The sequence below is a fragment of the Garra rufa genome, chromosome 22, assembly GCF_049309525.1.
Source record: "Garra rufa chromosome 22, GarRuf1.0, whole genome shotgun sequence".
NCBI classification, from domain to species: Eukaryota; Metazoa; Chordata; class Actinopteri; order Cypriniformes; family Cyprinidae; genus Garra; species Garra rufa.
The window spans coordinates 27,321,604-27,452,465 of record NC_133382.1 but is presented as its reverse complement, the minus strand read 5'-3'; the positions used below and the strand labels follow the sequence as shown (position 1 = coordinate 27,452,465).

At 35.5% G+C, this 130,862-nt stretch overlaps 1 protein-coding gene across 1 annotated transcript; it reads right to left on the bottom strand.

The window, feature by feature from the left end:
• Nucleotides 1-9,766: 9,766 nt before the first annotated feature.
• ablim1b (actin binding LIM protein 1b) lies at nucleotides 9,767-102,289 on the bottom strand. Its single transcript, XM_073828757.1, is given in 24 exon segments — nucleotides 9,767-12,603; nucleotides 12,605-12,637; nucleotides 14,005-14,085; nucleotides 16,424-16,498; nucleotides 16,870-16,877; nucleotides 16,984-17,045; nucleotides 19,089-19,146; nucleotides 19,236-19,359; nucleotides 20,078-20,163; nucleotides 20,624-20,764; nucleotides 22,146-22,193; nucleotides 25,245-25,374; nucleotides 25,728-25,763; nucleotides 27,331-27,369; nucleotides 30,845-31,003; nucleotides 31,437-31,514; nucleotides 34,582-34,640; nucleotides 37,766-37,853; nucleotides 47,649-47,742; nucleotides 47,944-48,070; nucleotides 53,230-53,339; nucleotides 54,346-54,529; nucleotides 78,989-79,123; nucleotides 101,971-102,289. Coding segments are annotated over 24 exon segments (2,283 nt in total). The 5' UTR covers nucleotides 102,218-102,289; the 3' UTR covers nucleotides 9,767-12,522.
• Between the last annotated feature and the right edge of the window lie 28,573 nt (nucleotides 102,290-130,862).

The following is a 130,862-nucleotide window of genomic DNA, read 5'->3' as shown; positions in this document are numbered from 1 at the left end:
ACCCCCTCGCATTACATGCAGATGCATGGGAAAAACTCCCAGGGGTCTCAAAATGGGTGCTGGACATTATAAAGAGAGGCTATTCGCTCCAGTTTCGACGACGCCCTCGCCGTTACACGGCGCGCATCGAGACCACGATAAAGGCAGATGCAGCACACCTGCTACGAGCCGAAGTGACCACATTATTGAGCAAAGGTGTCATAGAACCCCTGTCTCAAGGTCAGAGCGAAGGAGGGCTGTACAGCAAATACTTTCTGATACCGAAAAAAGGTGGAGGAGTCAGGCCCATACTAGATCTAAGGCAACTGAACAAAGCGCTAGTGAAGCGAAAGTTCAGAATGCTCACAACCAGGAAAATCCTCGCACAAGTGTGCCAAGGAGACTGGTTTGTGTCAGTGGATCTGAAAGACGCGTATTTTCAAATACAGATAGCGTCGCGTCACAGGCGATTTTTGAGATTCGCCTTCGAGGGCCAAGCTTATCAGTACACAGTCCTGCCATTCGGTTTGTCCCTAGCACCCCGTACATTTACGAAGTGCATGGATGCAGCGCTCGCCCCGCTCAGACAGAAAGGCGTGCGAATACTGAATTATTTGGACGATTGGCTGATTTTAGCGCAATCTCACTCAATGCTCAGGGAACACACGACCATGTTACTCGATCACCTCGAGAACTTGGGTTTGAAAGTCAATTGGGAGAAAAGCTCGCTGAACCCCAGCCAGAATATCTCCTTCCTGGGCATAGAATTGGACTCGCTGTCAATGACAGCGAAGCTTTCGTCAGTGCGCGCGCTGAACATTCAGAGCGCAGTGAGCGCGCTCTGCCGCAGCAAGTCTGCCCCGCTCAAGACCTTTCAAAGAGTATTAGGTCTTATGGCTTCAGCATCATCAGTTCTACAGTTAGGGGTGCTTCGCATGCGCCCACTGCAGTTCTGGCAGTCTCACGATCAATCAGACTCCGTCTCACGATCAATCAGAGTTGCGTTACAGCCCTGATGCCGTGGAGAGCAGCCGACTGGTACCGAAAAGGTGTCACTCTAGAGAGACCCTCGAGGGTGAAAGTAGTGTCCACGGACGCGTCCACCTCGGGATGGGGGGCGCTGCTAGAGGGCAGACCGTCGTTCGGCCTATGGTCAGAACGAGAGAAGTCACTGCACATCAACTGCCTCGAAATGATAGCAGTGGAGAATGCGCTGACATATTTTCTTCCCCTATTGAAGGGAAGTCATGTATTAGTCCGCTCCGACAACACATCGGTAGTGGCTTACATAAATCGCCAGGGCGGGCTCAGGTCCAGAAACCTACATGCACTTGCAGAACGCCTTCTGGTATGGGCTCATCGCAGCCTGTGCTCGCTGAGGGCAGCGCATGTGCGGGGGACCCTAAATGTAGGACCAGACAGACTGTCCAGAAACAATATTCCGGCGGGCGAATGGTCGCTGCACCCTCAGACGGTGCAGCTATTATGGAAAACATTCGGCAGAGCGGAGATAGATCTATTTGCATCTCAGGACAACGCTCATTGCCCAGAATTCTTTTCCAAAGCCAAGGACGCGCTAGCCCATACGTGGCCCCGCCGTCCTCTTTATGCTTTTCCCCCAGTCTCTCTCCTACCTCAGGTGATAGAGAGGGTGAAAGAGGAAAGGTGTGCAATACTGCTGATAGCACCGTTTTGGGGAAACCAGACTTGGTTCCCAGCGCTGATGCAGATGACGAGCATCGCACCGTGGCCAATACCTGTGAGGAGAGACCTCCTCTCGCAGGCGGGCGGAGCGATCTGGCACCCCCATCCCGAGCTGTGGTCCCTTCATGTATGGGTCACCAGGGAATATATGATGAACTCCCCACAGGAGTGATATCAACGATCACACAGGCTAGAGCTCCATCTACTAGACGGCTCTATGCCTCGAAGTGGTCGATATTTGCGGATTGGTGCACAGCCCGCGGATCCACACCCACAGACTGTGGTGTGACGGATGTACTTTCCTTTCTACAAGAGCTGCTGGACAAGGGCAGGTCCCCGTCCACGCTCAAAGTTTATGTGGCGGCCATAGCAGCGTTCTCGAGGACAACGCTAGGTCAGTCAATAGGGAGGAATGATTTAATCATACGCTTCCTTAAAGGAGCTAAGAGGTTAAATCCACCCAGACCGCCTTCAGTCCCAACATGGGACCTTTCTGTGGTGTTGGACGCTATGAAGAGCGAACCATTTGAACCACTACAGGCGGCTGAATTAAAATATCTGTCTCTTAAGTAGTGGTGGGCCGTTATCGGCGTTAACGTGCTGCGTTAACGTGAGACTTTTATCGGGCGATAAAAAAAATATCGCCGTTAATCTATTCTCAAAATTGGGTTGGGAGCTGGGTCTAAACTACGCAAGCTATGATGACTTTCACCTTGATAGTTTAACGCGGATGTATACCAAAGACTGTAGAATATGGTCGCGCGTTTTTGTCTCCTCCGCCAAAACACAGACGGGATCTCCTCGTCCTCCATTCATAAAAACCGAATCTACTATAGCGCGAAATACCACGTAAATTCGTCGTTTTTTGGATTCATAAATCGTATATGGTCTGTCACTTAATTCAAATCGCGATATGGACTAGTGTCTGTGAAAACTGAAATGCAAAAAGACCGTTTTAATATGAATCCGGTATGTTCCGTTTGCCTAGCTGTATGTATGAAATTCATACTATGAATGGTGGAGACGCGCTTTTACTACACGCATACTGAAACACACGTGACGCTCCCGGTAATTTTTGGCATTTGCATCTCACATGAACAGATAAACTCAATCTCCAAAACTGCTGTGAGTGTCACTTATACCGTTTCATTTGAGAAAACTCGCATCATGTCATACTGTATACACAGAAACTTCACGGCAACCTGTCAAAATAAAAGTACGGCGTAACATGTTTAGTCATTATTTGGGTAGCACACATATTCTGAATGCCTTCAGCAGAATTCAAATTAGCCATTTTAATCTAGATTAATCTAGATTAATTCCAAGATTTAATCTAGATTAATCTAGATTAAAAAAATTAATCTATGCCCACCCCTACTCTTAAGGCTATATTCCTCCTAGCGCTTGCTTCAGTGAAGCGCGTAGGAGACTTGCACGCGCTTTCCGTGGGCGCGACATGCATGGAGTTTGGACCTAACGACTCAAAAGTTATACTCAAACCCAAGCACGGATATGTGCCAAAGTCTATTAACACACCGTTTCGAGCACAGGTCATCGCACTGTCTGCTCTACCGGCTGTGGATGAAGAGGCTGACGCGAGACTCTTATGTCCAGTTAGAGCGCTAAGAGTCTATGTGTTGCGCACGTCTGCTTTTAGACAGACAGAACAGCTGTTTGTTTCGTTTTACGGGCATTCTAAGGGAATGGCTGCGTCAAAACAGACTTTATCCAGATGGATAGTGGACGCTATTGCACTGGCGTACGAGTCCAAGGGCAGGCAATGCCCGCTGGGTGTCAGAGCACATTCCACGAGGGGCGTGGCCTCGTCGTGGGCTTGGTCGAGTGGGATCGACTTGCAAGATATTTGTACGGCGGCAGGCTGGGCCTCCCCGTCTACATTTATAAGATTCTACAACCTGGAGGTTCCCGCCCTACAGGCCAAATTGCTGTCGGTCTAGATATTAACAGATATCTAGACCCATGTTCCAAGTTTATCCAGGCCGTTTACCTGCCCGGATACACCAGGAGCCAGTGTTTTTAGGGTCCTAATCCCCTTATACGTTTAAGCACTATATGAACCCCGGGCTATTGCCCTAGGGTCTATGGTATCAGATCTTGGCATGCACGGCGTTTTACAGGGGGTCCCCTAGCGTAAGCTACGCAGTAGGAGAGACCTCTCGTAAGAGAACGTACTCGGTTACTAACGTAACCTCGGTTCTCTCAGAGAGGGAACGAGTACTGCGTACCTTGCCGTGCAAGCGTGTGCTCTGGGCGCTTTTATGATGAAAAAACCAGAGTGTAGCTACCTGCGAGCGATATTTATAGGCTGGGATCACGCCACTTTCGGCGGGAGATGACGTATCAGGCGCGAAATGCACTCATTGGAGCTGGCATCGCGCCAAGCCTCGCTCGATAGGTGCTGCAGTTGCTGCGGAGCAGCCAATAGGCACGCAATACGCCTCGCCTATGTCTGCTCACCGCAGCAACGCGTTTTACATTAATACAAAATTAAGGATAATTTTTTGGCTTCAATATCTCTCGCGGAAAGGATTTTCCCCTAGCGTAAGCTACGCAGTACTCGTTCCCTCTCTGAGAGAACCGAGGTTACGTTAGTAACAGAGTACGTTTTTCCTCCTTACTATGAAACTTAATGCAGCAATCGTTTAGTTTCTACATTCTTCAAAACATCTTATTTTATGTTAGTTTATTCACATTTGGCGCACCTTAAGGGTGAGTAAATAATGACATTATTTTCATTTTTTCAATCTCTTTAACTTAAGTACACCTGTCTGTGAGGCGTGAAGAGTACATAGAACATAACTAAACAGGTTAGGGAGACAGGTTAGTCTGGACAGGTTAGGGTTCCACCACAGTATCTGCACAGTGTGTTACAAATAAACCTGACAGGAATATTTACAGCCCAGCCAGACTTGTTTGCTGTAGATAAGGACGATAACATCAGGAACATCATTTCTTTGTGTCAATTGGTCAGCGAGTGTGAGAACCTCTTCCTGTCTGTGAACTGGGTGAATGGGAGTCACATGCTCTGAGAAGCTGACCCCTCCACTAAACCCCAAGGGGTTGCAAGAACTTTCCATCTCTACACTTCCCTGTCAAGGCCTTTTTCTGTGAACTAAGGGATTAGATGCATATAAATCATCAGTTGTAATATGCTGTGTTTGTTTTCTCAGCATGCAAGTAGGTCAGTGTTAGAACTGAATTCCCTTTTAACGTAATATGGCGATGTATATGCGACCCTGGACCACAAAACCAATCGTAAGTGGCACGGGTATAGCAATAGCTAAAAATACATTGTATCAGTCAAAATGATTGATTTTTCTTTTATGCCAAAAATCATTAGGATATTAAGTAAAGATCATGTTCCATGAAAATATTTTGTACATTTCCTACCATAAATATATCAAAACCTATTTTTTGATTAGTAATATGCATTGCTAAAAACTTCATTTGGACAACTTTAAAGGCGATTTTCTCAATATTTAGATTTTTTTCACCCTCAGATTCCAGATTTCCCTATCCTAACAAACCATACATCAATTGAAAGCTTTATTCAGCTTTTAGACGATGTATAAATCTCAATTTAAAGAAAGTTACCCTTATGACTCGTTTTACCAGTCAAATGTTTTGAACAGTAAGATTTTTAAAGAAGTCTCTTCTGCTCAGCAAGCCTGCATTTATTTGATCCAAAGTACAGCAAAAACAGTACAATTTTGAAATTTTACTATTAAAATAACTATTTTCTATTTGAATATATATTAAATGTAATTTATTCATGTGATCAAAGCTGACTTTTTAGCATCATTACTCCAGTCACATGATCCTTCAGAAATTATTTTAATATTCTGAGGGTGCTCAAAAACATTTATTATTATTATTATTATTATGTTAAAACAGCTGAGCAATTTTTTTTTCAGGATTCTTTGATGAACAGAAAGTTCAGAAGAACAGCATTTATCTGAAGTAGAAATCGTTTATAACATTATAAATGTCTTTATCATTACTTTTGATCAATTTAAAGCTAATTGCTGATCTTTGAAACTTTCTATTCATGAATGAATCATGAAAAAATATTGATTGTTTTAAATATTGATAATAATAATAACAATTTAAAAAATGTTTCTCGAACAGCAAATCAGCATATTAGAATGATTTCCGAAGGATCACGTGACACTGAATACTGGAGTAATGATGCCGAAAATGTAGCTTTGGATCACAGGAATAAATTACATTTTAAAATATATTCAAATAGAAAGGAGGTATTTTAAATAGTAAAATTATTTCACAATCATACTGCTTTTGCTGTACTTTGGATCAAATGAATGCCGGCTTGGTGAGCAGAAAATAATTCATTAAAAATCTTACTGTTCAAAAACTTTTGACTGGGATCTTTTTTTTCCTAAATAATTTTCCCTACAGTTTCATTTTGTGACACTATTGGGACTAAAAATACACTTCAAGGCAGCAGTCATTGTTTTGAATCTTGAGCTTTCATTTTTCATGACATGTCATTGCAATTGATAGAGAACCCCACCATGTTGTTCATTAAGGCAGCATTTTTCAATATCAAGGCCGGATGCAAGAATGTTTTTGAGCGACAGCGGTTACTCATGTCTGAGCGACAGGGTAATCCCCTCTAACTGAGTCAGTATGGCAAGCCCTATACAAACTGGCTTATTTAATCTACCAGGTTTCCAGTCAGCATTCAGACTCAGCTGATCCTGTGGCTTTAGGGGTGGATGTGTGAATGAAAAACTGTCTGTGAGACGTGTGTGGGAAGGGGGCCTGACGGAGGGTGGTCTGCCTCCCAAAGGTTTGTTTGTGGAGGGAAAAAAAATGAGGGGAGTCATATTGTTCATGCCCATGGAGCATAAAAGGAACAATGGGAATTGGCTTTTGAACAGACTTCAAGATTCAAGTTCAAAGGCTAGCAGGTATCACATTTATGAAGAATCTGGAATGCAGGCTCAGATGCTTGAAAGGCTTGCATTGTTGGAACATTGTTTGGATGCTGTGTATCAGCTGGACGGTGTGGGTTCAGACATTGGCAGATCATCCTGGCCGCTACTGGTTGAAACACAAAGAACATTCCACAGCTGTGAGTCACAGAGCAGGGGTCACTGATTCAGACTCATCCCATCACTGGGGCCTTTTGATTCAAGGACCTTTCCCATGTTACACACATAGACATACACTCACAAACCACCATTACGGTCTTTGCACACAAAGAGGTGCTCAGGATGTGCCAAGTACATCAGTCGGACCAACGGGGCGATGAGATGCAATCCATCACTGAGCACAATAACTGACCGCCAGGCGGATAAAAGGATAGAAGATGGAATACCTGGTCTGAACGCTTCATATCCATGTTCTTCTGAAGTTCTGACCTACTGTGATGTCTTGCTGACTGTTGATGGTAACCCACCTTGGCAAGCCGGTGTAGCTTTTCACACAGTCAGGGAAAGCGAGGCACCTGATCAAACTCGGTTCTGCACTCCCATGGATCCTCCAGAGGAGAGCGTTATGTCATGAAATAATATTATTCTGCCACTCCCACACTGAGCGATCAGGTTCGGTCTAGTTTATACAAGAGAAAACAGGTTTTCGGTGTGGGAATGATCTGTTGAGAACATTCAGGGTGGCACGTATTGAGGCAAAGCCCGTCATTACTGTCAGATTGAGCTCTGAGAGGGGCTTGTGGGGTCTGAAATTCAAGACTGGTGTATAACCGTCCTAAATGTTCAATGGATACGGCAGCGAGACGGCGTGGATGAGGATGATGTCAAAACACTAACCAGCCGTGAGTTCCCAGAAGCAAAAAACATCTGAAATCATGAAGGTAATGAATAGGCGTCCTAAAAAGCGAATCAAACCAAGCATGGTAATGAGCTCCACAGGATGGGAACCTTGTGCATATGTGTGTATCTTTTGGTACGGGTGGGTCCGTGTCACAGTCTGTTGAACATGAAAAAAAGCGTCTTTTCTGTTCAAGTTGTTCAGGACGATGGCAGTCGCACGGGTGACCAGAAACACCAATAAACACTTATTTTCTTGCTTAAAGACCTCTATTCTTACAATTGAGAACAGGCTAAATGGGCAACCCTTTAACTTCTAACAGCCCTCTTTTTGCAGAGGGACTTGTATTTCCATAATTAAATATAATATTAATAATAATAATATGTTATTTTATATTGTTATTATTATTATTATTTGCTGTATTATTGTGTATTAATTCTACAATTTTAGAAATCAATAAAAAATACATTATTACGCCAACAATACAATTGTATCGTAAAATTTAGTATTTAAAGCAATTATTAAAAAGTTATATTTTGATTACTATTTACATTATTATTATATTATTATTGTTTTTATTTTATTACTATAAAAATGAAGAAAAAAATTATATATTACGGCAATATTATTATAGTGTAAAAATTAATATTTAATAATATATTAATAATTATTATAATTAATATATTATTTATTTCTATTAATTAGACATTAAATATATAGAAATCATTATAAGATAGATATAGAAATAAATAGCAATAAAAGCACTGTACAGTAAAAATTTTAAAAATGTTCAAAAACCATGTATTTTATTATAATTTAAATAGTACAAAAAATCTAACAATTAAAAAAAATATATTAATATTGTAATACTTTTGTACTGTAAAAAGCTATTCAAAAATATTTTTTGTTTATTTACATTATTATATTTATGTTATTACTATAAAAATTAAACAAATCAATATATTACTACTGCAATATTATTATAGTGTAAAAATTTATTTAATAATATATTAATAATAATTATTATAATAAATATATTATTTATTATTACTAAATTATAGACATTAAACAAATCATCAAAATAATTCCAATTAAAGAATTCTACTCAAAAATAATGTTTTAAAATTGATTATTGTTAAAAAAACATTTATTATAATTTAAATGGTAAAAAAAAAATCTAACGAATACAAATATATTAATATTGTAATAGTATTGTACTGTAATCATTATATTACTACTGCAATACTGGCATAGTGTAAAAAACTGTGTATTAAAAACAATTAAACTATTATCAAAATAAAAAAATAAATCTATATATTACTACTACACTATTATTATAGTGTAAAAATTATTATGATAAATATATTATTCATTATTACTAAATTATAGACATTAAACAAATCATAAAAAATAAATAGCAATAGAAGTTCTGTACTTAAAAAAATACTTGTATAATATTATATTTTTAAAATAATTATTGTTAAAAAAACATTTATTATAATTTAAATAGATTATAATATATATATATATATATATATATATATATATATATATATATATATAATTGAGTATTTTTATATTTACATTATATTTTTTATTATATAATATTTTTATTGTATTATTATAAAACTAAAACAAATCAATATATTACTACTGCAGTACTATTATAGTGTAACATTTTATAAAATAATATATTAATAATAATTATTATATTTTTCCAATTATATTATTATTACTAAATTAGAGATTAAACAAAATTTGAATTTTTTAATTATTATATTCATACATCCAATACTTTTTAGGGCAGAAAACCCAGAAAAATCAAATTCCCTAAGTAATATACTTTCATACATATCTTTTGGGACTGATGAGTCTGTGTCACAGTCTGTCAAACATGGAAAATGTGTCTTTCTATCCCTACTGTGCAGGAGGATGACAGCAGTACGGTTGACCAGAAACACCAATAAACACTCATTCTCTTGCTCAAATACCCTTTTTCCACAACTCAGAGTGGAACCACCGAAGAGTAACACAGTGCCAAGGCTTGTTTTGAATCCGACCGACTGTGGAGCCTGGGAGGAGAGCGTTTTGGAAAAGAGGTCATACCACCGGGTACATTTATCAGGGAGAAGAGAACATGAAGGAAAGCACCCAGGGATTTCCAAGTGACTCAACAGGCGGACCTCCCACTTCTAAGGGCCCCCTTATGGCACAGGGGCTTGTATTTCATGTAAACTGCACCAAACAGTAATAACTACGAATGACAGTATGATTTGAAGCAGAGTTTTATTACTCAGCAGAGCTTAAACACCATTTTCATCAAATCTTTCCCTCAAAAAAGACAGAAAAAGGTGAGGTACACAGTAGGGGTATCAAAACCAACTGGTTTAAAGTGACATACAGGTCTGGTTCTAGTAATCACACTCGTTATAGTCGTATGTTTTGTGATACTATAAAAGCACAATGCTGTATATGTCCTAGTTCTCTGTCATTAACCCTGCTAGTAACACAGGACACTGCTGGGAATAATAGCCGACGGCGGCCCATAATACATTAGTGTCTATGGGAACAGCATTATTCGACAGCAATATAAACGAACGACAGAGACACGGCCCTGATATCGAGTCTACGCCTGGCACAAATGCTATGGCTACAGCTCCGACAATCCCAAGTCAACACAGTGGCAGTATTGAAACACCTCTGAGGCAGTCATTTCAAAGGCTTTTCTTGCTTTATTCAAAATAAACGCTGTTTAATATTGCAGAAAAATAAACGGATTCAGAGGAAGCGGTTTCAGAGCGGGCTGATGTCTGATATCGTCACATGCCTGACCTCTAGTGGCGACTTTTAATAACCAAGGAGAAGTTTACTGCCAGAACAAAAATGTCCAGATAATTACTCACCCCCTTGTCATCCGAGATGTTCGTCTTTCTTTCTTCAGTCGTAAAGAAATTACGTTTTTTAAGGAAAACATTTCAGAATTTCTGTCCATAAAGGTGGACTTCTATGGTGCCCCCGAGTTTGAACTTGCAAAATGCAGTTTAAATGCAGCTTATCTCGCGAAACGCTATTGGGCTACTTTTGAATATCAATTGGGCGGGTTTTGTTGTGAAAACCTGGCAACCCTGCTTTTATGGTCATTGCACACATTTTCATCCGAAATTTTTGCATGTTAAAAAATAAATATGACCTCACGCTGTGTCAATGACGTTTACACACTGCTGCCGAAACTTTCGGGTTCAATTTTCTGCGTTTTCACATCCGTAGCAAGCATTTTTATAGAAAATTGATGATGAATACAGTACGAAAAAACGCATACGAAAATTTCGGACGCAGTGTGCAATAACCTCGAGTCAAAAGTTTCATACAAAATTTGCGCACATTAAAAAATAAATAGGACCTCGCATTGTGTCACACACGTTTAGTCACTGCCTCCGAAACTTTCGTCCATCATAAAAAACTTCGGATCAGGTTAAATTTTCTGTTTTCGCATCCGTAGTAAGCATTTTGATAGGAAAGGATTACGAATAAGAAAAAAACGCATGCAAAAATTGCGGACTCAAGATCATTGCATACTGAGTCCAAAATTTCCATAGGACCTCACCTTGTGTCATGCGCGTTTACACACTGCTTCCGAAACTTTCATCCGTCATAAAAAAAGTTCGGATCAGGTTAGACTTTCTGCATTTTCACATCCATAGCAAACATGTGATTGCAGCAACTGATTACGAAAAAAACTAAAACGCATACAAAAATCAAACTCGGTATGCAATGACTTTCAGTGTGCAATGGCCTTGAGTCTGAAATTTTAATATGCGTTGTTTTGGTTTTTCGTACTGTATTCGTCATCATTTCCTATCAAAATGCTTGCTACAGATGTGAAAACGCAGAAAATCAAACCTGATTCGACTAGAATTTGGACTCAGTGTGCAAAGACCTAAACTGTCTTGAACTGGAATACACAGAGTTCATGCAGAGCTAGACAAAACGAGCGTTTGAGGTTAAAAAGTATATAAATTGTTAGAAAATAATAATTGTTTCGCTAGATAAGAACCTTCTTCCTCAGCTGGGATCGTTTAGAGTACTTTGAAGCTGCATTTAAACTGCATTTTGGAAGTTCAAACTCGTGGGCACCATTGAAGTCCACTATATGGAGAAAAATCCTGAAATGTTTTCCTCAAAAAACATATTTTTTTTACGACTGAAGAAAGAAAGACATGAATATCTTGGATGACAAATGGGTGAGTAAATTATCTGTAAATGTTCATTCTGAAAGGGAACTTATCTTTAATTTTCAAAATAACAGTAATAACAATAATAATCAGCATCGCCTCTTCTGATTATCAGACTAGTGGGTTTTGGATAGAGAACTTAACGTTATCGATTTCGGTTGCTGTTTTGGGCTTTGGTTATGGAGAACATGCTTGCTACTTTACATGTAGGATGTTTTTTTTAGGATTGTGACGAGGCGGCAGAGTGCTGGTGGGACAGGACGCCGATTTCAGTTTCTAATGCCTTCCAGAAGCTTGGCTCCGCAGGTGGAGGATCTTCAGTAGCTCTCACTTCCCGCTTTTAACGCACTTCAAAGGTCTCGTTAGGTCCGCAGCAGCAGGGGGGCTCCAGGGATCCCTACAACTCCAGCACCTTAACGGCCTGTTTGGAGGGAGATCCCTGCTGACAGCCCCCGGTTCCCCATCTAAAAAAATTACAGTCCTGTTTTACAAGAGGGCCAGGAGGGAGGAGGATAAATCTCTCTGGTCCTGGAGGCAGCTTTAATGAGCGCAGTGCAGGCACACAGTCAGCTCCTCTCGCTCGTATTCCGCATTTTGTTCATATTCAAACACTCACTCGTTTAAAGATAAAGATATCTAGATTTGGGAAAATAAAAGTGGTCTTTTTGAAGCAAAATAAAACTTTTCTTGTGCATGTAATTGGATGCAAAAAAAAAAAAAAGGAAAAAGTTAGACTATCGCTCTAATACATCATATGAGTGACTGATAAATTAAAACATGCACAATCAGCTAGTTAGAAGAGCTTGGCTTTCTTCTTCATGTCGTTGCGCTTCCAAAGAGGAAGTCTGTCAAACTCGTGGATCTCCATCATAAAAAATATCAAAGAAAGTCTCGGGAGCCAAATGGCGCTGGATAAATAAGAAGAAAGAAGAATTATAATTCATCAGACATGTATTATAATTCATATCATAGTCATGATGCATGTGATCAGCTAAGAACAAAAATCAACTTTTCCCCCGTTCAATATGATTACAAAACTGCAACAAAACAATTATTATTATTAATATTATTATTATTATATCAAATACAATTTTTACTGTACAATAGTATACTGCAATAGTAATATATTTATTAGTTTATTTTTATCAATGAAATAATATTATTATTTCTTTGATTTTATATTCTTATAACCAAAATTTATATTATTTAATAAGTGTTTAAGTATTTCACAAAACTAATACTATTATTATTGTATCAGCAATAATTTTATTACTGTAAATGCTTTTTATTTTTGTAATTTAAATATAATAATAGTAATAATTATATAAACAATATTTGTTATTTTTTAAACAATATTTTTAAGTAAGTGAATATTAATAGTAGTGTTACAACCAATATTGGTATTATTTAATAAGTAAGAGTATTTAACAAAACTAATACTATTATTATTAAATGCTATTTTTTCGGTACAGTAGTATTATTGCAACAGTAATCATTTTTTTGTAAATTAAATATAATAATATTATATAAACATTTCTAACAATATTTTTTTTAAGTATGTGAGTATTATTAGACGTATTAATATTTGTTTTATTTAATAAGTGTTAAAGTATTTAACAAAACTAAAACTATTAACAAAACTTTACTATTATTATTAAATGCTAATTTTATTGCAACAGTAATATTTTTATTACTGTAAATTATTTTGTAATTGAAATATTAATTGAATAATAATTATTATAAAACAATATTTTTATTATTTAATAAGAGTATTTAATAATAACAGCATTATTATTACTATTAAAATATTTCAATTACAAAATAAATCATTTACAGTAATAAAATTATTATAGTTGCAATACTACTGTACAGTAAATATTAGCATTTATTAATATTAGTATTAGTTTTGTTAAATACTCAAACACTCAAAAATACAAATATTGCTTATAATACTAAAATAATTTTGAAGAAATAATATTATTTAAATGATAAAAATAAACTAATATCTTACTATTGCAATATACTAGTGTACAGTGAAAATATATATTTAATAAAATAATAATGGTTGTTGTACAGTCATATCGAATGGGAGATTATTATTATTATCATTATTATTATGACACAGAACAATAAATGCATTTGAATGCATTTTAAAATGCAGCAATTTTCTTTCCTTAAGATTTACGCAATTAACAAGGGTCATACTTCTTAGGTCACAAAATACAGAAAATACATGCACTATTTGCCTTCAGTGAGGCTATGGCGTGCTATTTACCTCCAGTCTCGTCCTGTCCACATCCTTCGGGAGCTTAGTACGCCCTCTGTTGGTGACAGTGAGCATTTCATATGGGTACACCTTTACAAAAGGAGGGATTGTGTTGTTATGGAGAATGCTATGCGAGGCATTTGCCAAACACAATGAATTGCTGAAAGCAAATGGACGAAGGAATAATGCACGCTCATTACATTCTAAAACACGCCACACAAACACCAACTCTTGCCAAAATACAACACTACAGCACACAGTGTAAGTGAGAGAGTGAGTATGCAGGAAGAGGGCAGAGCATGCAGAGGAACAAACAGTAGGTGAGCCTTGTGTGTGAGAGAGTGTGAGCATGTACTGGATTTCCAAAGCAGAAAATCTGTGATTCTTAAAGGAGTTTATGCAAAAATTACAATTCTGTCAGTAATTATTCACCCTCACGTTATTTCAAACCTGCAAGACCTTCATTAATCTTAAGAACACAAATTAAGATATTTTTGAAATCCGAGAGCTTGAATAACAGTCTTACAGGTTTGGACTGCCATGACGGTGAGTAATTAATGACAGAAGTTTCATTTTTTAAAACTATCCCTTTAATATTGGAAAGAAGTGCTGGATAGAAGTAATATAATGCTTCAAGTGTTAGTTAATATAGTTAGTAACACATAAACTGGGGGTGTGGTTTAACATGAAGAAGAACAAATCCTACTGTGCCATATTCATTTCTATGGGGAATTTTTTTTTTTTTTTCAAAAAAAAAACCCTTTTTTCTTAGCTTTTACTAGTTTTCTTTATGCATTTGCCTTTCTTATAACTATTTATGTTGAAAACAGCTGTGCTTATCTTTGATACGTTCAAAAGAACAGCATTTATTTAAAAAAGTCTTTACCATTACCTTTTAATCAATTTAATGGTTACTAAATAGTTAATAAAAATAAATAAATCAATCTAATTTCACTGTTGGATAAGCTAAAATCACTAATTAATGACTGATAATTCCATTAATTCAGTGTAAATCCAATAAATGCATCTTGAATGTTTTTTTCAAAACAAAACAAAACAAAAAAAATTTAAATTTAATTTTAAATTATTTACTAATCATAATTAGTAGTAGAAGAAGTAGCAGTATATAAACAATATGTTTTGTGCTTTCAAAAAATGTTTTCAATTATTTAATAATAATAATTAGTAATAGTATATAAACAATTTTTATAATTGAATAAATATGTGAATATTTAATAATAACAATACTGTTTTTTTATTTTTATTCTTATATTGTACAGAACAATAAATGCATTTTGAATGCATGTTTCCACTGAAGTAATTCAGTGTAGATTCATACAGTCACTTAGTGTCCTATATTAGCATAATTTACTTAATATTAATTTTATTTGTAATACAATATGCAAAGTAATCTTTGGTGCAGATATTATATGAAATTCCTTAGAGGTCTCTTATAGTCTAGCCTCCTTGTAGCTTCTGATATTCAATTAGCTAGCAAATATTCAGGAGTTCAGAATGTGCTTTCATAGTAAAAAAATTAAAAAAAATTATTATTATTTAATAATAATAATAAGTAGCAGCAGTATTATTTAAACAATATTTTTTGTGATTTAAAAAAAATAAATGGTAATAATTATTTAATAATAATAATTAGTAGTAGTAGTAGTTTATAAACAATATTTTTATTATTTAATAAATAAATGAATATTTAATAATAACAATACTGCTCTTTTTCTTCTTGTTATATTGTACAGAACAATACATTTTTGAATGTATTTTTTTTATTTGTACATATACTTTCTAAATAAATAAATCTATAAATTTCCCCACTGAAATGAATGGTTAACTTTGGTCACAGGGATTTGTTTTTCCCTACAGCTGGCCAGGTGTTTTTGCAAACTGTATCTACAGGAAGGAATTATAGAGTTGTTAATGCTAGTACTTCCACGAACAGTTACCAGTTTACAATCATGCCAGTTACTGTTTCTTACATTGCTGGGAAAGCCTATTAAATTCTAATCTATTTAATCTAGCCAATAACTATTAGCCAGGGTCACCGCATAACTTTAAATTCAGCCCTAGAGATTCAGGCTTATGGGTAACTAAAGCAACCACTTTCACAAAATATTACCATATGTAACCATGAAGTCTCTTTAACGAGAACCAGGAGTTCAAAATGATTGAATGATCTCGAAACTATGCACTGCTAAAACAGAGTATGTCATGTGATGACATCATTTATAGCACAGGAAGGTATACAAGTTATGCTTGTCTTGTTCTTCCCATTGAAGAGATGAGCCAAAATTACAGCCCTGACTGAAAAATCATGGTTTTGGGAGCGGGGTGATTATTTATTGAACACAGAGGAGCATTTAAAGATGGAAGAGAGAAGAGAAACATCATTTTTAAGAATATTTAGGATACTTGCTTTATATTCCAACATATTAGGCATAGACATTCCCCTGTCCATTCTCGTAATGGAATCTTGGGCATCATGGGTGGGCTATAGAACAGAACACATACACGTGATGCAAACGATAAGAAAAGAAAGCAGAAACTGTTTTCAAGAATTCAGAACCTTGGGAAATAGTCTAATGGGATCTAATTCCTAACAGCTATTGCTCTGTATCGAGTTCTCGCAAAGGGAAGTGGATCCAGCCACTATCCATGTGATGTGTTCTCAGGAGTGGAGGAGTTTTTCAACGTATCAAACCCTTGACTGTGCTCTTGTCTTTCCCCATGGCTCAAACTCAGACACAAGCATAGCAATGAGGGCATGAGTGCCATTCCGGTTACATGTAGCATGATTTGACTTCCATATGTGCATGAACGCTGATGCACATGCTCAGTAAATACTGCGGGTCAGTCACATACCTTGAAATCTGCGTAAATCAGAAAGAAAGAAATTCCCAAATATTACTTTTTTATTAAAATGGTGTTTTTTTAGTTATTAGATGTGTTTTTAGTATTAGAAGTATTGCATTTTACCTCTTTGTCCTCCACAAACGTCCCCATAACTGTTATACTGAGAGAGTTCTGTAGACTGGGGTTAGAAGCACAAAAAAAGAAGAAGAAGATGAAGAAAAAACAGTAATATAGTGAAATACTATTAAAATTTAAAATAATTTGTTTCTATTTGAATATATTTATTAATAAATGTAATTGCAGTTATTATTGATGCTTACTTACAGTACCTTGCGAAAGTATTCACAGCTTCTTTTTTCACATTTTGTTATGTTGCTGACTTATGTTAATACTGCTTTAAATTACTTTTTTCCCCCACATCAATCTACACTCCATACACCATATTGACAAAGCAAAAAAAACAAGTTTTTAACATCTTTGCAAATTTATTAAATGATTCCATTGCATAAGTATTCATATATCTGGGACAGTTGGAATTTAGCTGAGGAGAATTCATATTGCTTTTAGATGTTACTACACTTTGAGTGAAGTTAACCTGTAGCAAAATCAATTAAATGGGTATGATTTAGAAACGCACACGTCTTAATAAAAGGTGTAACAGCTGAAAATACACATCAGAGCAAAAACCAAGCCCTGAGGTAAAAAAATACCTGCCTGTGGAGCTCAGAGACAGGATTGCATCTAGCCACACATCTGGGGAAGAGTTCAGAAAAAATTCTGCTGCATTGAAGGTTCACAGAAGCATGTAGTCTCAGTTACCCTTAATTAAAGAAGTTTGAAAAAACCAGGGCTCTGGTCTCCCGGCCAAACTGAGTAATCGATGGAGAAGGGCCTTGGCTAGAGTGGTGACCAACAACCTGATGGTTCCTCTAGTTGAGCTCCATGATCATATATTCAGATGGAAGTAACTTACAGAAGGACAAACATCACTGCAACACAACACCAATCCGGGCTTTATGGTGGTGGCAAGACTCTTCTCAGTGAAGAGACATGAAAACGCACTAGGAATTTGCAAAAAAAAAGCACCTAAAGGACCATCCGACTGTAAAAAAGAAGATTCTGTGGTCTGATGAACCTCAATTCTAAGCACCATGTTTGAAGGAAACCAGCCACTGCTCATCACCTGCAGAGTGCCATCCCAAAAGTAAAGTGTGGTGTATCAGCCTCATGTTGTCGGGATGTTTTTCTGTGGCAGGGACTCGTCACAGTAGAAGAAAAGCTCAATGCACCAAAATACTGGAAACCCAGTCCAGAACATTCAGAATCTTAGATTGGGCAGAAGGTTCACCTTCCAACAGGACAATGACCCTTGTCACACAGCAAGACTCTGTGAATGGGCTTGAACCTGAAAACCTGAAAATGTCTGCCCGACCCCATCCAAGCTGACACAGCTTGAGAGGTGAAGAGGTGAGGCTAAGAATGGCAGATATTTCCCAAATGTTGGTGTGCAAATCTTGTTGCATCATACCCAAAAAGTCTCAAGGCTGTAAAAGAGCTTCAACTAAGTACTGATTTAAGAGTATGAATACTTATGAAATGTACTTATTTCATTTTTTTGTATTTAATACAATTATGAAGTTGTGACAATTCTGTTTTTGCTTTGTCATTACATTGCATGGAGTGTAGACTGATGTGGAAAAAAAGTAATTTAAAACAGTTCAACATAAGGCAGCAACATAACAAAACGAGGACAAAATGAAGGGGTATGAATACTTTCGCAAGGCACTGTAATAATAACGGCTCTTATAATTATCAATGTTGAAAACAGATTTTGGTGCTTATTATTTTCAGGTTTCTTTAATGAATAGAAAGTTAAGTTAACAGCATTTTTTTAAATAGATATTTTTTGCATATTATTTATGTCTTTACTGTCACTTCTGTTCAGTTTATTATTTATTCATGGGTCTTTGCTGAATAACAGTATTAATTTCTTTCTTGTTTTTTTTTATTATTGTGCTTACCCCAAACTTATGAATATTAATTTATTATTTTATAATACAAAAATAATGCAAAGGAGTGGAAACTGTTTTCAACATTGATAATAATAATCTTGAGCACCAAATCAGCATATTAGAATGATTTCTGAAGGATTGTGTGACCCTGAAGACTGGAGTATTGGCTGCTAAAAATTCAGCCAAGAATATATCTTACATTTTAAATGACTTACCCGATGGAGGCCATTCCGTCCATATCCAGGCAGAGATGATGTTTTAACGGTTTGAGAGTCTGTAGCAGAGGACAGAATACTTTTGTATACTAATGCCAGAATAAAGCTATATTTCCTGTGGTTGCTGTGAAAGTATGTGGCATAATACCTGTGGTACAGTTAGCATATTGGGAGTCAAAGCGCTGGGCGGCCACACTTCGTATGTATCTGTCTCTGTTCATATCCTTTTCCATCTCCTCCTTCAGAATGAGCTTCCCAAGCCCAGACTGGATCTGCAGTTAAACACAATCATATGAGTATTGAAAGTACGAACACATTAATTTCAATTTAGCTTATTAGTCTGCATTTATTAGCCTTACTCCCTAAACACCCCTAGTCACTGTTATTCTTTTCAGTGCAAATATGCAAAAAAGGTGTGTTTGCATAATTTTGACCGTGGACCACAAAACCAGTCATAAGCGTCAATGTTTTTGTAATTTATATAATCTGAAAGCTGAATACATAAGAGCTGAAAGCATAAGCTTTCCATTGATATACGGTTTGTTAGGATAGGATAATATTTGGCTGAGATACAACTATTTGAAAATCTTGAGTCTGAGAATGCAAAAAAATCTAAATACTGAGAAAATCGCCTTTAAAGTTGTCTAAATGAAGTTCTTAGCAATGCATATTACTAATCAAAAATTAAGTTTTGATATATTTATGGTAGAAAATTTGCAAAATACCTTAATGGAACATGATCTTTACTTAATATCCTAATGATTTTTGGCATAAAAGAAAAATCAATAATGTTGACCCATATATTGTATTTTTGGCTATTGCTACAAATATACCCGTGCTACTTAAGACTGATTTTGCGGTCCAGGGTCACAATTATTTTAGTGATTTGGGTAATGAATGTGTAAATAAGCATAATTCAGCACATATATGAATTTAAATGACTGCTTTGACAAAAAAAATGACAAGCAATATATAAGCAATAATACTGACCTTGCTAAGATGCTCTTCCTGAAGATGTCTGCGTTTCACTTGCTCTTCCTCTTCTTCATCCCGTGACCGACTTCTCCCATCTGAGCCTGTCCGCGCCAGGAAAAATTTTTCAAATAAAATAAGAAAAGAAGAAGAAATGTTCTTGAGATGACTGCAACATTGTCATGTAATTGTACCCATAGGACCTGCAACCTGCAACCCCAAAGTTCAGTTGTACAAATGGAAAACAAAAATGACACTGAATTAAATCATATAAAAATCATAAATCAACTCATAAATAAAAACATGATCAGATTGAGTGGTGAAATGATTCTTGATTTAAATTGAATTTGATTTATTAGCACTGGCAAATCTATGTGCCTATAAAGCCCCCTACAGCATCCCAAAGTTTTTCTCAGATTTACTGCCGGCTCTTGGACCAGTCAGATGGGAACATCAGGCCAAATTTACCAGCAGCAATCCAAGAGTTTTCAATCCACAGAGCATTGTTTAAATTCACGAATGGCTTCCATTCGGTTTTGGTTACTGCCAGCAGCAGGAGCGTACCTAAAGCAGCAAGTGACGGAGGACACGGCCAGTAGTCGGTCTCGATCTTTGCGGTTTCGTCTGGTTGAGGGGCATGGGCAGCGGGGAACTTGGATGATTTGATGATGTCATCAGCGGACTTGCTTTGGGCTGCCAGGGCAGCTGAATCTGAATTGGTATTTCGGGGGAACTGGACTATCAGTGACGGACTTTCATAAACGGGCAATAAGTGTAGTGCTGGCCATTCAGTTCAAAGCATTTCAGGATTTTTATGTGTAAAAAAAGAGTTAAATATGCAAAATGCAATTAATAAATTTAATTTATCATTTTATTTTATTTATTTTTTCAGAGACAGTATCAAAAGCTTTGAATGTCAATGGCCAATACTGCATTTAGTACAGGACGGTATAAAGTGGATAGAGCACGCATGCTACTGCAAATGTATAGATTTTTGTAATATTAAGCAAGCAGAAAATTTAGATATACAAACCGTATTTTGAAACCAATTAACACAATTGTCCAAAAGGTGCCGTTCAGTTTATTGAAACTAGCCTGATGTGTAGATTTTCAGAGTATGCAAGATAGAGACCAAAGCAGAGTCGTCTGAGGTGTCAGTGAATTCGTTATGTCTGGCAGGCTTTAACTCCATGCAATTAGAAGGCAGAATCAAAGATTTACAGTGATTAGTAAAGAAGAAAAGATTTTAGTTTCTTGTTATGAGTGAGTCGGTTGTAAGGAAGCGATTGAAGAAAAGGAGTCTCAGAGATGAGAAAAGTTTATGATGTCAAATGGTACTTACATGTGAACACAGGTTGTGATCATTGCATCATAATCACAAATTAATGGATGGATGGAGTCAACACACATAAACAAACAAATACATATAAATTATAAAAACTATAGTCAGAAATCATGCTTGCGCACACGCCATAATGACAGTCACCAAAAAAGTTTTTTGGCATGTAAAATAATTGTTTTATGGTATAGAACAACAGAATGATTGATAGAATGATGGATAGATAGACAGATAGATAGAATGATAGAATGATAGAATGAAAGACAAACAGAACAATAGAAAGATAGATACAGTAGATTGACAGATAGATAGAACAATAGATAAAAGATAGACAACGAAAAACAGACAGACAGATAGATAGACAGATGATAGAACGATAGACAGAAGATAGAACGATTTTTGTTTGTTGTTGATAGGACGATAGAATAAAAGAACGATAGAATGATAGTCGATAGGATGATAGAATGAAAGAACGATAAAATGAAAGAAGGATAGATAGATAGATAGATAGATAGATAGATAGATAGACAGAAATATAGAATGATAGATAGATAATGAAGAGACAGAATGATAGATAGAATGATAGAATGATAGAATTAAAGAGATAGAAAGATTGTAGATTGACAGGACGATAGAACCAAAGAATACAGATTAGATAGATAGATAGATAGATAGATAGATAGATAGATAGATAGATAGATAGAGCTTAAAATTATCTAATTAATAGATAAGCTTAAGCAACCATACCATGCTGTTTGTAGATTGGTGGTTTTCTATACATGTTAATGCCTTGGTCTGTGAATTAGAAAATAAAGATCTAGCTTCAGCAACATATTTTAATACAACCTCAGTCACTAATATGACACTCCAATCAATCATGATCATGATTTGGGAAAATGTGTTGCCTATAAAGTATGACCAAAATTTCTGAATTATTAGTGGCAGTACATGTACTCAGCATAAGAGGTAAACAAAATCTACCATCAAAACAATAAATAAGAAAAAGCACAGATGCATTATGGAGGGGATTGAAATGAAAGAATAGAGGAAGACAGAGAGAGAGAGAAAGCAGAAAAACGCTCTAGAGAAGAAAAACAGGGAGATGATGCTCCGGCTCCTACCTGGGATGTGGAAATGTTTAGGGGTCAGAGAGAGGGTCGGGGTGGCCGGCCGAGAGGAAAGGGGAGAACTCCGGCCACTGGATGGCTCAGTGCCTCCAAACAAGAAGAGCAGAATAAGCGGGAGAAAGAAAAGAACATAAAAAGAAAGAAAGAATAAAAGAAGGAAAGAAAGAGAGAATAATGCCGGAATAAATCTTCACTGACGGAAAGATGGACGAACAGAAAAGGGCTTCAACAGAGAGGTGACAGAGAGACGGACTGGACCGTGTGGGTTGGCCCCACAAAGAGAACGTGTTGAAGGACATACAGATTGGAAAAGGAAAAATGCCTCAGGAAAGCAGCATGCAAACACGGTAACATTCACGACCACCACATTCAGAATTATCAAATTTGTGTCTGATGATAAAACGACTGAATATCCTTTTAATAGTTACTGTTAGTGAGAAAACTAATGTAAGCATGCAACATGGACATGTTTCAAAAATAGTGGGCTGCCTACAAAGAGCATGTCAGGGCATCACATTCACCCTGATGTTACAAAAGGTGCAACAGTAAACATCTATGTAAAAGATCTCTATTCATTCAAAAAGGTGGAAAAACTGAGAACTAAGACTGATTTTTTTTTATTTTCTTTTACTTCTTTAAATGCTAATATCAGATAAAATGAGTAATTAAAATTATACTATTTTATGCAATATTGTATGTTTATAATAATAGAAATAATAATAATAATCATAATAATTATATTATTTTTGTTCTTATAATATTGACACTTTTTAGTTTTATGATATTCACATATTTTCATGACAATCACCCAAATTATTTCTTTTTTTATTAGTATAATAATAATTATTATAATTATATTAATGTAGTTCTTTTAATTTGTAATTTTAATTTTGATATTTTAATTTTGAGATTTTATTGATATTCACTTATTTTCATGACAATCCCCCATATCTCCCAAATTATTACTATTATTATTAGTATAATAATAGTAATTATTATTATTGTTATTATTAGTATTTATTTATGCAATTTATGTATTTTTTTGTTTTTATTTTGAGAACATTTCATGACAATTAATAATAATAATAATAACACTATTAATAATAATAACAATAGCAATAATAATAATAGTAATGATTATTATTATTAAAATAGTATTAAATATTATCATTGCTATTATTATTTATTTTGTTCTTTTAATTTTAAGTCAATAATAATAATAATAGTTTTAATTTTGAAAACATTTCATGGCAATCAAGTATATCCTCTAAATTATTATTAGTAGTAGAATAATTACAATAATATTATTAATTATTATTATTATTACTACTAATATTTTTTTGTTCTTTTAATTTTGAGTAAATAAAAACAATTGGTAGTAGAAGTATTTATTTTATGAAATTGTTTTATTTTTTATTTTGTTGTTTTAATCTTGAGAACATTTCTTTACAGCTTTATGAAATTCACTCAACTTTTTTCATAACAATAGCTAATGATAATAATTAGTAGTAGCAGTAGTATTCATTTATTTATTTTATGCAGTTGATCTATTTTTTATTTTATTGCTTTAATTTTGAGGAGAACATTTCTTTACAGTTTTATGATATTCACTGATTTCATGACAATAAAGTATATCCCCCAAATTATTATTATTATTTGTAACATAATAATAATAATGAAAAATATTATCATAATTATTTGTCAGATATACTTGATTGTCACCAAAAAAATACATAAAAGACAGACACACAAATGTATGACACCCAGAATTACTGGTTTTACTGTTTTTTTTGTTTTGTTTTTTATTTTAGATAGGATGCCACCTTAAGTAGGCAGCTGCCTACATAAGCAGTAAACAACAGGGCAGCTCACTATGTTTTGGAACACAGATATTAGTATAATAGTATTAGTGATGTCACAGTAACTTGGTTAAATGAATTATCACATAACTGTTGGTTAATTCAATGTCGAACTGAATTCTTAATGGTCAAAACACATGACAGGCATGCTTTTAAACTGCCACAGGTATCAAATTGCTCAAAAAAGTATGCTCTACACAGCCATGAAGCCAAGACATACCTATGCAGAAAGAATCTGTGGAGAGGACAGAGGGATATTACACACATGAGCATGTGATTAGTAAACTGTGCATTAGCAACTTGCATTAGATGTGCTTCAGTTGGATATACAGATCAAACGCAGCCCTTGACCTCATAAGAGTGCCATTCAAAGCATTTCAACTGCAGGACTTGTGAATTTCAGAGCCGCCGAAAGCACAGCTTTACAAGCTAAAAAATCACAGTCAAGACATTTCAGCGGGAAGGGGGTGGATTTGTGTCTACAGAACGATATTTGACAATGAGGCGAAGAGGTTGGGCAATGGGCAGTGGGAGAGGCCTTACCTTTGTTATGGGGGAGGAAGTGATGTCGGAAAGGGGATGTAGGGCGAGTGTCGCTGGAGCGCAAAGAGGAGCAGAGCTTCAGCATTCCTGCCGGCCGCTCAGAGAAGAGGAAGAGGAACAGAGGAGGAGCACGAAGGGAAAAAAGGATGGAAGGAGTACATGTGAGCAGAGAAGGGAGGCAGGTTACAAGCTCAGGAGAAAACGAAAAGCAAGAAAAGGCAACGCGAGGCCAAAATTGTCGCAAGGACATCTCGCTCGTCCATACACTCCATCGGAATCCTATGGAGAGGGGATCTGGATCTTTTTATTTGACTCACCTGGTCTGTGGAAGTGCTGAGGCGACTTGGACAGAGGTGGTATATAGTTATGCCGGTGGTAGACCGGAGAGCCGATGGAGCCCTGACTGGTGGATCTCTGAATGATGCGTTCCCTCATGTCATAACAACCCTACCGTAAACAAGCACACACAACATAACATATAGGAAGGTTCAAAACACATTTATATTACTAAATGCATTAAAGGGACAGTTCACTCGAAAATGAAAATTCTGTCATTATTTACTCACCTTTTAGACATTTTGAAGAATGTTGGTGACCAAATTATATTTTTAGACCTTTTGTTACCAACATTTTTCAAAATATCTTCTTTTGTGTTTCACAATAATGGTGTCTAAATGATGACAGAATTAAAATCTTTGCATGGATGATCATTTCAGGACATGGTTTAATGGACAAATACTATTGGCTTTATAGTAAGAAAGTAAGAAAAGTAAGAAAACTAAGCATTAACAGCCTCTAACCTCAGCAGATGGGGTGGGAGACAATGTCCTTGGAGACTGAAACAGAACAGGAACAAAAGCACTATGTAAGTATGCATCAGAATCAGTTCTAAAAGGTGGATAGGAGACTGTATATTAGATAGAGCAGGTACGAAAAGCAAATAATACGATTAGGAATAGAAAGTTAAATCATGTGGTATATGCTTTTAAGGACCAAGGATGTGTGGCTTTGTATATTAGGAAAGTTGTTTGACGAGTGAATATCACAAAACTGGTCACCTCAAAGTTAAAAGAACAACATAAAAAATTAGATGAAAAAAATATCCGAAGCTGCGTTAACTTGATCAAAAGTAATAAAAACATCATCATAAACCCATCTTTTTAGGCAGGTGCTAGATGTCATATAGGCTAATAACATTTTTAATAGGACTGAATTTGTATTTAACGTGATCACAATTTAATAAAAACGTTGTAAAGCTGCTAACTTAATTATCACATTTTCATTTTCGCGGTTATTCAAACGGCGAATGATTTATATAAAAAAAGCCATGAAGAACATTATCACTAATTTCGATCTATTGCGAGTATAAGCACTCTCAAAAAAGACAAAACTATCGTTATAATCACTGAAGCTGTCTACACTGTGAAATGAATCTCTTACTTACATTGTACATACATCTTCGCTTTGTTGTTTATGATGAGAGAACTGGCTAGAGTCCGAAATTCAGTCAACTGAGTTTCAGCGATGACTCACCTGAACGCCTCTGATTGGCCATTACATTCCTAAGCTCAACAGAATCGTGTGTGATTGGTTATCATGTGCAACGCTGTAAAAATGATGTTAATTTAATGCCCCAGTCAACACTTTCCATTCATTTTCACTTTGCTAGCAGCAAACCTAATAGATTTCATTTAATTGTGTAGGAGCATTTTCGTGGACAGGGAAGGTTTACATGCTATTTTAATATATATAAGCTGTTAAATCATACAGAGAAGGACTTCGTAAAAAATGAATAGGTGGTAAAGATACGTACAAGCAGTATTAATTAAGACATTAGCCTAAACCGGAAATTGTAAGAACAAACACAAACTCTTGCCCAACGCCAAACGCCTTTCGTTCCTCAGGCAGTTTTTGCACTTTTCATCTCCTTGATTTGTTATAACTTTTGGCAGTCTATAGTACTCCAAATGTATTTCCCTGTCCAACCGATTAGTACAGCCCAATAATTTACCACTTTCAGCAGCAATGCCAATAATTAGCAAATTATACAAGTTTTTGATCAAGTAACTGCATCCTTGCTGAATAAAAGTAGGATATAAAAACATCTTACTGACGCCAAACATTTGAATCCAAAAAAAAAAACTTAATAAGCTTAATTTTGTGAGAATGTTTGTGAGATTCACCCTGCTGTAGCTGGGACAACGACAGACAGACATTACAAACATATACACATGCTCCAACAGGACACTTTTGAGTGCTTGCCATTAATTAAACAGAGGACTTCTTCCAGTGTTTAAGAGTCAGCTGAAGTTCAGTGCCATCTTCAAGATGAGTGCATTTAAGAGAGAGAAAACTGTGGCCACAGCTGTGGCAGAGTTCAGAGGGAGGTCACTGACAACTTACTGTTTCTGCGGACAGTGAGGAGGGGTCTTGTGGCAGGGTCTGGGAATGTGGACACAGAATTAAAATCACTAAAAATAACATTATGTTATGCGTCATGGAAACAGCTGTGGTTTTTGCGACCCAACATGCATTGGATGATGTTTTAAATTAAACAAATGTAATGAAGGTGAAAGAAGAATCGCAAAGAAGCGCTTACAGTGTTTGCTTTGAAGGTTAGATGCTAATGTTATGCTAAAGCCTAGATTGAGACGTGACACAGATCAGATGTAAGCCTGTGTTTTCTGGAAAAATCATATCAGTTCATTAAGAGTGAGCATGAATCTACACAGTTGCCATGGCTGACGTAGAAGCTTGAAAGATTCTTCAGTTTTCCAGTGGGTTCTGTGACTGTCACTAGCAAACTAATACAAAGTACTTACACAGCTATTCAGTTAAGAGTTCAGACAGCGGCCAATGAGATGAGAGAAACTAGCTTTAAGAGGCATCAGATGTTCATGCTTATTTGATTAGGTAATGAATATGTTAGTTGTGTTCTTATTAGTTTGGGTTGGAGATCCACAAACTAATGCGTTATGTCAGCAGCCTTATCCTCTATCCTGCTTACACTTACTGTGGCTCTACCTCTGGGAGGGCTGCCACCTGAGGCTTTGATAGGCTGTAGAGAAGGAAAGGGGTTGAGTTTGGTTACTCTATGAACTTGTTGCTGACTCGGGTATAAAGGAATAGTCAAGGAAACAGTCAAGGAAAAGTCTAAATAATTGTATCTATTAATCAACCACAGATGCAGATAAAAAAAATGGAAATATCAATTAAACATGCATCTTTATCATCGCCGACTGTGTGAGATTTAGATTTTAGTCACCAGGTGGCACTGTGACACTGCTGTCTCTACACAGAGAAGGCGCACAGGCGTTTTTGGGTACAGCAGAACAACGTTTAATAGACACAGGGAACCCAAGAGCAGTCACAGAGAATAAAAAACACATCTCTCATACATTCTCTTCATGCATAGACATACAGCTAACATGTTGACAGGAATACATGCAATGTACATGATCACATACAGAGAAATGAGCAAATTTGCTCACATCTGTTCTGTCTGCGGCCTGAGAGCCTCAATCAGTAGTGTTTTTTGGAACACTAATGGGATCAAGGGGTCAGAGAGCATTTATGGTTATTGTGACAGAGTGGGGATTTGGGGATGGGACGGTTTTATCAGAAAGATGGGGCATTAGCTGGGTTGGGTCTGTTATATAGGTGTAGTCTGGTAGCGGCTGGGCCAAAGTGCCCAAAACCTACTTTCAGGTTTGGTAATGGTGACTAGACCAGCGGTTCTCAACCAGGGGGCCGGGGCCCACCTTTAGGCCTCAGCTAATATCCAAGGCGGCTGCACGAAGACTCTAATGTGTTTCAATTAATAAATTAACATTAATATATTCAAATAATTCAATTTAAAGTGAAATTGTAAATCTGCTTTACAGCTAAATCTATTTTCACTCAATAACTGTTGTTTTTATTAAAGAACATAACTTTTGGAATAACAAAATGAATTATGGTTAATTTGATATATTTATTTAACCTTGTTAATTTAATTTAATTAATTTTACTGATTAATTAGTTAATCAGTGAAAATAAACATTTTTACATTGTTAACATTTTAACCTTGTAAATTTAATATTCAGTCAAGTAACACTTACAATAAGGTGTCATTTGACCTTAGTTTTTTTGACTATTTTTAATAGCTTTTTTAAACTCTTCCTAGACGGTTTGTCTGATTTTCACCAAAATTGGCTCAGATCAACTTTAGACCATGCTGGCAAAAAGTTATGGAATTCAAGTTGATCAGTCAAACCGTTCTTAAATAACACGTGAACGAATTTGATATAAAGCATGCAAAAGTGGATGGCTATATCTCTGCAATATATATCCGCTTTAGCGTATTGAGACCAACTTGTTGTTTTATAATAACCATGACCTGAGGCTACCCTGAGGCTATTATTTGATTCGGTACAGCATGCCGAATCGAACCATACCCAATTATCTCATATCAGCCGATTTGGGTGTCAGCCATTTAGAATTTTGTCATAAAATGCTATATTTTATGAACACATTGGTGTGTCCGTACGAAACTAGTATGTATCTTTGGCACCATGCCCTGATTGTACTCAAAACGTTTTGCGTGGTCAAAAGTTATAATGAAATTTCCAAAAATGCTAATAATTTTTGAGTTTATTAGCCTATTGTAATGAAACTGGTCTAAATATATATTCTTCGGGTCATGCCAAGAACATAGAAAACCAATTTTACCATAGCCAGCTAAACCTGTCTGCCATTTTGATTTACGTTGAAAACTTACTTTTCGAACTCCTCCTAGACTGTTTGTCTGATTTTTACGAAAATGAAATCAGATCATCTTCAGACCATTCTGACAAAAAGTTATGGATTTCGTGTCGATATACAAAACGGTTCATTTAACGCATCAACAAATTTCCTGGAATCATGCCTATAGCACCGTAACAAATTTGAGGCATGATGCCAGCCTATGTCTGAGGCTGTATCTCTGCAAAGCTTTGACATATTGACACCAAACTTTGTGTGTGCCATTGTCACCTCACACAGAGCACACCACATCGATTTAATAACAGCGCCACCTATTGGTCAAAAGTGATACGCCATTAAAATCATATTACTAGTGGTTACATTTATAATTTTTTAAGCCATTTTGACTAAAATCATCTTAAAATGGCTTTATTTACTCATTGCTTCAATTACTCATTGCTGGTCAAATGCTAGCTAGGTTGCTTGCTTCTGTGGTGCTTGGCCCCTTAATTGCTGCTTGCAGCTATATTTACTTTTGTTTTTATTGAAGAAAAAACATAACTTCTGAAATCACAAAGTTAAATGTGGTTAATATATTTAATAAACCAAATTAATTAATTTCATAAAATAATTTTAAAAAAAAGTTTAAAAAACAAACTAATATTTTAACTTAAATTATAGATTTATTTTCCATGAATAAATATAGTTTTCACTATGCAATTCTGGAATCCAGAACATTCATTTTGGAATATTTTTTTTTTCAATTCAATATATCAATAAAATCTTTATAAGCAAGCAGGTTTGTCATAATTACAGTTTGAAATACTATCATGTCATATTCATATATGCTAACATGAAGTTTAAAGGGGTTAAAAAGGTTGAGAACCACTTGACTAGACTCTCTGAATCTCTATACTGAAATACAGAAATGTGAAATATATATAGTATGGCTGTTCACATAATTTTAGACAGGTGCACTGTCTGATTTGAGGTAAAACGGCTTAGGTTTCTTTGTATGAAAGCCACACCTAGTCCAAAAAATGACAATAAATGTAGTAACATAAATCTGTGACATCATAATGTCTACACAGCCATACAGTGGCTATATACTTACTATGTATATGATATTAGGTCATAATAGCACATTGTTTGTTTGTTTGTTAGAAAGACACTAAAAGTTTACGACTGGGGTTACCTCTCCGGGGCTGTGCCTTCCTTGTCTTTCCAGGGTGGAGGAGGTGGAATGGAGAGACTCATAGGATATCATGTCTGGACGCTCTATGTCATAAATGGCCTTGACTCTGGGGATGGCTGCTAGGTCCTTGTAATCAATAATCTCATTGTCTACTTTTGCCTGGAGGAACGAGAGGATGAGGGACAGGGACGGAGGGGACACATAGGTGGAGAAACACAGGGAGAAAAGGTGTTGATGAGGAAGAGGTCAGGGCACAGGTCAAAGGTCATCCAGAGCTACAGCTCTCACAAAGGTCATCACACAGGGTGAACATACACAGATGAAAAGCTGTTGTTTTTGGAGGCATGCTTATGAGAAAAGCTACCTGGCTTAACATTTGCTTAACAGTGTGATATTCTAAATTTGGTAACATGCTGAAATGACGCTACAGATATCAAATACAAGGTGAAGGCAAAGTGTGGAGAGAAGTTGAAGCAAACTCCTTATTTTACATTGACCCTGGAGTATACCAGCATCAGAATCCGTTGTGGATTGAGTGGCAAGGTCTGACAGACTCGGGGAACGATTGGGGGCGCCGATGAGTGGGACTCACATAGATGGTATGACCCGGAGATCCAGGGATGCTCGAGCCAGGTCTCGAACAGATACTCTCAGACGATGACCTCGTGGGCTGCGGGAGAATGAGATGTTGTGTTAGCAATAAGCTGGATAATAATATATACACGTATTCCTAAACACACTCATAGATGCCAGTGGGAAGCTTAAAGGGGTAGCTTAGCTAAAAATCAACGTTTTGTCAACAGTTACTCATTCTCATGTCATTCCAAATCTATATGACTTTTGTTTTTCAATGGAACAGAAAAGGAGATCGTTTGAAGAATGTTCACGCTGCTCTTTTTCATAACATGGAAGTGAATAGGGACTGGGACTTTCAAGCTACAAAAGAGGTCCATTAAAGCGTCATAAAGTAAATCATGAACTATATTTCAAGCCATACAGTAGCTTTGTGTGAGGAACATACTGTTATTTGTTTAAATGTTTTAATGTTTTTGGATGCTTAGTTGAATGTGAATTGCAAATATAGTTCAAAATGTAATTTTGAGTGTTTTTGACACACTTAAGTATATCTTAATTTCACAACTTCTATTTTTATACATAGTTTCTTATATCAAAGTGTACTGCCGTACTGACATTGTAAACTACAATAATGTAATTTCTATTGAAACTTATATATACTTATATAACTTTAGCAATTTAGTTAATTTCAAATATATTAACTTTAAATGTAAAATATAAATTTTATAAAATATAAAATATAATTTCAAACAGTATTGGTAAAATGATAATTAAGTACTTTTCATATGCTTTGCATGTTACATAAAAATACGTTTACTTGTCTAGTTGCATATGCAACAAACATTTTTAACACATTTTTTCCATAACAAATTATTTAGATTAACGTTAAATCGACACATTAAAACATAATGATTTAAAAACACATTTTAAAGTAAAATTTTAATTTCACATTACTACAAAGTGTACTATTTCAATGTATTTCATTAATGAAAGTGCAGTTTTTAAATGTACTTTAAAGTAGGGTTGCTAAATAATTAATTGCGATTAATCACATCCAAAATAAAAGTTTATGTTTACATAACGTGTGTGTGTTTGTATTATTATCATTATGTATATATAAATGCACACACATGCAATTATATATTTAAAAGAATATTTATATGTATATATTTTAGTGTTGGGCAACAATTAATCGCGATTAATTGCGATTAATCGCATCCAAAATAAAAGTGTATGGTTTGTGAACATAATATATGTGTATACAAATACACACACATGCCTGTATATATTTAAGAAAAATATTTTGTCTACATATTAAAAATATTTATATATTATATAGATTATATGAATTAAAATATATACATGTAAATATTTTCAAAATATATACTGTATGTGTGTCTTTATATATACATAATAAATATACACAGTACACACACATATATTATATAAACAAAAACTTTTATTTTGGTTGCAATTAATCGCAATTTATTGTTGCCCAACACTAATTTAGATCATATATAAATATAAAACTTTTTTTATAGAAATATAACATTTTTCTTAATTATGTACATGGATGTGTGTGTATTTATATATACATAACAAATACACTTACTTATTTTGGATGCGATTAATCGCAATTAATTGTTTGACAGCCCTACTTTTAACATCTGAAATACACTATAAATGCATGTTTAGTCTAACTAAGCACACTTCTTTTTCACAAGGGAAGTCATACAGACATTTAAAGACATGAGGATGAATGACGAGAGTAAATGATGACAAAATTGTAATTTTGGGGTGAAGGAGGCATATTCTTAGGCTTTTGTTCAGCACAAATTAGAAAGCCACAGGATTTCTAGCTCATATTGCCTTATACTCCAATGCAAGCCTTCCCAAGATGCATTCTGTTCCATTTCATACAATATGCAGCCAGTGCAGCCAATCCCTCAGATATGACTCTTGGTCAAATGTCAGCAAAAACACCCAAATTGGACGAAGAATATTCTCTATGAGAGGCCAGTTCTTTTAGCTACATGGTGAGCTCATATCCGAGATGGTTCTGCATGAAGAGTCAAACAGCCGTCATTCCTGTAATGGTGAATGGATAGCTGGAGGGCTTGAGCCACATGCCTGCAGCGGTGAAAAGCGTAATGATTCACACACAGGCTGTTATGGGGAAGTTGGCGAGGGCGGAAAGCCCTCTGCTGGTGGGTGACTGCAAAGGCAAGAACTGCAAAACACACTCAGGGTTCCCCAATCTGCTGCCAGAAGCAGAATACAGTACCTGCCTTTCTGATTGGTGCAGAGATGTTACTGAGGGTGGAAGGGGCTGTGAAGGGAGGAAAAGGATATGGCATCATACTCAACAAAACACCTGAATCATTAGCCAGCGGTCATCTAACTCAAGCACTACATCCATAGTCGCCTACTCGCAGCCTTGCTTGCTATCTTATGCATGCAGGCAGATCCTGATTTTGTGGGACAAAAGGTTATTTTTTGTGAAGTTAAAAAAATTTCTATGAGGATTATGACCTAACTTGCAGGAGGAGAGAGCAAGCACATTCAGTCTTGCTGTGGGGGATATAAGTTAACTAATATGAAGCTAAAAAAAAAAAAAACACACAGCAGTTCAGTCTTGCTTCGAAGTAAAGCAGGACTCTCTGAGAAAGTTGAGTTAGCCGGAAGCATTGCAGTTTGGAGGGAGTGCAGAGCAGAAGACTGCAAACCTCACGACTGCCCAGGGGACGACCGCCCAGCCGAGAGCCACCTGGGCCCCGGCTCTGAATCTGAGACTGGGGGTAAAAGATATCAAACGGACTGGGTTTTCCTTTAGGATGTTGCCGAGCTGCCTAAGGAGGAGAATCACAACAGAATGGACAAAACACTCACTGACAAACACACACATAGATTCTCTCAGACATAACGCTTCAGCTGGAGCACCTGAGACCTCATTTTAACTTTGGAGCCACTGAGGGAGGTTTTAAAAAGTGCTTGGAAGAATGTGAGCATTTTAAACATCTCCCAGGGTTTTGTAGACTGCTGTTTCTGGGAATAATATGAGAGAGGAGCTCAGCAAAGTTTTCTCATCCAGAGAGAGAGATAGGGTTGAGAAAGTGACAGACTGGCTGAGAATGTGTTTAGATATATAGATTGATACTCACTCTGTACTTCTCTTCCACTCTACTGTTGTTCTTACAGTCTGGATGCCATACTGTAGAACCTGAGAGACAGAGAGAGAGCGAGAGAGAGAAGTATGGGTGGGTATATCAGAATTCTTTTTCTTTGACCTCATTTATCAACCTCAACCATTTAACCCTATTACCAAAATTAAAAACAAACAAATATTTTCCCCTTAAATTATGGGAAATAATTTATTTAGCTAAAACATTGAAACCAGCTGTGTTCAGACATGTCCTAAATTATGGAAACGGGGTTGCAAAAATTGCAATATCCATGAACAACGAATAGAAAATAAAAACTTTCAACCCTGTTAACAGCTTATGTAACATTTAGTTTAAACTTCAATACTTTCACCAAAGTTTCCCTAAGAAAAATGAGCAAACAAGTCAAACAAGTATTTTTCTTTAATTTATGGGAAATATAAATGTATCAATAACTACTGTTTTTTTTTTTTTTTCCATTTATCTCATTTGAAAAAATTAGCTTTATTTAAACAGCTATATTTAGACATGTCCCAAACTATGGTAACATGGTTACAAAAATGTAAATCCATGAACAGCGAACAGAAAATAAAAACATTCAACCCTGTTAAAAGCTTATATAACATTTAGTTTAAACTTCAACCCTGTTACCAAAGTTATCAAAGGAAAAATTACCAAGCAAATATTTTTCTATAATTTATGGGAAATATTTAGTTAGTTTTGCTCAAACAACAAAACCAGCTGTATTTCTACATGTCCCAAATTATGGCAACAAAGTTGCAAAATTGCTCTATTCAAACAACTAGACGTGTCCCAAACTATAGTTACAAAAATTGCAATATCCATGAACAACGGACAGAAAATAAAACCTTTCAACCCTGTTAACAGCTTATATAACATTTAGTTTGAACTTCAACCCTGTTACCAAAGTTATCAAAAGTAAAATGACCAAATAAATAAATATTTTTACATTTTCTGGTAAATATAAATTGATCAATAATACTGTTCTATTTAATAATTTAATTTAAATTAATTTAATATCTAATTTAATCAGATTTTATTTGATTATTTAATTTTGCTCAAACAACAAAACCAGCTGTATTTCGACATGTCCCAAACTATAGTTACAAAAATTGCAATATCCATGAAAAACGAACAGAAAATAAAACCTTTCAACCCTGTTAACAGCTTATATAACATTTAGTTTGAACTTCAACCCTGTTACCAAAGTTATCGAAAGTAAAATGACCAAACAAATAAATATTTTTACATTTTCTGGTAAATATAAATTGATCAATAATACTGTTCTATTTAATAATTTAATTTAAATTAATTTAATATCTAATTTAATCAGATTTTATTTGATTATTTAATTTTGCTCAAACAACAAAACCAGCTGTATGTAGACATTTCCCAAATTCTGAAATCAGGGTTGCAAAAATTGCTGTATTTAAACAGTTATTTTTAGAAATGTCCCAAACTATAATCAATATCCATGAACAATGAACAGAAAATAAAACCTTTCAACATTGTTAACAGTTTATATGACATGTTGTTTAAGATTCAACCCTGTTACCAAAGTTATTGTAAGACAAATGACCAAGCAAATATTTCTCTTTAATTTATGGTAAATATAAATGTATCAATAACTACTGTTTTATTTTATTATTTAATTTTGCTCAAACAAGGAAATCAGCTGTATTTAGAAGTGTCCCAAATTATGGCAACAGGGTTGCAAAATTTGCAATATCCATGAGCAACAAACAGAAAATAAAACCTTTGTTAACAGCTTAACATTTAGTTTGAACTTCAATCCTGTTACCAAAATTATTGTAAGAAAAATGACCAATCAAATATTTTTCTTTAATTTATGAGATATACAAATTTATCAGTAACTAATGTTTTGGTTTATTATTTAATTTAATTTAATTTATTTTAACAATGAAACCAACATTACATAGACATGTACCACATTATTGCAATAGGATTGCAACAATTTCAACCCTGTTAACAGCTTATATGACATTTAGTTTGAACTTCAAACCTGTTACCAAAGTTGTCGTAAGAAAAATTACCAAACAAATGTATCAATAACTAATGTTTTATTTTATTATTTTATTTTATTTTAACAATAAAACCAACTGTATATAGACATGTACCAAATTACTGCAACAGGGTTGCAAAAATTGCTATATTTAAACAGCTGTATTTAGACATGTCCAAAATTAACAAAGTTACAAAATTGCAATATCCATGTACAACAAAAAGAAAAGAAAACCTTTCAACCCTGCTAACAGCTTATGTGACATTTAGTTTGAATTTCAACCCTGTTACCAAAGTTACCATAAAAAAAAAATTACCAAACAAATATTTTTCTTTAATTTACGGGAAATACAAATGTATCAATAACTAATGTTTTGTTTTATTATTTAATTTATTTTAACAACAAAACCAACTTTACATAGACATGTACCGAATAACTGCAACAGGGTTGCAAAAATTGCTATATTTAAACAGCTGTATTTAGACATGTCCCAAATTAACAAAGTTACAAAATTGCAATATCCATGTACAACAAAAAGAAAATAAAACCTTTCAACCCTGTTAAGTTTATATGACATTTAGATAGAACTTCAAACCTGTTACCGAAGTTATTGTAAGAAAAAATACCAAACAAATATTATTTCTTTAATTTATGGGAAATACAAATTTATCAATAACTAATGTTTTGTTTTATTATTTAATTTTATTGAACAACGAAAACAAACTGTATATAGCAAAATTATTACCAATTTAATACCAAATTATTATAATAAAATTGCCAAAATTATTAAATTAAAAGTACCAAATTATTATTATATATTAAAATTGTTATATTTATATCTAGACATCCCAAACTAAGTTATAAAACTGCAATACCTATGTGCAACAAAAAGAAACTATAACCTTTCAACCCTGTTAACAGCTTATATAACATTTAGTTAAAATTTCAGTTACCAAGGTTATCATAAGAAAAATGACCATTCTGATTTCTAAAATTTTAAAAAATCATCTATATTCAGACATGCCAACTAATTAGTTTCAAAAGTATCAAGTGTAATTTTATAGCCTTTTTGTGGAAAGTACAAGCAATGCTTCAATTCTCAGTATTAAGGGTAGAAATACTGTAAAGTGTTGTGCTCACCCTGTAAGTACATCTCCTCTCCCTCCGTGAACATTTGATTGCATCTGCTGCATCGTGCACAGCTTGGATGGTAGTGCTTATCTCCTGCCTGTATGGGACAAAGGTCAACATTCAGAGGTCAACATGAAAAACAGAGAGAGACTGGACAAAAAAATAATAATATAACAACACTGGGCAAGACAAACTGAAATACAATCTCCTTAACACATGACAGAGCAAAACAGCCTGTGGTGTGCTGTCACTTCATTGCACTTCAATTCTTTTAAAAAATGCTCTTTCTCTTCTCTTTCCTTCATTCTTTGTATTTTGCTCTCATCACTCCATAATCATGAATGAACCTCTGTTAAGATCTGCAGAGTCACTGTTTGCACAGCACACTGTCCCGTATTACCTTACCGCGCCAGGCCACACAAAAATGCCCTCCTGACCTCCAGATGCTTCCAGGTCAGGGGAACATAAACATAAATATCTTATTTGATAGTTTAGGCAGCTATATAATATTGCAAACTAGATGTGACCCAGCTGAACATGTCAGAAGCACGTGTGCCAACCACAGCAACACGGTCCACCAGCTACAGCTATGGGCTGGAATGCTGATTTTTGAGAGCTGGGAGGTTCACCAGGGAGCTGGAAAGCATGAGAAACACTGCAGTCTGACAGTCTTTTTAAGTTTGGAAGGTCATTCTCAACCACAAGCAGAAAAAATGAAAAGCTTATCAGAGTGCATGATCTCACAGAGCCCCTCTTAGGCAAATATAAAGGGGTTTTAGTTGTAGATATACTGTACACACGTTAGTGTAGCATACCAGTCATAGCTAAAGGTGCAGTACATTCCACATAATATTCATATGGTTGTGTATGTGTGTGTATAATCACTCTAGGTCTTATAGCACACAGCTGTAAGTCATCTGCAGTATGGTTTCATCATGCTTCTTTCAGTTAGCTCTGGGAATACTGATGAGCCCTGCAGTTCTGACATCTCTCTCTCCTTCAAAACCCCCTTAAAACCCTCTTTCTTGAGGCAACACTTTGTCTTACTGCCTTTTTTCTTCTCCTTTTTTGTAATTGGTATCTGTTCATTTTTCTGTTCTTCTGTATTGTTTTTATTCCTTTTTAAAAGCATAGTTTATCCAAAAAATTAGCATTCTGTCATTGTTTACTGTACTAAACCTCACATTATTTCAACCCTGTATGACTTTCTTCTGTGGAAAATGCAACAAGATGTTTTTAGAATAGACTTTTTTTTAATTTAATGAAAGTGAATGAAAGCTAGAGCTACTAAAATGACACAAAAGCAGTATCAGTATCATAAGAATGGCCTATACTTCTTTAAATCTTGTCAATATGATAGTTTTGACTGAACTTTGCTACTTACTGATAATTTTCCTTTTGCATAAAATCTGAAATGAACCGCAAAATGCATACCAGACAGCAAAATGACCAGCATTTTATGCTTTTTTGACACCAATTATAATTGATTTGTGCATCACTACAGACAAAATGTCACAGACTCAATATTTTGAATAAATAACAAATTAAATTTCCATCTTTCACCAAGTTATCAATTGGCTTCAGACAAATTGGAATATAATGCTGGACTAATTTAGTTTTTTTGGGAAAAAAACAGTCTTCAGTAGCACTGGTATATTTGCAGTAATAGCCAGAAATACATAGTATGGGTCAAAATGATAGATTTTTCTTTCATGCCAAAAATCATTAGGATATTAAGTAAAGATCATATTCCATTACGATATTTAGTAAATTTCCTACCGTAAATATATCAAAACTTAATTTTTGATTAGTAATATGCATTGCTAAGAACTTCATTTGGACAACTTTAAAGGCGATTTTCTCAATATTTTATTTGTTTTACCACCTTTAGATTCCAGATTTTCAAATAGTTGTATCTCAGCCAAATGTTGTCCTATCCTAGCTTATTTATTCAGCTTTCAGATAATGAATAAATATCAAATTCAAAAAAATTATCCTAATAACTAGTTTTGTGGTCCAGGGTCACATTTAGTTTTAATTTCAACCCAGTTACCAAAAAAGAATTTTAATGGGAAATATAAATCTATCAATAACGTTTTTTTTTTTTATTACTATATTTTTCCTGTGTTTCATGGAAGAAAGCAAGTCAAAAAGGCTTGGAACGGGTTAAGTGAATTGTTTCTTAAAAAAAAAAGAAAAGATGAAATATTATCATACGTTCACATTTACCAGAAAACCAAAATCTTTGTTTATCTCTTCTCCTTCTCATACACGCAAACAATTCAATTGTTTTGTTTTTCCTCTATCAGCTGGAGCTCTGAACATTGTGGAGGGAGTTGCCTGTTTGGCTCCACTGCAGGGGAAACATCCCATGGTCCTCTGTTGTCTTGAACTATGAGGCAATGCAGCTGAAACGCATGATTTCACACAGATGTGACCACTCAGCTCCCGGCCTCCTCGCCATGGCAACAAGGCCATGTAACAGTTTTCCAGTAAACAAACCAGAGTGACAACATGTTCTACCTCTCTGTGTAGCACTCTGTCTGAGACAGACGGCTAGCAGTCATTTCCTATTGCATCACAAGTAGCCAACACAGAAAACATAGAGCAGTGAACTCTAGTAAAAAGGGCCAAGAACAGTCCACGCCTCTGCTTCAGCCCAGATGGAGGGGTGTGGACAGAAGACGGAGCCAGTGAGAGGGAGCGAGAAGGGGATGAAGAGAAAACAGCAAGCGGGAATGACGACTGGGGGATGTAAAGGGGAAACAAAAATGTGAGGGAAAGAAAAGAAAGAAAGTGCTTGGATAGATGGCAATCCATTACTATTATTTTGGAAACTGGTCCCATGCATGAGATGTTAATGTGAAGTTGATGCTACTAGGATGTTTCTAGGATCATAACCAGCAAAACTTTATTAAACTAAAAGCACTATACTTAAAAAAATAGCTTTTGGTGGTATTAGTTTTCAATCCTGACCATAATTGTGTTCAGCTGCTTTCCATTTTTATTGTCATTAATGTTGAAAAGAGTTGTTCTGCTTAATATTTTGTATAAAATTTGACATTTACAGTTGAGGTCAAAAGTGTGCATACACCTTGCAGAATCTGCAAAATGTTATTATTAAACCAAAATGAGAGGGATCATACAAAATGCTTGTTTTTTTTTTTTATTTAGTACCGACCTGAATCAGATATTTGACATAAAAGATGACTACATGTTTAATAGTTGAATATAAAAATGACCCTGTTCAAATGTTTGCATACACTTGGTTCTTGTTACTATGTTATTATCTGAATGATCCACAGCTGTTTTTTTTTGTTTAGTGAAAGTTGTATATGAGTCACTTGTTTGTCCTGAACAGTTAAACTGCCTGCTGTTCTTCAGAAAAATCCTTCAGGTCCCACAAACTATTTGTTTTTTCAGCATTTTTGCATATTTTAACCCTTTCCGACAATGACTGTATGATTTTGAGATCCATCTTTCCACACTGAGGACAACTGGAGGACTCATATGCAACTATTACAGAAGGTTCAAATGCTCACTGATGCTCCAGAAGGAAGAACAATGCATTAAGAGCCAGGGGGTGAAAACTTTTGAACAGAATGAAGATGTGTACATTTTTGTTCATTTTGCCTAAATTTTTTTTTTTTCATTTAGTACTGCCCTTTAGAAGCTACAGAACATATCTACATGATTCCCTGAAGAAAAAAATAAGTTAAATTTACCCTGATCTTCAAATTCAAAAAGTTTTCAACCCTTAGTGCATTGTGTTTTCTTCTGAAGCATCACTGAGAATTTATACCTACTGTAATATTTGCATATCAGCCCCTCTGTGTGAAATTATGGATCTCAAATCATACAGTCATTGTTGGAAAGGGTTCAAATACACAAAAATGCTGAAAAAAACAAATAATTTGTGGGACCTGAAGGATTTTTCTGAAGTTCAGCGGGCACTTTAACTGTTCAGGACTAACAAGGGACTCATGAACAACTAAATTCAATCACTAAAGCAAAAAAAAAAAAAAAAAAAAAAACACAGCTGTGAATTATTCAGGTAACAACACAGTATTAAGAATCAAGTGTATTCATTTTTATAAATTCAACTATTACTGTGGACTATATGTAAATGTCTTTTATGTGAAATATCTTATTCAGATCAGTACTAAATAAAAAATAACTGGCATTTTGCATGATCCCTTTTATTTTGGTAAAATAAATAACATTTTGCAGATTCTGCAAAGTGTTAGTGGATGTAAACTTTTGACCTCAACTGTACTTAAAATTCTTAAATAGAAAGTTTAAAAGAACAGCATTTATTTGAAAGTGATCTGTCTTTACTGTCACTTTTGATTAATTTAATGCACCAATGCTAAATAAAAGTACTAATTTCTTTAAAAAACATTTTTCTGACCCCAAATTTTTAAATGTTTCAAGGTCTGCACACAAAAGTCTTTTGGTGAAACATTCCACTGAAGCCAAATTATGTGAGCTATGCCATCCATATGAATTTTATAGCCCTGAAGTCTTACACTGTCAGCTATTTTCTCATTTGCATTAATTTTTTCTTCTTTTATAAAAAGAACATTTGGAAGGAACATGTATGGTAAAGTTACTTATATCAAACCCAACTCCAGAAGGTCTTGTGACCTTCAGAAGAACAACCTCTGAGCGATTTCCCTCTGGGTGTCTGGTATACTCTGGATATGCATTTATGTATGTGTATGTGTGCGTGTGCGTGTGTGTGTGTGTGTGTGGTGTGAGATAATGCAGGGCCAGCTGGTGCGGCAGACTTGTCATTTCTGGATAGCCTCATTAGACACTTATTGGAGAGGTTTAATGAGAGTAAAACTTCACTGCAGTTAAATAACTTATCCACGGTTGACATATAGAAGCCGACAGCCCAGAGTAATCAAGCTAACACAGAACAAAATACCATGTTTGAGCATCTGATCCCAACATAAATGTTTAACAGCACACAGAAAACAAACTACTAACTGCAAATTCTTAATTCTAGTCATGACCAAACCTAAAATGACAGCGTTCCACAACGTTTATAAAGCACTATTCGTCTCTCATCAAATCTGAATGGCCTCCTTGGCACGAGCACGATGCCATCTGCAGACCAGTGGCATCTGTTGCTCTCAATACCACATTGAGATTCTACACATATCTGCTTGGATTTATATAGATAGAGAGCTGGTTTTGATCTTCAGTGCTCACACATGCATGAGATTCCAGCGCACTTCCTTTCCACCATCTGTGGCTACACATTTCCTATTAACACAACTAGTCTACTTGAGTGTAAACAGACTGTGTATGAGAAAGCACTGATGAGAACCAGCAACTAATAGACTGTTGACAGGTCAGTATAATTAAGATGACAAAGCTTGATCATGATCACCCAAAGCTCTGAAATATTTGCACTCTGTTGATAAACACCATCATTATGCTTACATTACAAGTTGCTCCTAAAACTGACCAGAACACACATTGTGACATAACTGCAAACATGTCTAGTGCTTGAGAATAAAAAATGAGAAACTGCCTCTAAAACAGTTTAAAGACATTACCTCCGGCAGGCTGCTCGTGTGGCACCCCAGCCCTGCGACTTTGCGGTTAAAATCACTTTTTTCACTTGCACTCTCTTGTTCAAGAGAGCTCCTATATTCCCCTTCAGCTCCTCACGTTTTGACTTTTCTTGAAAATTTTCCTAAATTCCCCCGTCTCTATCTCACTGCCCTCCCACCCTATCAGAGGGGCCCGGCCTCAAAGGGGCCGTCCCGTGTACAATAGCTAGGCGGGACCTTGGAACCCACCCAACGGCGCTGCTTTGCTCTATTCCCATAGGGCGCCCGCTGGTTTCAGTTCTAAAATGTTTGATGAATGGAGCAATGATGTAAGTTCAGCCATGTTGCTGGATGTTGAGATGTGTGTGTGGACATGGGTCAGACTAACGACTCCACTCTTAGGGGATCCAGATGTTTAGTGAGAGTGGAAGTGTAAGAATCTGGAACTCTGACACATACTGACATGACTATAAAACACTGGGAATCCACAAGAGACCCTTTTAAATGTCCATAAGGCAGGAAAACTCACAACAGATATCTCAGTGAGATCTCAAATGTGTCTTCTAGAAAGCAATATGCCTAATTGGGAGCAAATTACATCTGCTTCTGAGAATTTTTCTCATGAGAAAATAGGCTCATCAGAGAACTCATAAATGTTTCATACTGTGCTCACCCTTATGAAAATTAACCATGGTTTTACTAAAAATAAACCAAAAAAACATGGTTACTATAGCTATAACTATGGTTTTGCTACACCAACTATAGGTTATTTAGTATTCAGTATTTGTTCTAAAGTAAGGTTTTACAAATGGTAGTCAGTATGTCAAAAAACATGATTACTACACTTTTACCATAGTAAAACAATAGTTAATTTAAGTAATGGATAAGATATTTTGTTCCTAATAAAAGATAAATCAGAGGGCCTCATTCACGAAACACCAGAAGAAGTAAGTTTTGTGTAAATGGTTTGTAAAGCCGTTCTGAGGCAAACTTTCGAATTTTCAAAATGTTAGTTGGCAAGTTTATATGCTGAGTTGTGCTGGCTACTGAATTTTTATATTCAGTAATGTTCTTTAAAATTAGAAATTAGTAATACGTTACTGTCGTGGATCATAGCAACAAAAGCATCTCAGCTGGAAAAACCGCTGTACCACCAAAGCGTCCTCAAGCGCCACCAGCAGGCCTTTTTTAGAAAAGCGCTGGCATTTTTTCAGCTTGATAAAAACGCTTTGGTGGACACACGTTAAGGGAATATTTATTGTTAGGCATATGGCCTATTAGTCTTTTTTTGCATTTATTTCGGTTGTAAACAACAGAATGGATTGCACGATTAATGTACTATTGAATATGTTGTTCTGCTAATTTATGCTGTCTAAACCAGTCATTCCCAAAGGCGGGGTCCCGACCCACAAGTGGGTCGCGGGAGATTTTGTATGGGTCGCCAAGTCGAGCACTATTTTTCAGTGCGCTATATACTCTTGATTAAAATTTATATGTGTAGTTCACCTATAAGCCGCACGAGGGAGCTCGTCGTTTTCTTCTGCTTTCTTTTTTTGTTGTTGTTCTTTAGCTGCGCTCTGCATCGCCTGTTTCATACTCCGTCTGCAGTGCGTATGCGTTGCGTATTTTTTCCCCCACCCATGTTAATGGATTAGAGCGTTCACACTGCACGCGGTTGCTGTCCGGCAGTGCGTCTGCAGTGCGTTTGCAGCAGAGCAGCGATAGTTTCGGCAGAGTCTATTTTTTGCTGTGCTGCAAGCGCTGCATGTGCTGAATTAAAGTGACAGCGCATTGTTCGCTGTAAAAATGTATTGACACGAAAATGTCCCATAAATGCATATAAATGAAGTCCACTGTTTCACAGTCAACACGTGGCTTTTTGGCTAGGTTTAAAATAAGGAAAAGTGCAGTTTTAAAGAAAAAGGCAACATAATACGTGCACTTGTCCAGGTAGAAAAGTTCTTTTAAGGATTGTTTTTAACAAAGATTTAGTGAGAAAGAAAAGCATGAGAGCCGACTGTTTCTGTCTGTGGTAAGTTTTAATTAAAATATTTTTGAAAGTCCAATTTCAATTAGAAAAGGAAGCTAAAGCCTCCCTATGTTGTGTGTGTTGCAACTTGCTTGAGCAACTTAATATACAAATCTAGAAGTCAAGTGCATTGAATAATACATTGTTTTTTATTGAATTTAAACGTGAATATGTCTGTTATTGTATTAGTTTACTGTGATAAAAGACGATCACAATGCTGAAAAAGCACTTTTGGATTTGAAATCAAAATAACAGATAAATATTGTGTTTGTGGTAAACAGCATTTTCTGCAAATCTGCATTTTACTTAAATAAAAAAAAAATGTGCTTTGTCAAATATCTGTATCTCTTTTAAATAGTTAAGTGGAAGCATGACCTTAAAAATGGTCATACATATTTTGTTAATGCATAAATTATCTTCGTGATATATGAACTACATGGGCCTAATGTTTATTGGGTCACAAGGATTTATCGACTTTAAAATGTGGGTCCCCAGAAAAAAAGTTTGGGAAACACTGGTCTAAACCATGGAAAAAAACGTGTGGAAGCTGCTAAATCATAGAGACAGGCTTAGTAAGTAAGAAAGGGCACTATATTTTGACAAACTGAAGTTAATAAGTGGTAAAGATATGTACGAACAGTATTAATTAAGATATTAGCCTGATATTTCACCTACCTGACTGGAAATAATAAGAACAAACACAAATGTTGTCAAAATTCTTGCCCTGGAAATCCTGGTTCAGTTTGGCCATCCACAAATGGCTTTTGTTCCTCAGACATTTTTTGCACTCTTCTCCTTGATTTGTTATAACGTTTGGCAGTCCATAGTACTCAAAATGTTTTTTCTGGGTCTGACCAGTTAGTACAGCCCAAAACATGACAATAATTGACCATTTTCAGCAGCAATAATCAGTAAAAAATGCAATTTTCATTTGGTTCAGTGACATTGTTTATGTTCAGTGCCGCCAATATGGCCAATTGATGACGCGTCATAAAAACACTCTATAATCCACTGCGTTCCTGGACACGTAATTTACGTAGTTGTAATTCATTATGCTAATTATGAATGAGTGCATATTTATGAATGATTTAAATTCATCAACACACATACAAGATCTGTTTCACGTGCAAATTACTCCGAATTTACTCTTATATTTACGTAAATTTCATGAATGAGGCCCAGAGATTTCAATCTGAACTCAAAGGTTTCTTACCAAATTATCTAGAAAGCAAATGATCTATACTGTACTACCCATATTCAATTTATAGCTTTATATACGGTTACTATATGTCAAAAAATTTTGTAAACTGTATGAGAAGTGTCTAAGGGTAAAGTTAATACATCATAAATGTGAAATGAAACTGTAGGCTGAACAAATACAATACTTTCAAAATATTGAGGTTGGTGAAAACAGTAATAATGTGATGTTTTTTTTACTTCAGTGTATTTCTAAATGTAATGTATTTCTTTGATGGCAAAGATACATTTTCAGCAGCCATTACTCAAGCCTTCAGAACATTTTTTGATGAAATGAAAGTTCATGATTCATGAAAGGCCACATTGGCGGCACTGAGCGTAAACAATGCCACTGAACCGAACAGAACTTGCTAAAGATTATTGCTGCTAAAAATGGTCAATTATTGTAATGTTTGGGGCTGTTCTAATTGGTCGGACCAGAAAAAAAGATTCAAAGTGCTATAGACCTCCAAAGTTATAACAAATGAAGGAGAGGAGTGCAAACACTGTCTGAGGAAAGAAGGCATTTGTGGTTGGCCAAACCAAACCAGGATTTCCAGGGCAAGAATCTTGACAACATTCCTGTTTGTTCTTACCATTTCCAGTCAGATAGGTGAAATATTAAGCTAATATTTTAATTAATTAATTTTACTGCTTGTATGCATCTTTACCACCTATTAACTTTAGTCTGTCAAAATACTGTGCCCTTTCATACTTACTGAGTCCTTCTCTATATGATTTCCACACAACTTCCACACATTTTTCCCATGGTTTAGACACCATAAATTAGCAGAGCAACGTATTCAGTAGTACATTAACCGTGCAATCAATGCTGTTGTTTACATCCGAGTATCTCCGGTATGGACGACCATATGGGTAACTGACTAAACTGTGACGTAAGTGCAAACCCTCTATTATTATTTTAAATTGCAATATAATAATCCTGCCTAACTTTTGCAACCACCTTCACATCTGGAGTGCAGCTATGATACCTTAATATGCTCAAGAGTATTAGAAACAGATAAGAAGTTCAGTCAATATGCGCATATTGGTTACTCACCTCCAGAACCTTCCCTGTGATAAACTGATGACAGGCCTCACACTGCACGCCAAAATGGATCTGGTAGTCTTTCTCACAGTACGGAGAACCATCCCTTAAAAAAGAGAATAGGGCAGGAAGAGAGAGAAGAGAGATTTATGTTTGTACTGTATTCGATTTCACCTCAATGAAACCAGGATAAGAGCAAAAATTGAATGCTATTAGAAAAGAGGACAGATAAGCGAGGGGGAATTATAGAGAGAGAGCGGGAGGCACGAGATGGCGAGAGATAAAAAATAATTAAGGCATAGCTCACTTGCTGATGTACTCCCCGCTCAGCACTTTCCCACAGGCCTTGCACTTGAAACAGCCGAGGTGCCACTGGCTGTCCAAGGCCAGAAGAGCCTGACCATTCTTTATATCCCTGCCACATCCTGCACAGTCTGCAAGAGAACACACACAGATCAACACCATCACACACACATACTGAACAGCAGCCTGAGACATGACATTTACAGACTCGATGACATTTTGACATGTTAATGAGGAATAGGAAGTTGGACAATACATATTAAAGGGATGGTTGAGCCAAAAAAAAAATCTGTTTTAATTTACTCACTCTCATGTCGTTCCAAACCCATAAGACCTTTGTTCATCTTCGGAACACATATTAAGATATTTTTAATGCAATCTGAGAGCTTTAGCTAGCAATAACTCTGATACACATTAGGGCAGGTATATTCGAATACGATTGCATTCATATATTTTTTATGTTTTTGGGATCATTTAGGTGTACACTAACACTCCACTAGATGTCAGTGTCAACTAAAAAAACTCCCTTGTTTGTCAAGGCCTGTTGATTTACAACAGACAGCACTGATTATTCATGCTCTCCGAAGTAATTTCAAGCAATGCATATTGTATCCATAAAATTCAGGCATCGATCAATAGTGGCCATCATTATATTGCATGACTAATTGAATAAGCATAATTTCTAAAATCCAAGTATCCTTCCTTCACAAGATGGAGCTTCTACTTGGAGGAACGCGAGGGAATTTAGTTAATACATGTGTAACGTGTGTAAAAGGCTGAGGATAAAAATAGCTCATGGTTGTCATCTTCTATTTATGTTCCTTGGCTGAAATCCCAAAAGCTTTTTTAAAAAGCAGGGACGGATGTGCAGGGGCGGGGAGGTCCCAGACGCTGATGATGTTGCTTGAGGCACAATGGTAACCATTGACAGTGAGGAGAGTATATAATGCACCACGTTGCATCTAGTGCTCTAATGCATCATTTAAGCCTTCTCAACCTCTGCCTGCACTGTGTGTGTGCTAGAGACCTGCAGAGAGTGTGTGTGTCTGTGTATGCAGGAATAAAAGGGGAAAGTTTTAAAGATCTGTGTTCAATCCACCTGTCATGAGGTTTATCTAAACTCTCAAACTCAGTGGAGGTTTTAAAAGTGTCATGTAGTAAAAGCTTTGTTGGGTTTGGCAAAGCAGCATTATCAAGGCTCGAAACAATCAGCACTATCCAAAAAACAAAGCACTTATCTGGGCTAAAGACATTCATCAGTCTCATCATTTCCTGGGGCTCGTGAATAACAAATAATCAGCCAAGTATGACACAAAGAGATATTCACTAGGGCTCCTAAAGATCCTGTTTGTGTGTACATATTTTTGCATGTATAGGGGAAGAGGAGAAAGATAACTGAGAAAGAGTTAAAAGGAGAACAGGAAAGAGAGAAAGAAAGATGAACACATAGGCAGATTAAAAAACAATTATGATTATGACTAAAGTAGTGATATTATATCAGCAAATATTAAATTGTGCATGCTCATTTTTCCTTTTTCTTACATTAGGATAATATTTAGCAATTCTCAAAATTAATATTAATATTTCATACCGTACAGTATGATGTGGTGATGTCTAAAAACACTTGTAGCACACTACTGTACTTTATTTTTATTATATTTTGTTCAGACATTTGGGGTCGGTAAGATTTTTAAACGTTTTTGAAAAAAGTATCCTATGTTCACCAAAGCTGCTTTTATTAGATACAAAATTATAGTAAAAACAGCAAAACTATTAAATATTATTTCAATTTTATTACATTTATTCAAATTAATTTATTCTGAAATTGACTTTATTTTACTTCAATCTTCATTACACTAGTCATCATTCTATGTAAGCCTGTTTCCGCCACTGAATAAAAAATAAAAAAAAAGGCAATTGTGAGTTTTTATCTTGCAGTTCTGACTTTTTTCTTGCAATTGCGAGTTTACATCTTGCAATTCTGACTTTTTTCTCACAATTGCGTAATCTGAATTAATAAATTCTGAATTGCATGATATAAACTCGCAATTGTGAGTTATAAAGTTAGAATTGCGAGATATAAACTCACAATTCTCTTTTTTTCTCACAATTATGACTTTTTTCTCAGAATTGTGAGATAAGATAAGATCTCGCAATTCTGACTTTATAACTCGCAATTGTGAGTTTATATCTCACAATTCTGAATTAATAACTAAAAAAAGTCAGAAAGCCAAGATATAAACTCGCAATTGTGAGAAAAAGTTAGAATAGTGAGTTTATATCAGATTTTTTTCTCAGAAATGAGAATTAAATCTCACAATTCAGATTTTTTCTTGCAATTGTGAGTTTATATCACATAATACTGACTTTATAACTCGCAACTGTGACTTTATATCACACAATTCTGAGAAAAAAAGTCAGAACTGCAAGTTTAGGTTGCAATTCTGACTTCATTTCTCAAAATTGTGAGTTTATATCTCGCAATTCTGACTTTATAACTCGCCAAGTTTTATCACAAAATTCTGAAAAAAAAAAAGCCAGAATTGCAAATTTGTGTCATGCAATTCTGTGGAGAAAAAAAAGTCAGTATTACAAGATGTAAACTCACAATTGTGAGAAAAAAGTCAGAATTGTAAGATGAAAAAACAATTTCCTTTTTTATTTTTTATTTAGTGGCAGAAACAGGCTTCTATACATATCAGTCTCACATGATTCAAAATCATTCAGCTCAAGTAACTTATTATTATCCATGCTGAAAACATTCTGCTAAATATTTTTGTGGATACATGTTTTCAGAATTCTTTGATGAATAGTCATCAGGATTTATCTAAAAACATTTATAACATTGTCTTTATTTACTGTTGCTTAAACATGTGTGTGTGTGTGTGTGTGTGTGTGTGTGTGTGTGTGTGTGTGTGTGTGTGTGTGTGTGTGTGTGTGTGTGTATCCTGCACCTTTTTCCCACCCAAGCACAAATAGTTAAACCCCACTGATACATGGAGTACACAATGTTTTCTCAATCAACTCAATCCCATGATGCAATGCTTAGAATTACATTAATTCTCTCCTCTGCAACACAGCAGCTATTCATTGCTAAATTGCTTTGTAATTGTCCATCACCTGATGTTGTTATGTAACAACGATTCCCTGCATTATGACAATTTGAGTTTAATGACTAGAGCCATTTACTATAATAAGGAAATCCCAAGCCTCAGGAAATCGGCACATTCTACACATATGGAGTCCTGAGCTGTCAGCATCCATCATTCCAGAACATATCAGAAAGCGGAAGTCCAGAGAAAGCGAGTGAGAGAGAATGGGAAATCCAGCAGGCACAGCAGTGCTCTAAACTTTTCATTGGCTCCGAGCCTCTTTCATTCTCTGTGCCTGTCTGCTTGACTCCTGGGGCCCCGCAGCTTAAATTACGCCAAGAGAACCCCTAATCTACCGGATGAGGATGAAGAACTTCCTCAAAGTGAGATAAAAGAGTGAGAGAAATCAAAGAGAGAAACATTTTAAGGAGATCAGCTTTTCCCTGGCTGACAGCACAGGAATTGGTCTAAGCATCCTGTCAACTCAAGTAACCCTAGACGAGTCTGAAAAGAAACAGGGATCCTTATTAAAATTATATTTCAGAATGAATACTGTGCTCTGGATGGTTCCCAAGGCATTCCTATGTGGTTGATAATGTACAGCACATGTATTCTCACTGGCTAAGCATTTGTAGTGATTATTAGAGTGTTGCTATGTTGCTATGCAGTTTTAAATGTATTCAGATTGGATTTTATGATGTTGCTAATAAGGCACAACAACTTTTTAAAAATCTGTTCAAAACCTGTATGCGTTTTTTTATCTGTTTAACCAAAGAGTTTTATTGTCCCTTCTGCATCAATACCTGTAGTATAAATTTTTCTATACTATGAAAGTCAATAGTGACCAGTAACTAGGGATATCCTTGAATCCGAATACCATGTTAAGAAAGGAGATTACGTGTACTATGGAAACCCTAAAGGGAATAAATATGAGACGGGAGGAGGAAATATATTTCAGTGCTTTCTCTATCGTTGCGTAATTATACTGCATATAAATTGTGGGCATCAGGGAGCTGCAATTAATATCGCTTTTGAATGTGCATTCGCTTTTTACTTTCACTTTCGAGATTCACAATCACATGTACTTTGGATATAGAGAGTTTGCACTTACGTCATGGCTTGGTCAGTTACCCGGATGCACGGCCATGATGGAGATACTCGGATGTAACTGAATGTGATTGAACTGGCAATGTACTACTGAATACATTGTTCTGCTAACTTATGCTGTCTAAACCACAGAAAAGGTGTGGAAGCAGCTGAATCATATAGAGAAAGACTTTTGTATTTTGACAAACTACAGTTAATAGATGGTAAATATATGTACGAGCAGAATTAATTAAGATATTAGCTTAATATTTCACCTACCTGACCGGAAATGATAAGAACAAACATGAATGTTGTCAAGATTCTTGCCCTGGAAATCCTGGTTCAGTTTGGCCAACCACAAATGCCTTTGGTTCCTCAGACAGTTTTTTGCACTCTTCTTAATTAGTTGTAACTTTTGGCAGTCTATAATTCTCCAATTGTTTTTCCTTGTCCGCCCGATTAGTACAGCTTAAAACGTGACAAAAATTGCCCATTTTCAACAGCAATAATCAACAAAATATGCAAGTTTTGTTCGGTTTAGTGGCATTGTTTAAGTTCAGTGGCACCAATATGGCCGATTGATGACACGTTGTGAAAACACTTGCGTATTTTGCTGATTATTGCTGCTGAAAATGGTCAAGGATGTAAGTGCAAACCCTCTATTCATGCACATCCTTACCAGAAACAGTTTGGTTACCCACATTCTTCAAAATACCTTCTTTTATGTTCAGCAGAAGAAAGAAACTCCTACAGGTTTGGAACAACTTGGGTGAGTAGCCTAAAGGATGACACAACTTTCATTTTCCTTTGAGGAAACTACAAATCCAGACTTCAGATTTTCCTAAAATTATCACAACATGGTATTACAAACTGTGGATTTACATGCTGAGACCAAAGCATATAGTTTCTGATTGGATGGAAAGACAGTAAGTTTCCAACTAGCAGTAATGACCTTGAGACCTGAGCGGTAGAAGAGCTGTCAACACAAGCATACTCTACATAATCTAACACATCTATAAAAGGGGATGATTGTGGCAAGCTGAAATCTGAGAAGGACACTAAAACATATCCAATAAGCACAAATGCACGTGTGTGCGCAAGTGTGGACTTACTACTAGAGGCGCTGATGTCTTTGGGAGTTGGGGAAGTTGGCTGGACGCAACGCTGGCAGAGACAGTCTTTTCCATTAAACGTGACTCGATCACCAGCGGGAAACGGCCGTCTGGCAACAGAAAAAGGATGCAAAGACATTTAGGACTTTTAATACTTAAAATACTTTTTTTTTTTTAGCAAGGGTGCATTCAATTCATCAAAAGTGACAGTAAAGACTACAAAGTAAATCCATTTGAGATAAATGCTATTTTGAACTTTCTTTTCATCAAAGAATCCTTAAAAAATATCACAGTTTCAGCATATTACAGTTGAGGTCAAAAGTTTTCATACTGTTAAATGTTAATTATTTAACCAAATAAGAGGAATCATACAAAAAGCATGATCTTTTTTTATTTTTTTATTTTATTTCACATAAAAGACATTAACATATAGTCCACGAGAGAAAATAATAGTTTATAATTTATAAAAATGACCCTGTTCAATTCCTAATACTGTGTTGTTACCTGAATGATTCACAGCTGTTTTTTTTTTTTTTTTGTTTAGTGATAGTTGTTCATGAGTCTCTTGTTTGTCCTGAACAGTTAAACTGCCAGCTGTTCTTCAGAAAAATCCTTCAGGTCCCACACATTCTTTGGTTTTTCAGCATTTTTGTGTATTAGAACCCCGATCAACAATGACTGCCTGATCTTTTCAAACTGAGGACAACTGAGGGACTCACTGATGCTTCAGAAGGAAACTAAATGCATTAAGAGCTGGGGGGTGAAAGCTTTTTGAATATGAAGATCAGGGTAAATTTAACATATTTTGTCTTCTGGGAAAAATGCAAGTATCTTCTGTAGCTTCTGAAGGGCAGTACTAAATGAAAAAAATATACTTAGGCAAAATAAAAAAAATGTGCAAGTCTACATTTTATTTCAAAAGTTTACACCCCTGGCTCTTAATGCATTGTTTGCATTAACTTTCCAAATCAGCACATTTGAACAATTTCTGAAGGATTATTTGACACTGAAGTCTAGAGTAATGGCTGCTGAAAATTCAGCTTTGCCATCATATACAAATATAAATGATCATGTTTTAACACAGATGAAATGGGGCTGCTTTTGGGTAACTCTTACTTGCAAACAGTGCAGACAAAACATGTGGGATGGTAGGTCTTCCCAAGAGCAGTGACCACCTCTCCTTCAACAAAGTCTCCACAGCCATTACAGCGAGTGCCATGAAGCCTCTGGTAGTCCAGCGTGCATAGGTACTCCCCGTTCTTCATGAAGAAACCACCTTGGGCCAGGTCACAACCGCACACTGAAACACAAGAACAGAGAAATCAGAAATTAGAATACTGAATACTGAATCTAAAAATCTGAAACACAATGTTAAATTCTTCTTCAAAATAAATTACATTTAGTTTGGCTCTCGTTGACTGTTGAAATACAACTCAGTAGTTGTGTTACACAAGTGCATCTCTTTTGCACAGGGATTTACACATTTTGGCTGCCAGCAAACATAAGGTCAGGGGGCTTATGCTTATCTTGGCCAATGTGTCTAAGGACAAAGAGAGAGTTTGGTTCGCTGAAGATTTCCTGAGCTTTCAAGACGCTTTCAAGACTCTGGCCCAAGTTCAGACGCTTTATATAGGTCTGCATGAATAGGTGTGTTAGGTCTGTGTCCTCTTGGCAAGCGTGTCTATGTGTAATCCTGCCACCACACATGCCAGATCTGTCTGAAAGCTCCTTGGCAGGCCGAGAATGATATTTAACAGCTTGTTTAGCGTCACATGATACCCCCTTCTCAACAAGCCCCCTTTTCTCTCACTTCCTCTCTGTCCTTCTTTCTCTGGCTATCTGTTTTTCTCTGTCTATCCTCCTACATTCCAACCTGCAAAAATATAAGGGCAAGTTATTTTTTATTTAGTACTGACCTGAATAAGATATTTCACATAAAAGACGTTTACTTATAGTCCAAAAGAGAAAATAATAGTTGAATTTATAAAAATGTTTTTTTTTTCCTTTTTGTTTGGTGATAGTTGTTCATGAGTCCCTTGTTTGTCCTGAACAGTTAAACTGCCCGCAGTTCTTCAGAAAAATCCTTCAGGTCCCACAAATTCGTTTTTTCAGCATTTTTGTGTCTTTGAACCCTTTCCAATAATCACTGTATAATTTTGAGATGCATCTTTTCACACTGAGGACAACTGAGGGACTCATATGCAACTATTGCAGAAGGTTAAAACGCTCACTGATGCTTCAGAAGGAAAAACGATGCAGTAAGGGGGGGTGAAAACATTTGAACAAAATGAAGATGTGTACATTTTTCTTATTTTGCCAAAATATCATATTTTCTTTTATATTTTGCACTGCCCTTCAGAAGCTACAGAAGATACTTTGTTTCCCAGAAGACAAAATAAGTTAAATCTACCCTGATCTTCAAATCCAAAAAGTTTTCACCCCCCTCTTAATGCATTGTTAGACATACATGACATGCTGGTAAAAAAAAAAAAAATAAAAAAAAAAATTATAGTGGTGGCCATAGATTAATTTTTTTAATCTAGATTAATCTCACTGTAATCTTGGAATTAATCTAGATTAATCTAGATTAAAATGGCTAATTTGAATTCTGCCTAAGGCATTTAGAATATATGTGCTACTCAAATAATGACTAAAAGTAAGTCTTTGAGAACGGGTTTCTCAAGCCAGGTGGCGCATTAGACCAGGGGCTCATATCCTGTTTCCAAAATGCATCACAAACTGCTTAACAATTGCATTTACAACACAATTAACTATACAAACTTGTGTAACCAACTATTCCTACACTGAATGTACTTCGGCATAAAAGGCTGCGCGACGTGCGTGTTGCAGTTAAATACACAGACGTGCACAGGCATGGATATCTGTGTGCACAGTCTTCGGTTAAACTGCGTTGCTTTTAGAAGCGTCAATTCAGTTGTTGCATATAGTTTAATGTCTTTATTTCGACACGTGCCCCAGTAAAAAGGGTCTAGCAAGGCCCCTGCCCTGAAGCAAACCCGGCGGCTTCATAGCTGCATCCATGTTAGCACGTCTCGTTTGATGTGGTAATTTCACAGTAGGCATACACACAGGTTCGTTCTCACCCCCTACAGTGCAATTCGGCTAGGTATACTGCCCTCCAAAGGCAAAGGGCAGTAACTACGCCAACACTGAAACAGAAAAATGCCTTTAAAGTTTTTACACCAGCTAGTCAAACATGTTGACACTCTCATTTCTCTGAAATGGGACAAAATTAAACCAGGAGACTTTGCCACAAGACAAAACAGTTGTCACAAAGTACATTTTAAGCCTTCACTCAAATTTGACCAATTATGTAGTTACTGTGCTTTGCCTTTGGAGGGTGCTAAAATATCAAGGTGAAAGTCATCATAGCTTGCGAAATAAGAACCCAGCTCACAACCCAACTTTGAGAATAGATTAACGGCGATATTTTTTTTATCGCCCGATAAGAGTCTCATGGTAACGCAGCACGTTAACGCCGGCCCACCACTACTATTTAATAATTACTCTATGACTCTATTAATGTATAACCATGAGATTTTAAAATTAGTATTTTTTTAGTTATAGTTTTTCAAATTTCATTTTCATAATAAAAATAAAATATAAATTATAAATGAAGATAGCTTCAATGGCATGTTTTTTCCCCTATGTTTTTCCCTCATCTTGTAAAATGGCATGACGGACCAAATCAAAGGCCATTCAGACCAACCCTGGTTTGGGCATCTGATATACAAGAATAACAGACAAGTCAACACAAAACAGCACATAAACATCTCTAGTTAGTAAAAGTGGTGCAAATGTAGTTCGACTGATAACACTGCTAAGGAGATTTACTCCCATCTTTGCTGTTTTTTACATTATCTTTTCAACACAAATCCAAAATGTTATTTGTAGTCCCATCTCCACAGCTGTTACCATATCTTTTGCTTCACTGAATCTGTCTTCTGTTTTGGGCAGATTAGGTCCATTCAGACAGACGAATGTGACAAGCAGGTGGCTGTGGAGACAGCAGTGATTAGCAGCAGAGAGAGAGAGAGAGAGTTGTGTAAGAGTTGCAGCCAGTGCCCTCACTTGTGTCTGGCATTTGGGCAACCTTCACTGACACGGTACAGAATGTCAGGATGCCAGTTTAGAAAATGTCATACCCATTAATGTTGTTTCATGCACATCTTGTAACTACAGACCAGAGGAACTGGCATCACTACTATCCTGAGCCATCTTCAGTTATTTTTATATTTTCAAGTTGGCTGTCCCATCTTGAGCCAACAACAAAGCTACTCTATAAAAATGATTTTGAAGTATATTTTATGAGAAAATTGTTTAAAATTTCACATATAATTAAATGTGTTACATGCTGTTTCTTTGTAATTCATTGTGAAATATACACAATGTTTGAGTACAAATAGTTTCTACACAAGTTTATTTCAATATATCAAATATTCAAAAGATTTTTGATTATTTAACTATGTTAATCTGTAATAACTGAAGTAAGAACTTATCATTTAGGTTATTTCTTACCGTTTAATACTTGTACTGGTATTTATTTCGGCTATATTCAAAACCCTTTAGCATACTGAAACAAAACTTTGATAACTGTCATTGCCACTATGAACTAGGGAACCAGAGCAGTTTGCACACAGCACCACCTATTGGTCAAAACTAGTATTGTTAAGTGAAATTTGCATAAAGCTGCTATGTAACATTTTAAAATGTGTCTATATAACCTATTCACTTTTTGAAACATGTCTATATATCCTTTTAAAGGAGAAGTTCACTTTCAGAACAAAAATTTACAGATAATGTACTTACCCTCTTGTCATCCAAGATGTTCATGTCTTTCTTTTTTCAGTTTTGAAGAAATGGTGTTTTTTGAGGAAAACATTTCAGGATTTCTCCCCATATAATGGACTCCTATGGTGCTCCCAAGTTTGAACTTCCAAAATGCTTTTTCAAATGCGGCTTCAAAGGGCTCTAAATGATCCCAGCTGAGGAAAAAGGGTCTTATCTAGCGAAATGATCAGTTATTTTCTAAAAACTTTTACAATTTATATACTTTTTAATCTCAAACGCGCGATTTGCCGAGCTAGACAAGACGAGCATTTGAGGTTAAAAAGTATATAAATTGTAAAAATTTTTTTTAGAAAATAACCCATCGTTTTGCTAGACAAGACCCTTCTTTCCTCGGATGTGATCGGAGGTTTAGAGACCTTTAAAGCTGTATATTGGAAGTTCAAACTCGGGGCCCAATAGAATTATATGGAGAGAAATCCTGAAATGTTTTACTCAAAAAACATAATTTCCTTATGACTGAAGAAAGAAAGACATAAACATCTTGGATGATAATGGAGTGAGTACATTATCTGTAAATTTTTGTTCTGAAAGTGAACTACTCATTTAAAGACACATTTAAACTGTGTTTTGGAAGTTCAAATTCACAGGCACCATAGAAGTCCACTATATGGAGAAAAATCCTGAAATGTTTTCCTCAAAACACATAATTTCTTTACGACTGAAGAAAGAAAGACATGAAAATCTTTGATGACAAGGAGGTGAGTACATTATCTGTACATTTTTGTTCTGTAAGTGAACTTCTCTTTTAAAACATATGTGTTCTTAACAGAAGAGAAGCAGTAGATACATTGACTGAAGTGACTGAGAGTTCAACTGTGTGTGTGTGTGTGTGTGTGTCGTGAGCAATGACGCAAGTGTAATGACGCTCTAGGCTGTCTGTCAGATCCCTCCTCAACAGAACAGCCTGTTAACTCCTCCCAGAACAAACACCCATCCATACTCTCAATCACTGAGCCAACCTCTCCATCTCACACTCTCTAGTTGCCGCCGTCTAAATAGAAACAGGAAAAAATGATTCATATGAACTACTGGAAAGATTTAAGAAGAGCAGCGACATTTGATACAACTCAAATGTAACTTTTTCGGTTCAGATTCAGTTCAGATTACACAAAGAGCCTTTAGAAACAAAGCAAAGTTATGATCTGTAAAGAGCGCAGAAGCGCAGAAAGCCCCGGGTTTCCCATACAGTATATGCAGACATCAAACAAGCTTTCAGAAACTTCATTAATATTTTAATGAGTTTTCCAGCATGCTGCTTTCTACTTGCACTTGAGTGGACAGCGCTCTTTCAGCATGGGTTTCTCTCCACTTTAATTGAGACTTTTACTAGTTTCTCCTGCATGGAGAGACACCTCATCCTAACATACTGTAACAATACTGTAACAGCCGAGGGGATATATAGACGATCACAGCCATCTTTTTACTGTGGTGTGGTTTTATGCTTCCTTTTTAATGCACTTAATCACTCTGGGAGATCAGCTAATGGAGCAGATAAAATGATTCCCAAACAAGAACCCTTGCTGGCTGGTATGAGGGGCCCTTTGGCACAGACTATGGGACCATTTATTATCAATGTGAAACTACCAACAACACCGTTCTGACAAAGTACTACCATGTTGTACGCCAGGCTTGTCCAGCCTCTTTACTGGAGATCTCAGGCTGAATATGTGGGAGAGAGTTAAAGGAACACTCCACTTTTTTTTGGAAATAGCCTCATTCTCCAACTCACCCCAAATTAATAAGTTGAGTTTTACCGTTTTGAAATCCATTCAGCCGTTTTCCTGTTCTGGCGATATCACTTTTAGCATAGCTTAGCATAGATCCTATTAGACCAATAGCATCACGTGATATAACTGCGCCTGCTTCGGCCATGTTACGGCAGCAAACTTCCTTGACTATTACGCCGGAATGGAAGTGTAGTTCCTAATCTTATCGGCCTAGAAAATCGCATCTTTACATTTTCCGCCGGTCTTAGTACACGATATAACTGCAGAAGAGTCAAGTTTTAAATAGAACAAATATCGAAACTCGTTGGTCATTTTTGAACGCGATGCTATTGGTCTCATAGGATTCAAAGATCTATGCTAAGCTATGCTAAAAGTGATATTGCCTGAATGGATTTCAAAACGGTAAAACTCAACTTATTAAATCGGGGGGAGTTGGAGATTGAGCCTATTTCCAAAAAAAGTGGAGTGTTCCTTTAAAGAGATGAATATTTTGTCATTAATTACTCACTCTAATGCTGTTTGAAACCCGTAAGACCCTCATTCATCTTCAGAACACAAATTAAGATATTTTTGATGAAATCTGAGAGCTTTCTAACCCTGCATAGACAGTAATGCAACTGACATGTTCAAGGCCCAGAAAGGTAGTAGGGACACTGTTAAAATAGTCCATGTGACATCAGTGGTTCATTTTATGAAGCTACGAGAATACTTTTGTGCACAAAGATAACTTAGCTATAAGGAGATCATAAACATTAATACATTTAAGATTGGAGATATGGTGATTTTCTGCATTGACAGAGTGAGTGGATACTAATGGCGACACATCATTCATGCTGCTTGTGTGGAGGTCTGTATGTAACATTGAGCAAAGCTGCAAAATAAAATGCAGAGATGGTTAAAATGACCGCTGAGTCTACATAGCACAAATGTAGGATTCACCTGGGAGCAGAATTTTGAGTCTGACCTCAGCAAGGAATGCAGGTGGTACTGTACCCTGCATGTATAATTTAAATCCTTAAACACATATTTCCTGTGCTTATAACAATTTCCCCTGAGCCACTGCATGGGTGACTTACAGATTACATGGCAGAGCACAGCAAATTTAATAAAGTGCACATGCAGGACAGTATGAAGAACTGACTAATTCCTGACAGCAAGAAAGATGTCAACTTCTTATAAAAATTGATAAATAAAATAGTATATACTGTAGGGCATTCTACAGAGCTGGTTCAAAGTCAGAGTTGGAAATGTCTTTTTCCACAAATTTTGTATGTATGCAAATTGTATAATATCCAAGGTACACATTCTCATATTGTATTTTCAGAAAGTTTTGGAATTTGTCTTATCCCCAAATTTGTCACTACCAAAACACAGTAATATAGAATTTAATAAGAAGGGTTATATTGACCTATTATGATTTTGATTACAACTTCCTTGTAAATATATATTTTTTACTTGATTAAAAAGCTTTCAGAAGTGAATCAATAACACTTACAATTTTAACAATATTTCAAGTGTGATTTATGAGATTTGTAGTATTTTGAATCCAATTTTTCTTGGTAAAAGGCAAAAAGTAGATAATACTGATTTCAGACTTAAGGATTCATTAATTTAAATATACACTGAACCAAACACTATCATAACAAATTAAGTTGGTAGTTAATTTTTGACAAAACATTCCATGTTTCAGTTGTGTCAGCACATTTTCAGTAGTGACATTAATGTTTTGGTAGCGACCACATCACATTACAGAATTTTACCCCACAAAAACACTACTAAAACACCCAAAACATATTATAACACCCAAAAAACAAAAGACACTACCGAAACTTCACCAAATGTTTTGGTCGTGACATTTTTGGATACTTTTGAATCTAGCTCAAAGGTGCTAGTTATACATACTCTATATAAAAACTAAATGTTATGGACTAACTCTCAAAAAAGTGTGTTTAATTATAGAAAAATGGCGGTCGGTAGTGACATTCTTTAAACTTTTGACATATCTCTACCTAGCTATAAGAGAGAGTGACATATAAATATTTCCTGATCATAAATGTAGGGGTGTAGTTAAAATCAGTCTCATCCAATGGGGACACTTTTTTTACATAAAGTTTCATAATTTATAAAAATGCAAAAATGATTTCAGTATAATTTGTTGAAATGTAGGGGTTAGGGTTTGGGACAACCACCTCCCAACTGAAAGTACTCAATAAATGATGATTTTATATATAGTAAGGTTACTGATATTTTAAGTATTGTTGGTTTCAATAGATAATAAAAGCAACTTAGTAAACATCTAAAATTTGAATACTTGAATACTTTGAATACCAATTCTATAGAATGGCCCATGTTCACCACTGTTCCAAAGAATGGAATCAGTAGGATTTTATTATTTGAGTCATTTTCTTGGAAGAAGAAAATCTGAGAAGAGAAAGTCTCTGTTAAATACCACTGTTGAGAAAACAATACATTAGAGATTTTTCAAATGAGACAGAACTATATCTGTTATGCTACTACTTCTGATAGCCAGATAAAACACTCACCAATCTAACAGAATATTTACTATTTTTGCACATTTTTAACAAGTTGCTATTATGCTAATTATACTAAATCAATCATTCACAAACAGAGCAGCCTTTTTCTCAAGATAATGGAAAACTTTAGCTCATGGGCATTCTTAGGATGACCTCTGGTTGGACTCAAGATTGATTCCTGCTCCAGTTGTCTGCATGAAGCCACAGTATTACAGCCTTCGGCCTGACATTACAGGGCTAGCTTCAAGCACACATCACTGCATAACAGTTTGTGTTTTGTATCCGAGGCAACTTGCTGAGTTAATGCTGGGTTTTAGAGAGAGCAGTAAATTGTTTGTTGCTTTCATGATGGCTTACTGTGTTATGAGTTATAATGACATTTATGAGTGTCCATTTCGGAGACTGACAGAGAAAGATTGGGTGAGAAATGTGACTGTGTTATGTGTATGGTTGCATAAACTAGAGAGGTTGTTTTACAACTGACAACTGTTTGGTTAATGGGAGATGGAGCAGAAGAAGTATGTGTGTGTATGAGTCTATGTGTGTTCAACATGGGAGTCATTGGCAATGTGACAGGTGCCAAAAAAATCCTCTCTGCTATTTTAGTAAGGACTGCCTGAACTTCTCTGGCTCCACTTTTTTCTAAACAAAGAATCTCATTAGGACTTACCACACATATATACACAGACAAAATAGATATCTAAATATATACCTCACTCTTCCAAATGAGGATGAACTGACCTCAACAGGTAGAAACCAAACTCCCTCTTCCTGTTTTAATCATGCTCTAAAAGCAATAATCCAGATTAAATACAATTATAAAACGGTTAGTTCCATTCCTATAAAATCCGCTTCGCGTCGTGCCTAACAACGCCCTTCAGCCGTGATTTATTCACGATACAGCACGGCCTCTCGTACCTTATTGCTTTTATAAAACGGTTACCACACAATAAAAATATTAAAATCAAAAATATATATTAATTTATATATATTAAGTTGTACGTTTTCATAAAGTAAAATCTTCCGCTGTAAAAAGTAGTCCCTAACTGCTGCAGCTGTGTTTACGTTGCTAAGGGTGGTTGCTAGGGGGGTTCAATGATACACAGAATGTTGAGTGAAGCGGTCATAGCAGTGCCGTATCATGAATACGACACAGCTGCTGACCAATCAGAATTGAGGAATGGAACTAACCGTTTTATAAAAGAAATTAAGGTTTCTGAGGAAAACATTCCAGGATTCCATATAGTGGACTTCAATGGGGTTCAATGTGTTAAAGGTCCAAATTGCAGTTTCAATGCAGCTTCAAAGGGCTCTACATGATCCCAGCTGAGAAATAAGGGTCTTATCTAGCGAAACAATCAGTCATTTTTTAAAAAGAAAACAAAATTTCTATACTTTTTAACCACAAATCTTGCACTAGCCCTGCGATGCTCGTCTATGACTTCTATTGTGTAATCATGTTGAAAGGTCACGCGTTTTTAGTTCTTCATCTGTGGCTCAAAACTGTAGGCGAAAAGACAAGCATTTGTGGTTAAAATGTAGCCTATATACATTAGAGCTGCATGATTAAACGTTAAAAGATCGAGATCACAATTCAAACACCTATGCTATCTCATTCTAAATAATAACGATTCCCTGTGTGTTTTAAACCTTTGAAAAAGTCTTACTGGAAACATTCAAATCTGCGTTCGCACTGCCGCTGACGCAGAGAGAGCAGTTACCATGATTAGGTAAGAAACAGCTTCACAAACAAGTTTTTTAAAACTATTTAGCCTAGAATGATTTCTGTCTTATAGTCATTAATATTATCATGGAAATACTGGGATTAAAGATCATAGTTCGGATATAAACATTGATGTCTATGGTAGCGATCAAAATAGAGCACGTCATCTTTTGAAAGTAATTGGCGCTTTAAATAACATTTATGTCGATTCTTTTGTTTTACCACTAATTGGTAACAAGTAACTGTTAAAATGTATTTGCCATTGAATCAAGAGATAAAACCGCGAATTCATTCAGTAATGAGACAAGTATTTATGAGTGAGTCATTCATTCAACCTATTGAAACCCATTTCCGCCACAGAATAAAAAAAAGGTTATTGCAACTTGATATCTCAGAAACTTTTTTTTCTCAGAATTGCATTATACAAACAAAATTGTGAGATATAAACTCACAATTGCGAGTTATAAAATCAGAATTGCGAGATATTAACTCGCAATTTAGATAAATAAAGTCCGAATTCTGAGATATACTGTAAACTAGCAATTTAGATAAATAAAGTCAGAATTGCGTGATATAAACTCGCAATTCTGACAAATAAAGTTGCAATTGCATGATATAAACTCGCAATTGTGTGATATAAACTTTTTTCTCCTCAGAACTGGACTTTATAACTCACAATTGCAAAAAAAGTCAGAATTGCGAGATACAAACTCGCAATCATGAGAAAAAAGTGCAATTCTGACTTAATTTCTCGCAACTGTAACTTTATATCCCACAATTGTGACTTTATATCTAGCAATTCTGACTTTATAACTCAACAATTGTGCATTTATATCTCACAGTTCTGAGAAAAATAGATTTTTGGGATCAGAAAAATCAGAATTGCAAGACATAAAAAAAAGTCAGAATTGTGAGATAAAAAGTCCCAATTACCTTTTTTATTTTTTATTCAGTGGTGGAAACTTCTTCCATACAAATCACTTTATAATATTAATAAATTGGTGTATTAAATCCATTTTAAATCCATATATTATATATTGAAATGTTTAACAATTCATTCAAATTAATTAAACACTTTTAAATAGACTGCAGCAATTCATATTTTGATTCTCAATTTATCCAGAATTATGCAGCTCTAATATACAATTTTTTTTTTTTTTAGAAAACAACCAATCATTTTGCTAGATAAGACCCTTATTCCTTGGCTGGGATCATGTAGAGCCCTTTAAAGCTGCATTGAAACTGCAATTTGGACCTTCAACCTGTTGATCCCCATTGAAGTCCACTATATGGAGAAAAAGTCCTGGGATGTTTTCCTCAAAAACAATTTCTTTTTGACTGAACAAAGAAAGACAAGAACACCTTGGATGACAAGGGGTGAGTAAATGATCAGAAATGAACTGATTCTCACAGAGAAAAAAACATAAACCAAAAGCAATAAAAACAGCAGTATGAAATCCTCAAACACTTGTGAAACAAATCTGTTGCTTTGAGTTCCACCTGTGACTTCATCTTCCTAACTGTGAGAATGACATCCTAAAATGACATGTTCAGGCACGTAACCCTTGACCCCAAGGGGCGTCTGCCACTCCTCATTAATGCAAACCCACAGCTGCGGATTGACTGGCACACACACGAACACACATGTTCACAGACAGACTGGCGGTCTCTGCAGAGGTGTGTGCGGACCCCTCCTCTGCCATCTTATCCTCCCAATGGGGATCAGCAGAGCTATTTCCAGCATTGCAGCGCTTTAACAGCTCCCGGAGACTATGCCCGAAATAGCACACACAGGCTCTCTGACTGACACAGCATTCACACACAGAGTGAGAGAAGAAGAGGGAGGGAGAATGAGCAGAAAGACAGGGTGAGGCATGGACAGGAATATAAAGTGATCACCGTAGAGAAGGGGGGGAGCGGAGCCGGAGATGTTGACTGCACATGCTCACTCTAGCGATCTAAGTGAGCCTGCTTAGAGTGAACAAATGAAACTAATAGAGCAGAGCAAGGCTCATTAGCTTACAACCGAGTGGTTGAGCACTGCATCTCCTCTTGCCAGAGTTCAGGTATTGGCAGGTCACCTCAGCAGAAGTACTCCTGCCAGGTATCCACACAGAAAGTAACATCAGATCTTATGCAACAGTCTGAATCCTGATTTCTAGGAATGGAGCTGATTGACAAGAAATACGGGAGGTCCATTAGATTAAGGATTCCCTGTAAGTGAACTACAGGTCCCTGGTCTGCTTAACCTGAGCCCTCTTGGTGACCTCTTCTGTGTTTAAGAAATACACAACTAATAGTCTTAATCATTCTATATTTGACAATATAGGAAAAGATGAGGATTAATATATGTGACCCTGGACCACAAAACCAGTCTTAAGTCGCTGGGGTATATTTGTAGTAATAGCCAAAAATACATAGTATGGGTCAAAATTATTGATTTTTCTTTTATGCCAAAAATCATTAGGGAATTAAGTAAAGATCATGTTCCATGAAGATTTTTTGTAAAATTTCTACTGCAAACATATCAAAATGTAATTTTTGATTAGTAATATGCATTGTTAAGAGCTCAATTTGGACAACTTTAAAGGTGATTTTCTCAGTATTTAGATTTTTTTGCACCCTCAGATTCCAGATTTTCAAATAGTTGTATCTCAGCCAAATATTGTCCTATCCTAACAAACCATATATCAATAGAAAACTTATTTATTGAGCTTTCATATGATGTATACATCTCAATTTTGTAAAATGTAACCTTATGACTGGTTTTGTGGTCCAGGGTCACATATGCTAGTATCCATGAATGCATGCAGTTTTTGTAATGGTACTACTGAATGATTTTAATATTTATATGGTACTCACATGATACTCAAAGTAAAGTGGGTTCCAAACGTCTGATCCCATACTGATTTAATACATTTTTAATATATTTTCCATGGAAAATTACTTAGCATAATAATTTAAATTGAACAATGAACATTTCAGAATATATTTGGTTTGTGTGTAGTTTTGTATTATATGCCAAAAAATGCATGTGTTATTGTTACATGTATGTTGTGTAACAAAAATGATGTGCACATTTAACATTGAGTAAAAAGTTAAATGAAATAAATAATATATGTGAGCCTGGACCACAAGACCAGTCATAAGTAGCATGAGTGTATTTCTAGCAATAGCCAACAATACATTATATGGGTCAAAATGATCTAATTTTCTTTTAGTGTGAAAAATCATTTGAATATTAAGTAAAGATGTTTAATGAAGATATTTTGAAAATTTCCTACCGTAAATATATCAAAACTTCATTTTTGGTTAGTAATATGCTTTGCTAAAAAATTCATTTGGACAACTTTAAAGGTGTTTTTCTCAATATTAGATTTTTTGCACCCTCAGATTCCAGATTTTCAAATAGTTGTATCTCAGCCAAATATTGTACTATTCTACCAAACCATACATCAATGGAAAGCTTTCAGATGAAGTATAAAAAATTGACCCTTATGACTGTTTTTTTTTTTTTTTGGTCCAGGGTCACATATTATAATAACATTTGGTTAAACTGAACAACCATCCAGAATTTCAGAACTTATTTGGTTTGTCCATCTTGTGTTTAAATGGCAGGAGCATTTTAGCTGCACGAAAAATCTGATGATCATGTTCTCGAACATCATTGAAGATTGATCCAATAAGCATCTTGAGTTTCAAAGCAAGAACATCTGACCGACTGAACAGAGTCACATTACCAATTTCACTAATTTGATTATTTGATTAGTGACCTAGAAAGAGTGCAGTATCAGAATCTAAAGTATTTCATATTCATTTTACATCACAGCCTTTTTTTATATACATATTAAGGTCCAAATATGCCAAATCAAATATTAAATCACAGGTTAATCATGTGACAGATTCTTGTGTACTAGCTCGGGCCATTTTGGTCTTATTTCCATTTTTCATTCACTCTGTGCTTGTAAAGTAAATCTTGTAAAGTAAATCAAACTGCATACAGATCTGATTAAAGCTACCTGATCTCATAAAGAAAACGAACCTGTGGGAACTCTTTCGCAAGACACAAAATACGTACCAATAAGTATATATCACTGCAGTTTCCAACAGAAATATACACTAGAGGTGGTAAATCAGAGCACTTGTAATCATTTTTGTACACAGTTATGGTTAAAGCTTCATACGTTTCACTTTCCAGACCTAACAAGCTTGTTCGTTAGCTCAGAGGGCACAGAATTAGACTTCCACTTAGGGTACGAATTCTGTGAAAAACATCACTGAAAGATGAGAGATTGAAAACTAAGCTAAAACTGCATGCTTGTGATTGTTTTTATGTAACATTCGCTTTTGTTTATACTTTTGGGTAGCTTTAGGTGTAGTGGAGATGATACGTTATTTTAAAACGTCACAGAGCATTATAATTATAGCGTCACTCAATGGACATTTCAAGTCAGAACTGCAATAACACATACAAAACCAACGTTACATAAAATGTACCATATATATGTTCATCTGTTCCGAGGAAAAAAACTAACACTCTTTTAGTGCCACTCAGTGGACATTTCACATGGAATATGTTACGAAACATATATTGCGGTACGTATTTTGCATCTTGAGAAAAAGTTTCCATCTAAATAGTTTTCATTGTGAGATCAGGTTGGGTAAAGGGTTATTAATTGAGAAATCAAAATTCCCTTGATCTTTTGACATATAAGAGGTCATTGTACTAAAAAACTCAGAACTCAAAACTTTCTTGTTAGTCTAAAAACTATCTACCAAAATGACAGGCTTTGGAATGTGCCACTTTTTTGACATACAGATCTGGCCATTAAAAATGCGTCTATTTTCACGCGGCAGCCTGCAATTCGGCACGCGTGGGCACGCGTCCTGCCGCAGCGGCTTTTTTAGATTTTTTTACAACGTTGTTGCACTTCATATAATATCCACCAGGTGGCGCAAGGAACAACATTCTGTAGCCAAACACCATGGCCAGCTCTAGGGGGCGTTGGTCACAAATACCAGTACAATAGTTCAATGATTCCTCTTTCCTGAAATTATGGTTCAAACCAATAGCAAAAAGATAGCCTATTCATAAGCAGGTGCAGTTGTATTGTTATTTTGTTTTCTTTCTTTGTTTTCCTGACGAACATTTATTAGACTGCATCGGAAACAGAAATGTTAATTTCGGTTATTTTATTTCTCCAACCGACAACTGACGTAAACCGCTAAATTCGTTTTCAGGGATTAATTATACACAAGCAAGAAGCAGCATAAACATCAGAACCTCACGTGCAGAGCTTATGCACAGAGAAAAACCCAACAAACCTATATATAATAATAAATAAAATAGGCCCACATAAGAAATATATGTTTTTCTTTTCTGAATGAATAATAATTTAACAAATTAATAAGTAGCAAGCCTATATGCAGAATTTTAGGCAATTTCTGTGATGCGCCCTTAAACCAGCATCTTGTTTCCATTTTTTTTTTTTACAAATAGCCTACACGTTTTTTTTTAATTTTTTTTTATTTTTATTGTGATTGTACACAAATAACAGAAATATGTAAAATATCATAGTTTTAAGCAATGCCGTACTCTTGAACGAGTATTGTAAGCTGTATCCACTTTATTAAGGGGAAAAAAATCAAGTGATCCTGACGGCGCCGCGGGCAGTTAAATAACTCGACCTCTTTCACCTTCAGAATAAAATACATTATATATTTCAGCGTTTTAAAGCAACATCAAATTAAGATATGCATGTTTAAGAGGTAGTTCGTCTTTTTCTTTTTCTAAGATACACAATTTTAGATACACTGACAATTAATTTGAGTAGAGACAGATAGAAATGGGAAGGATAAATATAAACTACAGTATTTTTGCGATTTTGGTGCTTAGAAATTTATTCTAAGCGGGCCGCGGGCGAATAATATAGTTAATATAGCGCGGAGCGGGTGGATGCGGAATAAAACCTCGTGGAAGCGGGACTGGAAAAGCACTTTGTTATATCCTATAGACTATTTAGATACTTCATCATCAAGCAAAAATTTATTCATAAGCAGGAGCAGTTTTATTATTATTTTCTTTTATTTTTTTCCTGTTGAACTTTTATTAGACTGCATTGAAAATAGAAATGTTAATTTCTGTTTTTTTTTTTCCAAACGACAACCGACGCGTTTAGTTATTATTAACGACAAGATTGTGTTAAATTACATTTAAATTGAAACGTGGCTGTGACACATTAATAACAGTTAAATTCGTTTTGAGGGGTTAATTGTACACAAGCAAAAAGCAGCATAAACATCAGAACATCACGCGCAGATCTTATGCACAGAGAAAACCCAAAAAAGCTGTATGTAAAATAAATAAAAATGCCCATATGCGAAATATAAATTTCTTAATGAATAATAATTTAACAAAACGAAATAAAATAAAATTAATAAGTAGCAAGCCTATATGCAGAATTGTAGGCAATTTCTGTGACGCGCCCTTGAACCAGCATCTTGTTTACATTTTTTTTTTTTTTACAAATAGCATACACATCTGTTTTTTCGTTGTGATTGTACACAAATAACAGAAATATGTAAAATAGCATAGTTTTGAGCAATCCCTTACTCTTGAACGAGTATTGTAAGCTGTATCCACTTAATTAAAAGGGGAAAAAAACGTGATCCTGACGGCGCCGCAGGCAGTTAAATAACTGGACCACTTTCACCTTCAGAATAAAATACATTATATATTTCAGCGTTTTAAAGCAACATCAAATTAAGATATGCATGTTTAAGAGGTGGTTCCTCTTTTTCTTTTTCTAAGATACACAATTTTAGATACACTGACAATCAATTTGAGTAGAAAGGAATAGAAATGGAGAGGTTAAATATAAACTACAGTTTTTATAGAGTTAAAAATTTATTTATTTATTTATTAGTATTATTACTATTATTATTTTGATTTGTTTTTGCGATTTTGGTGCTTAGAAAATTTATTCTAAGCGGGCAGCGGGCGAATAATATAGTTAATATAGCGGGAGCGGGTGGATGCGGAATAAAACCTTGTGGAATCGGGACTGGAAAAGCACTTTATTGTTATATCCTGTAGACTATACTTCATCATCAAGCATGGGCGTCGGAAGCAAAATAAATGTGGGTGGGTCCTCCCCCAGAAAAATAAATACTTTAGTATATGCCATTTTCTGTAGTCTGGTGCCTTTTATTTAATGTTTTTACACAATGCAAATACTCCATATTTACAAATATTACAAAAGACGGCTATACTGCAACATTTTCAGTGGCGTAAGTGATAATACGAGTAACATATCGTTTTTGACGCGGGAGACCCGAGTTCGCATCCGCCTTTTGGTGAAATCATTTTCGAAATCGTCTCCCTTTTCACTTATATCATATCGGAAAGGCATTTGTTTATTAGTTAATTAATGAAATAATTGAAAAGTTGAAATAAAGTATCAACTAGGGTTAGGTCACCTACCGTAAGTGTATCTGAGCACTATACTTTTAGGAGTGTTAATAATTAATTTTATTATTATTGTTATTGTTATTGTTATTATTATTATTATTATTATTATTATTATTATTATTATTATTATTATTATTATTGTCTTTAGATTTGTTCTTACATTTTGATGCCGTACATTATTATGACGCACTGCCCATGCAGTTTTTTTTTTTTCTTTTTTCTTAAAAACTAATTGAATTGAAAGGGAAGAAACCCATGTAGATTTGGCCTAATGTCCATAAATACTAGCCTAGTATTATATCCTAATATAGAAAATAATTTAGACAAATAAACAGAAGGCTCACTTTTCAAAACAATAAAGCTTAGCCTATATGACTGACAACGAATACAACAATTGTTAAGTATCAAATCGACCAGACACCGAAACAGTTTCTTTCCTCAGGCAATCCATCTCATGAACACTTGATCGTGCAACATACAACACTATACATTCTTTATTCATTTTTCCGTTATTTATTTAAAGCACATACTTACTTCTATTCAAATGTCTTTGCTATTTTTGCACATTGTCTGTCTTGTATACCTCTATATTGTTATTTTTATAATATGTATCGTCTTGTCACTGTCATTCTGTAGCACTGTGGAGCTCTGTCACAAAAACAAATTCCTAGTATGTGCAAACATACCTGGCAATATAGCTCATTCTGATTCTGATTCTGATTCTGAAAAGTGCTCCAGTGAGTTATGCAATTTTTTTCCACCTTTTTTTCTTTTTCTTTTTTTTTTTAAGTGGAAAAGTAGTTCTTCTATTTCGGAGAAGTTCATTAAGTCTGTCTCTTAACAGCTTCCAGTCACGAACTGCGGGTTGAATCTCCGACCAACGATCAGTAAAAGTTTTTTTTTTATTTTTTATTTTTTATTTTTTATTTTTTATCTTTAAACAGCTCCGATTTACATCATTTTAGCCTGGAACTAGGCTTAAGTCTGTTCTGGGAAACCAAAGGGAAGTGTATTTTTTTTTTTTTTTTCAGTTTTCTGAAAAGTAGCCGTTAATGAGGCATCAGAGTTAAGCGGCATGCAGTATAAAGAGCGAAATGTTTATGAATGGCAGAGTGGGGGTGGGGTGGGGTGTTGAATGCTGTCTGTTGCCTTGTTGTAATCAACATTTGGAGACTTGGGGGTGCTGGGGGCGGATTCCGACTGCATTCAGTTGCATTTCGAATTCAGCATTCAAATGCATGCCAGGGAGAAGGGGAAAGCTTTCCTCACACGCTCCACTTTTTTCAAAACATTAGTGTCCAACCTGACAAGCGGGTCAGTGGATAAACAACCCGAACCGGACCGTTTTCAAATAACCCACCCGCAACTCGGACCGCAGAATAAAAAAAATAAATATTGTACCCGACCCGCCTCCTGACCCGTATGTTTAATACTAAAGTGATTAAGCTGTGGAGATGCAGTCTGAAATATCCCGACATCAGAAATCCATTGGTGTACAAGCTAAAAAATAAAATTAAAATAAAACAATGTGTCCTGTTGTAAAGTCGTTGCCGTATTGTTGTGTATGAAGTTCAGATGTTATTATTTTAAGAAATATATATGTTTTAGGATTCTCCTTATTTTTGTTTTAGACATCCATCAATTACGGTGAATAAAAAAAATTCCGCGCTGGTGGAAACAAGACTTTCGCTTCTACTTTTGAGACCGGTGTTCGGACGTTTTTCTAAAAAAAAAAATAAGAATTCAAAATTCAAAATTTATTGTCATAAAAACAGAAGGTGAATATAATTCAAAAAATGTTAAGTATTTGCTGATTAAAGAAAACATGAAGGATGCCGCTTAATATTTGGCTTTTACGTGAACTTTAAAGCATATCCCTCATTCCATTTGTTTTCTTTGTTTTGTAATCTTTATATTATTTTCGTGAAATGTATTTTTGCTCAACATGCATTTCTCGTGGCCACGAGTTTAATGAATAAACCAACCTGCGTGACATTAGTAACCCAGAATTATTTGAGATATTTCGTTTTGAGTTAAGAAATTGTTTGCCTATATTAATTGTTATAGAAATTAATACAATATTAAATAATTATACAGGCGATGCTGTATATGCTAATGCTGTCTGTGCGCAATGTAGACAGCTTTCACAAGTGTTTACATGTATTACATGTTGGCCTACTTCAAATTAAATAGCCCTGCAAGAAACATTTCATGCATCCCACAATCTTGTCCATTGACTGACCTTCTTTTTTTCCCATTATATTTGTATTATTCGTTTGTATTCGTTATTTTTTCCTTCATTTTGATCTCGTTACATAACATTCTGAATGTAAATGATACTGTAAAGGTGCTATGACTGGGGTTTTTACTGGAATGCAGTTTAAAGGTTAAATTTAACATATATTGTATTTTATTAAGTCTAACTAATAGACAAATAACTGAAGAGTGAATCATTCACGTAGTTTCATTTGGAAATAATTTATCGTCACACAGTAAAATAGGCCTACATTCCTTCTCTTAACTAAAGAATTGAACATATAAAATATGAATTGAACATATTTTATTTTGTTTAGTCTAATTAACAGACTAGACTATATAAATATTAAACTGTTTTACTGAGAAATGAATCATTCACGTAGTTTCATTTGTAAATGAAAACATCATGTATCGTCACACACGGGGATAAATACAATCAAAAAGTCAAAACGAAATTGGCATAATTGTCAGGCGTTAAAAATAAATAGCCCTAACCAGGTATTGAAATAATAATAACCTATAATAAGAATAAATAATAAGTGATTTAGAGCTATCTACTTTTTTCTTTATTGTGAATCGCTTAACCTAAATAACTTTATATATGCTATTTGGCATATATTTAGCAAATATTGTGAACTACAATTATGCCAATAAAGTTTTGACTTTATGATTGTATTAATGCCCGTGTGTGACCATACGATTTACAAATGGAACGTGAATGATTCACTCGACAATGAAACACTATATAGGTTATAATTAGACTAAAAATGAATATATGCCATATAGTATAATCAAAGCTTTCATGGCATGTCAGCATTTATCATTTAGATTCGGAATGTTAAGAGATCGAAATTAAGGGGGACATACTGAATATAAACGAATAATACATTTATTACAGAAAAAAAGGATCAATTAATGGATAAGACTTAAGGATGCATAAAATGTTTCTTGCAGGGCTATTTAATTTGAAGTACTTATATGTAATAAATTCTTGATAAACTTTTGAATGCTGTCTACATCGCGCACAGACATTCGCATATACAGCATTGCCTATTGTTAATATATAACTTAATATTGCATTAATTTCTATAACAATTAATAAAAACATTTCTTAACTCAAAATAAAAAATATTAATAAACCTATCTCTGATAATCCTGGGTTATGGTTACGCAGGTTTGTTTATGCATTAAACATAAGGATGTCGTTACCTCGACAAAATAATCTTGTGGCCACGACATAATATGACATTCCCAGGAATTAATATCTCGTGGCAATGACAAAAAGTAATATGACGTTCCTAGGAATTCATTTGTGTGGCCACGACAAACATAAGTGAACCGAAGGTGTCCCCTCCAGGTTACCGTACCTTTTAGTTTGCAGCAATGTTTTCAGCCTGCTCCAGTCCAGTGCGTTACATGACTGCCCCCTACTGATCATGTCTTTCCTATGTCATTGTATTTTCCGTGTTCCTTTGGAATACACCGGCGTCACGCGAGACCACTTTACTTCCCGCGCGCATTTTAAATGGCCAGATCTGTAACAGAGTGGCTAAACACTGCAGAAAAAGATCAACGCCTGCTTCTACAGCACTGCCGGTTTCGCTCCGCCCACCGATTTGCGCATGTAGTGTAAATAACAAGAGGTGAACACAGGTCTACACAGAAACCAAATGATAAATGGCTCTAAAGCATCTAGAAACTGTACATTGCACATTGCCTTCCTTCTGATCCTAACATTAGGAAAGTGTGGATCGACTTTATTTTTAATGAAGTTCCAGACCACGTCAGTGAGAACTTGGTCTTTTGTTTACTTCATTTTACCACAGATTCGTTTACAAACAAGGCACAATTCGAAAATCTTCAGAACAACTGAAACTAAAAGATGATGCTGTGTCTGTCCACTATATTGAATCCAACAGTAATGTTGCACCACACAAGTGTAACTGTTTTTATTACATGCTCACTATTGCTTATTTGTTTGATATGTACTGAGTATTTATGCGTTTTTGACCTAAATCACAGCAGCGTCCATCTCTAAAGGATGTAGGCTGTCAAACATACACAACTGTTAGCCAATCATAGCAGTGGGTGATTACTTTCAAGTCTACAACCTGCCACGCCTATTCAAACAGAGCGTTCTGATGAGTGGAGATAAAACAGAGTAGATTATTTATAAATGATGATGTTTGTGATGTTAAAATCTTGATAACATTATAAATGGACCTCAGAGAACAGTACAAAATTAAAAAAAAAGCCAGTTCATGACCCCTTTCAAATAATCCAGTCTGCAGGACTTACTGTCCGCACTGCCATTTTGTGACTGAGAAAATCTGATCTGTTTGTTCAGACAGTGTCATCAATATCCAGTGTCTCTGCATTGGTTGCTATAGTAATGATGTAAGTCTCTGCTCATATGCCCATCATGACATCTCACTGCGGGGCTGAACTCACAAGGCACTTGTAAGAGACAATGCAAGAGACATTATTTTGTCTTCAAATCACAGCTTTGTTCTTAGGATAAAATACTGAAGTAAAACAAAACAAAAAGTAGTATAATAAAATAGATTTTAAATATGTATATAATACAATTTTTGACCAGATTGCAATTCAAATACTGACATTCGCAAATTGGCAGTAATTTTGCACACTGATTTAAAACTAAAAAGCTACTATGTTCACACTGTGAGCCTTAAGGTGCGTTCACACCGGACGCGAATGAAGCGGCAAGCGCGAGTGATTTACATGTTAAGTCAATGCAAAGACGCGAATAGCCATCCTGCGGCGCGAAACGCGCGAATAGCGCGGCGCGCATTGAGCGTTTCAAGCGATTGCCGCGCCATTCGCGCGAAACGCGCGAGTTCAAAAATCTGAACTTCGGCGGAATTCCGCGCCGCGGTGACCAATCAGGAGCTTGCTCTAGTAGTGACGGAGGCAGAAATCCGAAACAACAATGGCGGACAAAATCACCGTTGCTGTCTGTGGTTCCTCGGAGCTGTACGATACATCTTTGGACTTTAGTAGAAACAGGAATAAAAGGGATCTTGCTAGGAATAAAGTGAGTGAAGAGGTCGGACAATCTGGTTAGTTTTAAAAACGCTCTTTACTCAATTTAACCTACATATACATACATATTGAGACTACAAGCAAGCTAAAGCTGGCAAATTGAGCTCATTCACCTATTTTACAACTACTTTCCCGCTGACGAGTGGCAGAAGCCCCTCCCTTGACGCGAATTCGCGTCTGTTGTGAAGAAAATGTCACGCGCGAATGACGCGAATTTTACCGCGCGAATGGCGCGAGTAAACTCAAATGTTCAAGCGTTCAACTACGCGCGAATAGCGCGTTTTTTCCGCGCAAGTCGCGTCCGGTGTGAACGCACCATTAGTGCTCAATTCCATTTTTTTTTTTTTTTTTTGTATAGCTGTTCACATTGCTGTTTTGAATGTGGCCAATATCAGATTTACAGTGTGAACAGATCATGGTTCTAAACTGACCCCCATGCTCAAAAAAAAAAAAAAAAAAAAAAAAAATACGAACAGGGTTTCCAGATTTTTACAACAAAATCCTCCCAGTTGTTTCTCAAAACCAGTCCAAAACTAGCTTAACCATGTCCAGGGGGATAAAAAGATGCAAATCGGAATTGAAAAGATTAGATTCCACATGTCACATGTGAGGAAAAAAAATAGGATTTGGGCCACATCAGCCAGCAGTGTGAACATTAAAAAAGAAAGCAAGAAGCTCATGTAAAATCATTCATCTCACTGATGACAGTGCACTCTCATTTACGACTTTGTTTCAGGTGACTAATGTGGCGTCAGCGATTAGTGACTAATGCGGAGCTACAGGTGAGTGAATTGCTCAGGTGAGATTAAAGAAAACCCGGAGAGACCTCGGCTTCCGTGGGCTGTTTAAAGGATGGCTGAGAACAGCTTACGGATGCACTGACATTTATTGTCAAGACCCCTCATACAACGTTGTTACAGCCAGACGCAGACACCTTATATTATTTCGGTTGCTATGGCAATGACATTCAAACGGCTGAAGACACCGTTATCTATCAACAGGTCCACAATGTTTCACATATTAAAGTGCTGCACATTAATCAAGAACGCGAAAACTGACCGTTTTTCTTCTCTGACTGCTGTCTTACATGTAAACAAAGGCTTTCCAGAAGGAAATGAGTTGTCTGCTCTTTGTGACTGGCAACATGCCACCACATAAACCTTACATTCTCTTTTACAACCTGAGGGTCGATCCATATGGAGTGCAAGGAATGAAAATAAGCTTTCAGAGAGACGGCCAAAAACACTTTAACTATATAAAGAAGGTCAGAACTTAATGTACAACCAAGACAAACCTAAATAAAAACGTGTGATGACAAACTCAATCTACTTTGTGCCAAAGCTGTCCACCTATATTATTTCAAGAAGGACTCACCAAGCAAATTCAGTCAGATTTTCCATAATTCCTGCCAAATGATGTTGTAAAGCAGGTATGAACAGAGAAGACCACAGAAGACTGGACAAAAAGTGAGTGGCCCATTTAATTAAGTTACCATTGGGGCGGGATACAGCTTTAGACTAACTTTGGTTTCATTCATGAGCTAATGAAGTTCTGGGTTCCATCTGCTTTATCAGAGCCAGCTTTGTTCATCTCTCCTTTGGTCACATTTGTAACCCTGGACCACAAAACCAGTCATATGGGTGAATTTTTTAAAGCTGAGATTTATACATCATCTGAAAGCTGAATAAATAAGCGTTCCATTGATGTATGGTTTTTTTAGGATATGACAATATTTGGCAGAGGGTGCAAAAAATTAAAATATTGAAAGAAGTTCTTAGCAATGCATATTACTAATCAAAAATTTTGTTTTGATATATTTAGGGAAGGAAATTTACAAAATATCTTCATGGAACATGATCTTCACTTAATATCCTAATTTTTTGCATAAAAGAATAATCTGTTTTGTGGTCCAGGATCACATTTTTGACTTAGATGAAGTTATGACTAAATGTAATTAAGCTACTTCCTCAATAACGAATGAGCTAAACTTGAATTTGGTGCTATATATTCATCCCTCTTTCCTGACTTAAGAAATGAGCTGTCAGAAGTTTTCACACTGTTTGCAAACAGATCAAGACATTTTACCAGCAACTGTTTAATTAATAGATCTTACCTTTGCATGTGAAACATTTTATATGGAAGTGCTTGGATTGCACCCGGAGAACCTCTCCCTTGCATGGCTCTCCACACTTATAGCACTGGATGACCAGTTTTCCTGGTGGATGGTGTGGATCCTGAGGATGGGCCACTGTCAAGAAACACAAAGACATGGATTAGCAAAGACAACCATTTTTGAAGTAGCCTATGATGTTACACAGATAAAGAGGACGGGATTATCCCATTAATGAGCTTCAAACCCACACCAATACATTTAACAGACGGCATCAACAAGTGTATAAACAATTGGTCTGTAGCTGTAAAACAATAAACCTGCTACAACCTGTAACTGTACTATTTGATTACATAAGTAATTTGAATAACTGGTAATTTGACCACTGAAACTACAGGTCAGCGACGGATTCTGACCACATTCAACAAATGTGTAAAAGCTAATGCTAAAGCTAATGTGGTCAAAGTTCTGTCTGACAAAGATCATTGTAACACTTTAAAAAAGGTCCCATTTGGTTATTTTAGTTATATTATGACAACTCTCCGAAGATTTTAGCATGTTAATGTATTTGGTCTTGGAGGAATAGATCTGCTACGCTGCTGAAATGCTGCTGCTGTTGTTGCAGAATATTGCTGCTGCTGCTGCAATGCAAGTGCAACAAATTACTATTGCCAATACATACCCAGCTAGAAATTTTTGGTTCTAAAAATGTTTTAAGAACATTACACAAACTAAGGCATCAATGATCTTCTCATAACATTCTCCTGATGTGGCTGAGAGAATGTTCTGTCTTTGTTATCTTGAAACATTGTGCCAATGTTTTATTGAGAATATTGTGTAATTTGTTACCTCAACAACATCCTCACAACATCCATAAAATGTTGCAGAAATAATGTTCTCGCTTTAGTAATATTTAACATTATAGGAACATGTTCTGAAATAACAAACGTTCTTAAAACACTTTTGGAACATTACATTCAAATGTTTTTTCTGAAACATTAACCAAACATGTACGGAATGTTAGCCAATGTTCTGAGAACGTTCCCTGCTAGCTGGGTACACCGATACACTGCTGTATTTAAGACATAATGCTGCTGCACAAATAGCATATATAATAATCCATAGCAGATCTATACAGGTGGAGCTGGGGAGGTGGAGGGTTTCAGAGTAACTCTGAAAACGCTTTGCGAAATGCTGCAAAATAGTAAATGCTAACAAGCCATTTAAATGTAAAGCAGCAAGCTCACTGGCTGCATATGCAACATGAACCAATCAGCTTGTGCCAGTGATGAATAATTTTCATCAACAACGTTTTTTCACTGATTCACCGTCATTTTAAATGACAAAAACTTTTCAATGAATAAAAACGAGACACAAATGTTAGGTGGGGATGATTTGGGGAGAGTTTCATTCAGAACAAATCTGCTGTGTGGTTAGGAGGTTAGAACTGTATCATAGCCTATTTGAACTGTATCATAGCCTATTGATCTATCCAGAGGGACAAAAGCTGGCATACATTTGCTGCACATCTCATAAAACATTAAAAAAATGTCAATATCTGGGAGAAAGAGAAGAGCAGACATATGAATAAATTTGACGACGGAAAAGGGAACTCAATTCAGTCTGGTTTTCTGAGCGCACACACCCAAGCAGCACATCTCACACAGCGCACAAATACTCTTTCACGTCGCATGAACAGAGAAATACACAAAAAAATGATGTTGAATTGTCCGTTTTGACGAGTATTCACATAAACACACTCAGTTTTCTGAGTGTACGTAAACAGTTGGGAGAATATCAACGTGTACCAGTACATTTCATCAGTGCAATCGTTTTAAAGGGGCAGCAGCCTAATTTAAATGATATTGTCTGTGGCATTAATGTTAATCAAGCAACAAAAGAAAGACAGAAAAGCACTCACTGCTCTTGACTGAATCACTAGTAGCCCTTCTAAAGATTCATCTAAATTTATTTATATAAATAAATGTCAGCTTAAAAGAATGAAGAATGTGATAAACAAGTTGTTATAAAAAAATGCATAATTAGCCTATATAACATTGACATTTAATTGAAAAAAGACCAAGTTCTTGTTCTTTATGAGAAGGCATGTTGCATGTCACAGCAGTTAAATCTGTCTATCATAATAAAACCTTAATATCAGACCTATACAAAGAGTTTAATAAATGCATTACACTGTAAATAAACCCATTAGATTTTAGTCAACTAAATCTAATGTAGATTTAGTCCACTAAAATCTTATGATATTTAGTCAACTAAAACTAGACCTTAACTAAAACAATAAATGGCATTTTAGTCAAAAAGACTATGACTAAGACTATGTCAAACTATGCTGTCAAAACTAATAGGCTAAATAGTATAATGCTGTGAATATCATAGTTTGCAATAGTTTCATAACAGAATTTGGCATTTATTCCAATAACCAACATTAAAAATGAGATATACATGCAAATGGTACAGTTATACAAATCTGAAACCTTAATTGTTTTTATAATTGGCTGCACTGTTCCTGCATTTAAGCACTGCTGCTATTTCCATAGTTGACTTTCATTAAAAAGCAATAAATATGCATGTAGATGCACAAACTAATAAACACAAGGCTGAACCTCAACTAGCCTTCATTACATAATGCTTGCAACTGGGTAGAAAGTATTTCAACGGGCCAATGTCCGCACTTCGGGTGCTATCACAGTGTGTGGGTGTGAGAGAAGTGTTAGTAGGTGTTTGGAGTTTTTTTTGGAGTGATCAGCAGGTTATCACAGCCAAACGCAGAGGTGATCACACTCGCTCGCACAAGTCGTGTTGTTTACATATCTGTACTGCTCATCACAAGTGTCATTTTGAGTCGGTACAGTTGCATAACGAAGGTCATGAGTCATTTGTGCTTTGCCATTTACTAACTTCTGACATGTTAGCCTGTGGATACAACCGCATGAAGAATAATAATAATTTTTGGGTGCACTATTCCTTTAAAACATAAACATCCCTATAAACAGACATTAAAACTCAAGTACACTCTTCAGTTGTTTATTATCTTGATAATTACATGCCCTGAAGGAGAGCAGACGTTCCACAGACAGAAATAATGAATGAGCTGTGTGCTGAGGCTCTTCAATCAGTTTCTCTCAGTATCTGTGTTTGCATGCTGTGTTTAACTTAAGGCCTCATTGTGCCATATTTGTTCAAGGTCATCAGGCCAAGACGGCGTCCACTCTAAGCTGCTGTTCTAAACCTGGCGGCACTTTAAAAGCTAAAGTTAATTCGGACGAAAAGAGCTCTAAACCTTTCAGAGTGGCTTCTCATTAACGTGACTACGAATCTTTCCTTGTACTCAGGCTATCCGTCCTCCTTTTGACATTTACTGCTACTCTTAAAATCACAGGAACCTGTACTCTCCTTCTATCTAACTCTCTCCAGAATGACACTTCTTCACTTTATATCTCTCGCCCTGTTGGAGAGTTAACGCATGCCTCTTTAATCTAATCGTTGGACACTTGAAAGGCTTGTGCAAGATTAACATAAAGAATCTCCCTCCCACCATCACTCGCTGCTCCTTATCAGGCTATGTGCTTACATAATATTGCCACACAAAAGCATCTCTACTATGTGAACTACTCTAAGGGCTTGTTCAAATACTGTCTCCTAATCATATGTTGCAATGTATTTCTCTTCCTGTCACATATGTCTCATGACTTAATTAAACTCCTGTTTAATCTGTTTTCAATAACTAATATTAATTTATACATATATACATGACAAATAATCAATATTTTTACTATATGTTATCCTGGACAACAAAACCATTTATAAGGGTAAATTTTGTTTTAAATTGCATTATTATTAATCAAAAATTAAGTTTTGATATATTTACGGTAGGAAGATCTTCATGGAACATGATCTTTAATTAATATTCTAATGATTTTTGCATTAAAAAAACAATAATTTTGACCCATACAATGTGTTTTTGGCTATTGCTACAAATATGCCCATGCTACTTAAGCCTGGCTTTGTGGCTCAGGGTCATATATATACATATATATACACACACATATAGTACATATTTTTGTTTAAATGTCATATGAACAACTACTCAGCAAATAAAATGATTTAAGCCTTGTGAACCAGTTCCCAGCTTATTTTGATTTCGACATTAACATTAACATAAAAAATGACTCACAGGGCGTTAGTTCTGAACTCTGATCTATTCACTGACTGAGTGAGTCTGATTCAAACTGTTAAATTGCAAGGAAATTTGCATTAGAAAGAATAATTTCAGAAAAAGAGTCAATTGGTCATGAATTAGACATCAAGGCTTGTGCTGTGTTCTTTCTTGCAAAAGAAACACACAATCTAAAGCCATGGTCACAACAGACTGAGTGTGTGCAAAATTTCCACATGTTGTTATGGAAGCCTGTTTCTGACACTGAATAAAAATCAAAAAGGTAATTTTGACTTTTTATCTCACAATTCTGGCTTTTTTTTCAGAAGTGTGAGATATAATTGACTGCCCCATAAATCACAAGCATACTTCTGTTAAAAAAAGAATCAGAGTCACTTGACCAAGGCTAGTAATATTGGTTATTGCACAATAAACTATGGAGCCATTTCCACTGCGACTTTTTACCTCACAATTCCGACTTTTTTCCTTACAATTTTGCAATTTTAAGTGAAATTCTGGCTTTTTTTCACTATTATGAGTTTACAATTGTATTTTTTTTTGTTTTGTTTTTTCTTCGTAAACAAGCTTCCATTAACCACTCTGCATAAGACAATCTGAATAAAGCACATTTGAACACAAAAATCTGCCCTTATTTTGAAAGATCATTCACATCCAGAATTAAAATTTCCTGATAATTTACTCACCCCCATGTCATCCAAGATATTCATGTCTTTCTTTCTTCAGTCAATAAGAAATTGAGATTTTTGAGGAATACAATCCAGGATTTTTCTCCATATAGTGGACTTCAATGGGAACCAATGGGTTGGAGGTCCAAATTACAGTTTTAATGCAGCTTCAAAGGGCTCTACACAATCCCAGCCAAAGAATAAGGGTCTTATCTAGTGAAACAATAGTAATTTTCCACAAAAATATAAATGTATACACATTTTAACCACAAATGCTCATCTTGCACTAGCTGTGCGATGAGCACAACTTCACGCATTGCGTAATCATGTTGGAAACATCATTTTTACTACAATTTTACTATAATAAAACCATGGTTAATTTTACTCTGGTTCAAGAGGGTAAGGTTTCACATCTCATTTACTCCTCCAACTTCAAAATTCTCCAACATCGTTTTTTGTAAAGTGTTTTTGATTTTCTTTGCACATTCGCTTTTTAAACACTGGGTCATTACTTCCGCCTACATCACATATGTCCTTTCCAATAAGACTACGTAATGTGTGAAGTCAAGCTAGTGCAAGACAAGCATTTGTGGTTAAAAATATATATACATTTTTAGACAATGGCCAATCGTTTCACTAGATAAGACCCTTATTCCTCAGTTGGGAACAAGTAGAACTCTTTGAAGCTGCATTGAAACTGCAATTTGGACCTTCAACATGTTGATCCCCACTGAAGTCCACTATATGAAGAAAAATCCTGGAATGTTTTCCTCGAAAAACCTTAATTTCTGTTCAAATTAAGAAAGAAAGACATGAACAGATGACATGGGGGTGAGTAAATTATCAGGAAATTTTAATTCTGGAAGTAAACTAATCCTTTAATCACAGTATGGGAGCTGTAAAATACAATATACCGTAAAGAAATGGACAGCATCGCTTATTTTTTCTTTAATGAAGCTGTTGTGGATGACAGGAATTTCCCCTTTGTCTGAACGAGGTGGTGTGTGAGCCACTAATCAGTAACGATAGGATTCTGGCAGGGGTTTGTGCTCAAGAATGTTCCTACCGGCCCTTGAAACTGAAACACAGGATTTTGTCTCAAACTGGCCCCCACCATCCGAGACAGCTGTTGCTATAGCAACCAGCTCTACCAGGGCGGCAACAGTACGACATCAGGAGCTCACGCGGTGGAACCCCAGAGTGTAGCTGCAATGTCGACAGACAGCGGCAAGCCAAGAATGAACTGTTTCGTGTTTCAATCATGCAGATTGGCTAAACAAGGAGAGTTTCCTGACATATGCTGTAACTAATACAACAGCTCACACTCTAGCTATATTAGGCAGACACACAAAAGACAGATTTAGACACTGCTACAGTATGTGTTCTCTGCATTCAGCCAAAGGCAGAGTATGCTACCTCTACTCTGTCACGCTCGACGCAGATGTGAGGGAATGTGGGCAGGTGGTGAAGAACAGCGCAGCTAAATTCTGAGGCTTCCTGAAACACAAACACTATGAGCCTCATTCACGCAACATGTGCAAGACATATTTATATGTAAATTGTCTATAAAAGATCCTTGGAATGTTGCAGATCTTGGATGTTAGCTCTAACGTGAAACAAAATCACGGTATATTCTGTCATACAGTGCCACTTAGCTCTTCTGCTACGCAAAAACAAATGAAAATGCTGACTTGTAATGATTTAAAAGGATAGTTCACCTAAAAATGAAAATTCGATGTTCATCTGCTTACCCCCAGGGCATCCAAGATGTAGGTGACTTTGTTTCTTCAGTAGAACACAAATGAAGATTTTTTACTCAAACCGTTGCAGTCTGTCAGTCATATAATGGCAGTCAATGGAACCCACGGCTTTGAGAGTCAAAAAAACATACACAGACAAAACCAAATTAAACCCTGTGGCTCATGGTGATACATTGAGATCGAAACATTTGTAACAATTGGTTTGTGCAAAAAACTGAACAATATTTATATAATTTTTTACCTCTGATCCACCGCAATGTCTACCTGTCCTGAGCGTGTTCACAACAGCTGGTTCATGACAAGTCAATGTGCTCTGGCATAGTAGACGCATGCCCAGAAGCGATCTCTCGTGCATATACATCACTCATTGTTTACACAGAGATATTGTGGGTACGATGGCTACTCAAAATAGTAATTACTTGTGCTAAAAGATAACATTTGCTTCCACAAACTCATCTGGGAGTGTTGACTTTTTTCACCGACTCCCAACTTTTGAGCCTGATTGACTGAAGTTATGGTTACCAGCTGTTAATCACACACCGGCTGTTGTGAACGCGCTCAGGACAGTTGGACATTGCGTTGGATCAGAGGTAAAAAATTATATAAATACAGTTCAGTTTCTTGCACAGACCGATTGTTTTGCGTGTTTAAACCTCAATGTATCATCACGAGCCGCAGGGTTTAATTTGGTTTTGTCTGTGTATGTTTTTTTGACTCTCAAAGCCGTGGGTTCCATTGACTGCCATTATATGACTGACAGACTGCAATGGTTTGAGTTAAAAATCTTTATTTGTGCTCTACTGAAGAGACAAAGTCACCTACATCTTGGATGTCCTGGGGGTAAGCAGATAAACATCTAATTTTCATTTTCAAAAATGAAAATTGGATGTTAACTCAAACTGTTGCAGTTTCCCTGCTGAAAAAAACAGCATATGCTGGTTAGGTATGTTTTGGTGCTGGGATGCTGGTTTTAGCTGGTATATGCTGGTCCCTTGCTGGTTTTTGCTGGTTTATGCTGGTCATGTTGCTGGTTAATGCTGGTCCTTTGCTGGTTTATGCTGGTCCTTGACCAGCAACATGATGACCAGCATAAACCAGCAAGGGACCAGCATAAACCAGCAAAGGACCAGCATAAACCAGCAAAGGACCAGCATAAACCAGCTAAAACCAGCATCCCAGCACCAAAACATACCTAACCAGCATATGCTGGTTTTTTCAGCAGGGTTGTCAGTCATATAATGGCAGTGAATAGGCACCAAATCTTTGACAGTAAAAAAAACATACACAGACAAAACCAAATTAAACCCTGTGGGTTGAGGTGGGCTGAGGTGATAAGACCCAAAACGATTGTTCTGTGAAAAAAACTGAAGAGTATTTATATCAATATTTACCTTTGATCCACCGCAACATTCTACTCTCCTGAGTGGGTTCACAACAGCCGGTGCGTGATGCTTCAATGTGACCTGCCATAGTAGATGCACATGCGGAAGCGATCTGTCACACTGTATACGTCACTGTATACGTATTGTTTACACAGTGTATAGCGGCTACTCAAAATGGTAATTACTTGTGCTTATCCTGATTCTGGCAACTGATTAAAAACAAAAAGATCACATTTCCTTGTGCAAAAATCATCCAGGAGTGTTGACTACATTGCCAGAGCACGTTGACGCGTCACGCGCTGGCTGTTGTGAACGCACTTAATACAGTTGAATGTTGCGGTGGATCAAATGTAAATAATGATATAAATACTGTTCAGTTTCTTGCACAGACCGATCGTTTTGTGTCTTAAGGCCTCAATGTATCGTCACAAGCCGCAGGGTTTAATTTGGTTTTATCTTTAGGTTAAAGATTTGGTGCCCATTGACTGCCATTATATGACTGACAGACTGCAACCGTTTGAGTTAAAAATTTTTGTTTGTGTACTACTGAAGAAACAAAGTCACCTACATCTTGGATGCCCTGGGGGTAAGCAGATAAACATCACATTTTCATTTTTGGGTGAACTATCCCTTTAATTTAAGCTATCTGTTCATTAACACACATTAACACATTTTAAAAAGCTTATGATGGTGTTAAGTAGAGTTTAACAATGAATTATTACAGGCTGTGTAACTGAAGAGAACTATTCAATCCTGAGGCAAAAGTGTCTTTTGAGTTGAACCGCCGTTCTGACTCAGAATGAGTGTGTGTGTTTGTGTGAACCGAGTGAGTCAATGTTTTCCTCCTCTCCACTGCCTCCAGCAGCCATTTTTTCAACTACACATACAAGACATTCCTTCTCAACTCAGACCATGACGTCCTAAACGTGGTTTTGTCTCAGAGATTGTTTCACCTCTGCTAATTTTAGTAGAGTTTAACCTTACAACAACCCCTGTGCTAATCTCAGCATTAGCTCACCTCTCAACTCAATACTTGACCCCTGCTAACCTTTTGCGCTGGGGCCAAGTACAAATGACCGGTCAATCCACACGTGTCAGGGTTGGATACTAAAGAGAGCTTGTTTTAGACACAGACATGGACTCAACGCTGTCTTTTGGCCACGCTGTCTTTTTAAAATGCTCATTTGGATTGATATTATATTTGTATTGTGATGAGCATCTGGCTCCCCTCCAGTCGTCGTCACGCCGGCCCTCACATTGCTGGCCCACGTCCAGACTCACAAATAGGGTCCGTGGCCAAGAGGAGGAGCGAGAAAACGGAACAATGTTGGCAGCACCTGATAAATATTGTCTCTCATGACTGACGCCATAAATTCAGTTGACATTAGGTACAGAACAAATTTTCAAATGCATGTGCACCACATTCCGGGCCGAGAAATACACAAAATAGTCGAAATAGTGTTCGAAACAAGATACACTACTGTTCAAAAGTTTGGGATTGTAAGATATACAGTCAAACCAAAATGTATTCAAACACCTTCAACTTTTCTCACATTATTACAGTTTATTCACTACAGTTTAGGAAATGGTAATAAAATATGACAGGAACTCAGAGTTAAACTGTGTCGGAACAAATTCATCTTGATAATGTCAGATAACTTTGATAGAAAGATAGGCCTATGTAATGGATTACAATCAACCAAAAATTCAGACAACTATTAGTATGACAATATTTACACAATTATTAATACTTTGTTGACCAGTTAAAAACCAATGCTTAATTTTGTTCAGTATGTGCTGTCTGAATAATTTTTAGGAGTTTTACTGGTAGTCCACTTTATGAAGAATGTTTGGGTATAATATGTCACAGTTTACTTTATTTTGCTATCCTCACTTACATAAATGAGCTATAGTGTCCTGCACCCACTAGTAAAAACTGTACAAATTATATCTGGTGTCTGAATAACTTTTGGTTTCACTGTATATAAATATACAAATGTAATTTATTCCTGTGATGGCAAAGTTGAATTTTCAGCAGCCATTTCTTCAGTCTTCAATGTCACATGTAATAATTCTAGATATTTATTCTCACAGTTGCTTAATTAAACAGAGTTGCTTAATAATTCTTTTAAAATGAGAATTATAAAGTGCAAAAAGAAACATTTATTTGAAACATGAATATTTTGTAACATTCTAATTGTCTGTAGTGTTACTTTTATTAATTTAATGCATCCTAGCCAAATAAAAGCTTTAATTTATTTTAAAAAAATCACATTAAAGAGCTTTTATTCATCTTTTGCTAATTACACAGTACTTTTACTGTTATTCTACTCTTTGAACAACTTTATCTATTGAACGCGTACAAGACTACAAAAAACCATCACCATAAAAAATATTCTTAAAGGATTGGTTCGCTTCCAAAATGAAAATTTCCTAATAATTTACCCACCCTCAAGATCTTTATACCTTCTTTCTTCATTCGCAAAAAAAAAAAAAAGGTTTTTGAGAAAAACATTCCAGGAAATTTCTCTATGTAATGGACTTCAATAGGGTTCAATGGGTTAAAGGTTGCAGTTTTAATGCAGCTTTAATGGGCTCTAACGATCCCAGACAAGAAATAAGGATCTTATCTAACGAAACGCTCAGTCATTTCAGTTAAAAAAAAATAGGGTAGGGCAAAAAATACTCCATCTAATTTTCTCCTCCAATTTCAAAATTGTCCAACATCATTATTTTGCCTTTTTTTGTAATGGGCATTTGACTTTCTTTGCGCGTTCGCTTTGTAAACACTGGGGCAGTACTTCTGCTTACGTAATGTGTGAGTTCAAGCTAGAAATTCTTAATTTTCTTAGAAAATGGGTGGTATCTAAGACCATTATTCCTCAGCTGGGATTGTGTAGAGCCCTTTGAAGCTGCATTGAAACTGTAATTTGGACCTTCATCCCATTGATCCCCATTGAAGTCCACTACATGAAGAAAAATCCTGGAATGTTTTCCTCAAAAACCTTAATTTCTTTTCAACTGAAGAAAGAAAGACATGAACATCTTGGATGACATGGGGGTGAGTAAATTATCAAGAAATGTGTATTCTGGAAGTGAGCTTCTCATTTAATAAAAGTGAAATAAGTACAGCAGAACACTGCAGCAGTGCTCTCTAGTGCAATATTATCAGTATAATTCATCATATTTCAGCTGTGGAAACCTTTCGCTGATAAAGATCGATATATAGCCTAATATATAATCTCACAGTTTCAGTCAGCAATGTGTCATATACTGGAGCTTTGGGACTGTAGTGGGAATCAATCCCAACAGACATACATAGCTATTTGACCTGAAATGAAATCAGCAAAATAAAGTCTACAGCAGACTTATACATTTTTATGTGTGATTTAACATCACTGAATTGCTGGTGTACAGTGCAGTCTTTTATTGCTGATTTTAGTCAACAAAAAAGCAGAAAACACATTATATGATGCTATGCTGTCTGTCACATTTTAGAGATAGCTATGGAGTCTCAGGTTAAGGTAGTGTTATTATTATTTAAGCATAAATACATAAAGCTAACTCACCAGCTGAGTGAGCAAAGGACACAAACCATTGTGCAAAGGTGATAGCATATCTATACCACAGCCTATGAGGCCTTTGAGATCAATGACTGATGTAATGTACCCTCAGGTCTAATAGCCAAGGGATAATGACATATAAGGTACACTTATTACTCTCTGTACCTGACTTCATGCTATCTGCTTTGAAAGTAGCTGACAGATTTCTAAGATTCCCTTTTAAAGATTGCTCAGTCATTCTGATCTTTCCCTGACATTAAAAAGCCATTAAAATACACATCAGACCAGCTGAGAAAGTAATAGGACATTCTAATACAAAAAAACGACTGACATGTTAGTCAGATGTTGGCTGTGCTATATATTCCGTATTGATATCATAAGGCTAAAATGAACATTTCTGCTGCATAAACAGAAAGTCATTTATTGGTGACTGTTGAGCATTTTCTTGTAGCTAATGTATCTATAAACTGCTTAATTATCTGGATTCAGTCATATTTACTCACTAAAAAGTGTTTGTTTGTCACTGCTCAACATACAAGCCCAAGGTCAATGTCTTTTTTTAAAATAAACACTTGTGCTATTTATTAAAAAAAAAAAATTCTTCTTAAAAGCCTGTTTTTGCAAAGTTTAAATAGGTTTAAAGAGCATTTTCAACAGTGCTATGTAGGCAAAAAATAGACTCAATGCTGAAATTCTATGTATGTATGCATACAGTGTGAATTCTAGGCCTATAAGCCTTTCATAGGGGTAGTGAAATAAATATGTGCAGTCAGAAACAGCCCCTAGAGACAATGTCTTTGGCTAACTATCATTATCCTGAAATACCCTGTCCTAAAATATAGCGCTACAAAAATAGAACAGAATACTGTATGTATTCTTCCAATACAAAACAATGCATTTTTAGATCAACGGTCCCATTTACAATCATGTGAAGCTCTCTGTAACCATTTATGGAAAGGTTATCAGAGTTATTTGCCTTTGACATGAGTCCAACTGAGCATTCCCATTTTACCGCTGATAGCACAGAGAGTATTCAAGCAAATGTTGAGTGGAGTTTGGATATGTGTGTGTGTGTGTGTGTGTGTGTGTGTGTGTGTGTGTGTGTGTGTGTGTGTGAATGTGATTTCATTGCTAAGTCAGGCTCTGACACTTTCCAGCTGCATGTATAGAGGAAATGGACAATCTGTAAATCTGGCACAGTGGGGAATGAGATCGCACTTGGCCAATGATACAGTAGAATAATGTTTGAAAAAATGTTATGAGTTGTTATAAAATAGTTATTACTATACACTAAATTCAAAGGTCTTCCTTCAGTTTTCTGGTAAATAAAGACTTGATTTGGTTTAACTTGGTTTAACATGGATAATTTATGCATTTTTATATTATATTTAAAATAATGCATCATTAATATACTAATTATTTATTTATTTTAATTAATTAATTAATTAAAATTATACAATATTATATACGCCGCTGTTCAAAACTTTGGGATCAGTAAGATTTTTATTTATTTATTTATTTTTTAAAGAAGACTCTTATGCTCACCAAGGCTGCATTTATTTAATCAAAAATGGAATATTGTGAAATATTATTACAATTTTAAATAACTTTTAATATACTTTAAAATATAATTTATTCCTGTGAAGCAAAGCTGAATTTTCAGCATCATTACTCCAGTCTTCAGTGTCACATGATCCTTCAGAAATCATTCTAATATGCTGATTTATTATCAATGTTGGAAACAGTTGTGCTGCTTAATATTTTTTTGGAACCTGTGAGACCTTTTTCAGGATTCTTTGATGAATAAAATGTTAAAAAGAACAGCATATATTCAAACTAGAAATCTTTTCTAACAATATTAGTTGTTGCTATCACTTTTTATCAATTTAACACATCCTTGCTGGGAAAAAAAGTCATTTATTAAAAAACAAAGAAAGAAAAACATTTACTGACCCTGAAATTTTGAAAAGTAGTGTATATTGTTACAAAACATTTCTATTTTGAATAATGTTATTCTTTTTAACTTTTTATTCGTTAAAAAACATATGATAATTGACACTGAATACTGGAGTAATAATGCTGGAAATGTAGCTTTGCATCACTGGAATAAATTCTATTTTAAAATATATTAAAATAAAAAACTGTTGTTTTAAATTGCAATATTATTTTACAATATTACTGTTTTTTTCTGTTTTTTTAATCAAATAAATGCAGCACAAAAATGTCTTTAAAAACATTCAGAATCTTACTGATCCTAAACGTTTGAACAGCTGTGTACATATTAATATAATGATATGGCAGGAAATATTATTATATTATCATTAAAAAATGTTTTAAATAATGCTGTATATTCACGTCTGGGTATAATGTGAATGCCATGAGAACTGAAAACTATGTCTATTATGTTATAAATAATATAACATATAACATATAGACAATATCTATTATTTTGTGTGTGCATAGTGTACAAAAATAATGTATTTAATTAATATAAATTAATATAATATTTATACAAATATATGGTGGACAATATATTTCAAATACTATTAATGTATTATTTAAAATAGTGTAAATGTCTATTATGCTTTGTGCGTTAGCTTGTGGCAGCTCGCTTGTATGTTAATGTAGAAACTCTATAGATGCATTAACCAACATATTATGTGAAATCCCCGTATAAAAGCTCTGACATGCACGTGTTTGTGTAAATACAGGTGTGTGAGGTGGGTTTGCAGTGTGTGTTGTGCTGTGATTCACACGGGGTACGGCCTCAGCAACAGACCAGTCATCGCCCAGTTGCCATGGCTACAGCGATAGGCTAAATGCATTATTGAGTTCATTCTCTCTTATAGTCTCTCTCTCTTCTCATGTCTCTTTCCCTCGCTCCCCCTCCCTCATCCTGCGCAGACCACTATTAGCTTTTATCAAAGCATGATCTACTTTTCAAAACACACGCACACCGCTGCAACGAAACACACTTTGAGTCGTGACAAGGGCTTTCTTCGGGAAACAACCCCTTTTCCTGAGAAATCCCAAAGAGGAACGTACTGTGCGCTGCCTGCATTCAGTTAATAATTCAATAACCTGCTAAATTCCTACATAGTATTACACAACAACTCTTCTGGAAACTATGCCATCCGAAGCTCCCGTTGTTGAATAACAGGCAGTTTTCAGTCCTGCTTTGAGTGTTTTTCACTGAATTGTTTTAATCAGGCGGTGTGGTCCTGAGGCCTGAGTAAACATGATAATGAAGCGTTTAAGATTCACCAGATGTTCCTGCTATAATGCGGCTTCCCTCGTCAGACAACATGAAACTTCTGAAGTTACTGCCTCTTAATAAAGCAAAGAGGTCTTGCACAAACCAGTCAGACAGTTGTATATTCACACACAAGCAATGGATTTTTTAGAATAGAATGTTTAATATGTACTAGACTGCACAGATGCTAATACATAAACATAGAAGTCTATAAAACGGTGTTCTGGATGATAATAAACACATGTTATATTTGCACCCCACATGCTGAGCAGTGATTTAGTGGTAAAGTAATTGTCTTTAAGGCCAACCCAATGCAAACACCAAAACACAAGTACAGCCTATATAGTGGTCAACCAACACAAGCTTTTTAATGCCTGATGCCAACTTAAATTACACAATATATACTCAAAATTAATTGTAAATTTTTTTTGCTCTCAAACGATTAATTGCGATTAATCGCATCCAAAATAAAACATTTTGTTTACATAATATATGTATGTGTACTGTGTATATTTATTATGTATATATAAATACACACACATACAGTTTATATATTTTAAAAGTTTTAAAATGTATTTAAATGTATATATTTACATTTATATAAGTAATATATATATATATATATATATTTTTTTTTTTTTTAAATATATAAACATAATTTTCTTAAATATATACTGTTTGTGTGTGTGTTTATACATACATAATAAATATACACAGTACACAAAAAAAACACCTCTATTTTGGATGCGATTAATCGTGATTAATCGTTTGACAGCACTATAAAAAATGCCAGAGAGCAAGGTGGTTCATATTCGACAATGCCAATAATGGTATTTAACTTAATTAACTTAATGGTAGCAAACAACGCATTATGCTATTTTACACAATATATCCTAGAAATTAACTAAAATATTTGAAAACCAAAAATGCAAACTGTTTATTGTGTTCTACACTTAAATTACACAATATATACTCAAGATTAATTGTAAAAAATATTAGAGTTTTAAGTGACCATTTTATAGCTTTTTAATGCCTGATGCCAACAGTTATCTAGGTGGTTCATATTGGACACAATGTTGATATAATTAACAAAACTTATAAAAAAAAATAGTAGCAAACAATGCGTTATGGCTATTTTACACATTAATTACCTAAAAAATTTGAAAACAGAAAATCACACAATTCTTGTGTTTTACACTTAAATTACACAATATATACTCAAAATTAATTGTAAAAAAATGAGTGCTGTCAAACGATTAATCGTGATTAATCGCATCCAAAATCAAAGTTTTTGTTTGTTTTGTGTGTATACTGTGTATATTTATTATGCATATATATAAACACACACACATACAGTATATTTTGAAAATATTTACATGTATTGACGTGTATATATATATATATATATATATATATAGATAGATAGATAGATATATATAGATATACATTTTTAATATATAAACCTAACATTTTTCTTAAATATATACATGCATGTGTGTGTGTATATATATATATATATATATATATATATATATATATATATATATATATGTGTGTGTGTATGTGTGTGTGTGTGTGTGTGTGTGTGTGTGTGTGTGTGTGTGTGTGTGTGTGTAAAAATATGCACAGTACAAACACATATATTATGTAAACAAAAACTTTATTCTGGATGCGATTAATTGCGATTTTAAGTTTTAAGTAACCATTTCATAGGTTTTTAATGCCTGATGCCAATACAGGTATATCTAGAGAGCAAGGTGACTCATAATCAACATAATGCCAATATAATTAACATAACTTAATGGTAGCAAACAACGTATTATGGCTATTTTACACAATATATACTAGAATATCTGAAAACAGAAAACGCACACAATTTATTGCGTTTTAGACTTAAATTACACAATATATACTCAAAATTACTGCATTTTAAATTCTGCGTTTTTACACTTAAAAGGTGCATTATCCATTGTTTTACTATCAGTTTATTCAAAATATACTCGAAATTATTAAAACAGCAACTGTAAACATGCACTATTAAATTTTACATTTATTGACCAAAAATAAAAGTAATAATAAAAATGCAACAGAAAATGCACACTATCCACTGAGTTTCACTTATTTCACATATTATTAAAAAAATAAACAAAAATGCACACTACCCATTGACAACAGTGTCAGATATCCAAACTACTTTCTGTTGAGAAATCAGTCAAGTGCAGTTATCGATACTCTCAAAACAGACTACTAATTAATCGCCCTGTCCAACATATCAGTTGATCACCTGTACCACTATGTTCCCTTCTGCAGTATCTCATTCACTTTCACACACCGCAATCTTTCTAAAGCACCAAACTGTCCTCCCTACATCCGACACGCACGCAAATCTCCCACATGCTGGCCTGCTTTTCTCCCTCTGCATGAGCTCTCTCTCCTGGTCCCCACCCAGTGCTGTGCAATGCCATGCTACCTTTCTCCTTCACCATGACCATTGGCTCCTCAGTGTCTGCTGGGGCTCTGATGAGGAGGATCAGAGGGAGAGAGCTGCTTCTTCCTGCCTGCCTTCTTCCTTGGGTTCTCCTGCTTTATTCCTCCACTGAATCCAAACGTGAGGAGACGACGGAAGAGAGAGCGCAAGAGAGAGAGAGAGAGAGAGAGAGAGAGAAAGAGAGAGAGAGAGCAAGGCAACGGCAAGATGACAGCAGAGGAGCGGACAGAAAGAGCTTGTACTCTCAAACTAAGCAGCCGCTCAGCAACTGCTGGCTAGGTCTTCGTTTTTCGAGCAGCCCCCCCTCCTTTCCTCATACACACGCATACCGTGTGTGTGTGTGTGTGTGCTTGTGGACTCTGCCCTGGCTCTTCTGAAATAACCAGGTTGCAGCTGCTGTGTGTGACAAATGCAGATTCCACAAGCGTAATCCCTCCCAGTTCGAGACACCACCTCAAATTCTTCAAACAGAGATGGAGGCGATGTACGACAGGCACATGTGAGACAGTTTAATATACATTTCTGTTTTTTCTCTCTCACACATATACATATTGTCTCCCTCCTATTGTTCATCACATGCTCTGATTAGCTGTGTTTACTTCGGTGAAGTGCTGACTGCTGCTTTTACAAGCCTGTTTGTTACAGATGTATTGGCTGGAAAATAATTCACTTTCATTAAGATAAAACTGAAAACTGTGACGTGGTATGTCCTGGCCTTTGAGGGATCAGCTAGTCTCTCTCCGGACTATCCACGCGTCATGGCCATAGATTATAGGATTACTAGGTTGACAATTGAATTGGGGAGTTTATTGAGAGGCGTTATTAATATTCACTCTGGTGCATTGGCGTCACTAGGGGCAATGTGTACTGAGAGAATGGGGCTGCTCTGACGAATTACCCAGAAGTCTTGGTACTTGCAGAAAAAAGGTGCTACGTATTTAGGTCCGTATTTTGTATGAGACTGAGATGTTGCATTTTAAAGTTTGGGGTCAGTAAGATTTTGAACGTTTTACATGCTCGCTGCACTTATATGATCAAAAAACTGAGTATAAACAGTAAAATATTAGTACTATTTACATTACCAGTCAAAAGTTTTTGAACAGTAAGATTTCTCTTCTGCTCACCAAGCCTGCATTTACAGTAAAAACAATAACATTTTGAAATGTTTTTACTATTTAGAAAACTGTTTTCTATTTGAATATATTTTAAAATGTGATTTCAAAGCTGCCTTTTTAGCCTCATTCCTCCAGTCCCATGATCCTTCAGAAATTATTACAAAATATAAATTTATTTCCTAAAAAAGAAACAAAATATTATTCTGACTCCAAGGTTTTGAATGGTATAGTGTATAATGTTATAAAATGATTTTATTTAAGATAAATGCCTATCTTTGGATTTTTCTATTCATCAAAGAATCCAGAAAAAAATTTACTCAACTGTTTTAAATATTGATAATAATAATAATTTAAAAAATGTTTTCTTTAACAGCAATTCAGCATATTAGAATGATTTCTGAAGGATCATGTGACACTGAAGACTGAAGACTGAAGTAACGATGCTGAAAATGTAGCTTTGATCACAGGAATTAATTACATTTTAAACTATATTTCAATAGAAAGCTGTTATTTTAAATAGTAAAAATATTTCACAATATTACAGATTTTGCTGTATTTTGGATCAAATAAAAGCAGGCTTGGTGAGCAAAAGAGAATTCTTCAAAAAACATTAAAAATCTTTTGACTGGACTATTTCAATATACTTAAAAATGTATTCCTATGATTGCAAAGCTAAATTTTCATCAGCCATTACTTCAGACTTCAATATTACACAATTCTTTAGAAATTATTCCAATATCCTGATTTGCTGTTCAAGAAACATTTCTTTTTATTTAAAGCTGAAATGGTTGGGCTGCTAAATATGTTTTATGGAAACTTTGATACGTTTTTCAGGTTGCTTTGAGAAGTAGAAGAAAAGGACAGCATTTCTTTTAATCTGTTTATTGTGTCCTTGCTTAATAAAAGTATATATTTATTTATTTATTAATTAAGTCATACTAATCCTTATTGACCCTGAAACATATCTGGTCAGATGAAGTTGAAGTGAAGTGAAATATGATGTGTATTATATAACAAAAACAATTAAGAAGTTGACATTTTTTTTTTTTTTTTTATAATGCTATGAAATCAGCCATTTTCTTCCAAAAACACCCAATACATGTATCAAGATGTTGGTAAGGAAAATTATTTTTCAGATCAAACTGCAGTAATGTGGACATTGTTAGAGGCAGACTAGCCAACGGGCCAAAAGTATCCATAGCCTAAGAAGCAGCCGTAAATGGGTTGATATGGTTAAAGGAGATTAGTTGAATTTTAAATAAGGGAAGATGTGTGTGTGTGTGTGTGTGTGTGTGTGTGTGTGTGTGAGAGAGAGAAAGAGACAGAGGGTGTCAGCATTAGAAGGCCACAGACAGCAGGTGTTGGATAAATAGAGGAACTTCAAGTCTATATCATTAGAAAGAAGAAAACAGCTGAATCTTTTGTCAACAAGCGAGAGCAAAGAGAAGGAACTGAGCCAAAGCAACAAGAATACAGCTAGACCACAGTCATTATTCTCTATTTATATGTGCAAAACCACAAAATGCCATACGACTACTTTAAAAATGCTTTAATGCTTGTTTCAAAATAGCTAACATCATTTCTTATATCTCTGACATTTTAAAACACAACACAGCGAATAGAAACAAAAAAATAGTCACTGAATCATACTGCTACAATGTTCTAAAGGGTTTTAGCGTGTTTAGACCATGTTGTCCAAAAAACACGAATCCAAACCCTACAATGTCTGGAGCACAGTACTGCTATGGAAAAGCAGCACATGTGGAACAGTGGAATAACAGTATGATATCTTTGGCTTCAAGGTATCTCTGGCTTCCCCTTCCTGGAGGGCTACACAACGGGGATCCAGACTTGCCTTGGTTGAAAATGATTGATTGGTTGAGTAGAGCCATAATAACTGTATGCATTGGTTCCTTTCTATGAGCTGGCACTCTCTGAGCACAAACGGCCAACATTAACAGTCAGGCTTATGCTTCCATGAGTTTCTGCAGAGTAGAAACCCCTCTCTAATCATACACTATCAAATCAATTCTCAAAATATACAGAAGATATCCCCTTACGTAAAGCAGTGTAACATCCAGTAAGACCACACACATCATCTACATCTGGAAATCACATACACAACTCATAAAAAACGGATTTATATATGTTCTACAAAATAACTGTTGCAAAAGTATTCATACCCCTTCATTTTTTTTTTCCATGTTTTGTTATGTTGCTGCCTTATGTTAAACTGCTATTAATTACTTTTTGCTGAAAAGGTGCTTCAGCTGTACTGAGTTAAGAGTATGAATACTTATGAATATTCATATGCAATGTACTTATTTCAAGCATGTTTAATTTATTTTGTTAATGCTTTGTCATTTTGGTGTTTGGAGTAGATTTATGTGGAAAAAAAAGTAATTTAAAGCAAGGCAGCAACATAACAAAATGTAAAAAAAAAAAAAATGGGTATGAATACTTTTGCAAGGCACTGTAAGTAAATATTGCAGATTAAATTATATATTCCAGATGAAAATGCACACAAATAGAAATATGTGTGCTAAGACACAAGACGGTGTAAATAAATATTTCAGTATGTTACTCTGGGATGCAATAACAAACCTGCTGAAAACTACATTATAAAACATTTACAATACGAGTATATGGCATTACTGGGTATAAGGATGAGTGATTGTAAAGAAAAAATGACCCCAGCAGACTAATGGGAAGATTTGTCAGGAATGTGTCCACCATTTCAGCCATAATCCTGCCAGCGGACAGTGCTGTGATCTAGCTCAGACTTCAGATTAGCCTCACATCCCACTGCCTTATAAACACAAATACCAGCTTCTCTGTTTAGCTTCTCAATTATTTTGTAATATGTTACATTTTTGTCTCTCTGCTACCTAAAAAAAGTCCTGGTCCTGTACATGTATCACTTGGTCACTATGACTTGGAACTGATTCTCTGATAAAATGTAAAATATTGCTTCAATAAAAATGCTATAATGGCTCATTTTGGAAATTGCTTGAATAGTTTAAATGATTTCACTGTGGAAAGAAAAACTTTCTTTCATTATTTTTTTCTAAATAGCAAAATGTCTTCTTACAAAAAATAAAATGATGTACATACTAAAATGTATTTGTACTCATTACAAAATAATTAAATGAAAAAAAAAATAATAATTAGAAACACACACACACACACACACACACACACACACACACATATATATATATATATATATATATATATATATATATATATATATATATATATATATATTTTTTTTTTTTTTTTTTTTTTTTTTTGCAAAATATCGTAGTTTATACCTAAAAAAGTGGGGGGTTAACAAAAAAGCATATTAATAAAATATATATTTTAATATATATTTTCATAAAATATATATTTATTATTATTATTTTAGCTTTAACATAATTTTTCTCATTAAAAATTGTACAATAACACTGGCAGTCAAATTTTTAATCATATTTTTATGCTAACAAATAAGTGCCTAGCATCTCTCCTACTCTCTATCCTCCATCCATAGCTCTGAAAACAATATTCAAAATATACAGCAGATATTCCCTTACATAAAGCAGCATAACATTGAGTAAGGCCACATACATCATCCACCTTTGGCAATTGCTGCATTACGCAAGCTTACATTGAACATGCTCACAAGAAGGAATTTATATATGTTCCACAAAATAACTTTAACAAAAATATACAGTGCCTTGCAAAAGTATTCATACCCCTTCATCCACCCCCCATGTTTTATGTTGCTGATTTATGTTAAACTGCTTTAAAATACTTTTTCCTGCAAAGGTATTTCACTAAGGTGCTAAATACTGAGTTAAGGGTATGAATACTTATGCAATGTACTTATTTCAGGTATTTTTATTTATTGTGTTAATGCTTTGTCATGGTGTATGGAGTAAAAATTCTATACAACTGTACAATAACACTGGCAGTCACATTTTAAGTGCCTAGCATCTCTCCTACTCTCTATTCTCCCTTACCAACATTATAACAGTCAGGCTTACATATCCATGAGTTTCTGTAGATTAGAAACCCCTTCTCCAATCATAGCTCTCAAAACAATATTCAGTATATACAGCAGATATTCCCTAACATAAAGCAGCATTACATCCAGTAAGACCACATACATCAACTACATTTGGCAGTTACTGCATTATGCAAGCTTACATATAATATACTCACAAGAATGAATTGATATATGTTCTACAAAATATCTTGCAAAAATATACAGTGCCTTGCAAAGGTATTCATACCCCTTCATTTCCCCCCGATGTTTTATGTTGCCGCCTCATGTTAAACTGCTTTAAAATACTTTTTCCTGTAAGGGTGCTTTAGTAAGGTGTCAAGTGCTGAGTTATACTTATGCAATGTACTTATTTCAGGTATCTTTAATTTGTTTTGTTAATGCTTTGTCATTGTGGTGCATGGAGTAAAAATATACAACTGTACAATAACACTGGCAGTCACATTTTTAGTAATATTTTCTATTCTAACAAATAAGTGCCTAGCATCTCTCCTACTCTCTATCCTCCCTTACCGGTTCCCATGTCAGGAGGTGCCATTTTCTCCAGGATAACATATTCATTAGGGTTAAGGAACGGCAGCTGCTCCATCATGGACTGTTTGGGAATGAGGTAGAGCACCTCAGCCACGTTCCCGTCTTCAATAATGGACATTCTCCGAACTGAGTTCTTGCGCTTCACCCGGTCCAGCACCACAGAGTCATCGCTGCGGCTTGACCCGCACAGTTTGCCAAAGCTGTTAAGATTGGGTAAATTGGGCATGGCAGGACCCTCTATCCACTACGGCAGTCTACAGAATGAAATATACAAATCACCCGGTCACTCAGTAGTGAGTTGTGTTACAGTTGAACCCCAGGTACAAGATTAAACGTCCAGATCGCAAGGGTTTATTTGTGTTGTTGGTGAAGCAGCACTGAGCCCCTGCTGTGAGCTCCTTCCTGGTTTACTTAAGAAGATTACGATCAATGTATTTTTAGTGATTATCTTCAGTGGAATGGAAAAAGAGCACCTGCATTGGGACACTCCGAGTCATGACTTTATGATCAGATACAATGCGGATGAAAGTTGCAATATTAAAAGCAGATGCATCCCAGGCCTAATACTCTGTGATTGGATGCATCTTCTAGAAGATTATAAAGTTTTACATTGAATATTACATTAATGTTTTTAAATTAAATCATGTGACTGGCTTTTACTGAGTCTTTTATGTAATACAAAGCAGCACATCAACCTTATAGTGGATATACTAGGATATAAAACATATACATATATGTAATAATGTATCAACTTGATTAAATTGATTTTTCTGATTACAATAACGATCCTCTCTAACCAAAAGCTCTTCTATCTGAACTTGTAAACCCAAGCCGAACAAGTGTCCGCATTTAAACTGGCACGTCACCAAAGCTGCTGAAGGGGACCTTGTCTGTGGTACTTTTAGAATCATAAACCCTGCTTTCATGTCTCATACGTACCGAGACGCTAATATCACTTGCAAATTACTTTGCAAGGCCATAAAGGGGTATCTCCACAGTTACTGTCAGAGATATGATGGCCGTTATATAAAAATGTCAATTTTCATTGAGGTCGTTACAATGCTCATTTATCCAAATGATCACATCAGCAGAAAGTGTGTTTGTTCAATACACTAAGTTTATGACACCTATAGATCTCTCAAATGCAAACAACACTGCAGAGAAACACTTAAAACTGTTGCACACACTCAAAAATAAAAATTCTGTCATTTTTTCTTCTGTGGAATATAAAAGACAAATTTGTGTGTTTTAGTCTCTGTTAGCTTTGATGTAATTTATATTTGAGTACACCCATTCAGTTTTCTTTGTCTTTAGAGATGCAGTGCAAAAATATTGATATTGCACTATACAGATTTTTCAATCAAATGCTCTCTGTTAAGCGTGTTATACTAGAGAGTGTATTATTAAATATATCATTCATACACGCACATTAACGTCGAACGCCTCAATAAAACAGCAACGCACTGCCGCTGACTGAGTCATTCATATTAAGAGTCATTCATTTTCACACGAACAGCTACTCAAAGTGTTTTTCAAGCGCATGAATATGTCTATGTCATAGACACAAAAATGATCACAAAAGCACTACACTAAATGTTTAACAGTCATGTACAGTGGTATGCGAAAGTTTGGAAACCCTCTTGCAGAATCTGTGAAAATGTAAATAATTTTAACAAAATAAAAAAGATCAAACAAAATGCATGTTATTTTATATTTAGCACGGTCCTGAGTAAAATAGTTTACATTAAAGATGTTTACATTAAGTCCACAAGACAAAAAAGCTGAAATTATTAAAATAACCTTCTTCAAAAGTTCGGGAACCCTTGGTTCTTAATACTGTGTGTGGTTACCTGGATGATCTACGACTGTTTTTGTTTGTTTTGTGATGGCTGTTCATGAGTCCCTTGTTTGTTCTGAACAGTTCAACTGAGCACTGTTCTTCAGAAAAATCCTCCAGGTCCTGCACATTCTTCAGTTTTCCAGCATCTTTTGCATATTTGAGCCCTTTCCAGCAGTGACTGATTTTGAGATCCATCTTTTCACACTGAGGACAACTGAGGGACTCAAACACACATATTAAAAAAGGTTCAAACATTCACTGATGCTCCAGAAGGAAACACAATGCATTAAGAGCCAGGGCGTGAAAATATTTGAATTTGAAGATTAAGGTAAATTGTACTTCCGGGAAACGTGCAAGTATCTTCTGTCGCTTCCGAAGGGCAGTACTAAATGGAAAAAAAAGAAGCTATTTCTACAAACTAAGAACAATTTTGATATTTCATCCTGTTCAAAAGTTTTCACCCCCTGGCTTCATCAGTGAATTTTTGAACCTTTTTTAACAGTTGTGTTTGAGTCCCTCAATTCACATTTTCACAGATTCTGCAAGGGGTTGTATAAATGATGCGACTGCTAGCAGATTTAGAAAACTACATTTATCTCTCTCTCTCTCTTTCCTCGGCTTATTCCCTTCTACTCAGGGGTCGCCGCAGCGGAGTGATCCGCACAACTGATTTGGCACGTTTTACGCCAGATGCCCATCCTGACGCAACCTAGACCTGAGACTGCACTAACTCGTGCAACCCCAGTGCTAGGACACACTCACTCATTCACTACGGCCAATTGAGACTGTACAATTTACCTATGCATGTCTTTGGAATTGTGGGGGGGAAACGGAGCACCCGGAGGAAACCCACGCAGACACGAGGAGAACATGCAAACTCCACACAGAAAGGCATCCTGGCATAGCCGGGGCTTGAACCAGGGACCTTCTCGCTGTGAGGCAACAGTGCTACCCACTGAACCACCGTGCCGCCCAGATGACTACATTTATCTGAATGCTGAATAAATAAGCTTTCCATTGATATATGGTTTTTTAGGATAGGACAATATTTAGCCAAAATCCCCTTTTAAAGTGTCCAAATGAAGTTATATATCTGCGTGGAACATGATCTTTACTTAATATCTTAATGATTTTTGGCATTAAAGAAAAAGCGATCATTTTGACCCATACGATGTATTTTTGGCTATTGCTACAAATATAGGGGAGAGTAGGGACAGTTGCAACACTTTTTGCATTTCCTTTAGTTTCTCAGAGACTGTTTGTATTAGAAAGCCGAAATTTTAATACAATAAAGCTGCATCTGTCAGCTACTCACCCATTTTGCTGCAACATATGTACATATTATAATACAAGTACACTTTACACTTAAATAGACAAAGTGAAATGTTGCAACCGTCCCCACAATAGGGGACAGTTGTAACATTCCATAAAATGTAATGAAATCATTCTTAAATATAATTTTGCAATTTCTTTATTTTATTTGCTCACAGTCACGATCTTCAATAAGGTAAATTGGCTGTAAAAAAAAACAAAGAATAATAAATTTAAAACATTGTTAAGTAACAAGTAGATTTTTTACCTATTCACTTAAAAACATGGGAGATAACTAACTATTTAAGGGGTTCATTAGTATTATCATTATAAAATTACAATTATGTAATGTTATGGCAAGCTTTTAAATCAATATTGTGGTAAGGGACAGCATGTTGGGATGGTTGCAACAGTGTGTTGCAACTGTCCCTACAGTGATAGCCATGATAAAAATTGGTATATTAGCTTGAAAACATATCATTGGCACATGCTAGCTATGCCTATTAGAAACTAAGAACGCACAGATTAAAATGTTATGTTTTTACAATTCGTCACACAAACAACTTAGACACTATGACCAAAAATCTAAACTTTAAAAGAATTACTTTTTTTACCATGAAAATGATTTTGGGTAGAAGAAATGATCACATGTAACTGATTTCTTACAGGAAGTATGAGGGGCCAATAAAGCATGTGTAGTATGAATATTATCACTGTATCTTATTCCTGCTTGGAGAAATAAGCAATGTTGCAACTGTCCCCACTCTCCCCTACCCATGCTACTTATGACTGGTTTTGTGGTCCAGGGTCACATATGATTTGCACAGTAGGATGATTTCATGACAGTTATATAAATCAGCACTATGGTTTAAAAGTAACATTACTCAGACTGCTAATCGAATACAGATGAAACACAACCAGCTTGAGCGCCACAACGTCTTTGGTCCTCATGTGACACATTCCTTCATTCCCATTTCGGTGACAGCTCATTTTTCACTTAGGGCTTTTCATCTAAATCTCCTCACCTGTGTGTGTCCTTGTGCATTAAGATAATGACTATGACATTACAGATGCATACAACTCACCAGTGCCTTGTATGATCCTTGTGGAGGTTAAGTGAGCAAGGAGACAATGTAATATATAATGACTGCTAATGACAGAGTACAACAAAGAGCCCAGGCCACCTATGTCTCCATCCAGAAGGGTTTACGAGAGAGTCGCATATGCATAATCACCACTTTAGCCTCGGGGAGATGACTATAGTCTTCCTACCGTGGGCCAAAAAGCATTTGTCAGCTGTGCTAGAGCACATAGACGCACAAGCACAGAAACAATCTGCAAAGTGTGTGTTGGGCCACTTTAAAAAGTGTAGTGTGTAATTTCTGCGAGACTAGCAGCAATGATTACCTCAGAGAAAGTTCTGGGGCAAATGTAGAAATGTCTAGACCCATCCACACACTCCAGTTATGTCTCAGCTTCACACACACACATTCTTTTAATACTAGAGTCACTATTAAGGTCCACAGGGTCTATTTTAGGATAAGGATACTGTCATGATTTGATTGATGGCTCAAAGCGCATAGACAAAGCTCTTAGCTAAAATCTATCGTGAAGCCCATTTAGAAAAGCAGAACCTAAAATATTAGTAGTGCCCCAAACAAGCTAAATTAAATTTCCATTATTTGAGTATACGAATCCCTTGGTGTTAGAAACGCTCAAATGCTTGAAATGCCTCACATGACAGAGCAGAGAGGCAGATTAAGTCCTGCTGACATTTCGCAGTGTTGTCATTCAGTCTCTGGCTGTGCTGAACAACACCACAGAGTATCCATTACCTCTGTCACACCCTTCACAGTCCCCAACATGAAGGTTAAACCAATAAACAGCCATGAGACAAATGTGGGCGAGAGGTGAAGAAATGAATGCTAAACTGTATTTATTTACATTTTTCCTTTTCCATCATTCTTAGGTATTTTAATATGCTTTCTGTGCTACAGCACAGATAAATAAATAATGCTCTAATAATATAAAACATATTGACCATGTTTCATCACATTTCTAACTAGTTACAGCAATTTGTAGTTTCATTTTGGAGCCCCAGGGGACAGTAGAGAGCATACAGGTAGATGGAGGAAGAAAAAGGCAATGGGATTTTGTCATGCGTCAATATTTAAATCTGCTTCCCCATGAGCACAGTGGCTATCAACCAAACCCACTGTGCCCCAGCTGAGACTAGTTTTGCATTTTAAATGCAGATATATTAATAACAGCTCTTTTAAAGTGGCTGATTTAGTTAACAAATAATCAGAGGTGCCAAAGAGCACCATCTACTGTCCAACACCTTCAAATTACATTGATAAACAGCAACATTAGATGGGTTAGACGAGAATAAAGCAGCAAGGTAGTAAGGCATACTTACAACTAGTGTTGTCAAAAGTCCCGGTACTTCGGTACCAAGTCGGTACTAAAAAAATTTAAACGTTACGGTACCTGGTTTTCTTAAGTACCGGTGGTACCGACTATCCGGTCAACCCGGTTCTTGATACGCTATACAAAAGGTGCGCGCACAGTCGCACACACGCACTGCGCAGTTGCGCTCTCTTCATTAAAGCACCTGTGGTGCTGCTGATGCCGCGGCTCTGAATCCACTTGTTGACAAACAAGAGCCAGACTTACTCCAAATATTTTGGATTTGCGGCTGAACAAAGCGAACATCATAGATCATCAAAAAACTATTTGCAAAGATGTCGTCTAGGTTCTCTCGAAAGGACAAAACACCTCAAAGACCGACTCCGCGATCAAATGAAAGAGTTCAAGCAAGGTAAGTTTCATTTTAATTTCATATTTAGAGCTTCTGTCACGAACATTACTGCATATTTTAATTTGAATGTCAGACTGAAATAAACATCACCGTTTGTGTAGTGAATCGTTAGCATAAGCGCGGCTAACGCTAATATGCTGGCCTTAATGAATTTGAAACAACGCTAACATTTGTTAGAGTGAAAAAATAAGGACATGTATTTACTATTTTTTACACAAATGACTTGTGTATCCAAAATATATGTGTTAGAGAAAGAACAAATGTGTCGTTAACAATGTTTATGTCCTTAATATCAGTCTGTCAGAAAACGTTCTAGACTTATTCTTGGCTGGATAACTCTAGCAGGTTTAAAAAGCTTTTTAATAATAAATATGAATGCAGTTTGGATTAAATAAAAGTACAATCAAATAAAACACGTTTTATCCCCTGTTTAGTTTGGTAATACTTTACAATAAGATCAAATTCATGCATCATCTAATATAAACTTAGAGTAAGTGAACAATATATTTTTACAACATTAATTCATGTTTGTTCATGTTTAACAGATTAACATGATTTTATGCATTAGTAAATGTTGAAATTAGCCTAACCTCACGAAGAATAATTGCCATGTAACTACTGTTTATTGTTAGGCGATGTTATCTAATAAATGAAAATTGTAAAGTGTTTTTAATACTGCAGTTTTCATGTGATAGACACTTGTCTTAATATATGTAATCTTATCTAAATTTATTATAACAGCTGAGGTTTGTTATTTACTGAAAATTCATATATTTTTGCTGGTGTCAATGATCTAATGTCGCATCTGGTCAGACTTAGCCCACTGCTTTACTTAAGTATATTATATTTTCTTTTTACAGCTGCAGATTGAGGAAAATCATGAAAGACCCCAGCGAACTCCAAAACAGACAACAGTACAGATGTTTTTCAGCAGAAGCAGAAATATGACAAAAACTTTTGGGTGAAACTTGTTTACATTTTTTATTCCTGTAATTTATTTAGATGTTATTTAATTACTAAAATGTTTACAATCCTTGAAATACTTTTTTAACCTGTGGAATTTTTTTTTAACAATTTTATGTAAGTATAAAGAATGGCAGTGTTTTTTTTTTTTTTTGTACATTTTATTTTTGTTCAACTTTATTAATAAAAAATTGTGTGTTGCTCAATTAATATGTTATTGTGTTTTGCATTGGTACCGAAATTGGTACCGAGAACCGTGGATTTTCAATGGTATTGGTACCGAATACTGAAATTTTGGTACCGTGACAACACTACTTACAACAGTTAGCTAGGAACAGCATAACATATTTTGGATTCTCTGGCAGTCTATGAAACCACTGCTGCACACATATAGGTGTGGTCAAAAGTTGACATACACCTTGCAGAATTTGCAAAATGCTAATAAGTTGACCAAAATAAGAGGGATAATGTAAAATGTGTGTTATTTTTTATTTTTTATTTAGTACCTATTACCTGTAGTACCTGTAATAGTTGCATATGAGTCCCTCAGTTGTCCTTTGTGTGAAAAGATGGATATCAAAATCATACAGTCATTGTTTTGTGTATTTTAAAAAACAGGACAAACAAGGGATTCAAGGGATCACAAAAAAAGTAAATCATTCAGGTAACAAGGCAGTAAGACTCAAGTGTATGTAAACTTTTGAACGGGGTCATTTATAAAAAATTTAACTATTATTTTCTCTTGTGGACTATATGTAAACTTCTTTTATGTGTAATATCTTATTCAGGTCAGTACTAAATAAACAATAACATGCATTTTGTATGATCCCTCTTATTTTGCTAAAATAATTAACATTTTGCAGATTCTGCAAGGTGTATGTAAACTTTTGAACTCAACTGTATATCATGTTCAGCCACCCTTGTGTAATGTAATATGCTCTTCACACATTGTTTTACACATATGTTTAGATTCAGGCAAGGTTAACACAATCAAGCAGCTAATCTGCACAGAGAAGCGCTCAGGGGCTAGTCCACACACTTGGAAGGTGAACCTACTAAAAAATGCTACCGCCACATCCATCCATCCATCCTGACATTCTTACACTTGACCAGTTTAGTTGTTGCAGAAAGGATCTGCATGTGTTATCCATGGACTGGCAAAGCTCATGATAGGACATAGTACTGGATCCGCTCCGGCTTCCTTTGGAGGAAGGTTATTAAACCAACCATGCATGGTTTAATAACCTTCCTCCAAAACATCAAACAATACTCCCTTTCATGGCCATTCAGGCCCACGTCTCATTGCATAACATTTCTCCATGTGCCGTATAGAATTTCTCATGGCAAGAGTGAATCACTTCATAGATGAATGCAGGCAATGTAAAGCGCATCATGATGAGGAACGCTGACATTATATAACATCCATTCACAATGCATCAAGATTTCAGTCTCTCTTCATTTTGAGACTCAAGTATTTTCATCAAAATCATTGGATGCACAAGTGCATCACTACATATGGCTATTTTAATGGCTGTGCAATGTTAAAACATCACAAACTATGTAAATTCAATAATATGGTAGGGTAAGAGGGGAAGATGCCACCCTTAAAGGAACAGTTTATCCAAAAATGAAAATTCTGTTATTTATTAATGACCCTCATGTTGTTCTAAACCTGTAAGACCTTTAAAATAGTCCATGTGACATCAGTGGTTCAACCAATCCAACATATTTAGATTTAAGTTTAGCATGTGCAGGATGATGATGCATTATTTAGCCAATGTGTTATTAAGGGAACTTATTAGGCTAATACTAGGGTAAGACAGCCCCCTACCTGGGGCAACACTGCTGAAAAAAACAGCTAATACCAGCCTAGGAAGTACTTTCCCAGCCTGGCTAGGCTGGTCAGGCTGGTCTTAGCTGGTCAGGCTAGGAGACCACCAGCTAAAACCCCTCTAAAAGTGGCCAAAACCCCTCTAAAACCAGCCTGCTGACCAGCTATATTACCAGCTAAAACCAGCCAAACAGCCTAAGCTGGTTTTAGCTTTTTTTTTTTTTTTTACCACTAACAAGCTACTAAATATATTATAGTAGCCTACATTTTTGTACAGCTGCTTTGCAACGATTTGTATTGTGAAAAGCGCTATACAAATAAACTTGAATTGAATTGAATAGTAGGTGCAGAACACTATAGGTCATTTATGTAAGTGAGGATGGCAAAATAAAGTAAACCTTTACATATTTTACCCAAAAATGCATCATACCACTGGTGAAAAAAACAGCTAAAACCAGCCTAGGCTGGTTGGCTGGTTTTAGCTTGTCATAGCTGGTCATCTGGCTCGTTTTAGAGGGGTTTTGGCCACTTTTCCAGCTGGTCTTAGCTGGTCAAGCTGGAAAACCACCAGCTAAAACCAGCCTGACCATCCTGGGAGACCAGCTAAAACCAGCTACTTCCAGCTTAAACCAGCTAAGACCAGCCAACCAGCTGGTTTTAGCAGTTTTTTTTTCAGCAGGGACAGTGGACTACCATTAAAACTGATAAAAATATGGAACCAAAAATTATTCAGACACTTTGACTTTTTTTGACTTCACTGTTTTTACTTCAATTGTTAATGTGATCTTTTTAGTATAACTGACGGTGTTGCTCCCCCTAGCTGCACGACTGAAAAGTGCAACTAAATAACTTGTTACACATGAAACCCAGGGCCAAAAATACAGCAAATCTAATCCAATTAAACACAGTCCACTGCACACAATGGCAATTACCAGCTCAAGATCCACTTCACAGTATGAAGTATAAGCATACACACCATAAAAATGACAAACACATGCTAACAGTGTAGTTTTCATAAGGTGAACCCAATGTTTGAAGTGTCATTAACTTAACATTTAGATACCAATACTAAACAGCTTGTCTTATCATAATTTAAAACCTTCTTATTTATGCGATCCAAAAGTACAAAATATTCAAATATCACTTTGGTTTGTGTCTCAAAGAAAGTCGAAAACTCAAAATCCTTTGAGTACAACATCTATTTTTTTCTGGCTGTGACCCTAATTTAACATCCCTGAAGGAATTTCACTCCAAAAGAATTGCGTTAGCTATTAAAACTTTGAGTGCAAGACAAAGACATACTCATCTTTGCTGTGAAATCTAGAACAAGGTACTTTTAACGTTTTATGACATAAAACAGGATGTCTTTCTTCCACCTCCCTGCTTTGTTTCTCACACATGGGCTTGCAAACAGATGCATGCTCTCCAGGAGCAATAAAGGTGAAGCGGTATGTTCGGCTCCACCCATTGGCTGTCAAAATACTGAACTGGCTCATCGTGAATTGCCCACAAGTAGGCATGTGCTACATCTGTTCCAGAGCTCAAAATGTAAAAAAAAAAACACACTCTCGTGAACACCCACAGAGAAAAACTCTGAGAAAGAAGAAGAAAAAGAGAGTCTTATCAACCTTGCGCTATGGTTACACTTGAGAGAATATTGTAACAACAATCCTGCTTTTAGTCTTCAACAACTGCTCTGTCAGTGCTCATTGGACTCACTTGAAGAGGAAATGTTGGGGAAATTCTTTCACAATGTCGTAATCCTTTCCAGAGGTTCTTTTTTTTATTTTTCCCCTCTGTATTTTACGTGAAGCTGGTTCGAGTTATATTCCTGGCGTTTGTGGTCTACCGGGCAAACAGGCCGGCCCACGGTATCAGAGGTTGCTCGGAAACGTCATGAGGGTGTTTATTTCTTGGGACGACTTTCAAACCTTTAGCCAACATCAGAAACAAACCTTAAGAGCCCTCTCAGCACTTAAGAGAGTCCCATTACAGACCCACGAGCACCAGAGCAAATAGCACCAAAGTCTCTGGAGGGAACAAGGTGCAAGCATGCAAGACAAAAACTAATTTAACACTGTGTACTAACCAGGTGTGATGCCACAAGCAACAAGCACTGCATGTGAAAAGGCTGTACAACACCGCTAGTTTGAACATATTTGATGATAAATGTTACAGTATATGGAGGAGGATTATGGACTAGTAAGATGGGGCTTCCCAGCAGGGTCAGAAATAAACTTTTCCATTAAGGGGTAATATTTGCCCCCGGAACTGATTTCCAGAGGCAATTTTTACATTTGTAAGAACAATTAGTATGGTAAAAAAAAAACATACTATGTTGTCTTTAATGTATCTAAATTCTACATGTAAAAATCAGAAGTTCATAGGGCTGCAATATTATGACAAAAAATATTATTGTAGATTTTTGCTCTTTATATTGTAATAATGAGTATTCATATTGATTTAGAAAACAATATAAAATGTTTTTGCTTTGTTTAGGGCACGTTACATTCAAATCTTCGGTTCACAGACAAACAAGTGTAGTTTTGCAAAAACTCCCGTTATAATAATTGTTGTTGTTAAATGCTCCAGTGTTTTCGGCGCTGACTAATCTAAGCGCATCTGATTGGCCCGTTTTCAGTGCTGACTAATCTAAGTGCCTCTGATTGGCAAATGCATTCTTAAAAGCAATTTGATGCAGTGTCAGTAAAGCTAAATAAAATTACGCAAATTGACACTTTTCACTTTTTGACACTTTTGACACTTCTAAATAAACTTACAGTTGAGGTCAAAAGTTTACATCCCTTTCAGAATCTGCAAAAATGTTAATTATTTTACCAAAATAAGAGGGATCATACAAAATTTTGTCTTGAACAAAAAGTTCAACAGTTAAACTGAAAAATCCTTGAAGTGCCACAAATTCTTTGGTTTCCCAGCATTTTTGTGTATTTGAACCCTTTCCAATAATGACTGTATAATTTTGAAATCCATCTTTCCACACTGAAGACAACGGAAGGACTCATATGCAACTATTACAGAAGGTTCAAATGCTCACTGATGCTTCGGAAGGAAAAACCATGCATTTAGAGCAGGGGGTGAAAACTTTTGAACAGAATGGAGATGTGTAAATTTTTCTTATTTTGCCTACATATCTTTTTTTTTTTTCATTTAGTACTGCCCTTCAGAAGCTACAGAAGATACATGTTTCCCAGAAGACAAAATAAGTGAAATTTTCCACTAATCACTTAGTGTCTTAACTTTCTGTAATAGTTGCATATGAGTCCCTCTGTTTTCCTCAAAATCATCTCAAATTAATACAGTCATTGTTGGAAAGCGTTCAAATACACAAAAAATGCTGGAAAACCAAAGAATTTGTGGGACCTAAAGGAATTTTCTGAAGAACAGTGGGCAGTTTAACTGTTTAGGACAAACAAGGAACTTATGAACAACTATCACTAAACAAAATTAAAATAAAACACAGCTGTGGATCATTCAGGTAACAACACAGTATTAAAGGGGTCATCAGATGCAAAACTCACTTTTACATGTTGTTTGAACATTAATGTGTATTGGCAGTTTGTGTACACAACCACCCTACAATGATAAAAATCGACCCAGTGGTATTTGTTTAATCTTTAAAAGTAACTTTTAAGAAACTCAGGTGCAGAGGAAGACAAAAATGTCTCGATTGAGGTGTTCTGTTGTTGGATGTAATAATGAACATAGCAGCAGTAGTCATTTACTCCCGACATCTGAGCTGTTACTTTCGTTTTTAAAAAGGAAAACGCCGATCCCGATCTACATATGTGTCTATGTTCGTGCTAATCGTTTCTGATTAGCACGAACCATGCCATAAAATAAGCTGATTTTTTACAGAGCTGATTTAGCTGATTTAGAGCTGAAGGTAAAAGGGTGTTTTTTTACACTACTATTTGGATTTTTTAACCAAAGTATATTATAGACTTTTCATTAAGACCCTAAAGAACCATATGAACTTGTTGGAAATGTGCATCTGATGACCCCTTTAAAAATGTATGTAAACTTTTGAACGGGGTCTTTTTTAATAAATTCAACAATTATTTTCTATTGTGGACTATATGTAAACATCTTTTATGTGAAATATCTTATTCAGGTCAGTGTTAAATAAACAATAACATGCATTTTGTATGATCCCTCTTATTTTGGTACAATAGCATTTTCCCGATTCTGAAAGGGGGAAGTTAACTTTTGACCTCAACTGTAAATGAACAAACAGATATATAAATAAGCATTTTAAAGCATTGGTTAATTACTTTTCTTAATTAATTTGCAAACTGATTTTCTTAAAAAATTAAACTGCATTTAAAAAGGTATTTATTAATTTTTTTAAACAAAGTCTATTTATTTGTCACTTTGAAAAGTGATTTATTCATTTATATTTTTCATTTTTGATTTTCATCTTAATACATAGATAATTGTTTTCTTCATTTTAGTCTTAAATTCCAGTTAAAACATTTCCCTATTTGCTTGTTACAGCCGGTTAGGACAGAATTTATGGAGAAAAAAAAGCTTTTATCGCCTGCCACTTTATTGCTTTGTGCCCCGTACGGAGAACGCTGTATAAAAGCATCTAATTGTATCTGAAATGCGTCTTAGCACTGAAGCATTAAAAGCTTTGAGTGGGTTCATAACTCAAAAATCTATTTGCTGATCCACCATTTAGTACGTCACAGCAAAAACAGTGTTTATAAAATAAGTGACCGCAAAATATCATGTGCAGTGACTGGATATACTGTAAGAAAAGTGCAACAGGGAAGAGAAAGCTCTCTCAGGGTCTAATCACACAAAGAGATTGCATGTTAGCAGCAGCTCTAAAAGGATGTCAGGTAGCCATTGGCGATGGCCTTGTCGCATTCACAACACTATTCTTTCGCTGTCATGCATGTAAGCATATGGTAACTCAAATCTAAAAAGCATATATATGTGTTTAAATAGCACAGGGTTTATGGTTTCTTCATTTAAAAAAAAAAGTCATGAGGATGAAGGACCAAAAAGAGAATGAAAATGGTCATGAAAACTAATATATATATATATATATATATATATTAAGATAAAAAAAGCCCTGACAGTATCATGTCAGTGTGCATCATTCAGACAGGCCTGATCATTCTCTGAGCTGGAGAAGGGCTTTAAAATAACACATTCAGACACTGCAAGCAAGCTAAAATGCCTTGACAAATGCTCCGTATATCTAAAATGTAGCTTCAAAAGATTCCTCTGAGCATCAGTTGTGGTATCAAAAGGTCAGTTTCTACATCCCGCGGGTTGACAGAACGCTGGGTAAACATGAGAGCCCTGTTAGAAACACACAGGGCACTGGCCTGGGGAACCAAACGGATGCTACTGTTTCAGTAATGTCTGATCCTACATCTGCTGCTCCCGAGCCACGGTCTGGAGAGCTGTTATTAATGCAACTGTGCCCTGCTAAGATGTAATTAATGTGATTGCTTCTGCTCTTACTGCAGGTGGTCTTCTTGGATGCAGCAATTAAGCCCTTATACTGCTGTGACCTTGTAGATGACCCATAAACCCACTTGCCAGGAAACCTGCAATATTGCTTCCACAGTATATGGCCAAGCCCGGATTAACCATACGGGCAACTGGGCAATTGCCCAGGGGCCCACGACATCTAAAGGGCCCAGGACAGCAAGGGCACGAGCAAAATAAATTGCCTTATGTTATTTATCTTATTTACACGAAGGCATGTCATTTCTGTCTCTACATAGTCGCGCGTTTACAGTGTCTCCTCCGCGAAAACACGGACTGGATCGCGCGCTCCATTCATAAAAACGGAATTTACTATATCGCGGAATACCACGGAATTCGTCGATTTTTGGATTAATAAATCAAAAGTTGGTCTGTCACTTTTTTCAAATCGCGATATGGACTAGTGTCTGTGAAAACTTAAATGCAAAAAGACCGTTTTAATATGAATGGTGGAGACGCGTACTGAAGCACGCATGACGCTCACGGTAATTTTTTTGCATTTGCACCTCACATGAACAGATAAACTCAATCTCCAAAACTGCTGTGAGTGTCACTTTTACCGTTTCATTTAAGAAAACTAGCATCATATCATACTGTACACAGAAACTTCACGGCAACCTGTCAAAATAAAAGTACGGTTCAACATGTAACAACAATATTAGTCTTGTATTCCTTTTGTACAGTATAATGTAGGTGTTTATATATTCCTATTTAAATAATTTACATAAAACAATATATATGATAAAAAATAAATATTACAACAAGATTAACCACTTAATTTTAGAAAAAAATACTACAATTATTATTTAAACGTTTTAAACTGAATATAATTTTTCTTCCATGTATTGATTTTAACAGTAAACCTCTGTTTGTTTGCCAAAAATTAAAAGGGTTTATTTTTCATTTGATTAAAAATAAATAAATGTTTATGCTTTCATTTGATTATCAGAAAAATTAAAACACATAAGAATTTCAAAAAAAAAAAAAAAAAAAAAAAAAAGCAAAAGATTGTTCAAAATGTTAAAATAGAGAGTTTTGGACTTATTTTTCACTGAAATAAATGTTTTCATTTTTACACAAAGTAGGCTAAAGTACCGGGGAAAAAAAGTAACGTTGGCTACTGGCAAATGGTTTGAAAGTGGTTGCTTATCTATTCATTTTTTGTGAAAATGGAGGATACTTCCCTCCCTCTCAATGTAGTGGGTCAATTTTACCAGATTATACTGTACAGATGCTGATGTGTTTTGTTTTCATAGCATCATATGTGAGTGAATGTCTTTGATAGGGGACATAGTAGTGCATTAGTTCTATGAGCATTTAAATATTTGTAAATCAAAATATGATGACAGTTAGGATTTGAAGTATTGAATATATTTACTGTATATTACAGTAATATATTCTATATATGACCATATTATGGTGATCCTGGGGTCGTGATGATGGGGCCCTTGAATATTGTTGCCCAGGGTACAACAAAGTGTTAATCTGGCCCTGTATATGGCTCAAAGGACTGAAAGACCTTTCCATTATAATCAGATTCAGACTACAGTTTATGCTAAGTGGATGTCCATGCATCAAAATTCATAAGTGGATCAATCAGGACTATAGGATTATTACTATGATGGACTAAATCAACATTAAAGGAACACTCCACTTTTTTTGGAAATAGGCTCGTTCTCCAACTCCCCCCGAGTTAATAAGTTGAGTTTCACCGTTTTGAAATCCATTCAGCCGTTCTCCTGTTCTGGCGATATCACTTTTAGCATAGCTTAGCATAGATCATTGAATCCTATTAGACCAATAGCATCACATTCAAAAATGACCAACGAGTTTCTATATTTTTCCTATTTAAAACTTGACTCTTCTGTAGTTATATCGTGTACTAAGACCGGTGGAAATGCAAAGCTTCAATTTTCTAGGCTGATAAGATTAATAGTCAAGGAAGTTTGCTGCCGTAATAAGGCTGAAGCAGGAGCAGTAATACACAGCACATGTGCAAATGCTAAACTAGCTGGGAACTCATTTCTGATAATACTCCGCCTGCTTCGGCCATATTACGGCAGCAAACTTCCTTGACTATTACGCTGGAATGGAAGTGTAGTTCCTAATCTTATCAGCCTAGAAACTCGCAGCTTTGCATTTCCACCGGTCTTAGTACACTATATAACTACAGAAGAGTCAAGTTTTAAATACAACAAATATGGAAACTCATCGGACATTTTTGAACGCGATGCTATTGGTCTAATAGGATTCAATGATCTATGCTATGCTTAAAGTGATATCGCCAGAACAGGAGAACGGCTGAATGGATTTCAAAATGGTAAAAATCAACTTATTAACTCGGGGGGAGTTGGAGAATGAGCCTATTTCCAAAAAAAGTGGAGTGTTCCTTTAAGTCAGAGTATATATAATGGCGGCCAAGCTTAACCAAATCAATCTTCTTGAAGGAAAGCATAACTGTCATAGTTCCACACCGCAATTAACAGTCACAATTGTTTCACAGACAATCTTTTATGAAAAACATTGCTTAAAGGGACAGTTAATCCAAAAATTAAAATTGGAAATGCCGTTACAAACCCATAAGACCTTCATTCATCTTTAGAACACAAATTAAGATATTTTTAATGAAATCCGAAAGCTTTCTGATCATGCATAGACTACCACACAACTACCATGCTACAAGAAGGCCCAAAAAGTATTTTCGTAGTTTCCTAAAATTAAGGTTGAACCACTGATGTCACATGGACTATTTTATCAATGTCCTTACTACCTCTCTGGGCCTTGAACGTAATAGTTGTGTGGCTGTCTATGCGGTTGGAACGACATGAGGGTTCATTTTTTGGTGAACTATACCTTTAAATGATCAGTTATTACTGATTCCACCACAATAAACTGCAACAGTTGTCTTATAGACAATTTTTAACTGAAAATATGGTTTAAATTATCAGTTATTTCTTTAAAATGAGGCATTTCTTCTTTGAGTTGACTTGTGACCCTGGACCACAAAACCAGTCCTTAGTAGCACGGTATATTTTGTAGCAATAGCCAAAAATATATTGTATGGGTCAAAATTATTGATTTTTCTTTTATGCCAAAAATCATTAGGATATTAATTAAAGATCATGTTCCATTGAGATATTTTGTAAAATTCCCACCGTGAATATATCAAAACTTAGTTTTTGATTAGTAATATGCTTTGCTAAGAATTTCATTAGGACAACCGTAAAGGCAATTTTCTCACTATTTCGATTTTTTTGCACCCTCAGATTCCAGATTTTCAAATAGTTTTATCTCAGCCAAATATTGTCCTATACATACATCAACTGAAAGCTTATTTATTCAGCTTTCAGATTATGTATACATCCAAATAATAATAAAAAAATACCTTTATGATTGATTTTATGGTCCAGGGTCACATTTGCCATGATTATGGTTTAAAGAAAAAAAAGAAAAAACACAGATAAAATGCTTTGCACTTCAACCAATGTAAGAATAATATTCAAAGTATTTATGACTTAAAGAAGAGGTCCACTTCCACAACAAAACTTAACAGATAATTTACTCACCCCCTTGTCATGCAAGATGTTCGTGTCTTTCTTTTAGTCGTGAAGAAATTATGCTTTTTGAGGAAAATATTTCAGGATTTCTCTCCATATAGTGGACTTCAATGGTGCCCTCAAGTTTGAACTTCCAAAATGCAGTGTAAATGCAGCTTTAAAGGGCTCTAAACGATCCCAGATGAGGAAGTAGGGTCTTATCTAGCCAAACTATCTGTTATTTTCTAAAAAAAAAAAAAAAAAAATTGAATTTATATACTTTTTAACCCTTAAATACTCGTTTTGTCTCTGTGTGTATTCTGTGTACTCCGGTTCAATACAGTCAGGGTATGTCGAAAAACTCCAATTTCATTTTCTCCTCCAACTTCAAAATAGCCCTACATCGCTGTTTTACGTTTTTTGTAAAGCCTGTTTAATCTTCTCTGCGTTTGACGTTTACTTTGTAAACACTGGGTCGGTACTTTTGCAGCGATGTAGGACGATTTTGAAGTTTGACGAGAAAATGAGACCCTAACTGTCTTTGATGTGTTGACTTTATGAAATTAACAAGAATTTGACAAAAGAACATATTCATTTGTAAGATTATGCATTATTAACTGTATTATGAATATGTCTTATGAATTATTATATTTATATCATTATTAATCTTTTTTAGAATATGTGTTTAATGCTCTAACAATTTTGCCCTGACTGACCTTTTGAGATATGACATGAGACTGTATGCTGTTGCTATATGTAGCTATGCTATTTTCGTACTTTTTATAATATCTACAATCAGCTCGGACACAGACACAGATTCTTAGAACAAGAACAAGAAGTACTTCTTAGTAAATGTGCCTTTTTAGAGTTTGGGTTGGTGGACAAATATGCAAATTAATAACACTTTTGATCACGAGCTGACACATGAGTATTGCGTTCTTAATCAAAATATAAAAATATAAACACATATTAATAATCATCTTGAAATATTAGAAGTTTGGTTATGTCTTATTGATTAAGCTACTCAATATAGTGCTGAATGCTTCATTCATGCTTCGAAGTATATGTTTCATCTGTATTTTTCCATCTTCATCTATGTATGTGTGTAATGTCCAAAGCAAGGTTCCGCAAAACGGTCATTCTTGGTACTTAATGAAGACAGTTTAGATGGACAATTAGATTAATATTAACACGTCTCAATGTCTCAAGATATAAATTAAACTAAAAAGGAGAAATTAAACTGCACGTCCACTCAACTAAGTTTATAATTACTAATCACGAGTTTATTCATGAGTTGATGTATTGATGTATTTTCAACTGACTCTGACCTTCAGACTTCCTGAGTTGTCTGGTTTTAGGGTATAAAAAGTCTTGCAATTTTATTCTGGACAGATCGGAGACTTCAGACTTCTCAACCTCCTTTACTCCGATCTCAACTTTCTTCTGGGTGCTCCTGAAATGGTCTAATTTTCTATTAGACTTATTTTTTCTCAGATTTGATATTAGTATTTGACTAAATTTGACTTTTTTTAATTGCAATTTGGCTTTTATGGAATTCTCAACTTTTAAGACAGTAAATATTATTATTGCAATATTTCTTATAATTTTTGCATTTGTATATCTTCTCAAAGAAGTATACTATTATTGAACAGATTTGAATTGGCTTATTAATATAACATTGAAATCAATGTTTATTCCTAATCAATGGATTTATGGACTCTTAATTGTGTTAATCTTTCATTTATGACTATTGTCTGGATTGTGGTCTATACTGCGTTTCTGAAATATATGAAATTTATCTGAAACTATTTGAATAAATTGTATAATCATTTTTAACCCCACCCGTCTGACTTTGAATCAATCATTTTCCGCATCAGTTTTGAACCAGAAAAAACAGTTCACACAGAGACAAGACGAGCATTTGAGCTTAAAAAGTATATAAATTGTAATTTCTTTTTAGAAAATAACCAATTTAAACTGCATTTTGGAAGTTCAAACTCGGGGCACCATATAAGTCCACTATATGGAGAGAAATCCTGAAATGTTTTCCTCAAAAAAGATAATTTCTTTACGACTGACGAAAGAAAGACATGAACATCTTGAATGACAAGGGGGTGAGTAAATTAACTGTAAATTTTTGTTCTGGAAGTGAACTTCTTTCATTTCTAAAGCTTGTCTCAGTTAGCAACAGTAACCAAAAGGGGATAGTGTTTTGCAAAGGAAATGTTTTTCCCCAAAGATTAAAAAAAATAAATACCTCTAAATGAAAAGGAGAGTGAGCGGCTTTCTGATGTAATAAAGTATGTAAAAACAGATGGTCTGAAAATGCAATAAATCGGATGATTGTGCAATTAAAATGAGGCCAAAGGGGAAGATTCACACACTCACATTAACTATTCCTTAACTTCTTTTGCTTTAATACTAAGCTAATAACACTTTCTATTACCTAAACCAACCTCACATTATCATAGTTTCTTTGCTACAGTTTAGAAAAGGGTAATAAAATATGACAAGAACTCAGAGTTAAACTGTGTCAGAACAAATTCATCTTGATAATGTCAGATAACTTTGATAGAAAGCTATAACAAAGCATGGTCAGGTCAAAGTGTCAAATCAAATGTTTGGTCTCAAAATTGTACTGGTAGTACACTGTATGAATAATTTTTGGGTATAATATATCACAGTTTACTTTACTTTTATTTTGCTATCATCACTTAGAATCTAGATAAATGAACTTTAGTGTCCTCATTGAGACTGTTGGTTATTTGAAGTTTTACAGTCTTTCTGGGTGCCCCACAATGTAAGCAAAATCTGACACACACACACATACAAAGTAACAGTGTCAGTTTTTTTTTCTATATTTTCACAAGGTCACTGTAAGAGTCAAGAAGACATGGGATCAAATGCCCTCTGGATTTTGTGATTAAGTTTTTTACTACAGTGTAGAGAATAATAATCCTTTGTTTTGAAAGGGATCTCTAAGTTTACTTTTAGCCACATCTTCTACAATAACACAGGAAATAATTGGGACAAAAGTCGGCTGGTAGCCAGTAATATCAGCAGCCCTTTCCCCCACTGGTCTGTAACTGGACTTCTGTCCACAAAGTGAGATAAACTAAGAAAAGCAAACTGGCTTTGACACGATAAATTCACAATTGAAGCGGAGCATTTATTCTGTAGGCTCTCAAGTGACTCTGGAGCTGAGCGCAGATGAAGCATTCGTCAGGATGGCGATTTTTTTAGCGCAGAAGCACAGAATCAGCAGCCCACAGGGAATACGGAGCTCAGGAGTGTGTGGTCAGCTGGAATCAGAATGATGGGCTCCATCTGGAGCTCACACACCTGCAAGGTATATATATATATATATATATATATATATATATATATATATATATAGTGGGAGCCAAAAGTCACAATATTTTTTTTCAATTAAATTCCTACCACTGAAATGGAAAGATGGTTTTGTATAACACTTTGGAATGTAATCTGTACTTTCTGTATTAAAAATGTTAAAAATTAAAGTACTGGACAGTATGTTGAAGCATTTTAGGTGTTGTATCCACTGCATATAATAACATGTATCATTTTTTTGTATTTAAAACAGAATAAAATGGAATGTGAAATATGTGAGTTACCCTGTATGACCTTTTAAATTTCCATGAAAAAATATTTATAAAACCGCTGTTTTTGGGTGGGGGGAGGGGGGGATAGAGTACATTGAGATGTCTGTCTCCACTGTTAAATGAGGCCTGGACTCATTCAAACCGAGGTTATCTTACAGAACAGGGCGGTGTTAAACAAGTCTAAAACAAAACCCACTGAACAGAACACATGGAAATGTTTCTAACTCTCATTCCTCTGGCTCCTACCCAGCTCCTGCCATTGTTTCAGGGGGAGCCGATCCACTGATGTGACTTCATACCGGATCTCCATTAAAACTTCTAAACAATATGCACCTCACCAACCCACAGAAGTAGAATGGGGGGCATAGAAAGAAAGAGGAAAAAGTACGAGTCACATGGGTTCAAAGAGTTTGAGCTGGTGACATAACCCAGCACTGCAAGTTCAATTCCTGCCACTGGTTCCTCCATCATCCCTTCCCCCTCTCCACTTGACCAGCTCATCCAAAGAGAGGTTACATCCTAGTTATAGGAATGTAGTGGGTCCGGGCTTGGCCGGCTGAGGGCGGCTTGTGAACAGAGAGAGGCAGAGGGGCAGCTTCCTGGTGGGATCAAGCTTAATTAAGTCTGGAACAACAACTAAAGCCCTGTGGCTTTCATGAGGCTGAAACCCCAGCAATCAGCAAGCATGCTCTACTTCCCCTGGTCATCCTAACGGTGGCAGGTCTGTAGTGCAGAGCACAACCAAGTCCACACAAAGAAGCAGAGCTGACGGCTAAAAGTTAGTGTTTTGCACAGTTCAATGATTATGCATGACATTCTTCAAGGCTTCTTAATGAACCAATTTTTAAGCTTTTACATTTTTTTATGTTTTTGCACATTTTAGACTGTGAGTCTGTGCCAATACTGAACCATTATTTCAAGAAATGACTGTCTTGAATCAAGTGAGTCATTGAATCATTCACTCAATTGTTCTATTCCACTAAAAGTGTTGCCAAGTTCGTGGTTTTCCTGTGAAACCAGGCTACTTTAACATTGTTGCAGTGGGTTGCAGTGGGTTGAAGCAATCCCAATAATGTGATATTTTACCTCCCAGAACGCGATTTGGTGAGTTTTGGGCTAGTGTTGCAATTAGGTAAGTTTTGTTGTGAAATCCTGTCAACCCTGACCACTAATTCATTCAGAAACGAAAGAAGCACTTGCTTTTATGAATTAGTCTTCAAATTCAATCACACAACCTTACAAAACAAGTGTCTGAAAAGGAATGGAAAGAAAAAATAGAAATGATAAGAGAAATGAAATTAAATGAAAGGAAAATAAAAATTTTAAGAGAAATGAAATGAAAGATTGATATGGGAAATTCAACAAAAGGAAAATAGAAATGATGGGCAAAGGAAATGAAAGGAAAATAGAAATGACAGGGAACGAAAAAGGAAAGCAACAGAAAAAATATATAAATGATAGGGGAAAGGACAGGAACTGACAGAAAAATAGAAATAATAAGAGAAAGGAAATTAAAGGAAATTAGAAATGACAGGAGAAAAGAATGCAAAGGAAAATAGAATTGATGGGGAAAGGAAATTAAAGGAAAATAGAAATTACAGAATACAATAAAGGAAAGGAATGGATAGAAACATAGAAATGATAAGAGAAATAAAATGAAATTAAAATAGAAATTATAGGGGATAGGAAAATAGAATTGATAAGGGAAATGAAATGAAAGGAAAATAGAAATGATGGAAAAAGGAAATGAACGGAAAGGAAAATAGAAATGACAGGGGACATTAAAGGAAAGGAACGGAAAGAAAAATAGAAATGACACAGAAAGGAAAGGAACAGAATGGAGAGAAAAATAGAAATAATAAGAGAAATGAAATGAAAGGAAAATAGAAATTACAGGGGAGAAAAAAGGGAAAGGAACGGAAAGAGAAATAGAAATGATAAGATAAATGAAATCAAATGAAAATAGAAATACTAGGAGAAAATAAAGGAAATGACACCGAAATGAAAGGAAAATAGAACTGATAGGGGAAATGAAATGAAAGGAAAATACAAATGATGGGGAAATTAAATGAAAGGAAAATAGAAATTACAGGAGAAAGAAAAGGAAAACAGAAATGATGGGGGAAAGGAAAGGTTAAATGGAAATGATAGGAGAAATGAAAAGGAAAGGAAAAGACCGAAAAGGTGGTCTTGGTAACCTACAAAGATGGAGATATGAGAAAAGGAAAGGAAAATAGATATTTTAGAGAAAATGAAAGGAAAGGAAAATAGAAATTATGGGGGAAACCGAAAGGAAAATGGAAAGGAAAGGAAAATTGGTCTCTGCAACTTACAAAGATGGAGATAGGACCTGCCACTATATTTATTTTAATCACTGTTGTTGTGGTTACAGATTCATTATTCAAAGCTAGCGCAAAATAAAGAGGATCGTTATCGATTACTCATTCATAAAGTTGTGACTCGATTGTTGCGTTAAAACAGAGCAGTTTGAGAGTCACACCTGTTATGGCTATCAATACCAAACATTTGCTCTGTAAGGGTAACAAGGGAATTAAGACTATTCAATCACACACAAATGATTCATTCCAAAATACTGATTCATTCAGGAACAAAACATCACTAAACCTGAGAGTTGTTCATAAACAAAAAAATGTTTGCACTATTTTCAGCTTTTTGTTGGGGATGCTAACATAGAGCAAGTATGTGACAAGATGTTTCTAAAATAATAATTATTTAATAATAACCACTTTTTAATAGTCCTTTTGTATAAGAGCTTCATAAAACAGTGCGATTACCTCATATCCCAAATTCAGTATATTCAAAGATAGTTATTTGCCAGATCTTGTTATTTCGCCTAATTGACTGTGTCAAAACTATGTGCAGGAATGATTCACACTATTTATCCAACAAATGCAATTCTGACTAAACCTAAGTGACTAAGCAGGATACAAATAAAGCGTAACAGTGAGCTGGACAGCAGGAATTATGATGTGTCATTCTGCTGAAGTAAAGCGATTGTGTTTCCGTGTCTCTGAAGCAAAGCCATGTCAAACACTACAGCAAAACTCCAAGTGCTCTGGCCTCCATCCTGCTCACCCCATCAAAAGACAAGTCTCAGAGTCTGACAGCCACTTAAAGCAATGATAAGAGACATATCTTACAGGGGCTTGGATGACCTGAATTGGGACAGCGATAAGTAGAGCACACCTCATTCACAATCCTCAGTCTAATCAGTCTTGAAATATCTCACAAGAAGTTATAATTTAGTCACTTAAAATTATCTTCCGTTTTAACACATATGACAGAATTTGAATTTTTGAGTGACATGTATCTTTAAGAAACACACTGAATGACCATCAGTTTGTTTTTCTATTTCAAAAACTGCTTCAAAAATTTTTGAAGGTGAATGTGATAGAGCTGTCACAAAGTTGCACAAAGTATACATGAGCACTGTTTGGAGTGAAAACAGTGGTATCACTGCTCTGATTAAAGCACAAAGAAAAGCAAATCTTGAGAGGTTCATGCTCGCTGGATGTTGTTAGAGACGGTTTACTTTTCAGATTCTCACACTGATTTCAGCTGACAGCTTTAACTGGGCTTCCCTAAGGGACGACAGTGATCTTGGGTCTGAGAAATGGAGATACAGAGAGAAAGAGGAAATGCACCACAAATAGATCAGTGAACAATTGAAGGATGATTGAGAATCACATCAAGAAAATGTGATGGTTAGTGTTTAATCGTTTGTTCTTTTGAATACAGGAGTATGGAGATACTTGTCCCAATTTTTACTTCTATGAAGATTCGTTTTTTTTTAAATACATACCCTAAAGTCTTGGTTATAAAGAGCAATTGTTTATTTCCACCATTAAAGATACAGTTCATTTAAGTCAAAAGTTTACATACACCTTGCAGAATCTGCAAAATGCATGTTTTTTTCTTTAGTACTGACCTGAATAAAATATTTCACATAAAAGACATATAGTCCACAAGAGAAAATAATAGTTGAATTTATAAATTATTTGTTTATTTTTGTTTAGTGATAGTTGTTCATAAGTCCCTTGTTTGTCCTGAACAGTTAAACTGCCCGCTGTTCTTCAGAAAAATCTTTCAGGTCCCATAAATTCTGTGTTTTTTCAGCATTTTTGTGTATTTGAAAGCTTTCCAACAATGAGTATTATTTTGAGATCCATTTTTTCACACTGAGGTACTCAGGGACTGCAACTATTACAGAAGGTTCGAATGCTCACTGATGCTCCAGCCGGAGGGTGAAAATTTTTGCACAAGATGTCTACATTTTTCTTATTTTGTCTAAATATCACTTTTTTTTATTCAGTACTGCCCTTCAGAAGCTACAGAAGATATTTACATGTTTCCCAGAAGACAAAAACAAGTCAAATTTACCTTGATCTTCAAATTCAAAAAGTTTTCACCCTCCAGCTCTTAATGAATCGTATTTCCTTCTGAAGCATCAGTAAGTGTTTGAACCTTCTTGCATATGATATGAGTCCCTCAGTTGTCCTCAGTGTGAAAAGATGGATCTTATAATCATACAGTCATTGTTGGAAAGGTTCAAATACACAAAAATGCTGGAAAAACAGAATTATTTTGAAAAACAGCGGGCAGTTTAACTGTTCCGAACACAGAAGGGACTCATGAACACTTATCACAAAAAAAAAGACAGCTGTGGATCATTCAGGTAACAACACAGTATTAAGAATCAAGTGTATGTAAACTTTTGAACAGGGTCATTTTTATAAATTCAACTATTATTTTCTTTTGTGGACTATATGTAAATGTCTTTTATGTGAAATGTCTTATTCAGGTAGGTACAAAATAAAAATAACATGCATTTTATATGCATTTTATATATATCTTATTTTGGTAAAACAATTAACATTTTGCATATTCTGCAAAGTGTATGCAAACTTGACTTCAACTGTATGTTGTAAGCTGGTACAAAAGAACCTGCCATTAAATCACTTTTGCATGCTGTTTCATGAATTGCTTCATCATAAAACCTTATGTTCACTGAGATATAGCTTTTTTGACAACCTCCCTGTGTGACAGATTGCCCCACATTGCCCCCGATGTTTGGTTGCACTCCAGTGACCTCCATGATTAAAATGAAATGACTGCACACCTGGGAAAAGGCTTGCTGATCTTAAGTGCAAAGTTTAAAGTGAACTCTAATACTCCAGGCGACTAAGGGTTGTATAGGGACATGGCAAGAAAAACATAAACTTGAACTTGAAAGTATTAGACAGCGCTGTGTATGGAACTTTAGCAGAAAGTAACAGTCTGAAAGCAAACTCAAGACCAAAGTTAAACACACGTCCAGCCAAAATGTCAGAAGCTGGAATTTTATGACCAAAACCTCCAGGCCTATAACTATTCTGCATATACTTTGGTTTATGTTAGATTTAATTCAAAAAGAAGGCTGCACCATTTTAAGAAAAACAGCATTCTTGAGAACTATATAACTATATATATATATAAAAAAAACATAAACCCTTTAATACTGACATTCATCCGCTTAAGCCTCTTTATTGGACTCTAAAGTCACAAAAGCTAAATCAGTAGGCTACTGCAACACTTTTCAAGAATTATTTCTTAGATCCACAAGTTTTTGAACACATGCTGTAATTATAGCATGGTTAAGGCTCATGGTAGCAGTAGCCTGATTCTTTAAATAGACTCAGCACCACAAATCATGTGCAGTGGTTGCGGTGAGTCTGTAATTGAAGTCCAGAAACCATTTGAACTGTCACAGCAAGAATAATAAGAAGAAACATTCAGTGGGCGTATACACAGCATCATCTCGCGTGACGCTAATATGAAAGGAAGAGCATCCAACAGTGAGAGGACAAAATGCAAATAACACACTAGTCGAGTAATAGACTTTGTTTCTTCTTCTGTGTCCATTCTTGAACTCAGAACTCAGGCTTTATTTAACCCTTTAGTTATCTTCAGGTCATTTATTAAGTCCTTGTCAGAAATACCTGAAGAAATTGTGAGATATTATGCAATTTCAAAAAGAGACATTATCCAAACAAAAGCACATTTCCACCAATCTACAAATAATCTAAACAAAAATTTCATCACAATACAACAGAACCATAAAAATACTAATTTTCCTTAAGCAGAACAAATCAAATGTACTTTAGGACAAAAAAATGGTTAATAAGTCATTACCAAACAAATGTTGAATGCTGACACATGCAATAAATCAATATTATTATGAATCAAAGTTTGATGACAAATGTAATGTATATCAACACATGGTCCCAAATCTTTATAATACAGCTTAATGCTGCAAGCATTAGTTTAACTCACATAGTTGTCAGATTTTGATATAGTCCATGCAAAAACAACAGTTTCAGCACAGGTGCAGACAAGTTTGAAGGTAGCTTTATTTTCAGCAGAAAGAAACACGTGTCAAATAGACTATCCTCTTTTGAGTACGTTTGAATAATAAGAAAATAGCTTTTTAAAACTACATAAAAACTGGTTACCTCTTGTTGACATGATGCAGTATGATAAACTGTGGATTCTCCTCTTGAAATAATGATGGTGGTGGTCGGCAATGTGCCTTTCAATCCAAAATACGGTTCCCCGACTTCAGATAAGCGGAAAGTGTGCGAGCTCTATGTCCATGAGCAGCGGAGCAGCTCTAGCGCTCGGTATCAGCGATCACTACAAAGCGTTTGAGAATAACGGGAACCAGAGGCTTACACAATGGGCGTGTCCTGCATGATAGACTGACTGCTACGGTATGTGGCTACAGTTACCGCTGAAGCGGTTATATTTTGACTAGCCACTCCTGCTTTAATAGTAACCACTGTTTTTCTGACTTTAACAGATTGTGATGTTGCTTTTTTTAAGTTTTTATATATTTTCTTTAATATCCTTTCTTTTCGACGATTAAAGTTACTGTGATCTGCCCAGTGTATAAACTTACTTCAAATTTACCTTTTAAAATGTCCAATTCAAAATGCATTAATAAACACAATAATAACAATACTGTTATAATACGAATAAAAAAAAATCCTATAGTATACACGATAGTAGTCTAGTTGCATACTTATTCTAATACTACTATATATTGTATAAATTGTAAAATATATTAATATGTGAAAATATAACAAAGAAATATCCGACACATTGGGGTTTGTTTATCCCATGGCTAAATACTTCTTTAGTAGGAATAATAGTGGTTAAATGTCGCCATCGTGTGGTTTAACATTTAATGCGAACTTCGACATATTTAAATAAGTGTATCTAATCATGGCTGCCAACTTTTAAGTTCAGCTTGGAGTCAAGGAGTGAGTTATGTATATACTGTACATATAAGTGGATAAAAAATCTATTGTTATATGCCTTTCTTAGCACCATTTAAAATTTGGGTTAAATTAATTCAGTA